We start from the raw sequence: 108,650 nt of genomic DNA on the forward strand, positions 1-108,650 counted from the left end.
AGTAATAGCCTGTTCTGCTCCCTGTCAAGGGAGCTCTCAGCAAACTCAGAGCTCCTATTTTCTTTCACAGCTGTACTCTCATATTGTGGAACCGCAGAGATGAACACCCCAATGCTGTTGTATCTGTGTGTCTCCTGTAACTTCAAGATGTGTTTTTAATGTTTGCGTGTGTATCTCTGTGCACATGCCGTCACTGTTACCTTTAATCATTTTTGCGGAATGCGATGTGCCTCCCCTGACAGAAGATAGACACAAGATGGAGAGGATGATGACAAGTTCAGATTTCATTTTTTACAGATTCGTGAAGCATGTGTTGATTCATGTGTCAAAATGAAATGTACCTTTCTTTTCTTTATTTATTCGCTAGAAGAAAATATTGCGCCAGTAGGCACATGAATAAAACAATAAATCTCTTGATTTAGAATATTTCTCCTTTGTCATTCCTTCTCTCCTTGTCTCCAGGGACCACTCCGTTTAACAACACTGCTAAGACATTTCAATCCCACTGACAAACAATTTTTGTTTTTGGGATTAAATGCAACATACACTCAAGTGTACTTTTTACCTCTTTATAGGATTACAGGTGCCTTTACTAACAGTCTACTGTTTTCAGTGGTGTATAGAGCACCCTCTGGTTGCTTTCTTAACTTCATCCATTCATACTGCCTCTATCTGGCTTGCAGGTGATATACTGGAAGGGCAGAGACAGAAGTAGCATGAACCCCAGGATGCCAGCTAGAGCAAGACTTTTTAATTTAGCACAACTGTGATTTCTGGCTATAGCTGCCGATTTGCTTTCTTGGGTGAGAAAATGGGAAAACAAACAGTTAAGCTGGTTCAACACTGTCTCCGTACGGTTTGACATTATCTGATTTTGATACAGACAGAGCTCCTGCAGAGAAGAGGCCTCTTAGCTGAGGGATGAGAGCAGAGCAAAATGTCAGCTGCTTCCAAATCATTCTCTCATTGGTATCTCAGAGCACTGGAACAAATATATCTCTGCAGCTATCAGGGAACTCTATCAGCAGAGGCCATGCCAACTGCGCATCAGCCAGTATATCAGCCAGTATATCAGCCAGTATATCAGCCAGTACCACTGAAGGCTTTCCTCACACCCACTGCCCATCAGTGTCCTTCCAAAATGTTTTCCTAAAAGGCAGAGGGGAAAAATGTCACGGTCAGTTTGACATTAACCACATTGCACCTTGTTGTTATACACTCTGTGAGGATGGAATGAGGCCAGTTATGAAATAGCTGACACAGTGTTTCTGTTGTTTCAAAGCAAATATGGAAAATCCTGCATACGCGTCTTTGCATCCTCCTCTACACTTTCTTTGCTGTAGTGCTTCCATCTCCATCATCTTCTATGCTGTTCATTTGTTTAAGATATGCTTATCTCTATTTTGATTAGACTTTTAGGTATCTAAAAATCATGGCCATGTGTGACTTTTTACTTTATTTCTTCATGTAGCTACACCTACATTACTGTAAAACCCTGCGATTCATATATGAGAAATGTATGTTCTTTTTCCATTACTGTAGGTTTCCTTCAAATTGTCATGGTAACAACATAAGAAAAGTGAAAAAGAATGAAGATTTTCAGCTTTCACCTTTGCTAATCATCTATTCTATTCCAGCAGCTGTGGATTACTGTATTTGTCTGCATACAAATATTGTACAGTAGGAAAGACTAAGATGAAGACAACTCAAATCAGACAGATGCATCAAACAAACAGTGTCCATCTGATAGTCTTTGATGTTTTCTTATATTTGAGTTCTGCACATTTGACTAGCTGTGCATTGCCACCAGGACACCACCATTCCAACTGGAGTGAGATGATGGCACCAAATGTTTTTGTTCTGTGTGACGATTCTTCTGCACCGTCTGATCAGCTTATTCACGCCACAGTGCCAGTTTTGACGTCTGCCTCATCTGTGACTAAGATGACTTGGCCAGTCAGCAGATGTCTTCATTAGCAGTGGTTTAGATGCTGTCACCCCACCTCCCCCTCCTCCTCCTCCTCCTCCTCCTCCTCCTCAGTAACCAGCAAAGATGCTCTGCTGCGCCCATCAGCTCCCATCAGTTTTTCTCTGCATGTAAGGAGCTCTCACAACTGCTGTCGCACTAACTCATGTTGCTAATTAGCTGACAAACACTGTTCAGTTCAACGAGGGCCTGGCACATCTGCAACACTTATGTTTGTATACATCTGCAACCACACACACTCACACACACACACACACACACACATCACACATCACACATATGAGCACACACAGACACACACACACACACACACTTCCTTATGATACACTTGCACATTAGCATTCATACCGCCATGCACACATTCACATCAACAAACATTCTCCCTCAGTGTATCATTTTATACTTACTGAGCACATAAAACTTAGTAAGTTAATTTACATTTAATCTAGACCCCCATGAGTACTGTAGAAATTCTATAATTAATTACAATCTTTTCTCATATTGCAAATATACATTATATATTGATGCTTAATGTGCACATAATACTTTCAATGAAAATAGAGGATATGATTATCAACCCCCCTTTCAAATCAGTCTGTTGCTACCATGGTAACCAACTCCTTAGGACTATTACAGTTTCTCACATTTGTTTTAACGCATTTGTCCATTCAGAAGTTACATTTTCACACAGTTGACAGTTCACACACACAGGCCTAAACTGAAAGTCACTGGCAAAAAAAAAGACACATTTGGTTTGCAAAATGCTCTAACCCTTAAAAACATGCAACAAAAGCAAATATTTCAACTGGTGGTCAAATTAATATAAACTATTCTTTCAATTAAGAGCTGCACAATGGACAAACAAAATTCATAATACAGCTATCAATATCAACCTTCAATTTTATTATATTACTGTGCCATATGTTGATACATTACATAGTTACACTGTGTGTTACAAGGCAAGCAAACGTATTACAGAATTAATTATTTTCTTTCCTCCTTTACTAGGGATAACATATCCTGCTGCATGCCGCATTACTTCATTGTTCTTTCTTCGCTGAAGAACAAATAAATAATTTATTTCAAACTCAGGAATACACAGAAACAACATTTTTTCTTATATGGCATTAGATTTCTTTTTTCCTTACTTTTCAAATACAGAAATGCTGACTACTGTAAATAAAAAATAAAGTAAACATATCAAAACAACCAGGAAACTTATAGATTGAAAGTCCAAAAAACTAAATAAAATAAATTGTTGAAATACTCAGAACAAAAACTGCATCTGACTTTTTTTCCTTTGCAATACACGAAGGAAAAAAAACTCCTTGTATGACGTAGACAACCCTGATAGTCCTCTGCACCTATTGCCAGGCAACCAGCATTCATTGGCTCCAGGAGGGACATCTGGTCATATGGCTGGTGATCATATACCGTCCATCTCTTAGTAGAGAAAAATTCCTTAGTTGGTTTCAGAAAAGGAGAGTATACATGTAGGACTTGCATCATCATATGTGGGTGCTCTGCAAACCATTCATCCATAAGGCGAGAGTGGTTGAAGGCAATATGTCCCAAATGATGACATACAGAGTCATGCCAGACCTCAATGACTCTCTTTCTTTGGGTGGAACCTGTCTTTCATTCAGTGCATCAAGGAAATGTGATGTGATTGTATGGGCTAATAGTTGGTATGTGGTAAAGGACACCATCATTAGACAAAGCAGCACACATGGTGATACCTGGCGCACCTCTGACCTGGCACTGTAACAGTGGCCCTCTGCCCAATGATGTTACTCCCACATTTCCTCACTTTAGAAAGGTTGAATCTGACTGCAGCCACGTAAATTAATATATTAGATGGCTCTTCAGCTTCAAGCTCCATTATTCAACAAGGAGAAAATCGAGTTTCAAATAACAATCAGGCAAGAATAACTGACCACTTGATCAATCCTGGCTTCTCATTTAGACAGGCTGGAAAAAGGGTCTAGCCCTGAGTTGGAGCAATGTGACATCTATTTCAGGATGAGAAAAGTAAGTCACAATGTTACTGTATACCACTGTGTGTTTCAGCTTGACTGCATTGCCCTGTTGGCAGAACAAACTATGTCTACACTAATGCAGTTGTTTCATCAATCCTGTTTATATGACTGTCACAATGTCAGTTTTGACATGCTTTTTATATTTACTTCATAGAATCCACATTTTAACACACACCGGTGGCAGAGGAAACATTTTTAGTGCTGAACAGGAGGGTGTACACATGTGTTGGAGCAAATGAGAAAAGCTTTAACACAGTTAATCAAGTAGAGTTTGCGATGAAATCTATGTTAACTATTCTGAAAAAGGGTTTGAAAAATGTGTGAAACCAATAAAAAAGTGTTAGAAGAGAAGACTTCTGCTGTGCTAAGAAGGTGATGACGAAGATTAAGGTGATTCCATTTTCATTTAGCATGTCTTAGAACCTGTTCACACCTCACATGAATATGTATGTTGGGTAATCCAATCACAAATGGACAGCTCTAATATACAGTTCACACCTGGCATTAGAATGCGTCTCAAGTGACCACTTGTAATTGGATCTCACTCCCCAATCTATATGCAGGTAAACATGTAAATCATCTTGTCCATCATCATTTCCATTTGCAAAGACCAAATGCATTGTTGTTTTTAACTGGTGGGAGGCAGTAAGGCACTTTCCTGGCCTAGTCTCTTGGTGTGCACGCAAAATCAAAACTATTCAACCAAGATCAGATAACATGTTTCATGTGTATTCCATCCATAACAATCCTTTTTGCCAGCTGTAGCTTCCTCTTGTTGTTCTGCACTCTAATATGACGCCTTTGGCATGTGAATGAGTAAATACATTGAGTAAGCAGTCCTTCAATGTGGCTCAGGACACACTGTTAAAAATGTGGCCCAATGGGGTCTTAGCAGACAAATCTCAATGCATCCTCAATGCTTCTTGAGTCCATTCACCCACACCACTTATAGCTGTCCATTTGTGATCAGATCACTCAAGACATATTTTAATGCTAGGTGTGAACAGGACCTTAGCAATGAAAAAAACAGTTAGTCATTACCTTTGTTTACATTTCTTAATCTATGCCACCAGGAGCACTATAGAAATGCTACAGTTTATTACAATATTTCCTCATACATAAGGTATAGATTATACAAGGTCGCCCATAAAGTTGGAATAAAATATTTTTTACCTCTTTCCATGAAATGTTTGAGAAAATGTGATTTATTCTTGCTGGAGTGCAGGACTTTTGTCTCCCCCTTCTGGCATTAAGAATAACTACAAAAACTTGACACATGCTTAGGTCATAGTCTCTGCTGTAGCCTACTCAGTCGCTACTGCTGTCACTGTAAAACAGTCGATAAATTGTTTTCAGTGTCACACAACCCCCACGAAATGACTAGTTTTACTACCAGACATTTATCAATTTGGTCCCATAACATTTGGAAAGTCTATAAGAGCAGCATGATCAAATTATTTTATCCCTATTTAAGTTAACAGAGAGCTAACTGGAAGTTAGGCGTTTGGCCAGCAGTAGTATCTAATGCTATGCATGCTTTGCCTGTTGAGCATGCATAGTATGCATTCATCAAACCAGCGTGGGAATGCCAAACCTGACACCAGATTAAAAACTCCAGTATCCTGTGAGATACATTAAAGAATGCATTATATTCAATGTAACGGATGTTCATGTATATGTAAAAGTTCCACACTGCAGGTATAATGTGGATATAATCATTTCAACTAAAACAGAGGGAATGATTACCATCCCCCCATTAATCCACTCTGTGGCTACCATGGTAACCAACTCCTTAGGTGTATTAATTCTAAAAGTGAAAAATAAATGTTTTCATAATAACCAGGTAAACTGACATTAAGCTCTATACACCAAATTCATAATCATTATGATTATATTTTCTCTGAGACTTGTAATTGTTCTATGGTGATATCAGGTAGTATACAAAGAAATATGAAACTAAAGGACTTTATCTGTCTCTGCCTCTCTTTTACTCTCTCAGTTGTGCAGCGTCTCTTATTCTGAGCAGCTGGTTAAAGTGACACTGAGGTGGGCAGGCCTGTCGCACATCATCATGGTCTGACATTGTGACACGTAGGCCTGGAGGGCAGATAGATGGTCTGGTCCACATCTATGTGTAAGTATATATATTTTTCTAATCCATAGAACAGGCATCTCAAAGTCAAAAGGAAGGTAATGAGAGGTCCCATGGTACTTTAATGTGATGTTTTCTTTTATTCAGCATATGTCAGTCTGTGTCTAATAACATACAGTAGTGGTGCAGCCATTCATGGTTTGCAACCATGAATTACTAAATGATCTGGCAGGCACTAGCACAATATGACTGTTCAGTGCTGTTTTGCAGGATTTTAATTGCATGTTACTAATGCAGTGCTGATAGGGAAAGTATATAAAACATAATTGAGAAAACTATCATTCCGTCTTCCTTTAGGTGGAAATTCTATTACGACTCATATAGGACAGACAAGAGCAGGTGCAATGAAAACTTGAATCGTTTTGCACCTCCAAGAAGAATGTAATCACAAATGTAAAAGCAGGCCACTTTCATTTTTCAAAACTGATGAAAAACATCAGCAACAGGGGTGTGAGTGGAAATGCAACACTTTTGACAGTTTCACTCACACAGAGAATGTAAATTCACTGTTCACTGTTTTTATTGGTGCACTGCGTATGGGCAGTCAGTGCTCTCAATTGCAGGTAGCCACATCTGGAATAGCTTACCCTCCATAATAGGAGGATTATTTATAGGGACTGTAACACGTATGCCACATTCAAATTGCATCCAAAGAAGTGGCTTAAAAATAACCAAATCTGTAATCACTGTTAATGTGCAATGTATGTTTTGTTTGTTTGCTTCTTTATTTGTTTTTTTCTTTTCTTTTCTTTTCTTTTCTTTTCTTTTCTTAGTTTTTGTTCTCCCATTTACTTATTTATGCCTTTCTGTTTCTATACCTTTTTCATCATGTACTTTACTATGTAACTGACAGCACTTGGAAATCAGCACTATACAGTAGCACTTTAACCCCTTTAATGTCCATATATCTACCATTGTCATTTATTATAATCAATCAAAACCACAATAAGACCTATGTACCTGCATGATTCTGCATTGCTGCCATCTCACATTCTATCTACACACCCCAAGCAGTCCCCTTTCCTCCGCCTGATCACTACTCAGCTGCACGTAGAAATAGGGTATAAAGCTTAAACAAGCACAACGTACTGGAAACAACATGAAGTGTGCAATACTATTTTAATGTGTCACTGGACAACTGCCAATGGAAATCAGTCCTTTGCTGCAATTGGGTGCATTTAGGTTTTTAGTTCTCTGAAAATGTTTAATGATGTACGTTGTCTCTGCGGAGAAATAAATAAATAACTGATTTATTATTTTGAGAACCAGAATCTCCAAAACTCTTTTGTCATAAACAATTTTTGGAAATCATCTTTCATCTTTCAATTCAACATTTTGACTTTTTTCTTTCTCCTGTACTTTTGATCAATATTACATAACTTTTTCACACATCACACTTCACATACAAGACCAGACTACTGAGCGTTGAATAGGGTGATCACACAGCATACAGGCCATCCATGTATTCACAGGTTATAAGTGATGCTGCTTGTTTTTTTTAACACTTTATTGACACAAATATTTTCTTAGCATTGAATTACCTGTTTACAGCAAAGATAACCAATCTGCTACCAGCTAACATGAAAGGCTGACCCCAGGAGAAAAGTTGCCCACTAGCGTTTTTGTCATGCGTTTCTGTGTTAAAGCGTGATAGCAAAAAATCTGGGTTACGGTCACTTACTGTAAAGGCAGATGCTGTTACTTCAATGAACTGGGATATTTCCACTGTATGCAAGCTGAACAAGAAAAGCACTGTGAAGCTTTATCATAACCTAGTGTCCACATTAGGCTCTTCAAAACTGTACTGGGAGTTTTCTTACAAGTTGCAGAGATACAAGTTTTACTGTAAAACAACTTACAAGTCTTTTATCCTGTGTTTCTCTGTGCCACAGCAGGACCATTAGGCCTCACGATGCAGTGTGCAGTAATTGGTTGGTGTTGGTAAGCAGCTTCTTTATCCCAAAGCTGAGCCTCACGCTGTGCAAGAGACTGTATGATATCAGACGACACATGACTGAACCTGTATAGTGAGCGACACAGCAGTTGGATGAACACCTCAGAGGATGAACAAACTCCAATACTTTACTGACAAATTCATTCACAGAGAGATTTGGTTTGGTTTTTGCTCCATATACTGCTGTGGTATGTAAATGCATCCCGTCTCTGTATAAGCATAAAAGCAAAAATCCCTCCCCCATTGGATAATGGCTGTTGCATATCTTGAGCATACTCAATAGGATGACCCTGACACAGCTAAAGGGAAATTCATAAATTAGCATCTTTCTAAAATGCTGTTAGTCATCAAAATTGGCAGTTCAGTTTACACAAATGGCAAGAGGGCGGTTGCCCCTTTGATGTGGTAATAGGCTGTTTTGATTTCTGTGTGTCAAGCATGTTTTAACGGTGAGAGGCATTCCCAACAGCTACCACTTCAAAATAAATTAAAACCCTTTCACTAACAGCACCGCCTGGTTCAGAAGGAGGAAAACTAATTCTCTCTCGCAGTCATTTGAAGAATGTGGACCAAGAAGAGCGGGGATAGGGTGCGCCGGGGGAATGAGAGTAAGTCCTGGATTCTGATAGCTCGGCTGCAGTGTTATCTTTACTTTGTGTGCTACTCACAGCGCACATAAAGTTAAGCATATAGTTAAGGGACATGGGACAACTGGGCCTTTAGTGACTTTTTTTGTTTTCCTTGATGAATGTTTTTTAACTTCATGATAGCATTTGCAGTGTTGGGAATAAATTGCAGAATACAGTTTGTTGTTGCCAAAAGAGTAAAAGCCAATTTACATATTTTCCTCTGATAAAACGTAATCAACCACTGATTGTTTTGAGTCGTGGCACAGCTAATGCTCATTAGCCATGCCATCCAAGCCGAATCTGTCAACGACAATCTGATTAATTCCTGAACTTCCTGTAGCATTTCCCAGTCCTTGAATTAATATCTCCTGAAACAATTAATCAGTTTGAACTAATATCACATGATTTGATAGTGTTGGCTCTAAGTATCCTACTGATTTAAATTGATCATATATTGTTTGCTGACTAAAGCTTTAAAACAACATTCCTAAGTGTAATTACTTTTGTGAACAGCTCTCAGTGCCAAAGGTTGAATCCAGAAATCAATACAGATAAATAAAGACAAAGATTTGCAGAGTATGGCATGTTATGATTCATAGGAGCGAGGGTCCTCTAATGCACAAGTGCTCCCAGCATTTTTTTGAAAACACAGAGTTTGTTTGGGCAAGATTAGTTTTTGTGCACGAGCATGCATGTCTGTCTGCAGGTACGTTCATGTTTGTTACTTTTACAGCCTTCTTCTTGACATGTTGATATTTTGCACAATCCCTACTGTACCTCTCAAGAACAACAGTTCTACAGGCAGACAATAACAAGGAGCAAAGATACAGCACTGCATACCTCCATTCATCAATAAGGAAGGACAGAAGTTTATACGAATGTGACTGGTAAAAGCTGGGTGAGATAAAAAAGAAGAGCAGGAGAGCAGACTCATGTTAGGGAGTGTTTTACATGGGAGTGATATCATGATGGTGTTTGCATCAGAGGCAGTGCCGTTTATAGCAGGTGTATGCATGTGCTAACCTGCGTGTGCGTCTTTGTGTGAATGTGTCCACACAGATGAATATGCAAGTGTATTTGTTTAAGAGAGTGAAGTGCATGACTCAGCCTGAGGTAGGCAGGCAGCTCATGTTTCTCCAGCTTGGCAGGCAGCAGAGAAAACATCGGACTGACCCGATCATTTAAGAAGCCCTGGGCTCCACCTCTGCCAAATATCACGCACGCAGCAGGCTCAGAAATCTTTATCTATAAACCCTCAGCTCCCATCTGACTGGGTTGATTAAATATCTGTGCACAGATTGCATTGATCTAAATCAAAACAATGCTATTTAATCCTCTATTGTCCTTTTTTATTTTACTTGCCTGACTTCAAGTAAAACATGGATCGATAGATAGTTAGATAGATAGATAGATAGATAGATAGATAGATAGATAGATAGATAGATAGATAGATAGATAGATAGATAGACAGATAGATAGATAGATAGATAGATAGATAGATAGACAGATAGATAGATAGATAACATTGTGGGTGCTTTATGGCGATGTGTATTAACAATGAACTTGGTTTTGTACTTCAATTCATATGATGTCTTGCTTACATGTATATTTTATTTCTAAATATGATTTGACTGAATTGAATGGTGCAACACAGTGGTTCAGTGAAGGAATCTGTCACTGTAAAGCAATAGTTCAAAATGTTGAGGGGAAAGTGTGCTTATTCTCTTTCGTGCAGAGAGAAGAGAAGATCAATATCCTCTTCATGTTAAAATGTTTCTGTTTCCCTCTCCCAGCCTTGTAAATATAGTTAGTATAAAAATGAGAGTAGAGTTTGTCTGTCTGTCTGTCTGTTAGCCTACTGATGAAAAAGCTGTGTGTTTCTATGCCTTGCACCTCAGTGCATGCTTGAGAGTGGCTGCATCTTCCATGACAATGTAAGTATTAGACAAGTGAAGAAAAAACAATTGACCTCCACACATGCTTCATAAGACAGAAGTACATTTCAATTTTACAGTCACCACTTATGTGCCAGCTGAAACCCATCCTTTCAAACATAAACCCCCATTTTAATCAGGTTTGACCTTTTTCTGCATTCAAGGTTCATTTTTAAATGCAGGATTGCACAATGAAATTCAGCTGTAGCCTCCTCCACACTACACACATAGACACACAAGTTTATAAATATTAGAATATTTTAAATTACAAATATCAAATTGGCAATACATATACACATACAAACAGTATATACACTGCATATACACACAACTATTTACATGTACTATGTACATATGTGCAAAATTAATGTAATATTCAAGTTATAGTCCAAAAAAGTCGTTTAATCCATTAGACAAGTTGTTTAGTTCACACTAAATCACAGGCTTATACTAGATATGAACAGAGCAGTAGACTTTAAGTACCAGTAAGTAAGTCATAGTTTCTTCAATATTTTCATTAGTTATTCAACATCAACAACACAATACATGTTGACATCAAGTTCAGCTATGTTTGTGGTTGTTTATTTGAGGAGGACGTGTGTCAGGTTTGGCTTTAGGACCCAAATGCAGACCACGAGAGGCAAAAGTTAGTTGCGAAATACACATCTAGTGTAGGGAAGGGGAGGGGGCAGAAAGGTGAGCAAATGACTGGCTTGGCAGCTTTGGTCTTGCAGAGGATGGGGTATGGCTGGCTGGAGGCTTAAATGTGCAGAGGGAACCCAGGAAGGTGGAGCTGGCTAGCAGGCGTGGACTGGCAGGTTACCAGGCAGCAGGCAAACCAGTATGGCACACGATCCAGTGGCAACTGACCGAATGGAGTATATATGTGCTGGAGGTAATTGCAGAACAAGCCACAGCTGTGCAGGATCTGATTGGGGATTGGAGAGGAGAGAGAGAACACAAACACACAAACATCATGGAGGCGGGACTGTGACAAAGTGAAAGACATGTCCTTGGGATTCAACTGTGTGGATACAGAAATCCTGACAACTGCTGACATAGTTACATGAACTTGTACTATACACACAACCACAGTAATGTTATAGTCCTTCTGTTTGTTAAATGGATGAAATTGTTAAGTGAAACATATACGGTATAAAGGATATAGGTGAATACAAGTAAACATCAACACTCTCAGGATAATTAAACTTCTTGTACAATTGTACCTGGTGCCCCTCTTTTGTTACCAGCTTGGATACAGCTGTGATTCAGTAATCTGTTGGTGTATTAACTGTGCCTCCAAAAGCCTGTTTTTCCCCCACATACTTCCTCTTCTAGCTATGACTCATGTCCATTTTTTCCCACCTTGTTGTGCAACACAAACCTTCAGTAAGTGTGACCATGAAAAGCAATGTTTTTTCGCCTGGAGATGATAGATAGCATCTGCTTTGTAGATGTTGTTACTCAACAGCAAAAAGGACAAGACTGTACCTGTGAGCGATGATGATGAAACGTGCCTGTTGTGTAATGCAGTCAGTGTTTTGGGTCGTAAAGTCTAACAATCTGAACAGTGTGTCTAACCTCACCTTGATGCCTTTGTTGTCAAGAGCTAGTCGCTGAGAATACAACATCTCTGTGTCGGTGTGTGTGTGTGTGTGTGTGTGTGTGTGTGTGTGTGTGTGTGTGTGTGTGTGTGTGTGTGTGTGTGTGTCAGTCTGACCAGTACATTACAAATGAATAATGTATGACATCCAGCTGTGTTTGCACGTTGGGCAACACCCACATAATCAAGATGAGACACAAAGACAGACATACAGAGAGAAGAGGAGCCTCTTAGGTATAAAGATTACTGGAAATATTTTTTAATGAAAATCCCAGAAAATTATTTCTGCTGCATTTCACGTAAACAAACAAGTGTGGACATGCTTCATGATACAGGAGCATTTTAGTGCTGCCAGAAAGTTTACTTAAAATAACTGAACATGGCCTTCTTTGTTATTCAGTCTGGCCTGGTGGCTCTACTGCTAACAATGTATATGAACACCTGGTCTAACACAGGGTAACAACACTAACAGTAAGACAACTCAGGGCGGGTGAAAGGATCTATTGTTATTCAGTTGTTCACAAATTTGTTCACTGCATTTAAAATCCTTTAATTGTCACTTTGGGCTAGAGTAATCACTCGGAATGAAATAAATGTAGGATATTTCTTGAAGCCACCTGTCAGCTAATGATTATGAAAATTACATGTGGTGTTCAGGCCTCTTGTAGCATCAGCTCTGCTGTAATTTGAAAACAAAGGGGATTTAAATAAACATATGTTAGTCATCTCAACCACCTGCAAATGTACAAGGAACAGAGCAGAGACACTTCCACTGTAGTGTTATTACTGCAGTACCTGTGTGTTACTGAAAGCTTATACATGCTTTCATGTATGTAAGCATGTAAGCAGTGTATGCTCATACAATGGGAAAAAAAATACTGTGCTATCACTTACATTCATGTTAAAAAATTAATACACACTCATACACAAACATACACTCACACACACACACATAAACATCGGAACATATAATTATCAAGTAATCATGGCAATCAAAGCTTTCAAGTGGAAAGAATAACAGATGAGGTCTGAGTAGCATGTGACACAAAATGACAAAGAAAGGGAGAGAAAAAGTCTATCAGAGATGAGGGATGGAAAATGAGAGAGACAGAAAGACAGCAAAAAAATGGTAGCTTGACAGTTCTTTCATATTAATACCCTGCATTAAAAGCCCCCATGATTAATAATTAATCTGCTGGAAAATGTAGTGATTTGCGCTCCTGGCAGGCTAATGCAAAGTAAAATAAGGCCTATGTTACAGTGACAGTAAGTTTGTTGTGCAGTACTGTAGGTACTACTGTGTTGGAGAACTGAGCTTGATTTTTAACTTGTGTACAACACTTGGTTTACACTATAAAGGCAAAAATGACATCTCTGGCTGCACCACTCTGAGCTGTAAATAATCACAGGTTACGTGACAGTGCAGGGTGTAATCTTCTGGGCCGATGTGAAGTGTGGCGTGAAAAATTGGACTGTATTACTTTGACTGTGTTAGTGACTCAGCGCACATTAAATCCTAGATAGAATAATGGCACTGTTGAATATGTTTGGTTCCAGCTGGAGTGTTGACTTCTGTCCGCTGTCTATATGCCAGGTTGGCACCTGCCACGATACTCTTTACGTGCACTTTTGACCCTTTGACAAATGCTGGAAGATGCCCAATTGATTTGACTAATTTGAAGACAGTGGATTTTGTCCCCCATTACTCACACTGAAAGCATGTTAGAAATTGATTTTTTTAATGGTCATGATGAACAGGAGGGATGATATATATAGCAATCAAATCTGTAGGTAGGTTGCTTTAAGATATACTTGGAAAACTGACTTCATCCTTGAAAATTAAGGCATAGTAGGTTGTGTTGTGTCCATATGCCCAATCCCTTTTTACCAACCTGACTTGTACTCATTTTTAATTCAGACATTGTAGCATTAGTTTTGTTTGACAATGAAAAGTTACCCGTCTGGATTATTTCCCTGCATCCCTCTCTGAGAAGTCTTTTAGTGTGAACATGGTCAGAAGTAGTTTCTAAAGTTTTTCCTCTTGTGTTTTGACTCCATCAGAATAAAGAGCTTTTGTTGACTTATTTATACATTTCTCATTTGTTTCAGAGATTCGTTTATTCGTTTATGTAACAGGAGTCATTGTATAATCTGTGCACACCATTTCACATTTTCAGTTTCACAGTGGCAGCATATGTTATTGAGTGTGTGTATTGAATGAAATCTATGTTTTCATGTGTCAGTGTGCTGTCTCAATTAGAAACTTTTTTTGGTCTGATCTGCCTGTTTTAATTAATGCATGCATCTTCATGTGGATGTGTTTTTGTGCGAATTGCCTCTTTGTTTAATAAGACTGGCAAATTCATTTGAGACTGAATGATGAAATAAGTGAACAAATCTTTCTCTCTCTCTCTCTCTCTCTCCCTCTCTCTCTCTCTCTCTCTCTCTCCCTCTCTCTCTCTCTCTCTCTCTCTCTCTCTCTCTCTTCACATAGAGTCAGCTCTCCTATGTAACCTTGCTGACACCAGCTCAGCAGATAGTGCCGTAAGGGTACTAAAATATTAAGAATTTCAAAAATTAAATCTCACACAGTGCTTCAGAGGAATGCTGTGGCTATCAAGATTTCATCTGGGTGATGGACTCTGTTATGAAGTACACACAAAGCAGACTCCTCTGTTTCCATGGAGACCTATTGTGATCCCCAGCTCCTACTATATTTGCAAACATTCCTCTAAATCCTTTCCCCCGACCCTCGAGGGAAACATACTTGTGGATAGTTACCAAAACTGGTTTGAGGAGCCAAAGGTTATCTGATTGTCAATGTTATAGTAGACTTGCCTGCTCATGAAAACTGTGCCATCACTGGGTTGTGCAAGGAGGAGTCTGTGGAGAAATGAGCTAAAATTAGGTGCAGCAGTATGTAGACCAGGTGTAACGCACATGGCCTACCTAGCCAGCTCTGTTTGGCTGTGTGTTAAATCAGCAGCGTTGGACCTGGATAGACCTTTGAAGAGACTGAACCAACAGCCAGTATGCTCAATAACAGTGTCTAGTCCCATTTTGGCTCACTTTTTGTTGGCAACAATGTGTGCTAAAGCCTTTGTGTTCTCTATACAAACACGCCAAAAGCTCTCTGTCTTTTCTCTTAATACCATGACACAGTTTTAGACAGAAGGAGGTACAGTGTTTTTCACTGAAGTGATAAACTATAATTCAGATGTCAAGTTGTGATTTATTAACGGACTTTCTTCTGTTCAGTTAGTTTTATCTGAGCTGAAATCCATGAGCGCAGCAAAGGAGAATAATTGTTTTTACTATTTCCAAAAAAAAGGTATTCATGTTGCATTCAGGCAGTGTTCGAAACTTGCAATTCCCAGCTGAAAAAGCGAAGACCAGATGGATCCATTGCAATTACTTTTTATATGCACATGCAAAGACCTGCTCATTTATTTATGGATTACACAGGAGGAAGCTTTGACTTCCACAAAGCTTTTTAGATTTTATACTTCCCCTTCTTTCCCAAAAGCAGTGCTCTTTTCACAGCTTCACACCAAGAACGTATTATCTCACTGTGCTATTTTCTGTTTCCCAGCAAACTCCCATTCACCCTGTCTATTTTGAGATCCTCCTAATAACGCAGCGGAGTCGTGAAAATCAGTAAAACTGAGCGTACTGTATGTCAAAGTAATGCTTACTTATGATCTGAATCAAAGAGGGATGGAATTTGCTACTTGCTTCCTCTGAACAGTTACTGTAATATGTTGAGGGGGAAAAAAGTGTTTCCTAAGCAGAGTGACAGCTCATTGTGTGTATTTCAAGTTGTGTCTATGGTGGTGTGTTTGTGTGTGGGGAGGGGGGGGGTATGATATGAAATTCCTGTCTATAACACACACAGACTGCTGGGTAAATTATTCATGAGAGGGTGACTTTTATGATCAGCACAAGACAAGTAAACACCACGAATGAAAAGCCTAGTGTTTAATACAATGATTAATGTCTCTTTTCTTTGAAAGAACCTATCATTAGCTCGGCTATACAGTATAATATGATTTTTTGGCATCATGATTCAGTCAACTTCAAAATGTAGTTAAACTCTGCGGCAAATAAAAAGCAGAGAAAATTGGCACCTTTATACGCTTAATTACCCTCCACTTCATTTAACCTATTCATAGCAGCAACGCCCTGGCCTAGAATTTTAAATTCAGAAATGCTAATATGGCTCATATCCACAGCGGCTGCTGGTGTCCCACACGGCCGGGGCGTGGTCTCTGTCTGGGGGGGTGGGGGCAAGCAAGCAGCACGCTGTGAAGTTTTCAAACTGCCGGTCAAACAAAGTGCTTTGCCAAGCAGGAAACAGGGAAATAATCTTGGAGAAGGAAACACACCGGACTCTTCTTTTATGGGATCAGGGGATCAGATAACAACCAAACCAGATTATAATTAACCAGGAGTGTTTGGACTCTTGATCACGCTTTTTGGCGATTAAGGCGTTTTGTGGAGTAGATTTTTTTTAAGTAGCTAGTGGTGTATGAATTAGGACACCGGCTCAGTAGTGGTGGCACAATTGAGGAGCCGACGCTGTGAAGTGAAAGTATTCATTGATTCATCAGATTTATTGTGTCAGAGCACAAAGCCTTGTCTGCTTCATCTAGAGCGCCCGCCCATTGGGGTTTCTGCGGAGCGATAGTGGGAGATTGATTATAGTCTCCGGGATTTGCCGTAGAGAAAGCCGGAGCCTGCCTGGACTGCGATTTGCTCTCTCATCAGAGGAAGAGCTGGATAGGAAAATTTGACTTGATTCCAGTCTAGCTGCGTACAGATCTGCCTGTAGGCTACACATTTAGTCCCCTGGCCGTGTCTTTAACCAGGTATCCGAATAACGCGCAAGTCACGCAGGACTTTTTGTCTTTCACCGAGGAGCCTGCGAGCGTGAATCGCCTCCGCAGTCTCGGATGCGTAGTAAACGGGGAGTGGGTTGGGTCGCCCAGGCGCCTGGCATACGCACACGTCGTCAACGATAATTAAAAAAAAAAGAGAGAGAGAGAGGGAGAGGGAGAGGGAGATAGGTGAGGGTGAAAGCGAGGGGAAGAGAGACCGGAGGCTTTGTGAAGCAGGAGGACACCGGGGAGGTGAGTCGGACACTGGCTGTGGATTTGACTCCCAAATACAAGCCCCGGCAACATTTGTCGCCCGGGATTCGTAGATCCTCCTCTTCTTCCTTATTCAGGACAAGTGGTCAAGCACACTGTCAAACCCGGCAAGGCATCCTCTCTTCATATTGGAAGTGAATCTGCGGGGCAACATACAATGGCAACCGGTGCGCTTCTTCTAGCCTGTGCTCTGTTTGGTAAGTCATCTGAAGGTCTCAGTCTGCATTTCTGCCGTGATTTTTGTTTCTTATTTCTCCCCAAATTCAGAGTAATGAGGTAAATCCGCATCTCCTGTCTGTGTCTCTGTCACGGCACACCTGTATGACACATGTACATTTCAGCGGTTTAGTTGTGAGAGCAACTACTCGTCATCGTGAGTCAGGTGGAAGCAGGGTGCATCGATAATCACTGCAATAATAACAGATGCCTGGGAACAGCTGTGTGTATGTGTGTGTGTGTGTGTGTGGTGAACTAGGTTAATGTGATATTTGGACTTTAGTCGGAGATTAACCCTATAGCTATAGTCTGACCTGTGATGCTGCTGGGCACCCTGCTATTGTCTGTAATTAATACACACTCGTAAATACATACATACAGATAGGCCCTATAGGCACCCACACACACACCTGGATCACACATCCACTCAGGATATGAAGTCATCCAGAGGTTGGGAAGACACCCAGTACAGTACGTCACCCATCAAGGTAAAGCCTCAGTGTATTCACTTCTCACATATTTGTCACTTACCTGTTCCACTTTATTGGATTTTCACAGACAAATGCCAGTTCGAGCATGTGAAACCTGATGATGCTGAGTGACACATACAAACATTCATACGGGCATGATTGCTGACACACACACACACACACACACACACACACACACACACACACAGCACATCCTGCCTGTGAACTGTCCCAAACAAACACCAGATGGCTTTTCTGTTCCTGGATGGGAGGCCTGTCAATGCTGCCGGGGAGGAGGAGGAGGAGGAGGAGGAGGAGGAGAGGGGGGGCAGGGGAAGGAGGGAGGGGGAGTGGAAGTCGGCCCGCTGGAGGCCCCCACTTGGCCAAGAGGATTACCAGTCTGTGCCTTGTTTTGCCTTCATGCTCCCTTTCAGTGCATCAGAAGTCACTTTCACTGGGCAGCAGACGGTCAGCGGTTTTTCCCCATGAAAACGTGAGGTGTATTGTTCTCCGTACTATAGAGAGCACTGCGCACAGACACAATACAGATGTAATCACAAGTAAAGGCTGGACAAGGGAGGGTTTTGATATTACATAATAATCATGAATCATTTGTTTAAAGGGGAAGCTGTGGGAGCTGGTGAGGAACATTTCAGGTGTCAGGAAGGCGTATGGCTTTGTTGAAAGTGCTGTGAATCATAGATAGAGATCACAGGGGGGACTCATGATACCCTCTAATGCTATTATGATACGTTGCCAGCATTATTGGTTATGTTAGACTGGCCGTTCTGCAATATGTGGCATGTTGCGAGTCATTTTCTAGGGCTGGAAAATGAGTCATGTATTGGGCAACAGTTTGACGATCAATTTTAGATTATTATTTTTGTTTATTTTTTTATGCAAGACTGAGTAGCTTCTTAAATATGGATATGTTCTTGTTTTCTGCATTTTTTATCATAGCAAACTTAAATTTCTTTTGAGTTGGAGTGCTGGTTGGACAAAACGAGACATTTGAAGGCTTCATATTGAGCTCTGGAGACTGTTTCACTATTTACTTCCCTGCAAATTAGTAGAACATCTGCAGATGAATCAATATTGAAAATAATAATTTGATGCGTTCCTTAAATCATTGACTGCTCATGAAAATATTGAACATATCTGCAAAACTGCAAATTAAAAAAAAACAAGTATCAATATATATACACAAGAGCCTGCAGTGTTGGAGTGTAATACACAGCGGAGGTCACACCGTGTGCAACAGTGCATGAATTTGAGTCTTTAGTTAACACATCACAGCAACATGTAAACCAGACATACATGGGCAAAAGGCTGATTCTGCAGAAAATGGCGCAATTATAGTACATATGTGAAATGTCTCAAGGAAGGAGGTCAGTGCTTGTGTATTAATAATGCATGACAAGAAAATATATGGATTTTTTTTTTGCTGTATTGATTGTTTATCCTATTCCTAGTGTGCATATGTAAGTGTCTGTTGTAGGTGAGATGTGCTTGTGTGTGACAGTGAGTGATCGGCTGTCTGATTTTGCCATGTGTGTGTCGGCCTGCGCACACGTTTGCTCTTGCATTTGTTCGTGAAAACACAAAAACACAAAAAACAGAGGCTGACAGCCATGTTAGATGGAGACCATATCAGTCACTGTTAAAACCCAGAGCTGCCACTTACACATTTTTTGGCAGGCAAATCTGATATTGGGGGTTATTGATGTTGCTGAGTTTGCAAACCAGGTGTGAATGTATGCGTGTGATTATTTTTGGCACCAAGGTATTTGATATAAAACATATAAAAAGAGTTGCCTGAAGGAACCAATGTTTATTAGCTTTACAAACAGGATGTCTTCCTTCTCCCCTACAGAGAGTGAGAAAGATGTCATCATGCTTTGCTGTGGTGTGACACTGTGTGCTTATTTGAGGGGATGAAGGGTGTGTGTGTGTGCTCCTGTTTGTGGAAGAGTGTGTTTGAAACGGGGAACCAACCCAAAGTACCCAAGATATCTCCGTTTATATAACTAAATAGAAAGTGTAACATGTGTGAGGCTGGCTGGTTTGAACTGAAATGCCTGAGTGGTTTCCATTTACCGGGCTAAAAGGAGAGCAGCCTGCAGTAGCAAGTTCAGATGAGCTGCCACTGGTCCTGTTTATCAGCTGGTCTCAGAGCAGCCGCACATTGTCCAGATAAAAGTCTTGAAGCTTATGTTTGGCAAGATGCACTTCCTGCCACCTGCTGTTATTCACACATTTGACATAATGGGATGTCATGTATGTGTGTGTATATATATTAATATTATATATCTTAATTAGCTCTGCCAAGTCAGTGACAGGAGCTGTTTTCACCCTTCTCTGCTTGTTCATGTAATGTCCTAAAATGTTAAGAATACATGTGCACAAACTGTAGTGTCAAGGTTGGTTGTGGAGGCAGGAGAGATGTACATTTTTTAATATAGCTTGGCAGAGAGAGGGGGTGGCAGTGGGTGTGGCCTCTCATTCAGAAGAACCAAACTTTTGAACAGCTGCACATTAACACCACAGTAATCTCCTTTAGTCATTCAAAAGTTACTTACATAACACAGTATAGCACTGAAAGCTGCATCTTTCTCTTTTATCTCAATATGCAACAAGCAGTTTTATATACTTTAGCTCATTTTCTATAACAAAAAAATGTGATAACTGATTTTTATTTGTTTTATCCATTGGTTTCCATTCATGAAAAGATATGAGCAGACCTACATTCATTTTTGTTATATTGTTGTATCATTCATATTTGAGTTAATTAAATTCAGTTAAACGGTTAAATTTCATTACCACACAACAATAATGGAACTCAACAGTGTGTGAATTATTTATTATTTTATGGCAATATGAAAGAAAACCAGTGGCTACTTGGAAAATTACAATAATACATTAAAACAGTGGAAACTCTATTGCATGCTTTGTAAAACTGGTCAATGGTCATTTTAAATATCTGTGTTTTGAGGTCAAGGAAGAAAAAGCTGATAAGTCAAGAGCATGTTTGTCATTCATTGTCCTGCATGTTCTGTTCTGTTCCTCTGTGTTCACAATGGATATATGTATTTATATTTCCTTTCAGTCATTATTTTAGCTTTGTGATGTATTTGATGCTATTTTTGATCAATTGCTTCAAGTCAGACAGGAAGCTAAAACAATAGCATGTTCTGCTCTGTCAACTTTACTTTACAGTGTAAGGAGGACAGCACTTTTTGATTTGATTGTCCATGTTCTGCTGTGACAATTATCACAAATTCTTAAAAGTTTTTTTTTTTCAATCAATCTATTTTTTTCAGTCGTTAAAATGTATCAATTTCATAATGTGAAACAAGTTTATAATTAAGAATGAAAGAAATTAGAAATCTGAGATGGATGGTATGCCAATAGTATAAAGTAAGTTTAAAGAGGATGCTGTCTGTTTGTTTAAAGACAGAAAAAGAATGCTGAAGTAATCTGTCTTAACTAAATGGAGGCTAAAGTGAGAACAGCTGGTGTTAAAAGAAGTCAGACACGCGTTCCATCATCATTTTCTGGGAATGTTGAGGTCAGCTCGGACTTATTTCAATGATTCAAACTTTGTCAGGATTCAAAGTTTGCAGTGCCACTCCTTGATGCCCACCCCAGCCTCTCCTCATAGTCCCAAATAACAATGACAGCTGGAAGCCTGTGCTCCAGAATGACAGGGATTTTAACTTGTGTGTGGTCAAGCCATGCGTCCTCTGGCTGTGCATCTTGAGTCAGCTGTTATCACCCCCGGAATGCTTTCCATGTGTTTGTAAGCCTCAGCTGACATGAGAGAGAGCGTTCTGTCTAGACAGTGGGGTACAATGTAATAACTCACTGTCATGTTGTTTGTATAGCTGATATATGTGTGTATATATATAAGTGTGTGTGTGTGTGTGTGAGCTACGGAAAAGTTTGGCATGTGTGCATGTGATGGTCTTGAGTTTGTTGCTCATTATTTTTGCCTTTTGTTGCCACTAGAAACAGCAGACCTTCTCTCTGTTAGGGGGAATGTGGGCCTGTGCAGCTGTCTGATTTCGGTGCTGTTTGCTCCCCTTGTTATTTACTGTGCCTGCTATATTCTGTAGTTGTATGCATGCTTGTTTGCATCATAAGCACTAGACCCACGTCTTTGTGTATACTCATGACAAGATGCCTTTTGTGCTATTTCATATCATAACATTGTTGACTCAATTGACAAAAAAACAAACAATAGAAAAGCTGAAACAACACTATTAACTTGGCTGTCATCCAGTTAATATTCATTAAAGATGTGATGCATATTGAAAACGCAGGACATTTGTAGTTCTGCTGTTTGCTGAACACTAAAATGGCATAAGTTGTGGATTAACAGGACTGGAAAAGGAGTGTGTAATTGTGCTAGCATCGACATGTTTTTGTGCTTTGTTGCGTCACGTGATGGCTCACCTTATGGCAAGTCAAAATACTGGTTACTACCGTGTCTACTACCCACAGGGCAAATCATGGCCTTGTAATGCAGATTTCACAGTCAGCTATGGAAACTCACACCCAGCTACCACTGCAGTCACTACAACCCCACTGACCTCTGTTATCATAGAGAAATCTTGTCTCTCTATTGGTGCCCTTTCAAAGGTTTAAAGTTATTAGGAGTAAAATAACTTTTCGTCCAATGCAGCATTCAGAAGGGATCAGGGAGACATCTGAAAACATTTGATTGAACTGAATGAACTTTACTGCTAGCAGAACAATGAATCAAAAACTGAAATGTTAGTTGTGGATAACCACAGCTAGTGTTCTCATGCAGTGTCTGTTGTTTTAATGATGATCCTCCCCTGTGGACCAGATCTAAGCTGTAGTCTCTGTTCGGTTCACATGGAGAGATGAGTGACTGTGTGTGAAGTGAAACAAAGTTCTTGAGGGACACTTCCTGCCTGCCACAGTCAATCAGGAGAGTGGCCCGAGCTAGAGCCAGAGCAGAGACAGCGTCTGCTTTGTGTCAGACTTTTTTATCCCGCAGTAGTACCTATGGTTAACTGTCAGCACTCCCCCCCCCCACATCACCACTTCCTGCCAGGATTGCATGGCCATGGCTGCACATCTCTTCATGGCCGTGGACATATTATAAGAGTTGGATACTGGACCGAAAATGGCATCCATTCAGTCCAGTAAGGATCACTTGGTTTCTAGCTTCCAGGTTTTGTCCTGTGTTGTGCGGCCCACTGAATCTGCACAGTAGTGTCACTCCTGCTGGCTCTGCCTGTGAGCTCCTGCTCGGCCCATAGACTTTACACATTGTGATGACATCACATATTTTAGAATAACTTTTCTTGGCTCCAGTTATGTTGCACAAATATAAAACAATTCAGAATAGACAGTTATAATTGACCTTATTTGCAGTTTGAGGTGTCCTGTCAGCAGTTTTACAGATGTGTCTTTTACAGTGGCGGTCTATGAGGCAAATGCTTGTTGGTCTGCTGGTGGAATTTTTCACTGCAATACCGTAAGTGATGAGTGGGAAATATTGGCTGCGAGGCTGAGTCTGCTCTTATACATCCATGTTCACGCCTGAGATCGTATCTCGTGTTTGGTGATAACAACCCCAACAACAACCCTTCAGCCATTCGGTTTGTAAATTGTTAAGTGTTCTTTCTGGCTGATTTGCATGTATCTCTGCCTCTCCTCACTCACACATAAATGGTACTCCAGCTCCCTCCTCCACCTCTTTCTGCAGTGAATAGGCCCTGACCTCCCTCCCCCACTTCTTTCTAAACAATGCCCAGCCCACCTCCTCTTCAAAGAGTACTAATTAGAAACTGCCCTGAAGTATCATCCAAAACAGATATTTTCATTTCCTTCACAGTGTCAGAGGGAGAATCTGCGTTTAACAGTCAATTATACCTTGGACTGTTTACGAGTACCTTTCTTGCTCACTTCTAGACCCACCCAGCCCCCTCTCTCTTGGGACTTTTTGTTCTCCTCCCCCCTCCGCTGCTCCGTGTTGAAAGTGATGATGATGACTGGCCAGCCAGAGGATTCCACTTTACTCCTCCACACACACACACACACACACACACACACACACACACACACACACACACACACACACACACACACACACACACACACACACACACACACAAGTACCCACAGTGCTATGAGCTGCTCTCCTTCGCTGTAGCTGTACTCCCCTGCTCCCTGCTCCATCCTCCACCCAAGCAGATCCCACACTGGTGGGATACACACCAGGCACTGTAACTATGGCGACCGCTCCCCACCTGCACACGACTGATCCACATTCAGCGGCACACACTTCTCTCAGTGTGCACGTTCACAGATGAGTGTGTGCACATGAATAGCATGTCTGCATCCCTGTTATTTTTCTTCTTTTTAAAAGATTTTCCCATTATGTTCCGTTAATGTGCTTCTTTTCCAGTTTACACCTAAAACCAAAAAGAAGTGTGTTTGTGTGTGTGTGTGTGTGTGTGTGTGTGTGTGTCTGTCTGATTGCTTATGCATGAATGCATGAATTTACAAACCCATGTATTTTATTGCCTGGAAGGCAAAGTGAATGACAATGGCAGAAAAGTCTGTTTGAAGTACACTAATTAATAGTTAATTAGTTTTTTCCCAATCTGCAGCTTAATGCACAAACATGGGAACTGATAGCAAGCTGCCAGTCACAAAAACTAACCACTGTACATACAGTAGATACAGCTGTCAGGCTTAATTGTGCACCAGCAGAAGATGGATATTTCTATAGCTCTGCATTCTTTTACAACAGTTCATTCAACAACAACAAAAAAGAAAGAAAAAGTTGCTCATCAACAGGATATTATGGGTTGAGGGATTTGTTTTGGTGATGGTTTTTGGCATTATCTCTGTGTAAAAGTTTTGGTATGGAAAGTAAAAATGTATAGATTTGAGACCACAGTGCTTTGTCAGTCAGACAGGGTGGGGGATGGTTGTGTTTGGCTTGGAGTGGGGGTGGTCCTCGGTCAGAGTTGGGGGAAAGGAAGATGAGGTTATTGGGGTAGCAGGTGTCCATATAGCGTTAATGGATTTAGCTGAGTGAGTAGATGGAGGCAGTTAATGCACTCGAGGTGTGTGTGTGTGGAGGGGGGTGTGGGTGTGTGCAAATGGGCTGAAATGAACAAACCAGTTTGACAACTTGCTTCTGTTCCCTATCTTCTTGACCTTTTTTTTCCTCCCACACCGTTAAAAACAAAAATAAACCCTTGAGGGGATAATGGCCATACTCGCTATCGAAGGATGATTGCCACTTTTAAAAACTTCCACTGACAGTCCCACTTTATGGTCTTTTCATCACATTCTCAATCTAACTGTAACCATCTATCACACTACAAATGCTATATTTGACAAGATGCAAACAATTACATCATACAATTTCTAATATAATTATTACTCTTCCATGTCACATACATATTAGTGTAGTGTAATATATAATGTTTTTTTTTATGTGAATAAGCAGTATGTCTGAGTGAACTGGCCTGGCATTGCTTGGCCTGTGACTGTAGGCATTACTCAGTCCAGTGATTTGATCACAAACACTAAATGTATTACTGTGGCCTTTATGGACACAGGCAGGAGAGTGGCAAGAGAGGCATTGCTACCCAGCTGTAGTTTCTCACTGTCTGCCTCTCTGTGTTTGAATTATTTATCCATAATGAGGTTAGTAAGGAACACAGTCTATAGTAAGGAACTGTCGTCAAACGCACACAATTTTTTAGGCCTTAATTACATTTAAATGTCAATATTTAGCTGTAGCTGTGCTGTATGTGACTATGGTATAGTAACTGAGTTTTAGCTCAGCACAGCCTCTGTCTGTTGATGCATTGCTGCAAAACTAATAAGCAGTCATGTAATCATTCTCTAGTAAAGTTCTTAAGTAATCATGTTTGCATTCTCTCACTTTCATGCAATAAAAACTGTATTATAAACAGTAGCTTTGTTGTTTGAGGAGCAAATAATTTTGATTGGCAGTCACTGATGAAATTCCCTTTTGAAAATGTGATTTTAAAAGTTTAGAAGAATCACTGAGTGCTGATAATTGGTTTTTGAAATGGTCATTCAATATTTAAACAGTAAAGCTGTTTTCCATCATGGTCCAACAGGAAGTCATTGCAGCTGAGGATGTAGGAGGAAGGATGAGGAAGAGAGGCAGCTGTTTAACAGTGAAGAACAGATCATGATCTGCTCTGTGCTGTTGACACCATCGACAAAGACTGCCAGCACTGCTAAAGAATAGAAGAAATATATGAATCAGCCCACATAGACCAATCACATGCTTTGCTCACTGTGCACAGCCCCTACGCTCAGTTACATTTAGAGCGCAGTGGCAGCAGACTCCTACAGTGTGCAGCAACACAACGACACAGGAGTTTGAATCAGGCATGAAACCCCCATTGCTCGATTCCTGGTGTCACCAGCTGTTATGAGCAACGACGCAGGTGGGGTTATGACTGTTGTAGCCCTGGGGGTCCATAAATTAGGACTACTTAGCATAGTGAGAGCAGAGGACAGCATGACCCAGGTGCGACCCAAACAGAAGTCCCAGTTCAGGGCTGTAGACTTGTGAACGGGATTTGAATTAAAACAAACAAAACAATTGACTTGGACTTGATTGCTCTGAGACTTGACTTCCAAATTATTTGACTTGACAAACTTGACTTGAAAGCAATAATAACATTTGTGGCTGATTTTTTAACACTCTAATTATTGCTTGTATGGTGAATGTAAGACTACAGCCAGCGTACAGTTAGCTTAGCTTATCATAAAGACAGAAAAAAATGAAGCAGTTAGCCTGGCTCTGTAAGTAGGCTAACAAAATAATTTCTTGGCAGTGAGCAATCATTTGAAGACTTGAGGAAATTACTGCTTGCGGCATAGAAATAGTCCAGGACATAACCCTTAGTAAAGCTGCAACTTCTTGTTGCAAACAAGCAAACAAGATAACATGTTAATTAGTGAGCTTTGTTGTTCATAAGCGCATTTTGTTACCTTTGGACAGAGCCTGGCTAGCTTTTTACCCTTATCTCCAGCTAAGCTAACCAGCTGCTGTAGCCTTATATCTACTGTACAGACGATAATGGTATGAGCCTTCTTATGGAAGTCATGGTGACAAAGCAATAAGCATATTTTTCCATAACATATTTCTTTAAAACTCTAGCTAAAGATAGAGGGATCCTCACATTGTGCTAAAATGTGCAGTACATGCATGGGCATCTGCTGGCTTCTCTCTTTACCCTCTGCTTATGCTAATGTAGAGTCCTCCTTCACTGCTGCTTACAAAGACTCCTTCAGTGAGTTATTTTTCTCTCCATGTAACTGTCTTTATCTTGAAATCCTTGCATGTGTAGCGCAGACATCACCTGGCTGCTTCTCTCTACTTGAGCCATACAAAGATGAAATAGTGAGGCACAGTATATCCACTTCATCTCCCCCCACTCTCAAAAGGCTCCTGTACTCTCTTGTTCTCCCTCTGATTAAAGCTGTGTGGGTGTAATGGGCAGTTGTTGTAACTGTTTGTCAGCTGTTAGAGCAGCCTGCTGGCCCTTCTAACTGGCCCTCTAATGGGAGTTGACCACTCAGACTCTCTGTCTCGATTTGTTTCTCCATGTCAGATACTCACACACACACACACACACCTGTCTCGCAGCTGACAGACCTCCATTCTGCCTCCAACGCTGTAAAATGATTTAGCTTTTTCTATTGTGTTGAGGAAATGCACAGTTTCCTTCATCTGCCTTTTTTTAAAAACATCCCAGTTAATAAATCAGGTGGTGGATATGGGATTTGTTGAAGGGTTTGAAGCTGAAAAAGGGGTCAGAGGTTGATAATGACAGCCCTCATACACTGATGTCTACATTCTGACGCAGATGATCATTATCACCACGGGAAGGACGAGGAGTCACAACTGGGGAAAAGAGTAAAAGCAAAAGGCTTCAATTGTCATATTTTATTCTGCCTTGAGCCCATCAGTCAAAGATCCAAGAATCTGAGGAAGCTATGAGGGGGAAAAAGGATTGCCATTGATCCATTACGTGGTTTACATTAGGATGACATGCTTACCCGGTGTCATGTACAAAGATTTACTCTCTTTCTCAAGGACAGAGTTTTTATAATTTCTCATACTGCTTCACCAGTGCATCAAACCAGCATCAGCACACGCACAAATTCATGTTGTTAAATTTAGATGAAGAGGATGAGAGGCAGTGACAGAAAAACTGATTTATTATCTTGCAACAAAGCAGATACAAGCTTACTTTGTTGCGTGATTTCAGGAAATAGGCATGGTTCGTACTGTACCATGACCATATCCTCTCTAAATGTTAATGTTTCCCTTACATAAAAAATATCTCCTCTTTCTTCTGCTTTCATCTTTTTCTCCCTCCAGTTTCCCTCCTCTTGGAATCTCCCTGTTTCTTACACTCTTGCTCTCTGGTAATGATGTTAACAGGGTCAAATGCTTTCGGGGGCCTAGAGGGAGAAAGACGCGGAATGAATTTGAAGAACAGTTAACCAGCACTGAGAAGTGTGGAGAGGGAAATAATCTTACGTTCTTCATCTTTCCTCAGCATTTATTTCTCTCTGTCACACATATATGTACCACACATAAAGAAAGCGCTATATTCATATATTCACTTAGTTCTGTGCATTTCTATGGTGTTCAGCATCCTGAGGGCAGCTGTCGTTTTTCTTTTCTTGCTTCCTCCCTCTCACCCCCCACACCCCCTCCCACCCCCACTCTCCCCCTCTTTTTTCTTCTCCTCTCACCATGCCTTCCCTTTTCTCTCCTCATTGCTACCAGGCTGTCTGGGAATCTTCACAAGACTTCAGATCTGCGGTTTGAGTCTGAACCTCCCTTGGGGAGATGGGACATTGACTGGGTCCATTTTCTAATGTCTAACTAGCATGTTCATAATTAATTCATATTTCATTGCTTGGAGTTATTTCAGTTTTCCCTCTGTTCAACTTTCCCTGGAAAAGTTTTTTGTAGAAAAGTTTATGGGTGGTATGTTCATTCTCACCACCAATGCCACAATATTTGGTTACAATCTGATCTCAAGTAAAACCACTGCCAGAACCAACATTACTGATGTGGTTAACAATATGTCTCATTGTTAAAGGCCCATGAAAACTTGTTCTCAGATTGCAGAAGAATTTCTCCTCCAGCACGTTAAATATTCATGACTAAATGAGCAACACTTAGGCAAGGCAAGTTTATTTATGTAGCACATTTCTGACACAAGGAAATTCAAAGTGCTTTACATAAGAAAAATAATTTAAGAACAGGAATTAGATCAATGGAAATAAAAACATGACTTAAAGAAGCAAATTGAATTAATAGAACATAAAAATACATTATTGTAGTATTTGTTAATGAAGAATTCAACACTCCTGTGTGTGTGTGTGTGTGTGTGTGTGTGTGTGTGTGTGTGTGTGTGTGTGTGTGTGTGTGTGTGTGTAAACGCCTTTCTACAGATTTTGACTATAATCCAGTGATTTATGTGAATGTAACATTTATTGGCTCCATTTATGGGTTATTGGTCAAACATTAAGCATTGCTATTTACTGTTGACTTAAAAAAGTTGCGTGTTGAATTTTGTGACATCTAAGAGAATGGCCTCAGCAGAAATGGTAGGTGAAACTGAGAATAATTGTGTTTTTAGCTTAGAGTGAGCCGTTTATATGTGCACATTGAGCAGATCCTCTTCCACAGAGTCCAGCAAGTTGCTCTAGTGTGTTTCTACAGTACTAACCAAACACTGGCTGTAGAGAGGGCTTTCGCATTTTTCACGGGTATCGTGGTCACTATAGGTTCTCCTACAGACTTACAAGTGAAGGGGGAGGGGAAGGGTTAGGGTATTCAGTTGGTTACAATCTGCAACCTTACTGCTGGATGGCACTAAATCCTACACACTGGTCCTTTAAGTACTACTTAAAGCTTACTTAATGACATAACTGACATTGTGAAAGAACTCCAGCAGATGTTCCTCTATCATTCATTGTGTGTGTGTGTATATGTATGTATGTATGTGTATGTGTGTTTGTCTTCTCTGAAGTAACAAGGTGATCGCTGTCTTCATGCACACAACAACAACAACAACAACAACAACAGCAGAGTCAGGAGATGACAATGAAACATTGTTTGCCAAGACAGTTTCTACTCTAAATAAAAGTGGGTACAAGATAGAGGAGACAGAGGCAGATTGCTTTTTTTCGTGCATCCATCCTGTTGTCGCTAGTGTTAATCATCAAAACAAGAGTTAGCTCTTGTATTGCAGGATGTTGTACTGCTGGTTTCCTTCTTAGTGTTGGTGTTTTAATTAGGAATGGAACAAAATGAGAAGAGGTGACGGACTACTAGAATCTCTGCATTAGCACATCTTCACACTGCTGTGACTGTCCTCTAAATTACTTTCACCCTGCCGTGTTTTGATTATACACCTTTCTAGGTGTATAATTATCATGTGTCATAGAAGAGTGAAGTTGTGAGTAGGCATGAATGCTAGTGGCCTCACTGCTGTTTCCACTGAGAATGAGACACTGGCCACAAATGATTGGATTAGTGTTTAACCCCCCTTTCACTTAGCATAATCCTCTTTGCAGCTTTCCGTGTGTGTGTGTGTATGTATGTATGTGTGTGTGTATGTGTGTTTATGTGTGTGTATGGTTATGTTTGTGTATTTACAATCATCTAGTTCCATTTCTCTGTATGCTCTAGCCGATGAACGGCAAGGTCGGTTACAGGCCCTGTCCATAGATATTGACCATTGCCTAACATGGGATGCATGATTCCTGAGCCTACTCAACAAGCTGTGTGGGAAGCAACTCTCAGCAAAGATGAGAGATAAGACACAGGAGAGGACAGCCAGAGAGCGTGAGGGCGGGAGGAGAGGTAGCAAGACATCCGCGGTATGCAGAGATGGAGATGAGCGTTAATAATAGAAAATCTGAGGCCTTGTTGAGCAAATATGGGCACTGCACGATGGAGGCAGCGCAGCCAGAGGTGACGAAGTGGGGGAGGTTGTGGGCACAGGATTATTGTGGAAGGGTGGTGGAATAGAGCGATCAGTTGAAGGTCTGCAGGGTTTGGTATGTCATTGTCAGTCTTTCTAAACAGCCTGCAGAGCGATGGGCACTTTGAAGTTTCACAGAGCGGCTTAAATCCTGCCTGAAAAGACGCAGAGAACCGCGAGGCAAAGAGAAGAGACAGGAGAGAGACATAGAGAGAGCGAGAGAGAGAGAGAGACTGTATGGGCAGGACGCAGGGAAGGATTGATGATGGGTGAAACATGGAGGAAGGGAGTGAGAGTAATCAGAAGTAAGGAGACAGCTTGTTTCAAAAGGATGACAGGAGATATGCGAGTGGAGGAAAGCTCTTAGTGCGCTAACACAGTATGAGTAGTATGAGAGGTTTTTTTTTTTTTTGGATGTATGAGTAATATGTTTCCAGCAGTTTTTAGATGAGTAGCTGCAACATGAGAAGTAGTGATGCAGCGGTACAGCTCTGAGCTGATCTGAGCTGAATGTGGGTAGACCCGGTGCCGCCAGATTAGCACACTGACATCACAGTGAAGAAAAGCAGAGAACGGAGGTCTGAGTCAGGATAGATGGCTGCGTCTCTTACCTAATGCTTCCCATAACAAGCTCAGCCAGATTCAGTCAGCACCCTTCACTATAGACTGTCGGTTTCAGTTCTTAACTCCAGAGTGTTTGCTGTTTGATCAACCTGGATGGTTTTGTGTGTTAATTAAATTTTTAAATGTCAGTTGCCAAATGTTTAATAGGTTTTGGCCTGTAGGTTCACAGTGGTGTGGCACGGTATGTGAAGGTGGACATAGCAGTGACATTTTATTCAAAGCTGATGTTAAGAGACTGAAAAAGAAAAGGTGGGACTAGAAAAAAAGAATCAGCTGAATGGGCTGTCTGTGTACCAGTCATATGACCTACTGATATCATAAACCTCATCACTGTTTAATATAACTCTATTTCAAACCTATAACATTTCTACTCATGTAATATGCTGCTTAAGTGGCTTATTATTATGGATTAATATGCATTTCAGAAAAATGATTTGTTATTATTGCATCATCTTATATATTTTATAATATTTGCAGGAGTGTGCAACACCTGAATAAATACAGAGCACTAGTTCACGACGTAGCTTATCTTTTCAAGCCTTGTATGACGTCCCTGCAGTATTATTTCATAAAGAGAGAAAAAAAAGAATACGCTTGCAGGATACAAAAGAATAATTTTATTTCATGTGAAAAAAGAAATGTGACAAAAAGCGAACATTTGAGTTAAGGGACCATTGTGATGAAATAAATTGATTCTTTGCACGCTGGGAGATTGTTCTTTTGTTGTCAGTGGGCAGTCAGTTTCTTTCTAAAATGGGACTGTTGTCTTTGGCCATGCACACCTGACACCAGCTTTTCAAAAGCCTGGATTTAATAGTGAAAACCTTCTTACTGTTCTTAACCATTACTACAGTATTTTCTCAAGCTACATAGTGAACATATCAGGCAGAGCTTAATATACCTTTCAATCATTTATGAATTCTACACCAGCAGTGCAATTTAAGATATTCCTTCAATTATTTAGAGGTAGCTGATATGAAGAAAATTGTGTCATTCAGCCAAATACAACAATTTTCTCTGTCCTTTTCTCCAGTTCTTCTTTCTCTTTTCCTCCAAACAGACTTAACAAGTTTAAATTTTAAAGTCAAAGCATTCAGAATACCATTTCAGAATTTATATCCTGATTAGTCCTGTGGAGTCCTTTGGGAGAAATCAAACCAGAAGGAATGAGTACTCTAATCAGTTTTCACTTTTGCTAACCCACTGTGACTGACTTTAAATCCCAAATCAGAGATTTGTAAAGATTTTATTACCCCATGGGTTGAATGTGCTTCCAAATGCAAGAAATAGAAAAAAGACCTGATGCTCCAAGCACAGGAAGGAAATAAGATGTATGATCCACACAGACAGATATGCAAAACTACACATGCACACACACACACACACACACACACACACACACACACACACACTGCACACATTTGCACACCCAGGAAAATGAATGTGGACCTTCCTCCAATTTTCCCTCGTCTTGCCGACTCAGTGAGCACAATCTGCAAAGGTGTCTTAATTTTTCAACGACATAACCTTTTGCAATACAGACACGCAGGCTTATGCATGCTTGTGCACAGACACACACATACACAGGCTTAAATGGACTTGCACTAATAATGGAAGATGGGGGGTGTTGTGGAACTGTGAGAGAGAAAGTTACTATGAGAGGATAGAGGATGTTGAAGTTAAAAAGCTGTTCTAGTGAATTATTAATGCCAAGCATTGTGCCCACAGACACAGCCTCTTACAACACTCTCACACACACACATGCACATGCATACACACACACACAGCTGCAATCCCCAGTTGCTTGTGCAGGCAGGAAACGGCGTACTTGTCGCTCTGTCTGGATTTTGGGTATGTGTAAGTGCTCTGTTGTCTCCGGCCCCAAATGAGAGGGGCGTTTGTAGTTGTTCCCTGAATGGTGAATGCTCTGTGTGTGTTTGGTGTATGTGGATGTGGGTGTGCATGTGCATACAAGGAGTTGAGGCATAATTCACATATGCTGTCTGCCTAAATATAGGCTACAAAGCAATGTACAGGAAAGTAGTAATCAGTCTTCACTTGGGATTTAAGCCACAGGCTGCTCTCTGTATTTTACAATACTCACTACATGTTCAATCCACAAATAATACCCATTGTTTAAATGAAAATATTGTATAATAATAGAATATTTCTTATCTATTCCTTCTTAACCATATCATTTGCAGAAACTGTAGTAGTGTTTTGAAGTTCAGTAGTTTACTGTTTGCAAAATGCAAAATATAGAATCTCTTAAATAAAAAATAAGCCAACTGTGGTACAAGCAGATCCTCATAAAACTTAAAAATGGGAACTGGGCACGTAGGTTGTTGAGTAGTTAAGAGCGCATGCCGTGTGCGCAGTGGACCCCAGTTTGAGTCCCGGCCGGCGGACCTTTCTGCATGCTTTTTTAGCGCCATAATGTGTATCACAAAATATAATTATTACAGTAGATTTTTATATCTGTAGTAGAGCCTAAAATAAACTAGACTTGTGAGGACAAGGGTCAAAAGCACCATCTCTGATTTGAGGCATAGAGTAATTTTTAAATTCATATAATGCTTAATTCATTACATTGTACACATTTCTTCCTGGAAAACCTTTCAGGCTCATAAATCTTTGCTTGCTTTAATCGCTGTGAGGAGGATACTGATAAATTATGACATAGTGGCAGATACTCATATTTTTACATACACTTAATTACAATCCTTTTAAATGTGTCTGTTAAATACATGAATTAGTATATAAGTATATAAGTTAATATCTCACTCAATCTGCCTCTGGATCAAGGACCTCCTGCCTGTCCACTCTCAGAGGGTGAGAGTAGATGAGAGTGGGGGGAGGGGGGGGGGGGTGAGTCTGCATATCAGGACCAGGTGGACATTACCAAGACAAAGGAGTTGCTCATAGACAACAGGAGAAATAAAACAGACACTCTGCCCCTGTTCATCGGAGGGGACTGTGTGGAGAGGGTCACTGACTTCTGGTTTCTGGGCATTCATATAGAGGATGACCTGACCTGGAGCATCAACACCACTGCTATCATTAAGAAGACACAGCAGAGATTGTACTTCCTGAGATTAATAACCAACTCTCACAAAAACTGCTTGTGTCCTTTTATTGTTGCTCCATAGAGAGCATTTTGACCTACTGCATGTGTGTGTGGTTCTCCAGCTGCACAGCTGCAGAGAGGATAGCGCTCCAGAGGGTCATCACCACAGCCCAGAAGATTATCGGCTGCACCCGATCTGTACAGTTCCTGCTGTTTCAGGAAAGCTTGCCATATCCTCAGGGACCCCGCTCACCCAGGACACTCACTCTTTGAGCTGATGCCCTCAGGCAAACGCTACAGGACATTGAGAGTACGCACAAATAGATTACACAACAGCTTTTACGCTAAAGCCATAAATGCACTTAACTGCATTAAATAATGCTAATTATTTATTTATTTTTGTTTCTGCACTTTAAAGACGGCATCTCAATTTTGTTTTGCTTTGTACAATGACAAAGACTTTCTATTCTATTCTATAGTTGAAAAATAAATATGTCTATGCTCTCTGGTAGGCAAACTGATGGTGAAACGGTTTCCAACTTGCCTCAAACATATATTTGGCATTACTGCACTGAGAGTTCTGGTTACTTATCAACACCATATGTGTTTATATATCGGTGATAAGCCAACATTGGGCGATATATCAACCTGGCTACATTTATTGGTCTAGCTCTAATCAGTAGTCTTCACACATCCATGCTCAGGAAACATGGCAAGGACTAAAGACTATGGAGGTGTCAGGCAAAGGAGTATTTATTATCCATTTCACAAACACCTGTACTCTGTACCGCTTGACACATTTTACATGCCCGGTTGACTTGTGTTTTACCAGCTCCTACTGACCTCTCTCCTGACTCCCAGATGGCTGACTTCCACCTACAGTATGTGTAGTACAGCTGCAGTGCTGTCCTGGTGTTGAAGGGTTAACGTGAGCGTGTGTAATAGCAATGAGCGTGATTGGATGACAGCTGTTAAAAAGAGTTACTGTGAATGTTTTGAGTGGTTAGTGGTGTTCAAAAACTGCCTGTGTATGTGTATGTGTATGTGTATGTGCACACCTCAACCTCAGTAAGGGCTCTCGGGAATGCTTAGCTGCACATGTCAGTCTGTTTGTGTATTTCCTAGGAGATGTGGGTAGCATAAACTCTGCTAATGCTAAATATTTAATCCACATTTTTGTAACCCATGTTCTCTGTTTCCTCTCTCCTGCCTTCACCCCATCCACTCTCCCTCTTTCTTTTTCCCCCTCTCCATCTCTCTCACCACATCCATCTGTAGCCGGTGTTGCCGTGGCCCAGAGAGTTGTAACTGTGCAGAGTGGACCGTTGGTACGGACCGAGGGCTCCCATGTGACCATCTTGTGCAACGTGACGGGCTACAAAGAGGGGGTGGAGCAGGACTTTGAGTGGTCCATGTACCTGCCATCAGTACTGGACAGGGAGATCCGCATCGTGAGCACTGCTCAGCCAAACTATGCCTACGCTGTTTATGCCCAGAGGGTGAATAGTAAAGAGATCTATGTGGAGAGGCTGAGCCGTGACTCAGCCGTGCTTCACATTACCAAAGTGCAGGCCAAGGACCAGGGTCTATTTGAGTGTTACACACCCAACACAGACGGGCGGTACCTGGGATCCTACAGTGCACGCACCAACCTCACAGGTGAGTCTCTCAGTGCACACAAACAAACACACTGTCAGTGTACAGATAAACCACATGTTGTTATGAATTTACAGCTGTAAATGTTATCTGTCTTATAAAAGATTAAGCTGTTAAACACAAACCCAACCCTACTCAAAAGTTGAACCAGTTATAATCAACCAATCTAACTTTATAAATAGATCATCCCCAGCAAATTACCTCTCCAACTGCCTAAATACAACATAGGGATATATGTGTGCTAATAGAGAGCCTGCCTGCAATTCTTTAAAACCCTGTTTTTTTTTCACTAATGGTGCTATAGAGTAATAGCAAATGCACAAGGACACACATGTCCCATAGGAGCATGAGGATGAGGCACACACATGCAAACATAATTGGAAATTTATGCTGTTTATCAAATTGGCGTTCAACCTCAGCAAGGCAAATATATTTGTGTAGTGCCTTTCAAAAACAATTCAAAGTCTAATTTAGGGCCAATTTAATATGACCCATTTTTGTAAGAGTGTTGTGATTATACCACTTGACAGATTTGAGTTATGTTGGAGTATTTACATTATTTTCAATGCCGGATTAACAAAGTAGAGCTGTGAGCCCCTGTTGACCCCCTTTCTCGCCCTAACATTGTATAAGTATCCTGTTATTTCTAAGTACTGTCAGTTACAGTGCACGTTGTAGTCTACACATGACAGTTTTATTACCCAGAGCCCCAAAAACCAACCAGTACTCCCTTCTCTTCTTCTCTCCTACTACCCTAACCCAGGCTTGCTGTGTGTGTTAGTGTTAGTTTGTGGTAATTTGATTAAACATACATTTATTTAGGATTAAAAGATTATTTGTAAGCACAACATCAATTAAATTAAAAAGGTGTTAAAATTAGATGTTGGCACAGGGCCGCTACATAAGACAAAGGCTCATGATTAGGTAAAAATGCTGAAACTGCTTTGAGTCATATCAGTACATATTGTGCCTTAATGTTGCATACTCCGAAACACATTTACTGCAACATTTACAGTATAGGGCCTTTGGTTCCCATGAGGTTTTTGGAGCGTCAGGCAGCTGGCTTGTCTGTGTATGTGCTGTGAACTCTTGTTGTTAGTGGTTTGTAAGTACAAGTAAAAGCAAGGCACATTCAGTGACAGTAAGACAAAAAAAAAAAGCTTTGGAAAGAATGTCAGTGAAAATGTTGCACTCCAGTGTCCCACAGAGTCTCACCTGTTCCTGTTCTGAGCATGGAGAATCATGCTCTCTTTCTTTCTCCCTCTCTCTCTCTTTCTCTCTCTTTTTCAATCTCACGCGCACACACATCACTTCTTCCAACACCTATTGTTTCCTTGCCCTTAGCTGTTTCAATAAAGCACCCAGTGTGTTGGCGTGATGTGAGTGTTTCAAACAGTGGGATGAGTTTCCCTCTTCCAATCTTTCCCAATCTGTCTTTCTCTTCTCTCTCTCTCTCTCTCTCTCTTTCTCTTTCTCTTTCTCTCTCTCTCTCTCTCTCTCTTTCTCTTTCTCTTCTCTCTCTCTCTCTCTCTCTCTCTCTCTCTCTCTCTCTCTCTCTCTCTCTCTCTCTCTCTCTCTCTCTCTCTCTCTCTCTCTCTCTCTCTCTCTCTCTCTTTACACATATATCCACCCCACATGCCCGCTGCATTGAGTCCACAGCTGTCATAGTTTGGAATTCCCTGCCCTTCATAACTTCATTCCTTTACCCCATACATGACTGACCTTCCTCTCGGGGTCAAAGTGCAAACCAGATGCTTATAGGCTGAAAATACCAGTTGCACTTATTTGTGTCCCAGTGTATCCAGGTCACTCTGTGCTAAGAAACACCAATACTGGCTTGCTTTCATTTGAGTCTGCATCATGTAATCAATGCTTGCAGGAACAAAACAAATGATGCTCTTAAACAGATCAAGTGTTTCGGTTTTTCATTGAATAAGTGTTATTATTAGTACAGTTGTATTTGTAGTAGGAGCTGTATGATTTGAATGTGGAGCAAGGCTCAGGGCACTGTAAAACAGCACTGCTGATAGCACACAGTATTTATAGATCTGTGTGTGAGAGAGCTTGACAGAGTATGCGAGCGGAGGTGTTGAGGGACTTTGTTATCTGAGCCTTTCTGTGTCTCTAACCTCTTAACCCAGTTTCAGAGGTCAGGGGTCTCCTGTCTTTTCTCTGCTGTGCTCTAGAGTCCATCTGCGATTTCCGTGGCAGCTGCACGTCTTCTTGGACAATTGTGGACAAGCAAAACCTTATCCTCACACCCCCACATTTCCTTTTCCTTGTACTTCCATCTTTCACACTCTAGTCACCTTTCTGTCTCCATTCATCAGCCCTCGCCTCTTTCACTAATTTGCTCAGGCTCAGTTGTATTAGAAAGCTCTTTGATAAGGCTGCCTTTAAGGATATGTGTTTCAAAGGTGATTTCAAAGCACAACCACAAGCAGAGAAGGGCAGACAGAAGGTATGTGTGTGTCTGTGTTTGTGTGTGTGCGTGCGTGCATGTGGGGTTAATTGTAAGGCTAGAAGGCCATACAGTAATCTGTGCCCTGAGTGCTTCATGAGGGCTTACTCACAGGGATGTGTTTCATCCACAGTCATCTTTTTGTACAAAGGGCATGGAGGGTTTTGACGTGGAACTTAAAGTGTGCTGTCTGAGGAGGGGACCAGTTTCATCAGTATACTTGGAGACCACTGTACCTTCTCCCGTGACGGTGTTTTCTCATGTTGTATTGTCTGTCACATACGATCAGATTTCTCAGCTGTGTGTGTGGTTGATTGCCTGGTCAAATAATCCTATATCTGTGACACATTTTTAAAGGGAGTCAGCCGTCAGAAAGTGTGTGTGTGTGTGTGTGTGTGTGTGTGTGTGTGTGTGTGTGTGTCTTTGTCTTTTATACCCTCTGTGAAACTTAGATTAATCAAATGAAAATGTAGCCGTGCTCAGCCCCCAAATACCAATACTGCCTTAGGCGGTGCAGTTATATTACACATGAGAATAGGTAATTGGCCATCACAGCACAAATACCAGATTATGTGGGACACAGAGATGCAGTACCATCACCTTTCTGTAATATAGAAAAAGGTTGTGTTTGACTTTTCATTTGTTTTCATTTTCATTTTCTTCTAAAAGTTTGAATGGGAAGGCAGAGTAGCCTACTGGCAAATAAGCTTGTCACAAGTTTGTCCCCACTGTGGCCAAACACCAAAACCATCAAGTAAATGTATCCTACTAGCAAATATTGTAGTTAGCATTGTAGTTAATATTTATTTGTTAAAGGGAACATGTGATGATCTTTGTGACTTCTACACTATTATGATGTTGGATGTCCAAGTTAACTTGATTCAAAATTCAAATCTTGAGGTGTAATGTATTAATATGCTACCTGCAAGACAAGAGCACAGGTTTCAGTCTGCCCTCTTCCATACTTCCATTGCAATGTTTTTTTTAACTTTCCCAAAAAAAACGAAATTAGCTTGTTACACATGTCCGTAAACGGCTTATTCAGTAGTCTTTGTTGCTAAGGTTGTTGCACGGGTTATCCATGTCGTCCACTCATATTTTTGGATTGCATTTGGACCTGAACCTGTACAGATATATTTGAGAAGTTGCCATTTTGAGAAAAGAACCAGAAAAAGAAGTCCTACTGCTATTGTTTATGTAGCCTCCAAAGCTGGAAGCTGTCCATTTAGAACTCAAACATTAGATTAGGCAAGACAACAAGATTGATGAGTTGGAAGGAATAAACAAAACTTGTTGTGATTGTCATACTGAAGGAACTTGAAGGCAATAGTCCTCTCTTTTTGGGCTTGATGCACTTTTTATGTGTATTTTTCTTTTGATCATGTAGTTCTAAAGCATAGAGGTATATGATATATTGTTGCTACACAGGCAATGCTCAGTTAGTTAGATTAATTATTAAATTTGTTTTTCAGATGATTCATTGATAAGAATAAGAAAAGGGAATGTATAGTTGCAGTATTTTACTTTCTCCAGTGATTGACCTCCTTAGTAAATGGCTCAACTGACACAGCTTAACTTCTTTGATGTATTTTTCTTACTTTGTGAGTGTGTGTGTCAGTCATTGGTTGTTTTCCACTGTTGTTGGTTAAGTCTTAGACAAGGCATCCATTAACCTGGGTTTTATGAAGCTCTTTGAGGTCAGATGTCACCTGTAGTTTCTGTGTGTACACCTCCATTCTCTGATCTCAGAGTTTATGGCTCCTAAAGAGGAGGTTGGGTCCCAAGAGATTGACTAAGCTCCGTCTGTTGCATGTGAGTGTGTGTTGTTGTTGTGTACTTGTTTGCGCTTTTATGTGTCTGTTTGACATCCTCCTACACATCAGATTGCAGAAGAAAAGGACAACAGCCTGACACGGCCATCATGGTTGTCCTTATCCTACGCACCAGCCTGTGTGTTAGCGAGTCCAACAACTAGCAGAACAACAAGCCCTTGCTGAGACAAGTATCACATTGCTCTTACTTATAAAGCCCCCATATCCCCTCACTGTCATAGAAAGCACCATAGGAGTCACCATGCTGGCAGATATACAGATTCTAGCCTCCGCATTTGGCAGCAGTCATCCATTCCCAGTATTGTAGTAATATAGTAATAAAGCTGGAGAACCAAAGCCTTGTTGAATTCTCAAACAGAATCATTTTTGCTCTTCTGTTATTCACCACCCGACGAGAGAAAGGAAGAAAATGTCTATCTTCAGATTTGTGACACTGGATAAAAAGAAGTTTTGCAGTGAACAATTTTTAAGAATAGAAAGTGAGATGGATCGTGCGAAAAAGCCGAGATGAGGAAATTGGAAAAGAGAGGAATGGGGACAGTGTGGGCAGTATTGGAAATGGGTAGTGGGGCGATGCTTAATAGTGTGTGTGACCAATAAATGATGAGCTCTTCCTCTCAGCTCCAGTGTGATTGGTTACACCTCCCCCAGGCATTACCCACAATACATCTGGTGCTATAGGGGTGCCTTTTAAATAGTCTCTGCTTAATGTGACTCCTAAGGTTAATGCAGATACTAACTGCCATACAAGTTCTAAATGCAATTAACCAGCACAAATTGAGGAGACTGAAAACGAAAAAAGGAAAAGGGGAGTGATGAGACCTAGAAATTTCAATTAAGGCAAACGAAAGCTGTTGGGCGAATCATTTTCCAAACAAGCCGCAGCAAAATGCTACATTTCTGAAGTCACACTTTTCTTTTTCATTATATTTATGGCCTACATTTTCTTTTTTCCATCCTCCAATGAAGTAAAGGAATCCTTTCACCTGATGAAACGGTGGCCCTTATGTAGGCTAGAAATCTGTTTATATAGTGAAGCAGTGCCGGCCTTGGCCTCTCTGGGGCCCTAAGCAAAACTCTGCTAAGGGGCCCTGACCCATGACCCAGCTGCCATGTAAACCATTTCATTTGCCACACAATCACACCTGATACACCAGTGTTCTCGCTACAATGCTCCCTCTTTTAAAACAGTTTGCACCATCTGTCATTCTAAGAATAAGTAGACCTATACACAACAGAATGAAGTATCAACAATATTTATTGAATATAAGAAATATAAAATGTAAACAAATATTCAAATAAGAAATCTGATAACATATAACATATTCAAATAATAAATACTACATTAACAAATGTAATAAATATAATTAAATAAACATTGAAATAAGAAATCAGATAATATAAAAGCATATATTAAAACAGTACAGAAGCAGCCATCATGCTGAACATGAACATAAATAACAAATCAGACAATATATGAACATATATTAAAACACACAGGCAGCCAACAGGCTGAACATTCACCTAAATAAGAAAATTTAAAGTGAGTGAGTGAGTTTGGTCAGTATGCAGTCCCTTCCTGGGCGTCTTCAGCATAAGAAGCTAACAGTCTCTGTGGGAGAGATTGAGAAGACAGTGTGTCACATTGTTAGTCATTTAATTACACACATTTTCATGTCACAGTGCACAGCTACGAGCTACCTTTTGCAGATACATTCTTACAGTAAATATGCTTATGCTATATAATAGTAATTGACTTGGACTGTATTGATCCCATGGGGGAAACTTATTTCACAAAGTCACACTTATTTACTGTGAGAGATGTGCATCCATATTGCCTAACTATTATCTTATTAACATTTTAAAATCAATATTTAACCAATAGTCATTGCTGCAGTCTATTTCTTATAACATCCTTCTTCAGTTCAAAGTTAACCTCGACTGAGAATAGATCAAATCAATTTAAAATTATGTGCAACTTAATTTTTCTGCACTTCATATCAAATAAGCCTATTCTCCGGAGCACAGATGTTACTTGATGCAGCCTGAGTTTTACTTTTATTCAAAGTACACAAATGCACCTTTCTTTCCAAGCTGCAATCCAAGAACAAACACAGTTGCTTGTTTGCATTCATCTAATAAATACAGTGTATCCCCAAGCAGTTTTGGCCATTTTTTGCTCTCCTCACATTTTTACCCACTGTGGGTTCATTTTTCACTGCACATGTGTGTCCTGCACCTCTAGCCAACAGTACAATCATGGCTACAACAAGTAGGAAGAAGCCAAGATGTCTTATTGTGCAGTATAACACTGAAGTTGAATTTCTTGTATAAATTATTTTTTTTAAAACCCAAAAACAACAGAAATCTCTACTTTGTTACAATGCAGTACAAACTATTTACATTTTCCCTCTCTTCACCAATAATTTTTATCTCTTTTTTAAAAATATATTATTACAGCAAATGTGGCAAAATTGTTCAGTTTCCAACATCAATGGGATATAAAGTGGGCATATGTGTATCTGTGGATGAATAAGTGGCAACTCAGCCTACTTGGACAGGGATTGAGACCACAAATACCTGCTTGTTGTTCCCACAATTCACTCTCGTGTTGTTTTCTTTTTCTTTTTTCGTGGCCTGAGGGATAGCTGCGCTTCATTTTGCCTACTGTTATCAGTAAATATGAGCACACTTTGTAACTCAGTTGCGGACTTAGCGGTGGGCGGGGCCTTTTCGGACATGCTGGGCCCTATGCAGCCTGCGTAGTCTGCGTATAGGCAGGACCGGCTCTGTAGTGAAGCAGTGCCTTTGCCTATCCAAGGTCAAAATGCAGTTATCTTCTGTGTTTGTATGTGCGGGTGTGTGTTTTTGTACACGTGCGGCCTTCATCGGTCTGTATGTTTGTGGAAAGAGGAAAGTACAGGGGAAAGAGTGTTGATTTTTCTTCGACTAGTTGAGCCTGTGCACTGCTAAACATACACAGAGTGTAGAAGCAGCTGGATCATGCTTTTGCTGAGCTCAGCAGTGTGTGTGTGGGTGTGTGTGTGTGTCTCATTTGTGTCTCTTCTGCTTGTCTTTTCACGAGGGAGTTTCCACTGCCAAGTTACACTCCTCTCCTTCACTTAATGAGATAGACGGAATGGGCAGATGTCATCTCGCATTCTCGCATTTTTTACACCGTGTGACACAGAGACCCCACCCACCAATTTCCCTGTTCTCCATTCTGGCTCCCCATCTGAATTCTGCTCTCTCCATCAATCCAAAGCTCCACAGTCGATTCAGTCAGGTCCCTGGCCCGGCCCTCAACTGAAGTTGCTCATGCAGGTATATGGTTTTGTCAATACAGCTGTTCATTGAACTTCATCACCGGAGAAAGGCACGAGGGTGATTGAAGCACATAGGATAAGGAGGTGGAGGGAACCAGTGATTGAATGGAGACAGAGGAGGAGGTATTGAGAGAGAAAAAAGATGAGGATAAGCATCTTTGTAGCAAAAACAAACAAATGGGTGAAGCCTTGTCTCTAAGAAGAGAGATATAGCAGGATGAACATAAGGAAAAGGTGGAGAAAGGAGAAGAAAGTGCAGATAAATAGACAAGGGAAGTTGTATTTCTGTGTCTGTGGGTATTGATTGGGAGCAGAGGCCCATGTGTGACTGGAGCATTTTATCTCACAGTGACACTTAAAGCTTTTCCTGTTCCCCCTCTCACTGGCCTTACCATCACCTCTCAGTTTCATTTACAATTACTTTCCCCTTCTCTGCCTTTTGTGCATGTGCGCGTGTGTGTTCACATAGTGTCTCTAAGCTGTGGACCAGGCGAGACTCCAAATGGAAAGAGATTTTATCACTATGTCTGGCTTGCCATTTCCTTGCACATCTCATCTACTTTGGCAGACAGGGCTTCCTGCTCTATAACATTACTGCTGTTCGGGCCCAACGTACACAGGCACATGCATATACACACACAGAAACACAGTTGCAGTCACACAGTGTAGCGCTGTCAGTCAGGACAGATGTCGCACCCATAATTGAGTCTGAGAGAGACAGTACTGTAGTGCTCCCATCGGAAAACATGCTTTCTGCTGAACATCACTGAAGAGGGCTTTAACAACCCAGCGGATCACTGTGTTAGACAATACAACTGCTGGATGTAACGTGGAGCACAGTGAATAAAACTAGCTGTTGAACAAGGCAAAGCAGACGTCTTGAAACTCTGTAGTCCTGCAGGGAAACCGTACTCTACTGTATACCCATACAGTGTAGAGTTTTGGGACCACTGCGCCCCAGACACAACCAACCAACCAATGAGCAAAGTGAACATTCTCACATGGTTTTTTAGTGATGCATTTTGTTTCACTTCAATTTTTCTGTGTGAAAAGAAACAACTAATGGGAAAACACAATGAGTTTAGCAATTCATCACCTGATTCAGACAAGAATAAACAAATGATAGGTTTGAAAATGCCCCGTGTGTGAATGAGTTTAGATTCTCTGCTGATTATTTGTGGTGTTTAGATTAGGGATGGCTCGATCCAATACCCAACAAGGGTCAAGTCTCCGATACTGAGGGAAAACGAAGAGGACCTGTGACTTCTAAATGAGGAGGTGTTTTTGTCCTGCGTTTTCTCCAAATATTAATGTAGAAAACTACAGTTGGTCAACTAAGAAGCTGTGGCTTTTAAAAATGATATAAATGCTCTTGTACCCTACAGACACACTTTCAAGCATACACTGCGTTGGAAATGTTGGATTTTACTCTTATGAAAACATAAATGATGTCAGAGATGCATTTAGCTCAACACCCACGCTGCTGAGCTAGGCTAATGAGAAGGGATTTAATAAGTTAACAAATACACATGTGTGTGGTTGTGTGTGTTGGGTGTATATGTTTAATAATGTTTATATAATGGGCTAAAGATGCGCCACTCTTTCTCTAGTCGATTTGATTAGCTTAGCTAAGCGCTAACCCTCAGGGGCCTACTGCCTCCTCTTTGTGAGATTAACAGAACACAGCCACAGTTTGAATATGAATTCAACATGAATATGGATGTGAATGGATGTGCTAACGAGTATCTGTGTTCATGCTGTTAAAATGTGTCTTTGTAAAGAGTGGAACTTGTGGTATAATAGCCTCAAGGAGTCATGTGTGGTGAGTGTGGTCTAGGACAGGCTGCTACTTCATTGTTTGATGTTGACAGCGGCTTTGAAGCCTTATCTGAACATGGGGCAGGAGATTTTTCTTGGTTCAAGTTATACATCTGATAACCCCTTTTGACACTAACACAAGCATGAAAATGTATTTTCACACATTCCCAAGCACGGGCATTTGCACTCATTTCACTCAGGGCAGGTGATTCAAGCACTTACAGACACAAAAAAGATGCTCAGAGATACACTTTCTCCAGTGATCTAACCTGTGTGTGGAGAGGTGGAGAACTGGCCTTTTAGTAACTGTACCTATAGCATCTTTCTTGTAATGTCAACTAGTGGTTGGCAAGGTAGCTTTGCACTAATAGTGCAACACAATTTTGCAGTAAGCTATAGCAGCATATTTTGGAGGGTGCTGTTGTATTATAAGTATTACATTTTCACAGCTTCTAAGAGTTGCCACAGGGTTATGGGGAACATATTTAGACCACATCTGATCACACCTAGCTGTGATAAAGGGTGTGTCAGAAGTTCAACCCTTAACTCTCAACCCACAGAGGTACAAAATCCAGAGTGGACATGTCACCTCCTGCGGTAGGCCATGCCACACTGATTTGCGTTTCCATTTCCAGATTAAACACACCAAATTGTGCCGAGTTGCTTTCTTAGCATGGGTATATAGTATATAGTATTGGTACTACATAAGTTTAAAGATTAGCATTGCACCCACGTCATTGCATGCCTTATTATTTCCAATGGGAAACAGATTTAGTCAAAACGTCTAATGTAATGGATTTGACTGTGGGCTGTAGAGCCAGCCGCAGGCCATTTTTGAGTGCTGGTGTGGAAGTGAAGAAACCAGGGAGGTTACTAATTTTGTGTGAAGCATCACCAAACAAGGCAAACAAGCTGATGACCCTCAAGCTCCGTCTCAGGGACACGCCACAATCTGCAGCACAGAATCTAATAACGCACACAGACTTAGACATATCTAAAAGCTTTTGCAAGGACTTTTGACCTTATGTAAAGACACACTGCACATACACGTGCACACACAGACAGACAGAGGAATGACTGGTCCCACCCTCTCAGTTGACCGAGCAAGGAATAGACAGCAGACATATGCTGTCACCTGTGCCCCCGTGCCAGTGCGGCCACCTCGGGATGTGTGTGGGTGTGTGGGTGTGTGTGTGTGTGGGCGGAGGGGGCGGGGGGGGCGGGGGTTGGCATATGCCTAATTCCCCTCAGTGCTGGCAGCTCAGACAGACAGTTGCTCCCTCATCTGCTGCCCTGCTGGATGGGTGCCTGGTGACTGAGCACTGGCTACCTCCCTTAGCTTCACTCTGTTGTTTTTTTTCCTCCCTCAATGACACAATAAATACAAACTATAATACTCCATGCCATTTCTGTTACACCTTTAGCCCCCTCCACACTCTGCACCACTCAACCTCTGATTAAGTGATACTCTAGATCTTATCATTGTGTATTCATGCATAATACAAAAAAGCTTCTTTAGATATGACTGTTTTCCTGGACTTATGTGCCAATGGACTCACAGGCTTATGGTACTGGCCAAAAGGCAAGGCATTGTACACTGATTGAAACACAGTGATATGTTTTGTAAGGTTTAACCACACACACACACACACACACACTTGCACACAGACATGGTCAGATGGCTGAGGCTATAACTGGTTCTATCCTCAGGGAAGTCTTTAATTGGTCACAGTGCTTTACCATCTGGGGCTGGAGCGACGGTTGGAGGGAAGGATGAAGGGAGATGGTTGGAGCTCCTGTAAGGGGTATATAGAGAAAAAAAGAGGTGGAGAGACAGTAAGTACAGCACAGGGATGAAGCTTATTAGTTTTAATACTTGCACCTCCAGTTATACTAGAATCATAATATACTTGATAAATGCTGTTTATAAGTGTGTGTGTGTGTGTGTGTGTGTGTGTGTGTGTGTGTGTGTGTGTGTGTGTGTGTGAAAGCATGAAAGCACCAGGTGTATTTGTGTGCCTGTATGCCTCTAGGTAGACAGGTTATTGCATGGCGGCATGTGTGTGTGTGTGTGTGTGTGTGTGTGTATTTATGTATGTGGGTGAAGAAGTGGTAATGACTCTGGGGTGTGTTTTTGCTGATGTGGGCAGACGGAGCAAAACCTTGCACATGGGTGAACAACCTCCAGGACCGCAGAGATGGAGAAGACAAACAGACACACGCAGGGCTGGCTGTGTGTATTTCTGTCCTCTTGAGCACCGAGTGTTTGCTGTGATTAATTTTATTTGAGTACGTGAGCAGATCGAGTCAGAAAATGGTGAACAAAGTGTATGACAGATGAAACGATGGAGAAAGTGGGTCTAAAGCTGGTGGAGATGAGGAGAAAAAAAACGCAGGGAACGAAAGAGAAGGAGGGTATACTGAATGTGGGGTGGTGGTTGTGGTAGGAATATTTCATGTGTTTAGGCATGTTGAGTAAATCTTTGATGCTCTAAAGGATTTCAGTCAACGATAGCTTTGCACACAGCTCTTCTCAAACGCTCTTAGGAAGATTTGTCTTTCATACTCCCACCTCTCTTCAGACTACCCCTCCTCTCACGCCTTGGCTTTTAATCTCCCGCTTACTCTCCATCTTCCCTACACACTCACTCAGGCTCATTTCCTGGCCGGGCCTCAGTGAGAGGTAGTGCCATACTGTGTGTATGTGTGTGTGCGTGTGTTTGCCCATGTGTGTTTGCGTGCGTCTTAGTTAGTGTGGAATCCTCCGTCTCTGCTTTTGTGTAAACAGCGTCTCATATTTGAAAGCTTCTCCTCACCACAGATCCCCTCTCTTATCGCAACATTCAGCCTTTTAAATCCACGTCACCATTCTCCTGCTACAATAACAAAGCCCACTCCTTCACTGACTGCCCATCTTTCTTTTCTTTCCTCTCCCACTTTCTCCTTTTGTTACACCTCTCCCTCTCTGCTTGTGCTGTCGAGTTAGAAAACCTGGACATATGCACATTAATTCAATCAAATAAACTTGCAAGGTCACTAAAGCACCTTTCGCTTTACATGTATGTCTATGTGTTCTTTTTTACTATTATATTTTCTATCACAATATATTGATCATGGAAAACAGGTAAGCAAAATGGATACTAAAGAAGAGTGATACTGAATGTATACTCTAAGTTGTAGGGTTTGTTTTGGCCACATGGGGGCAGTACAGGGGGCTATAAACAGGAACAGGTGGCAAATGTGAGTACAATATTCAGCCTCATTTTTGCTCAGTTTTGGTCTCCACCAACTGTTGAGGAAATGTTGTCAGTTTTTTCGTTTCTAAATACTCCACTAGCCTACTTTGTGTGTTGTTTGGTGCTGGGCAGTAGGTGTACACTGGGTTTTTAGAGAAAGCTGAAAACAACTGCCTGCTACATCTGGAAATGGGGTTGATAACATGCATGAGCTGAAAAGAGGAATCTTAGAGTTTCTCTCTGGGTTCATCACCATATAACACAGCTTTAAGAATGAGCCTAAAATGCCAAACTTTAGGATATTGGCTCATACACATGCTAAATGTTAGCCTGTTAACATTCTTAGTATCTTACTGTCCTCTTTGTAAATGATGATTCATGAATTCACAGTCTCTTCTGCATTTTTTTCTCTTCTTGTTCCCTGAAAGATCATATTGTTTACTTATTTCAAACATTACTTTGCCTTTCACTGTGATTGACCAATTGAAATATGGGAGCAAAGAAGGAAATCTGGCAACATGGAGACAAAGTCCACATGGTCGGGTGGATGTCAATTTTCATTGTCATTGCAAGTATTCATGTGCAATTAGGTCAATAAAAGCATGTTTGCAATGACGTATTTCATTTCTTTATTCAATGCAATATTGAACCATGTTTCTTCATATCAGGTAGTCCTACTCTGGAGTGCGTAAATCAACATATTTTGTTGTTTTATTTTTACTTGTTGAACCAGGTGGTCATTGCATGGACTTAAAAAAATAAAACCGACTCGGAGATCAGGTCATTCTTTTTTTGTCCGTCCTGATTTCCTCTGCCACCCTCAGTGGAAGTTCAGCTTTTATCATTTTGAAAATCCCCAGTAAATTAGTAGGAAAATAATTCACTTTTAAAATAAAGACTTTTCTTTTTAAATAAAATTTGAATAAAAGGTACTTATGCATTAAACACTTGCAAAAATTCTGTTAAGTGAAAATGCAGTGTTAGATTCTGTAGCCATCTAAGCCATTCATGCATTTTTCATCTCAGAACATGCTAGAAAAAGCATTCTGTGCCAGTAAGTTTTCATATAATTAACCTACTGTATGCTCTTTAAAAAAAAAAAAGTTAAAAACAAGCACAGCCCTTTAGTGCTATGTGTGATTCAGTGACCCAGTACAGCTGAGTCACAGCACTGGAGAAGATGTTTGGGCAAGCAGAGGGGAGTACCTCCGTCATTTATACTACTCTGTGTGTGTGTGTGTCAGAGAGCAGCTGTCCCCCCAGGCTTGACTATCAGTGTGTGTTTGGGTGTTTGGGTGAGAGACAGAGAGACAGAGAGAGAGAGACAGAGAGAGAGAGCGGTTGTCTAATTTTGATGTGTCTCTCCCTCTACCTTTTTGGTATAATAAGCTGTAATAGCCATAGGGGTCTTGCTGTGTTTCCCTCTTGCACAAACTAACACACACGTGCCACAGATGTTGCCCTTTTTACTTTAGTTTTATGACCTCCTAGGATAAAACAACAAAATTTGCAATATGAAGTACATGTAGAGTATTATAAACTGGTTAGAGACGGCTCAGATCTGAAAAAAAGCGTGTCAGGCTGTGTTCTAAGATTCTAAGGACAAGTTGGAGGAAGGAAAAAAGGGTGATAATTGGGTGGTGACAAGCAGCTTGTCTAACAAATCAGAAATGGGTTGCATTAGATGAAAAAAACTTTCAGTGAAGAAAGAAATGGGACAGAGCCTGAATAAGAATGACGGTTTAAGGAGACAGAAAGGAATGCTTCAGAGACCCTTTTATTAAATGAAGAAGCCTTTTTCCTTTCAGTCATTGTGACCTCTCTGTTATAGCACAGGACACACTTGCACTTACACACCCCCACTGAGAGTGATGTTCCATTAGCGGGGGACCTCACAGCCCCTCACTGAAAATCTCATAACAGCATTTGTAAGATATCCTATCCTCTCGTCCCTTTCATCTACCACCCCCCCCCCTCCCCCCCTCCTCCTCATTTCTATTTCATCTCTCTTCACATTTTTAGAAGATTGGATGTGGTGTGTTATGATAGGACTGTGTGGAAATCTCTTTGATCAGAAGGGATAGTATAAGACATTCAGCTCATAGAGCCTCATTTACTAAGCAAGTTACAGAGTCATTTGTTTTCATTTGTACCAGTTTGTTTTATAAAATCTCGAAATCAGGCCGTTTACATTATGAGGGCTAGACAATTGGGGTTTCCTGATAATAAAACATTGTTACAGCGTTTTTAATGTATATTTGGTTTGCACAACTCTAGCTTAGTTTTGGTCTAAATATATTTGCTCACCCATTAAAGCAAATGTACTGTTTGCATAGTGATGGTTTCTCCAATGGTCCCTTTAGGCACTGAGCTATTAGTTATTAGACATCTCTGGCATGACTTTAACATTTACAGATCTGCTTTGTTCTTTTGGTCTTTTTTCTTTATTTGACAGTTGACGATGAACACAGTCAGGAAATGTGACTGGGGGTTTAGATGTTGATAGGCGATAGCAGAAATCCAAACTTCAGCCTTCTAATAAACACAGGGTTGAGTCTGTGTGACGCCATTCTTCTGCACAGGGAAGATAATTGTTTCACAAAAAAATACTGAATTTTAAGACAACTTACTGATTAAACAAATTCTGTGACTGTTGATGAGCTAAAAATGTATGTAATCAAGGCCTAGTCTCACATTTTGCAGATGCTATAATTATGTGGTAGTTTAAAAAGGTCTTGGATCCACGGATGAATACGTTGTGTTAATGTAACATTTAGTCATTATGCCAAAATGTATTCAGCGATGTGAAAATCATTCCTGCCTCTGACCAAGGCCTGTGTCAGTGTCAAATAATTGACAGCGTTGCTAGTTGTTAGCCAGTCACAAATAATTGCAATCAGGTCCACACAGTCCACATGCAGACTAATGAATGTGCTGAATAAAGCTAAAGATAATGATGTTGGAAAAAAAAAACCCAGATTTCACCATCTGCAGCATGAGTCGGTTCGGTGTTAATGTCTTAGTCACTTTTGAGTTTTTACAATTTCAACAACGAGGCATTTTAAATTGCTTGAATTCACTCTTCTGACTGGCCTCTTCTTCATAGCAGTGGTGTCCATCTGCCATTGACTGAATCACTCACTCCGATTTTGCAACTTCCAACTATTCTTTAGCTGTTCTGCATTTTCCCCAATGTTTGAGCTGTGGTTATCAAAAAAAAAAAAATTTAAATCCCTACACGTTTGAACATGCTGGGAGGAAAGTTTCCTCACACTGCACCTTGGCTTGCTCACTACTGCTATATTCATTAATTTGCAATATTTATTTAACATTAATTTATTTATCTGTGTTGTAAATTAATAAATATACAGTGGCATATCAAATATATAGCTCCATTTTACCAGATATAGACCAAACTGTTGTAAATTATGAGTGTGGAAGTTTTTTCCTTTGATTGAAGATGAGCTGTGGCTATTGCAAGAGGACCTAGTTTACAGCGGCCAGCACTTCTTTCAGCTGGGAACGCTATGCTGTCGAGCGTAAAATCCCAGGGTACTGTTCATTGTGGATTTAAAAAAAAAATACATATAAATAAAATAAAAACCCATCAAGCCCGACTATAGCGACACAGCATCACAAATTCACAGGAGAACATCATCATGAACAAACACAACATTTTGACATCAGAACTTAAAAAATACATAACCATTTCCCTGGGTCCATCTGCACAATGTCTTTTATGCTTGTATTACATAACACATAAATATGTTAAAACACAGAAACAAGCAGATGAAGGACTGTTGTTCTGTATCTCAGACTCAATTAGGTTCAGGGCTCATCTGATCGTGTGCGTGTGTTGTATTATGGATGTACCCCCTGCTGTGGGCTCAGATCCCACATCGCCAGCCTTCAACTCCTGCTTTTTTTTCCCCCCACACACCCCTTTCTTCTCTGCTAAAGAGGGCTCCCGCATGTCTCCTTTCTGGCTCCAAGGCGTGATCCATACACCCTTTTTTCCCCTCACTTTACTCTGTCTCCTGTCCTTATTATCTATACTTACTCTTGCGGATGGTGTTGTAGACCTCAGTTTGTCTGAGTTTGCTTTACTGGTTATTCACAGTGTTTTTTTGTTTTACGACCTGCTTGATTCCCCGGTCTCCTAAGAAAATGCTCACTCACTATTTGTGTGTGTGTGTGTGTGTGTGTGTGTGTGTGTGTGTGGCAAAATTGCACGGCCTTTTTGTTCTTCATCTTTACTTTTCCATTTCCTACATCTTCATCTTGTTCTTCTTTTCTCTTCCTCCTACTTAACCCTCCTCTCTACTCTCTACCTAATTTCCCAGTTGAACCACTTCATCCCTCATTCTGACTCATCTACAGCCTCTCACAGAGAAGAACAAAGAAGTGGAGGATGTGAATGAGCAGGATAATGGATAATAAGGATGAGAAAGACAGGTGTAGACACCATTAGTGCGTTTATCTCTCTTGCTTTTTCTTCCTGACCCAATGTGACTGCATGTGTTGCCAGCATCCTAGGTCAGTAAGGGATGTCTACTTTTGATGAGGCTGGACTCACATGAAGTGGAGCTAAGGATCGCCCACTCACTCTGTTTCCTCTCAGCAGTATTCTCAGTTTCACAGAGTAATTAACAATAATTAGCCTACTGGCTTTGCCAAATGGCCAATTGCTTTGCAGCAACACACACATGCACAAACAGACACTTAAGGCCATTACACACTGAATAGCAGTACCCACTTCAGCTATGGCTGAACATCTGCAGTGCCAGTAGTTTGAATGTCATTCACTGTAGTGCCAAAAGTATGTGGATACCCAGTTCATACTCGCTCTCAGTAAGAACCAAAGGAAAAGATTTCCAGGTTCTGTGTGGAGGAACGAAACAGGACTGCAAAAAATCCTGTCTTCAACCACATCAAACATCTTTGGAATCAATTTGAACATACAGCACCCAACCTCACTGATATTCCTATAGCTGAACAGAGAGAAATGTCTGCAGACAGGTTCCAAAATCGTGTGGAAAGCCTCCTAAGAACACAAGCTGTTATGGCAGAAAAGTAATGCCCATGGTTTTGGAATAAGATTGTCAAGAATCACATCTAAAAATAATGTCTGGGTGACCATGTATTTTGCGTGTCTGCATGATTTTGACTATGTTAGTGGAGCTAGCTGTGTCAGTGTAGCAGCTCTCTTAAGAGTTACTATTGAATACTTCACTGTGCTGTTTGTTGCAGTATTTAACAGTAGGCATACATAAAATATATTAAGTGCCAAAGAGAAAAAAGTGTTTGACGACAGATAAACACAATCACAAACACACTTTACACTAGCTTCACACTTTAATATTTAGCTTGGGATACAACAAGAAAAGAAGCAGGTCCTTAATTGCTAGACACCTGGTATGAACTCCTTCATTTTGATTGGCCATCAGCCAGTGGCAGCGTTTGTACAATGCCAAACTGAGGCCAAACTACCAATTGACTTTCAGCAGAAACAAGGAAATGTACTGTACTGCTTTTTCCACTTACGCATTTTAGAGGGGCACATAAACACTTAAATACACAAACAAATGCAGAGATCCACACAATGACATTACATCAGTGTGGGTGTTGTTTTATGTTGGTGAAAGGAAAGATACTTAAGGTTTATACTTGTTGGGAGCCAGAACATTTGTAGCAGTGATAAAATCCAGAGGGCAGTGATCCCTGTCCCCCACCTGCTGCAGTTCCCCCTATAATCATCTTTTCCCATGTCAAGACCACAGGAGATAGCAGAAAGTGTCAGGTGCTTGGTTCTTCACTTTTCATTCCATCAAAAAAAAAAAAAAACATTCCCACATGTGAAAAACAGTGTTGGAACAAACTGTTATTTCTTTCCTGTTGTTTCTTGTTTTCTGTAAGGATCCTTTTCTGCCTATGCAACTTAAATAGACAGTGCGCACGCTGCAGGGAGGTGTTAAGACTTTGGGTGTATGCAAAATGTACAGATCAGACCGTATAAATTATCATTTATTTTTTCTTTTCTTGTGTCGTCGTCGCAAAAATCTGTCTTCCTCCGATTCTGTGTCCTCGTGTCCCCCACTCTTCTATCCCTGTGTGACTGGACTTAAAAGGCCAGCTAGAGGGATGACAAACGTCGCTCACTTCAGAGAGCTAAGAGAGTAGGGGGAGATCGGGAATGGGGAGGGGATGAAAGCAACACTTGCAGATGAGGTAGAGCAGGATGAGAGTAGTTTTAAAGATTTATAAGGGATTGACAGCTTCTATGTCAGTCAAAAAAGCTGAATTACGCAGATAATGTTTTTCTTCATTTTCACATGTGAACTTACAAGATCTTCTGGTGAATCTTGTGGTGAAGAAAAGAAGTCTTAATCATGAATACTTTGAAAATCATGTGTATAAGTCTATGTTACAAATGCAAAATACTACCTTAAATCCTTATTTCCCAAAGATATGAATAGGCTTGATGTAGATTTGCCATGAACACACACAGTTTTTTGCAGTGGTAAAATGACCAACTGTTTTAAATATGTTAAAATGTACTGATCGGACAACAAATTTTAATGTCTGCGTTTACACTTAGGTAATATTATGGTAACACCTACATGAGCTAGGAAGATGTACAGCTTCACACCTTTTTTGCTTGGCAAAGTAGCTACATTTTCTTTGGACAAGTCTTGCATTTGTATGTGTGTGTGTGTGTGTGTGTGTGTGTGTGTGTGTGTTTGCTCTTGTGTCTATCACAATGTGGGGACTTTCTATCTGGGGTCAGAAAAGTGGTCCCAACATATTTTGAAATGGTGATGATGTTTTTCTTTTTCTAGAATTAGGTTAAGGTTTTAAAAATAGCATATGGCAGGTATGATTAAGATAGGATAAGTCAATACAATGTCCTTCCAAGTGACAAAAATTGAGTGTGTGAGTGTTTGTGCCGAGAATGCCATCTCATTCTGTTCTTAATCCTTCCCAGATTGAGGTCAGTGAGGCTATTGGAGCATCTCGGTGTGTTTATAACCTCATTCCGACCCTTTGAAACGCTGAGATTGGCTGGTGTGATCTGATTGGTCCTGTCTCCCAGACATATCTGTGTGTAGGGATCTGATTGGCCCAGAGGATTTGAGATGAAATCAGAGTGTTAAATATGTCAATAAGAAGACAGCCGAGTAGCGTTTTGGTTGCCGGGTGGTTGCTGCGCGTGCTTTATGGTGGCAGTGTCCCTGGTTCGATTCCGGCTGGGGACCTGTGCTCCAGGTTGCAGGGTGCTGCATTCCCCCATGTCTCACTCCCTCTTTCCTGCTGGCCTCTCTGCCACCTACTGTGGAGGGGAAGGCAAAGGCCCAAAAATAAATCTTTAAAAAAATAAATAAATGGAAAAAAAGACAGCCAAGGGACCGGAAGTAGCGGTATGGATTATGACCATATTAGATTGTGAACAATGAAAATGTTTCCACGGTCTGCCTGTACAGTGAGATTGTTAGTATCGTACTACTTTGCACGTTGTATCAATAAAGCTCTGTGACGGAGCGCAATCTGCTAGCAGGAGGCTAACTGGTAGCAGCAGTTGTTATAGTAACTCCCGGCTGTTCTCAGAGGCCCTCAGCTTCATGTGGGAGGGTTGCTATGGCGATGGCAGGTTGTAGCGTAGGTGTGTTGTTGTGGTAACAGTATGTCTATGTGAGGCTGCCGCTTATTCAGTGTTGACTGGAGAGTCAGAGTGAGAGGACTTGGCAACACCAGGTCCTTGAAGAGTTGAATCAGACTTTTATGATGCCTGCATAATGAAAATGATTTTTTTATTATCTTTTTTTTTTTGGCCAGAATGCCTAATGGTACAAGAGAGAGATTATACTAAGGCCAACTGACATTTTTAACAAAGTACTTGGTTTTAATCTATCACAACACTCTGATATCTATCACAACATGGCAAATATATGCACAATCACATATAAAAAATAATGATCAGACTCATGTCGAAAAGCAATTACCTTGGTCTCCAAAAATCTCTGTAATATATCTGTAAAACTCCACTTACTTAGAATGTAGACAACACAAATCTGTCGAGCAGAGCAATAAGAAAAGATATTACTAAATAATTTGAACCGTTAGGAGAGGTAGGTTGCTTACCCTGAAACTATTATGAATAAAGCATCTCAATATTAACACTGGAACAGGTCTACTTAAGATTCCCGTGTTAACTATTTTATCATACAAGCAACAAACAAATCTATCAGCACAATACTTTTACTGCTGCCTGTGATTAACCATTTTACCCCTTTGCTGCAAAACAGTTTCTTTAGTACTCAAGGTTTTTGAGAAGTGGCTCAGAAGTCATATTCAGTCAGGTGTTGTCAGTATTTTCATGATTGCCTCTAACTATCACAGGAAACTGTTTATTCTTGCCTGGACTTAAAGTATACAGGAGCAGAATGCAGTATCTCATTAGAGTGTTACAAACTCTGACCCACCTGATTACTCATTTTCCTTTCCTGCCGCTTCTGTTTTATAGCCGTTTCTTTCTTTGAGTATCTTGTTAAACTTCAGTAACCAGATGTCAAGCCTCTTCTCTCTGCCTCCGCTATCTTTTTTCTCGAATCTCTCTGCCTTTGTTCCCCCCCTCTCTTTTCCCCTACCCCTCCCCGTTTGTTTCATTATTGGTATCTGTGTCTCTGTTCTCGCAGCCCACTCTGTTTTTCTCATGTTCTCACACACAGACACATTGAAGATTAATATGGATCCACACACACACACACACACACACACACAGATACATACTTACTGCGTTTGCATGTATGTCTAGTGTGTATTTGCATATATCAAATGATCACAGAACTAAAGGAGAAATTCTCCCTCTCTGTGATTAGTCTTAGCAGGTGACGTGAGGAGAGGCACAGACCTCAAACATGCTGATTTGTAGTCTTCACAATGACAATCCCTTAAGAGCCTGAATAGCCAAACGTGTTGTCAAAGCAGTCCACCACTGTAAACCCACACAAAGCACTTCCATTTTCTGCCTTCTAAGAAGAGCTCACAGTCACTAAATAGCAATGCAAGAAAGCTTCTCTCTGCATTATTTGTTCAATACACTTTATCTCTTGCTATCTTAAATGGTTGACTGATGTCCGTTATGAGCCCCGAACACCAACATCTTTTTGAGGCATTGTGTATTATTACATGTGTGTCTGTATACACCATCCCACATTGAATGCCTGTAGCCTCAACCAGTGAGATCACTTCAGGATAGCAACCTTTTGCAAACACACATCCACAAAGAGAGCTCACACATGGAGTTATACTAAAAATTCTTGTTGTTCTTATTATGATTTTATGACCTCTATGCCTTTGGTTGCATGCATGATGCTCCAGTATCTTAGGTCCAGTGCTCTATATCACTTTCAGTCTCTCGCTGTCTCTTTTGCACACATGCACAAACACACACTGTCACGCTGGTACTGATCCAAAAATACTCCTTTTAGCTCTTTTTTTTTTTTTTTTTTTAACGCTATGCGTGTTTATTTCCGTAGATGCGTGGAGCTCTTCCAGCCTGCTTTCTGAAATTTATCACATCTTGACGTCTCTGTTGCTTCTTTGCACTTGACTGTCCCCCTCTCTCATCTCCTCTGTTCTCATCCATCTGGCTTGAAGTCTGTCCTCTGTTCTCAGTTGTATGTTAGATAGAAGGGTTGAGTGACATTTTTACCGCAGTTTCATCTAGCTGTTTTGTATATTTAGTATGTGTGATCAAAAAATGTTTGAAAAGTTTAGTGAGAGGGAGTGCATCTGTAAGGTTGAGTGGAGCTGGTTTTGTTTGCTAGAACTGTATGTCATATGTCATATAAGTGTCGGAGGGCTCTCTGGAGGCATCTGGCTATGTGAGATAGAGAAAAAGCCATCAACGCGCTGTGGCATGTGAAAGTCATGTATAAAGCAGGAAACAAAAAATGGTTGCATTAACACCTTTTCCTCACACTGGAGTGTAAATCAGATCTTGAACCACTTATAGCAGAATGCCTGTTTATTTTCACTTACGTAATAGTAGGCATAAACCAAAATAGTCTGCTTTATTATAGTCCTCCATATTTAGCTGCAACAATATTACATGGTATTTGAGATATATATTTATAGAGTAAAGGATTCATATGATTTTATGAAGGGACCAGATTACACTCTTACAAGATGAGTCATTGTGACCAGCCCTCCAGCAGCCTCTACATTACATATTCTAACTTTATCCCTGTTTTCTTGTTTTTGCAGTTATTGCTGACTCATTGACAGTAGCAGCTCAAGTCCAGACTCTGTCCAAGGTGGAGGGCGACACACTACAACTTACCTGTGAAGTGTCTCGCACCACAATGCAACACACTCACTTGTCAGTGGGTTGGTACCTGCGGTCCCCGGAAGACGGAGCTGCTCCACCTCAGGAGCTGGTCACCCTGTCAAGGGATTTTGTTCTGCGCTCCGGGGGATTGTACAGGCAAAGGATGATCGCAGGGGACCTCAGACTTGACAAAACCAGTGCCACGTCCTACAGGCTGACCATTCATAAGCTGCAGCCTGTGGACCAGGGCCTGCTCTACTGCCAGGCTGCTGAGTGGATTCAGGACCCAGATGACAGCTGGTTTGCCATGACCCGCAAGCAAAGTGACAAGACTCAGCTCCGCGTTCAACCCACTGGTGAGTGAAGGGGAAGAGAGATTTTTAAGAAAGAAGGGGGTGGGAGGAGAGAGCGTAAAGAACACTGGTTTACTCTGCACTCTTAGGTCCCCCCTTGTCCTTTTGACAGGCAGGCACACACGCATGTGGGCAGGCCTCCCCTGATTGCTGATGAGTATCTCACACTAAGCTCATTAGCTCACTAAAAAGGGCTTAACTCAACCTCCACAGACTCCCCACTTTTGTATTTGTGTCTGTTTGATGGGCAATATTACAAGCACATCCAGGAATAATTTAACTAGCTCCAAACAGCGTGAGAGTATGCCACAGGAGACCTATGACTTCCACATGTACCATATCTCCAGGCAATGGGTGGCCCAGAGATCAAAAGCCAAAAACTGTGTTTTTCACCCACTGCTGATGTGGAATTCCTTGCCAGTAATTACACCATTCTAGTTTGCTTGAGTGCATTGGTTTACTGCAGTTTTCAACTATGAGGGAGGAGAATGTCTAATGGGGAGGGGGGTGGGGGGGCTGTAGTAGGGATGCAAAGGGTCAAGTAAGAAGGGGTGCAAGGAAGGAAGTAATAAAGATTGGTTTGGCTGGTTGTTGGTGGAATGTGCCTCATATGACAATGATCTAATGAATTGTCAACCTCTGATGGACCAGAAACAAAGACAGCTTTATGATTCAAGGCCAAATCGGCCTACTGCCAGGCTGCTGAGTGGATGCACTGTGCTGTATCCTACACACAAAAAGTATTCCTTTGTATGCTCCCAAGGAAGGGCCATGGAGATGGGCGATAAACTGCTTTGACATTACCAAAGCAGCACGCAGTGGTGAGTGTCTCATACCAGTAAATCACTTCAAAGTGGAATCGTTTTGCCTTTCTCCATTAAGCATCAGACCCACACAACTTGATGGTGCCCCAGATAGTGCTGGGTGGATGAGAAGAAGAGTGAAAACGCAGATGTAAAGCAGGTTTGTCAGATGAGTTCCTGCTTCTTCAGGGAGGATACAAAAGGCACAAAGCGCTCCCCTTTCAGCACCCTTCGTAACTCTCTGTCTCCTCTCTGATCTATAATGGATGGAAGTGTTGTTGCGTGACAAAGAGAATAAAGCCGAGTTGCGCTGGCGTGTGTGGCTGTGGGTTTGAGTACTCAAACTTGATGAATGTGCATGAATTAATTTCTTTTTGTGTACTTTTATCACATGGTGAGGGCACAGCTTGCCTACCTTTGGGCTGAACTTGAGTATTTTTTGTTGCACTTGTCCATGCGCATATTTTACAGAGGCAGGGAGAGAGAAATTTAGAAAGGAGAGGGACTAGCTCCTCCATTAGACTCCGATTATAAAAGATGGAGTAGATCTCAAGACAGGCCCCATCACAAGCTAATCACCCACAGCCGGCATCAGAGAGAGCAGCCATGGACTGAATCCTAATGTACCTTTTTCTTCCAGTTTTTACCATCGCTCTCAGTCTCTTTTCTCTCACCTCCTCTCTTGTTCCTTGCACTCCCATCACCTCTCATTTTCTGCAGTCATGTCTCATCACTGCATTTTTTTCTTGCATCCTTAAATATTCTCCCTCATGCGCCCCCCCCCCCCCCCCCACTCATCCACTCAATCTGGTATTTGTGCTCAGTGCTATAAGTTTTTTTCTTATTAGCTCTGAACACTAACAAATGCCAGGTTTTACAAGTATTAGTTTTCCAATGTCTTAAAGAGCTTAATGTCCTGCTCCCTTGTTATAGGTGCAGCCACCTGTCAGCAATTTGTTTTTTCATCTGTGTGCTGTTCTCTTCATCCCTGTGGCATTATTTGCATGTATGTGTGCACTACGGCTGCAAGTAATAATTATTTCCATTAATGATTCATTTGGCTGTGATCTAAACCAGTTATTCATTTACTTTATTAAATTAGAAAACAAATAGTGAAAAACACCTAAGTAGAGATGCAGCCATTCGATTTATTTATAAAAAAAATGAAAAAAAAGTCCTCATATTTAAAGAACTGGAAATGAACAATGTTTAACATTTTTTATTAAATTAGTAACCTGAGTGATAACTTACCAAAATGATCATCAATCAAGTTAATGTTTATTGTTTAGTGATTGATGAGTTCCTAGCCATGCTACTATGATTTATATGCTGTGCTAAAAGGTGGTAAGCATTACATTTCACATCTCTGAATAGACAGTACAGTATGTGTTTGTGTATCATTATTTCCTATGTGTGTGTGTGTGTGTATATGTGTAAACAATACCCCCTTCCTCCCATCATAATGTTCCCAAGCATAGCAGCTCTATACCAACGGCAGGCTTTGAACTTTTCCACATGAGTGTGTTTGTCAGGAAGTCTGTTTAAAGTCTTTGTAATTACAGCTTGAGGCTACCACCTCACTGAGAGGCAGCACAGCCGTCTCTGATACATACTGTGCTCGTCATCTGGAAATTAATACAGCAAATACAACCACAGCTATATACATACAGTACAAGCACAACCACACACGCGCTAACAATGTGCATAATTTGGCCAAGCGCAAGAGCTAGCATTAGCTATGTTTGCTTTGTCTGTCTCCGTCTTAGGAGCAGGAGGAGGAGGAGAGGAGCGCCTGACTCTGTTTCAGACTGCTGGAGAGAATTTTAATTAGATGTGGTTTTTTTTTATTGCAGAGGTGATACCAAGGGGGGAGAGAGAGCAGAGCACTCTGAAAGATCAGCGTTTTATCATAGCGATGTGCTGTGTGACCTCAACCTTCTCTCCTTTCTCTTCCCTCTGTGTCTCTAGACAGAATGGCAATAACTCACACTAACTTCAGCACTAACTGACACCCTTTTAATGCCCTCTTCCAATCCTGACCACCTACAACTACAACCCACCTCACACATACCCTTCAGCTCTCCCGCTCTCTCTGTTTTAGCATGCAGGTTCAGCATCCCACACTGTAGACATATAAAAAAAAAATGCAGCATGTTGTGCATTTCAATCGTAGCCTATTTTTAAACATCAGTTTTGTCCTAGAAATCAGTTCAAGTTGTTTAGGAATTTAATGAATATCATCTTCTTGAAGAGATCTCCTCCACACCTACACTCTTTCCCTTCAGTTGCTTTGTTTAACATAGAGTGCTTTATCCAAGGGTTTTGTGCATTTACTGGTATTCGCAAAAGACATCCAACATTAGAAAAGGAATCATGACTTTTATGTTTTCCATGTGATGCCTGACTTTGTATTTTTGCAGCCAGCTAACCACATTTCTGATTGTTCTTCTAAACATCCCTTTAACATTGTCATTCCCTCTGACATTCCCACTTTTACCCATTCCTTGACATTCACTTTTTCTCTCTTTCAGATCGGGACTTCAGCATCCAGGTGAGCACGGAGCGACGGTCCTTCACGGCCGGTGAGCCGCTGGAGCTTCGCTGCACCATTGAGGCCCAGAATGTCCCCGAGCGCTTCTTCTCGGTGTCGTGGGTCTTCAGCAGCTCACCGGTGGCCGTGGTGGGCCCCAGTGCCGTGCCTGTCCTGGGCCCCGATTACGTCGACCGCGAGGCTGCTGGTCACATGACTGTGCGTAAAGAGAGCACTAACGTGCACCTGCTCAAGCTGCAGCACCTACGCCCTGAAGATTCTGGAAAATACATTTGCCGTGTGACGGAGCGAGAGAAGACACCAACGGGAGACTTCATCGACCGCAGCAAGAGGTCCCGCAATGTTCAAATCACAGTCCAGCCACTCAGTAAGTAATAATCTGTTTGCGAGAGGCAACTGGCTTAATGGCCCTGTCCTTAGTTGTCAATTACACCAAGAATGATGAGCTTTTCATAATAGCAGTTTTATCTTCATATAGGCAGTATAGAATGTCATGCTGTACTTCTCTCTAGCCACTCTCTCTCTCACTCTCCAATGTGGCCCATAACCATAGCCCATAACAGATAGCCGCACAGCCTCTATTGTTAGCTGTGAGTAAGTAGGGAAAGGATAATGCTGCTCTTATTCCTGATGTATTTTCTGTTTGAGTGGATTGCTAAGGATTGGTAATGCAGCATTATGGTCCTTCCCATTTCCTTGACTTAGCTGGGGTTTGGTAGTGGGGTGGGGTGTGTGTGTGTGTGTGTGTGTGTATGTTGGGGGGGTGTAACACTATAGTAGCATAATGGAGAGCAGAAGAGTCCAGACTCAAGGAGGCTGAGCTAACAGCCATGAAATGAAAGCGTGGAGAAAGAAAAGAAGCAGAGAAAGACCCCAAGCTCTCTAGGGCCCTCTAAGTGGTTCCCCGGGCTAAATTAATGTGTTCTGCTGGGCTAGACCTTTCCAGCTGGGTTAAGCAGGGCAGGCTGGCAGGGTTTTGTTAGACTTGCAGCTGATCAATGTAAATCTGCAGACAAACCTTCAACACCTCACATACAGTCCCTGCTGTCACTGAGATTGTTATTCTTTCAATGACAGCAAGAAAAACGCCCCCTTCACCGGCTTAGGTCGTTTGCCTCATCCCCTCTCCTCTCTGTGCCTCTATGTGTCTCAGGGTTGAAATGGTGTGCGTATGTGTAGCCAGCTGCTACCAGCATAATAAAACATAATAACCACAGAGTAGTATCTCCTCTCAAGCAGCCAACGCTACCTTTATCCTGACTGTGCTGCACCCCCTGCTAAATGAGCCCAAAACAATGGCCCTGAGCCTGCAGCAGTGTCCAGGGAACTTCTCTGTTTGGGAGGTTTTGTTTTCCCAACAAAAGACATTAATGCCCCATAAAAGATGTTTATAGGGTTTACACAGGATAATAGCCATGGTTATTGAAGGAGAACTTCCGTGAAACGCAACAATACCACTGAGGCAACATGTATATCATACACAAACAGTCCTCTCATGCCTGTTTTTTTCTCACCTGCACACACACACATAGACAGTTTCAAGATGTGCTTCATTATTCTAATTGGGGGAATCAGGTGAGGGTTGGTAACAGGGTGTGACATGGGGTTAAAGTTGATGAGTCAGAGGCAGGCAGAGGTGACAGCAAAGGGAAAACAGAGGTAAACACTTCTGACAAATCACTGTTGATGGATGAGTTTACCTTTGATGAGAAAAGAAGATAGAGAGAGGGAGCTTACTTGCCACACTGAATCTAGAAAGAATACAGCTAGAAAGAACAAGATGAGGACTGAGAAGAAAGAGAAGGCATTTTGTAGAAAGAAACAAAGCTGGTAGAAAAATGTTGAAATGTAAAAAATCTCTCAACTAAAGGAAGGAATGTCTGTGTTTTTCCACTAAGGGGTGGTTTTAGTGCAAAACAAATGCTTGCAATCAATTCAGCATCCTGAAAAACCCTAGTTTGACCCCTCACAAGCTACTTAAGGCAGAGATAAACATTTTCCACTTTTTTTTCCAATTTTCTCAATTTTTCACCGATAAGGTTCCAGGTAACCCAACTTTCAGGAGCTGTCACGGATTTTGCCACAGGAGTTGAATTTAAATCTTTTAATATGTGTTACTAGACACCCTTACAAACACATTGGTGAAGGAATTTATTCCCAGATTTTCACAATATTCTCTGACTATATGTATGCATGCATTCATGTATCTATTGACCCGTTCATCCGATCAACACACGTGGCAGGTGTATGGCCGGCCTTAATCAAAAATGGACACTCTTACCCCGTGACAGAAAGCATAGCGTTATCATCAAGTTTAGCATATCAGTAGCAGTAGCAAGTGACAACACAGAAGGTGGCTATTGTTGAGCGTAGGTCACTCGCTTTATGAAAGCACTGAGAGCCCAATACACAATGACTGTAGTTACTTGCATAAAACAGAGTAAATACTTCCACGGGCAGTTCAAAACCAGTTTACCTCATATGCTCTGAGACTGTGGTGATTTGTGAAGCACCACTACAGACAAAGCACAAATCTTTTAAGCAAACATAGCGTGAGCAGCACATCTAACAGATCAGCAGCAAGTGAATTGTTAAGTCTACACAGGAGAGGCATTTAGGTACATGGTTGAGTGTAGGTCACCCGCATTTTGGAAGCACTTGGAACACGATATACAATGACTGTACTTTGCACAGACAGTTCAAAATTAGTTTGTCTCATATGCTCCAAAGACTGTGGAGATTTGAAGTGCCACGACAGACTAAGCACATATCTTTGGAGCAAAACACACCAACTCAAATCCAAATTGAAGACACAGAACGATGTAAGAGCTCAATGTGATCAATCCACTTTATTTTAGAATACACATTATTTTATTTTTAAATGCAGCCCTTATTTTACTTGAATTAAGAGGGAACACTTACTTATTACTAGAGTGCATATTTGTTTTATTTACTCACTTTAATTGTATTCATTTTTCAGTGCATTAAAACAGTGGCCAGAAACCAAGCAATGGCCTGTTCCAAACAGGCACATTTTGAAGTGGCTCTACACTTGTAAAGTTTTTTTTTTTTTTAAAGGAAAGGGAAAGTTAGAGCTGCCCACAAACCTTTTAAGGTGAAGCAAGTTGTGTCTACATGTCCTCCTATTACATCTCAGTGTGAAAAAGTGTTAGAATACAATATGTTCTTAGCTGTGAAACCGCTCAAATGAAAGACAGAAAAGAAGAAGGATGAAGGGCTTTCCCTTTGTTCATTTGAGTGTGATAGAAGTAAGAAGCAAGTTTATTCCATATTCACAGAGAGCTCATGCTTATTAGGAGGACTGGCAAGCTGAGGGAAGCAGCAGAGCTTGGCCTGAGGGGAGAAAAGAAAAGGAGAAACCTTTAGCCACATCACCTAGTGACAGCAGTGCTGCCCTCGCAAGGCTAAGAGAGCTTTAGGGTCAAGCAGAGCTCCATGATGTATGATGGACATTGAAGTGATGAGAGTCGCGATAAAGCAGAAAAACCTAGAGGAGCGAGTAAAGTCTTTTATCCTCCTCCTCTTCTAAGGTGCCACTGAGCCTTGTGATCTGAGCTTTCTTTCCAGTGCCCCCATAGACTTGGTCAACAAGCTACACAGGGTTCAGGCTGTCACTCTGAAATGCCTGAGGCCAGTAACAGCCCATCGCTATCGTCTCTAACGCGCCCTTACATACATGCATACTCACACATACACACGAGCATGCAAACGCACATGCACAGCACTTGCACAGGATTGTGTTATACTCCCGGGAAATGGCTGAGCGGTTTGTTTTATTGCCCGCAGCCTCCTGTACTCTCTGAATGTTTTAACATAGAAAGTGTTACTCTTGTTGTTTCTGAGATTCAGTGTGAGAAGAGATGTTGAGGAAGGTTTTGAGTACCTTTTTCTTACTCCTTCTTTACTTGTCCTCATGTCTCCTATCTGACATATATGCTTGTTGTGCTCACCTCCATGTCTATCTCTTGTTTTTCTTCCCTCTCAGAGAGCAACATCACAGTGTTGCTGTCCAGTAACTCCTCAGAGGTCCTAGAGGGCAATGTGATGCAGTTGACCTGCTCGGTGCACTCTACTTCAGGCCCCCTGTCTGTCATCTGGCAGTGGACGGACAAGCAGGCAACCGGACCAGCCCAAGAGGTGGCATCTGTGGATCGGGATGGCACTGTATGGCATAGCCCCAGTTACAGAGAGCGCTCCAGCTATGGAGAGATCCGTGTGGAGAAGGTGCGGGCTGACACATTCTCTCTGTCCCTGTATAATGCCTTGCCTGGAGACGAGGGCCAGTACCGCTGCACGGCCACTGAGTGGTTTCAGACCGGAACTGAACCAGATCTAACCTGGGAGAAGATAGGAGAGAAGTCGGCCACCAAGACATTCACTGTTAAGACTGTTGGTGAGTTACAGCCTGGTCTAACCCCAATATTGTCTCTTATCTTCAAGTCAGTAAGGCATGTAAACTCTTACAAGACAGTCTGTCTCCATGCATGCACACCAAATGAAAAAGAGGCATATGGTTTGTGATTTACTAAAGACTGATGAATGGCTCAGGCAGAACAGGCAGTCCACATAGTAGAATGCACCATGGTTTATTCATGCTCTACCCTGGGGTAAGAGCTATTATGACACAAACACACACACACACACATACATGGACACTAGCACACCACCTGCCACATGTCAAGTGCAGTGCTTCAATGACACTCATCATAAATACACACACACACACACACACACACACACACATATATATGGATTAGCCTGAATTATTAAAATGGAAATGCAGCTGCAATGTGTTTCACAGTCTGTGGGTCTCCTCTGTCAGTGCTGAGTTAAGCTGAACATCCTCGGTACAGACTGAGGAAGCCACTGGAGCGGAGCAGTGAGGAGCTCGTTGGCCAGGAGTGCAGGGCTCAGTACACACACACACACACACACACACACACACACACACACACACACACATATGCACAGCCATACAGAGCCAACGGATTAGTTCCTTGCAGCAGCACACAGCGGTTCTGCAGAGAAGAGATGTCAGTTTTTAAGTGGCCATTTGTTAAGTTCGAGCAACAACAGAAACATTAGTTTGAGGAACAAGGGACGCATTATGCAAATCAGGGAAAAGAAGTCCGAAGCTGCTCATCTCTCCTCAGTTCTACTCCTCGACATCTCCTTTCCCTTTCCCCCATGACTGTTGATCAAATGATTTTCTAAATGTGTGCTGTTGTGTGACAGTCATTGTGTGGGTTTTTACTTCATCTCAGATTTGTTTCGGTCTTTTGGCTTTCTTACTTTAGGTTCCAGCTGCAATTACTGGAGCTAAACCTGCCATACAGATAGAGCCATTGCCCGTTTTTTTTGTTTTTTTCCCCCCACAACTCTTGGCTTGCTTCTTTAGTTGCACCTATAAAACAGAAGAAGGGGAAAAACTCCCTCTACAAAGTTAAGATTGGTACCTGCACTGACCTGTCCTCTGAATGAACCAGTCTATGGGCTGGAGCTCAAGATATTATATATGATCATTGTGCCTTTAGTTCATTGCCTCCTCGTTAATGGACTCCCTCTGCTTGCTGACTAGACCTGGAGGGGTGGGAGAGGGGGTGTCCTCTGGGAGCCTTGTGTTTTTGTTACCACAGTGATATAAAGGTGCTCGCTAGTGAGGCTTCCTTTCCAGCTGATTGGCTTAAGGGGCCCTCAGGGCGTCTGGGGTGGCAAGTGTGTGCAAGTGAGAAGCCCATGTACAGACACACACACACACACACACACACACATACACATACACATACACGCACACATGCACACACACACAGATGTTATATATAGTAGACACCCATAGACACACTCTCCCACTTAAGCACACAGACTTTGTCCAGCACAGGCATTCATGTCTATTCACACAAACAAAAAGGCAGAAAAAACAGATCGGTGTGAAATCCTTGTTTCTGTCATAGAGGCAGACAGACAGTGAAGTGGATGGAAGGGATCAATGGATGGATGAATAGATGGAAAGAAGGAAGGAAGAGGAGCACAGGGAGATGAGAGAAGAGTGAGAGGGTAGAATTATTGTCTCTTAGAGAATTATGGCCCCAGGCAGCTGTCCCAGCAGTAGCCAAGTCTGGACAGAAAGCCATTGATTACACACCCTGAAGGACAACGGGGATGATGGCTGTCAGAGAAAAAGAGAATGACGGACAGAGAGAAAGCGACAGCGCTGTTGACAAGAAAATAATGGAGAAATCTGCAAAGTCTCAAGGAAATAAATGATCTGATCTAGCAAAAATCTGACTTCAACATCTCCCCATTCCTCCTCCATCTTTTTTTAATTTTTTTTTTCATCTCTGCATAATCCTCTTTCTCATATTCAAGCTCAATCATTCACATTCATTGAAATGCTTCAATTTTGGCGCAGCAGGGCCAGGTTATTAAAGGACCATGGAGAAAAGGGATTTCTCTTTATCTAGTCTCTCTAGTCTCTCTCTCTCCCTTGTCTCCCTTGGTTTCCAGTGGAGGTGTATCTTAGCAATAATATATGAAGCTGGGTGAACGTTTTTAGCTTAATGAGGATAGTTTAGACTTGGCAAGGAGTTGGGCGTAGATCGAACATCGGCGCTTAGAGGAAATCTCTCCCGTGGGATTTCTTTGTTGCATCACCATTAATTTTGAAGCACAGTTTCACAGTCAAGCACATAAACTCATATTTACACACAAGCTCAAGGTAGTACATACAGTACATAAACGTGCATACAGTACATATGCACAAGCTACAATAAATGGATTTCCCTAGGCGCCCTCACTTACAGCACATACTGCACTTGCCACACTGACGGAGGAAAATGCTAGTGAAGATTAAGAAGTGTCTTACAAGTATGTCAGAGTGGGTCCAGTGCACTTTCAGTAAATGCTCTCTGTATTTGTTCCAGCAGGGGGTTTTGTTCCTCATGGTAGCCATGCTTAAAAGAAAATTTCCATCCTGAAAATGATTACAAACACCATATCAGTTGCAGAGGTTTCAGCTTATAGAGAAAACACTCAATCATACACCCACACTCTTATAGTGCTATTATGATGCTATTATGTATTTATATTGTTAAAGTACTATATGTTCAAATAAAAAGACCATTTCACATACTGTCCTCTTAACATCAACTCTCCTCTTTCTCCACCATCTAGAGTCCTCCTTCATGGTGTCTGCCTCGTCACGGACACCATCCGTAACATTCGGAGACTCCTTTGACCTCCTGTGCCTGGTCAAACCCCGTCACAACCCTCGTGTCCCCACCTCCGTCACCTGGCGCTTCATGCCAGCCGGCTCAGAAGTGGATGACGAGAACCAGGGAGAGTTCAAAGATCTGGTGACTTTCACCCGAGAGGGCACACTGCAGTGGGGGGAACAGTTGCTAGGATTGGGTACCCGCACCACGGTGGACCGTTCCCACTCCAACACAAACTTCCGGCTATCAGTGACACGGGCAGGTCGCCGCGAGGCAGGCAAATACCAGTGCACTGCCGTCCTGTGGAGGAAGAATTACGACAACAGCTGGAGCAGAGTAGCCAACCGTACATCTAACCTGCTTGGCATCAGCGTCCTACAGCCAGGTAAGTCTGAATGGCCGCTTGCCAGGCAGACACACACCTAATTGGAACAGACACAGAGCAGTATACAAATGGAGATACACACACACACACACACACACACACACACACACACACACACACACACACACACACACACACTTATAGTAAATACAGTAGAGCTTAGAGAGTTTCTACTGGCTCTAATTGCTCTTAGTCTCTGATTTAGCTACTAATTGTGTATGTGGACATGTGCACATCTGTGTGTGCAGGGCAGGGTGAAGTCTCCTAATGGAGCGCAGTGAATGGATCACTAAAAAATATAAATAAATAATACAGGGAAGCAACGTCCGGACGGAGACAGAGAGAGTGAGAAAACGTGATGAAGAGAGTGAGCGATTTGTCCTTGGACTTTTTTTTCTCGGCGGAGGCATTAAACTGTCTACACCGCCCTCATTGGCCCCCCACACACACACTCATAGAAAAACACATTCAGACACAGCCCAATTAGTGGCTAAACTCAAACAACAAACAGCCACACACAGACATACGAGCACACACTGACCTAATTTAGCCCAGTTTGGTATACTATAACAGCATGATACTTCATTTACTCAGGTGAATGTGCTTAGAGGCGAATACTCAACTGCTTTGAAAGCTAGACAAAACCAGCATGATAACCAAAGCATTGAGCCACCTAGAGCAACACAACTGCATGGATCTGGTTAGAGCAATATGAGCAAGTAGTCAGCAATCATGCAGCATCATCTGAAAATGCCAAATGTTCTATTTGACACCATGAGCATGCATGAGTAGAAATGTGAAAGACTGTGTGCTTTTGCCTGTCGAAAAGGCCTCTTCCATGTTGAGGTGAGGATAAGTAAGATACTCTTGCAGACTTTGGTGATCAATAACATTTTTAGTGTAGACACATGTACAGTCTCTCATTCCCGCCGCTATTGATTCAGATACACACACGAATGCAAACAGATGTAAACAGGCACACACATACAGAAGTGCAGAGAGAGAGTTTTATTTGCTTGACTGAATGTGCTCTGACCTTAACCATTCATGCAGAACATAGCGTCCGTGGGCCCTTCAGGAGTTATTAAGAAATCGACTTATCATCCTGAATGCTCGTTTACCTCCCTTCTATGTGTTTGTTTATCCTTCGCCAGAAAAAATCTGAGGACACACACACACACACAGACACACACACACACACACACACACAAAGATTTTGCTGGGAAGTAAATACCAGGTCCTCCTCCCGCTCTCTTTTCTAGCAGCTTCTCCATGACAAAGTGATCAGTTACCTTGGTAATGCCATCAGTAACCGTGACGATGTGATCAGTTGCCGTCTGAAAGTCAATCAGTAACCGTAACAGTGCGATCATTCTGTGTGTAAGGGCACTGTCTCACCGGGGAGGGAGAGTGAGTAAATCCTTTATGTTATTAGTTGCCTAGGCCTGGCTCAGTCCTGGTCATGCTGTGCTCGTCTCCGCCAACTATTTTGGTTGTGCAGCAGTCAGACCTTCATTTAGACTGATGATTCATTTGTCAGAGTGCTGGATGTCTCTCTGCCTCACGTCTCTTCCCCCATTCTGCTGTTTGCCTTCTGTTTTCTTAAATGTTAAACACTCCTGGCTAAATGAGCGGCTGGCATTTTCAGTCCCTCTGTCAAAAGAAGTGGGATAAAGGGGAGTGTGTGTAATGAGGTGTGAGCAAACACAGCATCTGACCAGATACATAATTGAGAGACTCTAAATCACGCTTCCAGAGGTACCTGCTCAATATGTATGAGCTGCCTCTCCAGTATAGTGTTTGCACAGACATGTGTGCATGTCTAAGTTTAAGTTTCAGCATGAATACTGATGCTACCATGTACCTTGTGACAATTCTCTGAGAGCTTTCATATGCATACTATGCATATATATAGGACCATACCTCAGCCCTGATGCCCAACAACACAACTGCAGAAGTGTTTCTCTCAGCTTTCTGATGGTCCATTACACCACAATCTTGTATTCAGACGAAAGAAGGGAGTGTTTGCCTAACATAAAAAGGTTTGAAAATGCAGAATGATGCTCCTCATTAAATTATTGTGGAACTTCAAAAGCGGAGAGTGAAAACTAGCATCAGAAATAGCTCCCTTGATCCAGCATACATGCATCTTAGATCAGCAAAAGCAAAAGTTGGATGTAGATAAAAGCTGGACCAAACCCCTACAGAAGCCTGTGAGTGTCACGTTTGGTCAAACTAGCGAGGTGCCTATAGCCCAGGCTAGGCCTACTTCCTGTTCCAGATTACATTAGCAGCACACTGCCTGTATGCAAGTCCCCAGGGTCATATCAGAGAAGTTCACCACTGTATCTGCACCAACACATACGCAGACACAGATTACTTTTATGTTCAATGTGAGCAATGTGTGCCTTGTGTAGCAGTTCAGCTTGAATTATCCACCATAGACATATGTGCAGGGGAGAACCATTTAGCACAAGCAAGAGCACAAACACCATCTTGCTGAAGTCTACACACATGCAGTACACACATACGCAATGGGGGATTTACCTCCCAGAGCTAAAGTGTAATTATCTTTTGGTAGAACACGATTCAATATTAGCCCACACAGCAGAGGATCTCCACAAACACACTCTCAAAAAAACCATAAGCATATGGTATACAGTTCCACATACAGTGGCAGTAATATTAAATTTCACCTGATTGAGTTTTCTCTTTGTGTCTTTCTGAAATGCAATAATAGCAACACATGTTCAGCATGGCAGATCACCAGGGAAGCCTCTGTTTCTACGACACAATCTAATATCATCTACTCATAACTCATAACATGCACACACACACACGCACACACACACAAACACACATCTCTTTATAAACCACAGACACACACTAAAAATACACAAAACTAATTATGCAGAATCTTCCCTAATGGAACCGGAGTTTAGATTAATGATGGTTTTGGGAGTTCAATACATTTTTCTCATAATATGAGTGTGTGCACGTGCACAAAATGTGCACGTGTGTCTGGCACGAGGAGTGGAATATTAAGACTGTCTGGTTATTGGTTGAACTAGAATGATGATGGTGAAGATGGAAGGTAGGGTGGGGAGGGGGTCCGGGGGGGTGTCCCACTTAGAGTTTTTCCTCATCTTTCCTCAAACACCTACGCTTGCCTGGCTACCTTTCAATCATATGAGCAAAAAAATCACATTGCTAGAATGGATTCCTTCTTCCACTTCTTCTCCTCTCTTGTTTTGCTCTCTTGTGGTTATACAAGAGGAGTTAAAGGATATATGCCTTGCTACTTTTTCCTACTTTATCTTGTCTTGGCTCATATCTCTGTGTCGCACTCTCTCTCTAATAGTTCTTGAGGGTATCGTCTCATTTAATATGGGCTGGCACTAGCATATGCCGCATGTGCTCTCCCTTCATGCCAATGAAGTACTTGCCACCCAGCTGTTATTGATAGTGTTGGCGTCACTGAACTGATTGGAGATTCCTGCTTATCAAAGCATGGATAGTAGCTGTCTGTCTTCATTAAGGCCCAGCCTATCACCCTCATGTCCTCCTTTCGTGCTGCCGCTCTATCTCTGTCTGTCTACATTTTGTTCTCACTCTCCCCATAAGTCTCTTTTAATGTCTTCTTTCCCCTTCGCTCTCACTTTGCTGCATGTTTTCTTCCACGCACGCCCCCAGCTTCTTTCTCACTCTTGTGATTTTTAAATATTTTATAATTCTCTGCTTCCCTCCTCCTCCTCATAATTCTCTCTATTATGTTTACATTTTCCTTCAAATAGCTTCTTCACCATTGTCAGTATTTCATGAATAATAAGGATATGGCAGCTGTGCTTGTTTGCACATAATAGCGGATTTATCACAGTGTTATTGTTGGTGACAGGGTTGTAAATCTTTTCCGTGCCCTGTTTTTTTTTTTCTTTCTGATGTAGTTTGGGTTTGCCCACAAGCTCACCTGAGGCTGCACTCTGTGTACAGGCTGCCTCTCCCACATGCAGTTTATATATTGCATATACAAATTATCCAAATGCAGTCTTTCTGCCTGTTGTGCACACACATGCACATGAACACACAGGGTCATAATAGGTAATAAATGAAGAGCCTTTGAGGGGTGCACTGAAACTGAAAATAATTTCATAAAAGGTTTTTGATTAATCACGCCTCTTTCAGGCATTCAAGGTCAAGCTCCTTCCCTTTGTCGTCTTCCATCCTCACTAGAGCAAGCCCCTGTGCTCTCACGCACACAGGCACATTTTTCTGTCAAATCCAATCCAATCCGGGCCTCATTTCCTTGTTCGGCCAATCTGCAGACACAATGAGATTCTCTGTGTTGTGTCTCTCCATCTCTCTTAAGCACCTCTCTGTGTGTGTGTGTTTTGTGTGTGTGTGTGTGTGTGTGTGTGTGTGTGTGTGTGTGTGTGTGTGTGTGCACATTTATGTTTCCTGCTGCTGCTGTAATTGAAGTCATAACTCAGAGCTAGCTACAGTGCTGCTGCTCCCTATGTAAATCAATAGCTAATAGTAGGAGCAAAGCAGGAAAGGCTTAAAAGTGCTGCCTCCTGAATACACATACACATGCACACACACACACCAGCCTCTTGCACTGACTGAATGACCACTGTTCTCTGTGGTTTAATGGGTATAACATGTTTTATGCTTATTGGCACACCCCCTTTCAAACACACACACACACACACACACACACACACACACACACACACACACACACACACACACACACACACACACACACACACACACACACACACACAGGCGCATGGCTCAATCAGATATGTCTTTATGCTCTTCCGGCTTCTTTTGGGTCATTAATCTCTTAGAGTTCCCCTGACCTGACCTCCTGTATCACCCCTTTCTCGTGCATCCGTTTTCCCGTCAGGCTTGTCTGCGTCCAGCAATCAGTCTTTCAGACAGGCAGGCAGGAAGAGGGAAAGTGCAGTCAGTGCATCTGTGTGTTGCTACTAGTGGTGAAGAATAGAAATGATATTGTTGGAGATTGCGTTTGTGTGTATGTGCGTATGTGTGTCGCTGTCTGGGTGTGTTCAAGGCTGCACATATCTGTGCACATATCCCTATAATTAGCCCGGTCTTAATGATATTGTAGAGGGAGTTCGAAAGGGGAGGGGTGAGGAGAGGTAATATCCATCTGACACAATGGGATCATAGATACATCGCTGTCATTAGCATAGAAATTAGTCTCCCAATTCGACATGGGCGCTACTTTTTTGTCAGGGGGAACCCCATCCCTCATTACTTGTGACTAGCATCTCGCTCTCATCTGTGACAGAGTTCCAGATGGGCCAGAGGGGAGTGGGGGGATGAAGCATTTTGTGTGTGTGTGTATGTGTGTATGTAAAGTGGCAGGGGTTGGCGAGGAGCAGCAAGCCAAAGTGAGCTGTCTGCAAGGGATCAGGAAGGCGTCTAAGCCCTCCGTCCTGACATGCTTGGGGTCCTGGCCGTGGATTAGCCCTGGGCTTTGCTAATGCTAATGCTAAAGGAGGAGCAGGCAGCCATTAAGACTATAAGTCCTCTGGAGTGGAGCTGGAGAGACTGCCTGCTGCTTTCCAAAATCCCCCCAGGAGCATGTTCTCACTTTCTGTCTTTTACATCTCTCTCATCTTTCCCAGGCTCTCTCTCTCTCCCTCTGCACACTCACTCTCACTCCTCCGCTCTCTGTTGGTAGGTGCGTGTGAATATCTGTTCAGTTTGGTGATATATCCCTTAACTATCCTACTTTTCTCTCATCAAGTATTTTAAAGAATTGCATCCCTCTCTCTCTCCCTGCCTGCCTCCCTTTTTTTTAATTCATCCCTCTCATCTCTTCATCGCTCATATGTCTCATGCCCTCACTCAACTAAGTGGAAGCATTACATCTGTGGCCCAGTAGATAGGTTGTCAGCTCAGTGGTCATTAAGTACATATTAGACTATATTTAAAAAGAGCCAAAATGTTAGGCAGAGACCCACCAGCACCTCTGGTTAGGCACTTCATTTAGGTTTCATTAATATTGATGGTCCCCAGGTGAAGGTGCTAAATATTCATGTTAATGTCAGGTGATTAGACAGAATGTCATCAGGAGAGACAGGAATCTTCAGAGGAAAGGTGATGAATGGTCAAAACAAAGACTGCCAGAAAGGGGAGAGATGAGAGTTAAGTACAAGGGTGACGCAGACATTTCAACCCCAATGTTCGGAGCCTGTTTAGTATTAAAAGACGTCACCTGGAGCAAAGGCAAGAAAGAGAGATGGGAATTGAATTGAATTTTCTCTCCAAAAATAAAGGATAACACTCTTTGACTTACAATCTCAGGCTGTATCCTCCTCTTCTGAACACTTGGCCGGACAGATTCTGAACTCCTTTGAAGTTATACTCAACATTTTTTTTACAAGCGTGTGTGTGTGTGCAGCGGTTAGCGTGCCACTGTAGCATCCATAGCTGTGCATTTCTCCTCCCCCCCGACTCAAAGATATTTTCATCTGCTCTACTGCTCAACCTCATAAACAACAGTTGTGTGGTGCAGCTTTTGGGGTGCTATCTTACTTCCTTCAAAACTGGGGCTGTGCTGTCTTACGTCTACTGAAAAATAAAAGGAGTAAAGAACAGCTTGGTCTCAACTCTGCAGTTCTGCGTTGCTATTAACCAAGACTATTGTTTTGTTGTTTTGTGCACTGTAATGGCAGTACAATTTCAAAATGTACATTCAAGGTTAACATCATTATGAACTTCTTTCTTCTACCTGATATTGAAATAAAATAAAGACACAAATGCATACACACAGTCTTTGCTTCTTGAAAAATTAAGAAGCATTTTCACTCCCATACACTGAGGCCAAGTTTGACTGGCACTTGAACTAAAGCAGAGCTGGTATAAAAAATGTTTCCAGCTTTTATGAATGTGACCCTCAGGGCTCATTAAAAAAACACAGCAGCGAAGAACATGTGATCACATTTGAAATAGGTATTGCCATGCTGTCACACACAGAATAACTCATGCTGTTTGAAGAGTATACATACAGTAGCTCCATGATGACCAGCCTCATTAACAATTTGTGAATGAACTGGCTTCCTATGCAGGGTCTATTCCCCCCCAAAAACACTGCATGCTGCATGTAGATCATATAGAATTTGTGTCCCCTTTATACTGCTTGCATCAGCAGATGCATTGATGTAACTGGTGGTACAGGAGGATGGCTGCAGCTGAAAGAAGAAACCTTACTCTCTGTGGGAACAGGCACATGTCAAATGATGTGACAGCCAGGCTGGTCAGTGAAGTCGCTGTTCTCTACTGTGACATTTCTTAGCAAGAGTATTCTGGAGGGAGCGGAGAGTTAAAGGCTGTTTTGGGAAAGAAAAGACAGTGTTTCTGTTTTTCTTCCCTTTATTACTCTTCCGCTTTTCTGCCCATTTTTCCTCCATATTAATCGTCCTCCTGTTTCTGCTTGAGTGAGTGCTAATTTATAATGATGCTACTTAATAGGGCTTGGATAATTAGCCTATTTTATCTTTAAAAAGGCATTTCTGTAAACACTGATGAACGGCAACAGGCTTTCAGCCTCCAGTTTTTATATTCTCCCTGCTGCGGATTCAAACTTCAAATGGAAACGTCAGAGAATTGCTTTGTCCTGAGCCAATCCAATCCTGCATGGTTCCACTACAGGAGGTTCGGCAGTAATTCTCCTGCAAAAAAAGTGATTGCCAGGATTCTGCAGGGCTCGGCAGTAATTCTTGATGGGGAGATTGTCAGGCTTTCTACCATATCTTTAGTGGGTACCGAGGCAACGATGATGACTAATTCGAGATGCTAGCTTGAAATGTCGTTGCACAGCAGGGTGGTCCTAAAATGCCTCGTAGCCACGCGTCTTTTCAATGTGTGTATTCTGTATGTACAATGCAAATATGCAGGATTACAAAGAGCGATTGCTTAAGCATGCTCACCAATCTGTGGATAAGGGTGAAACATTTTGGGCAGATGGCTGTGACCCTAGGCAGTCAATCAGTCAGTCAGTCATAGCAAAGCTTAGCGTGAGCTAGCAGGGTACATGGAACATAAAATGAGGGAGATGTTTAAGAACACAGGAAAAGCACGGAGAGAAAATGGGAATGCAGAGTTTCTTATGGGATCAGATTAGTCAGTAAATCCATCAGAAAACAAGATTCTACTGTACAAATAATGTCTGTATGTCGAGTTAGTAGAAAAACCTGATTCAACTGTATATTCCTCAGGAGTGGGTATTATTTGAAATTCTAAATGCAGATTCAATACCTGAGTTTTGGTACCAATATGATTTTTATGTACTTGTATAAATACATGTTTTTCTATAAAACCCTTTTTTGCTTGGCACTAGAACCGCCACAGTTTTAAAATTGTACACTACTATGTTTTAATAAAATATTCACGTCCCCCAGTCTTTTAATCTTCCTAAAATAATGTTGTGTAGCATCTCCTATACTGTAGTTAAAAATAGTGAAGATGAATGCATATTAAAATATGGCCATTTATACCTACAACTGCCACCGGGTAAAATGTACTCATACATGAAATGCATTTATTTCCATGTCGTTTAAGTTTAAATATTCCAAGTTGCTCGGCAACGGCATGCACTGGAGTGTGTGATCTGATGACTACATCAAGTCATAATTAAATTATAAAAGGAGCAGAGGAGAATGACCTGCAAAAGAACTTTAGCCATGTGCTTGAAGTGCAGGAAAGTTGTGTGTGGAAGATGTAGTCAAAGTGCTGATTATCTGCTCAGAGTGTTTGAAGGACACATATAATCAAATCAATCAATTATTTAGCCTCCTCACGAACGTTCACTGTGTGCAAAACTTATTTTTAATTAAATGATTATTTATTCATTATTGTTTTGCCATGGTACCATTTATTGTTTATAGGCTATTTAGCCTAATTCACCCTTTGCCTTACTCTGTTGTCATGAATAGAACAAGAACAGAAGAACAGGAGGGAGAAATTTGCATTATGATGTTAGAAATTAAAAGAAGCTTTAATGGTCAGGTCTTCTTCAAGTTTCTTGGTGAAGTTGCTGAAATGCCTAAATGAATAATTGACTAGGTGAAATTGTGCGCTTGACTCTGTCATGTCGACTTTGTTGCGACATTAAATCAGCTATAAGTGCAGTGTTTTTTTATTATTGTTATTATGAGTCATGTTGTCCATTGTCCATAAGGACCAAAACACAGGTGACGATTAAACAAACTAATTGTGTCTCTTCAGGCATACCTTTGTGAAGATAGTGTCTTAATACAATGATGGAGTACATTTTAGTAGGCTTATTGGAAATGTAGTAACCAGGTGCACAGGTATGCAAACAACTTTTTCAAAAGTTGGAAGTTTGTTTTTCTTAATTTATACATTACAAATGATAGAAAACAATATTTTAGAGGTTTCCTGTGCATATTTACATTGAAAATATGTTTTCCATGTATCCTACTGCTTGTCAGTAAATACACCCAATCACCCAATAAATGTGTTTTTAGTCAATGCTGACAGATATCAGTAATCTTCTCATCCAGCAGCAACAAAATGTTGGCTTGCTGTCTGTGTGTTAATGACTGTTGTTTAGGATAGAGATGGTTAATGCTGGGGTTGAGCCATAGTCTGCATTTAGTCTACCAGTGAAAGATGCCAGAAAATGCACTTTAGAAATACAAGTGTGTTGAATAGCTTGATGTGTATTAAAGCTTGGTGGCAGGTAAATAGCATTTTGATTAGCATTTTAGGTGTCTAATAATAATCTCAATTATTTCAACATCTCCTGAAATAGCAGAGCTGTCCCAATTCATGTAATATAAAAACATATACAAATACAGCTCTGTCTGTCTCTGTTTTTATACATCTTGTTTCAGGGGTCTGTGTGTGTGGGTGGGCGGGCACATGTATTTCTATCTTTGAGAAAACCTATTTCAGTCAAAAAACAGTGTTGTGAGAATATTTTTGGCCTGCCCTCACAACTTCAAAGGGCAATTTGAGGGTTAAGACTTGGTTTTAAGCTTAATGTTAGAATTTGGTTTAGGTTGGATTATATTTAGGCATTTAGTTGTGATGGTTAAGGTTAGGGTAAGGGGCTAGGGAATGCGTTATGCCAATGAGTGTCCTCAAAAGTATATAAAGACAAACGTGTCTGTGTGTGTTGTCTACATCCTTTGTACTGAACTAATCCTCCCCCAAGCATGTGACAGCGGGGCTCTGGTCACGGTCACACCTGATGTACCTGCAGCTAATCCTATCCCACTACCGATGTCACTGTAACCAATCCTGTCACAGCACTCTGGGCCGCCTCAGCTCCTTCCTGACATCTCAGTCACAACTCTCTATCGTCTCCTCCCTCTCGTATCTGCTCTGTACCCAACCTTGCTTGACTTAATAATTGCATCCCTTTTTCTTTCTCTTTCTGGCAGGCTGACAGACCCCCTGCCCTGCTTTTGTCTTGTATCTTACCTGATAATATCCATACCCCCCGTTACACCCACCTCCTTCACTCTTGTCTCTTTTGCTGTTCTGCATCTCTTGATACCAACAGACTCCACATCCTCTCAGCTTTGATTTGTCTGAAATTTCCCCCTTCTTTCTCTTTCCTTTTGTATTTCTTTCTTTCTCTTTGTCATGTGCTGCACCACTATCTTTTCCTGCCCTGCTGTCACCAGAAATAAACCCAGCTACAGGTCGTCTGTCACAAAACAGAAACTGGATGGTGTACCTGTCACCAGCACTCACATTTTCCTGCACCCATATGAATGACTGTCTGTTCTTCCCACCCACCCCCCAAATCCCCTCTCTAATTCTTTGCAGAGAGTAAGCTGCGAGTGCAAAAGACCAACCAGTCTCAGGTGTACCTGGAGGACAGTCGTGTCAGGATCAATTGCTCCATCGCATCCCAGACCAGCCAGGACTCCCAGCATGCTGTGCTGTGGTACGTGAGGCGGGCAACGGGGTCAGAGGCTGATGAGCTCCTGCTGAGAATTGAGCGCTCTGGGGCCTTTGAGTATGGCGCCTACGCGGATGAGGAGAGATTGCGACGCCGCGTACAGGCAGAGAGGCTGTCACCTCGCCTCTACGTGCTGACACTGAACAGGGCAGAGAGCAGTGATTCTGGGACATATTACTGCCTGGTGGAGGAGTGGCTGAATGACCCAGATGGAGCATGGTATCGACTCTCCCGGGAGTCCTCAGGGTACACGCAGGTTCTGGTTCGACAACCAGGTGAGCAAGCAATCAGAAATGTTGTTCTCTTTAACAGTATGCTTATTTATTCCAACTGCAGGGAAGCAGCTGCTACTTTAGCCTCACATGTTGTCTGTTTTGGACCAGTTGAACATTGTAACCTCAGTGTTCAAATCCCTCCTCTAAACTACTTTCCCCTCACCTTGCCTCTCTCTCCCACATGCTCTGCTCAAGGCCTCAAGGCTGTCTCGCTCTGATGACCTTACACCTGCCCTGGGCAGTGCTCAGGTGGCAGAAAAATGGGATGAAGCCATGCCAGCTGTCATATGCCACACCAAAGGGCACAGTCTGGCTTAGATGAAGAACCTAATCCTCTTGTCCAGTACTCAAATCTTTCAAAGTGCCCAAAGCCTTGATGTTTCTACTGCCACCCAAACCTAGAAATTTTAAATCAAGATAGTTTATCTTAAATAAACTCAAGTGACTTTCTCAACTTAACTGAATCTCCATGCCTAGAAAGGGCAAATAAATAATTACAACTCATTTACCCTCTTGACATTTCTTTATTTGGCATGAATGTATTCAGATGATACCAGATGAAGGTCACTTTTTTCAGATGTCTCTTAGAACCGTGATCTTCTGCCAGGTATTCTGTTTATAATGCAGTGTGAAATCTTTGATATGGCATCTGTCCAACCAGAAACTGGGGATCAGAATGCCTGATCATAAGCCAGTATGGCAGGAAAGAGCACTTTTTTATGTAGACAGTGTAGTTGACACTGCTCCCACATTTAATTGAACTACAGCACACATACTGTATACATGCAGAGATACTGGAATATTTATACACCAATACTAGTTTTTTTGTGTTGATAAGGATTTTTTGTCTTTCATTTCATTAGTATCAAATTTGATCTAAAAAGTATTATATATTTATATAATAAGATTTTAAAAATACATGGTTGTTTGTTGAAGCTCACCACAAGACTTAGTTGTCATTATTTAACACTTAAATCACAATCAGGAAGGTGTAGTTTATTATTCATACATGTTCATGTTGATTTATATAAATAAATCACATACCATACATAGTATATGCTGTATAAACATCATGGATATTCATTAAGGTGCTTAAAAATATATTCACCTCGGAAGTCATCCAGAAATCTGCCTGTCAGGAGGAAAGATGAGTGGAGTTGTGTGCCAGCACTAGTATTTTTTTCCCTTGCCTCCCGCTGTCTTTCCTGCCTCTCATTTTGGTTTTACAACAGGATCATTTCAATGTATGTGTTGAGGAGCCTGAGCAAGCCAGGTTTTTGGTGCCTCTTTTTTTTTAATTATTATTGCAGAAGAACTGGTTCATTGTAACACCCCTGAAGGGCTGTAGCATACCCATACAGACAGAAACAATGGCTTTGGGGAAGGATGTAACCTTGCTGGGGAGCTCAAAGACCAGTGATGGCTATGGGCACAGTGGGACTTTTTTTTTTTTTATTTTGTTTGCAGATTTTGAAAGTTTGTTCCTGGTTGCAGAATCATTTGCTGCTTTTGTTGTTTATTTTTCAGTAGAATGTCAGAAAATGTCATCACAGTTTCGTAGTGGCCAAGTTGAAGTCTGACCAAGAGTCAAAAATACAAAGATATTCAGTTTACTGTCATATAAGACAAAGACAAATTCTCACATTTGAGAAGCTGTAACCAGCAAATATTTGGTGTTGTCACTTGAAAATTACTCACATGATTTGCTCTGTTGATCAAGCAATGGATTAATAGACTAGTTATTTTAGCTCTTGTTTAGATACCATCCCAAAAAACCCCTGTCAATGTTGCTTTGAGTGAATATTGTGACTTATTGTGCTGTATTGCTGGACTATAAAAAATACAATACACTTACAATACATATCCACTTTTTATAACCTTTGTCTGTTTCCCTTTATCTTGCCCCTCTTCAGAGGTTCGACTGCAGGTGGAGGAGTTGGAGTCAAACGTCACAGTGCCGGAGTCTGGCTCTATCCGATTGGGCTGTAGCATTCCTTCTCAGTCCTCCCGGGACTCCCGCTTCTCCGTTTCCTGGTACGTGGAGCGCTCCGAAGATAATGATATGGAGGAACAGCCGGGCGATGAAGACAGAGAGCGGGAGTGCGTGTTCTCCATAGGACACGATGCTGTTTTTGGAAATGGAAACTGCAGCCCCAGAGAGGAAGCAGGGCCAAATTCACGCCTGCAGTTCGAGCGGATGACCTCCGACCAGTACAGCCTAACCATTCAAGGAGCACGGCCAACAGACACAGGCCGCTACTACTGCCATGTAGAGGAGTGGCTACTTAATCCCCGCAATGCATGGTACCGCCTGGCTACCAATAATTCTGGGTTAACTATCGTCAATGTACTGCAACAAGGTAAGTTAAACTAAAACTGCTGCTCTTTTGAATGTTTTGTTTCATGGTGGTTATAATATATTGCCCAATTCTAATGTGTCATCTTGTGTTATAGTTCAAGTAAAAAATAATATTAATATGCCAGTCATGGAGCTCTTAGGTATTCTATATGTCACCTCAGCCTTGGATGTTCTGGCTTCCCCAGTCACGACATTTAGTTTGAAAATAGGAATAAACCCAGTTGAAAGTGGAGCCAGAAGCGGGCCACCTACTGTTTGTGATTAAAGCTGAGTGATTAATGGTGTCAAATGCAGCTCTGAGATCTAAAGAAGTCAAAAAGATGAATTCACAAATGTCAACAACTAAATGAATACAATTTACATATTTTTTACATATTTATTATTGTTACTTCCTTTTGTTTTATTTCTATCTTTCATATTTTCTATTGTTCTCAGCATATCTGTTCTTGCCATTTGATGCCTCTTATTTTTTGATGTGGCTATTTTTACTTGTTTTAACTTGTCTGTTTATATTAATTCTTGTTTCTTCACTTTGTTGTAAAGCATTTTAAACTTCATCTCCTGTAAGAGCAAACTACACTAGAAGTCCATTTCATTCCATAAAAGTATAACATATATCTTCTGTATTCTCTGTCAACAGTGTCCACTCTCCAGTCGGTTGTGTGCGCCAATGACTCCCTCTTCTACTTCGTCTTCTTTTACCCGTTCCCCATCTTCGGCATCCTCCTCATCGCCTTGCTGCTAGTGCGCTACAAGAGCCGCAACAATAGCAAGAGCCAAGAAGGCAAGAACGGCGCCCCGCTCCTGTGGATTAAAGAACCTCACCTTAGTTACTCTCCCACCTGTCTGGATCCACCTGCACTCAGCTTGCACCCCGGCTCCGTTGACTAAGCGAGGGTCCTGCATTCTGCCACGCGCACATCGCGGATCCAGCCAATAGAATGTCAGGGAGCGTATCTGGACTCCACCTTCAGACTTTACTGTCGTTCACTGCTGTGTTGAGTTAGTCAATCAGTTGATCAGTTTAAAAATTCCAACCCTGGTGGATGCCTGTTTTATGGTGTGCGTGTGTGTGAGTGTGGACTGGAATGGGTGTGCCATGTTACCACGAGTAATTGTGCGAGTGAGAATCGAAGGGCAAGAGAGTACCATGAGCCTCTCAATTATTTGTTTTCTGTGAAACTTAGTCTCATAGCTGCATTTTGATTTTTATTATTCTGAATATTTGTCTATTTTTCAAAAGAAAAGAAACTGTGCACATGGGATCATTGGCCAATCCGGGAAGAACATTTAAGAGAAGGAACTCTATAATCAACTCCGGCAATGAGTGGATGCCAAAAAAGTCTCCGCAATGATCCAAGAGCAGCCTGGCCCACTATGTTGGTTGCCATAGTAATGCTCTGCTCCCACTGACTCCGTAGCTGATGACTTGGTTGCCAGCCTGCATAGAGACAAAGCAAAGGACACACAAGTCTGTGTCCTAAGTGAGGATGTGTGTATGTGTGCCGGCCCACCTGCCTCTACAATGAATTTGCCTTGGCAGACAGAAACAGGTCCTGGTGCGCCACTTAAACACTGCCAGACACTCTGGCCTTAGTGAGAGACTGCTCCGCTCTTCTCTTCTATCCTCCTTCTCTCCAAAAAGAGACAGCGAGAAAAGAAAGAGGGAGGTCGGAAAAGATGGAGAATAAATGAACAGCTCTCTCCTGCTGAGATATACGTATTTTGACATAAGGGATTTTTTTTTTCAGTGCCAAGACCTCCTTATTTCCACGCTGTCCTCTGCAGCTAATGTTTGAAGTTTTAAAGAGAGGAGGAAAGCGGATTGGTTCTGAGGCAGATTGAATATGTCTGCTTACCTCCTGCTGTGGGTTTAGAGGCCTTGTAGGCAAAAGGGCAATTTTTACACTCATGTTAAATCAGTTGAATTGTCCTGCTTACATTACGCAGTGGGGGTTATTGACTGAAATTAAATTCTTGCACATTTCTTTAAGTTGCCCTGTACAACCACTATGTCTTGTCTTTAAAAGATCTCATAATTTGAAAGATGCATATTAGTTTAAAAAAAGACTTTTGATGTATTAAGAGCCACACTGAAGATTACTAATATGTAGATGTGTAGTAAATCACTCTAAAAATGTTATCTGCACATTACATGAAAACTCATTTATGGGCGGGGGCAAATGTTTGACTTTTGTGTTTATTTTAAAGATTTTTCTATTTATTGTTTTATACTACTTTGCATAGCTTTGTAAGATTTTCTTTTTTGCTTTGAAATTCCTTAAGAACTGTGCTGCTTGTGTTGCCAGGCAACTGCACCAAGTAGATTATGTCAATAGCCTGTGTGATGGCAATGTGGTAGATGTAGAAATGCTAGATTTGTCCTGCGCATTGCAGTCTGTAGCATTTCATACCGGGTTGTCAAGTTCGGTCAGTGTCAAAACACTGTATATCTATACCTATAATGAAATTTACTGTGACTTTACATGTACAATAGTTGAACAGACAAGTCACAAAAATGGATTCACTTGATGCTTTTTGCTTGAGTCGCTTTTATTTAGTGAAATGTGATGTAACACCTAGGTAGGATGTTTGATCAAAGACTGATGAAACTGAACTGTTAAAACATCTTCTAATCATGGATTCTAGCTGAGGGCGTCCTCCTCAGCTCCCCTGACGCAAGGCAGAAGGGTTGCAAATCTGTCACCTTTCCCTGGAATGCAACAGCCAGGAGAGGTGTGAAATCCTCTACCCAATCTGGGCCTAACCCTCTCACTGCCAGACTGGACATGAAAACTCTCGAAACTTGACATTGTTCTTTCAATCGTGTCAACATGTATATTGCATGACAATATTGCAGGAGGAATTTTGATGTTTTGTAAACTTTGAACTCTTTGAGCATTGTGTTTGTGTGACAGAGCAGTGCCCAAACCCCCCCCAACTTCCTGAGCCAAGCGCCAACGCAAAGCCTGGTCCCTCGTTATTTATAATATCTGACTGCCAATTCCAGATGTCCTTCAAACATGTGAAGTGGTTTATTTCAAGAATGGCTGTTGTGGAGATTGTGTTTGATATTATTGCTAATAGTTGTCTTTTTAAATGCTTTGCTTCTTGCAGCATTCATTAAACAGATTTGTGTCAAAACACCAAAAGCAAGTAACTGATACTCACACAAGTCATCGGGTTGTGATATTTCAGCTTCCTCCTCTGTTTTTCAACCTGACTAGTCCATTTCAAGTAGAGCACACTATTCCATGTGAAGAATGGCCAGCACTTTTAAGTCAAGGAAGTTAGACATGCAGTGCGTGTATGCAGGGAATTCAGCTACAACTAAATTGATCAGTGTCTTCAAAGGAAGGGCCCTTTTAATTAGATGTATGTCTGCTCATCATTACTTGGGTGTTTACAAGTGTTTTCACACCAGAGATATTGATGTAGATAAATTGCCTTCAGCAGAGAATTGGGATACTGTGCACATCGAACGTCAGTTGGATGCAGGATAAAAAGCAGCAAAAGTAGTCCACACAGAATTTTGCTAGAATCCAACTATTTAATGAGGCGACATCATGATATTTATCAGGCAAACTCCTGTGTGAGAAAAACTCCATACACAATTAGAAAAACGCGTGATACAAGAAAATACCATAAGCCAAGACAATGTCCACTACAGTACATGTGAAGTCAGATGGCAACCATCTCACAACTGGCTAATAGACTATGCAGGGTATATATTGTAAAATACACATTTTTGACAAATGTACAATTATAGAAATTAGTACATTGAGTAAATGTACATGAGCACAACATGAGTTCACATGTTGTGATTGTGCATAAGAAAGATAAATCTGTAAAAACGTTAATCTTTTGGTATCATGTGATATAATTGTAGGTGGAGCTGTCATTTTCTGTGTGCATATACAGTACATATAACCTGTTTTGTTTTTTTTTCTCACATGGGTGTTTGCAAAACAGAGCTTAATGGTTGAAATGCTCCCTCATTAAATTCCAATATTCAGTGTGCAGCCTACCTCTCTTTTTATATGATAAATAGTCTTCAACTTCCTGTTTTGTTGCCATAACACCAGGGATAATTGATGACTGAGCTGTTGGAAAGGGTCTGTGATTTGACACTAATGGTATCATATCTTATTTACATGTATATGCATTGGCAATAAATGCTGATAGGGACCTGAATTCAGTTTTTCATAAACAAAACTACAGGAACTTGTTTGTTGGTTTGAATGATTGCCTTTTATAAATCTTGAACATTCCCTGAGATGCAGGTTGGGTAATTGATTGCCACTGAACAGCAGCTCTAGCTTCAGTGTGTAAATCTCATAATCCTGGACTTCATTCATTCAAAACAGAACTCCGTCTTTCTAGACCTGAGACGGGAAGTGGAGGGTATGGTCGCTGTGTGCGTGTGTATGTGTGTGTGTGGTGGGGGGGGGCTCACAATGCCGCCATCATCATTGGAGCTGTACAGTCATGCTCTGAATGATGTTTTTGTAGTAATAATATTAATGATACCATCCATAGCTGCCTCCCAAGGTTCCTCCAGATGATCTGACAGTGTTGTAGCTGCGTTTTGAGGGCTGCATGTATTGGCTGTGTGCTGGCTCCAGGTTTAGGTGTAAAATAGTTTGTGGTGATGTTTTCAGTTCAGCCAGTGATGCTTTATTTTTCAGTGATGTATTTTTATATGACCATGATTTGTTTATTTTCTCTTCTGTTATTCTGTCAAATAGTTGCCATCGTGACCATTAAAAAGGCACTTTGCTATTGTCAGTTTATTGCAATAAAATACATTCAGAGCAAATCCCTGTTTTCCTTCCAACCTTATGCATTTTTCAGTATTTGGAGATGATTTGTCAAAACAGAATATCGATCCACAATTCTCACAACAACCATAATCTTCTAAAATAGTACTGGCAACCATCCTAATCATCTAGTTCTGCTTTAACCATGAACTCAAGGTGAATGCCCTGCAGGCAGCTGAGTGTTGTTGCGTAGGATTTTGACCTCTAAGCCCCTGAACAACATGAGGGTTTATTTACTGTGTATGTTCAGTTATATATCTGTGTTGGTGTGTGTAAAAGAGAGACAGGGAGAGAGAAGGAATGGGTCAGCATGTCAGAGGATAAATTATGCTTAGAGGGGCTCTTGCAAGTTAACCTGGCACTTTTTTGACGGCCTCAGCAAATCACATCTCTCCATTCATAACTCATCCAATGCAGATGGATTCACTCACTCTTCTTCACTCGCTCTTTTTCTCACACACACATAACTCCCATTCTGTAAAGTGCAGAGTTTCACCATCCCATGCTATTCATAAACTTCTCACTGACTCTGACTTCTCACATGAATTCACATTAACTCATATTGATGCACACATACCCAATGAAGTCAAGAACAAATGCTGCTACCCATTTCATAAATCACATTGACACAAGGGGAAAATAGTATTCACTGCAAGAGAAATCATAGTTTGGTGTTTGCTTGTGGAGTTAGTGGACCATTTTCTGGGCTCTGTGATGCATGCAGGTTCCCCTGCAAGAGTTTTTGGTCGGCTCTTGACAAAACAATCTGTCTTGACTGAAAGAGCCCCCACATTCAAAGATCTATTGAGGCTACTAGCGCCGATAGCAGGCACACTGATATTGCTGATGTTATTGTCAGCCAGCTCTGTCACAACTTCACAGGACGTGAAAACACTGAATCCTCCCCCTTCGAGCGCTATCTCCATGTCCCACTTTCTCACAGATTTTTGTTCTCCGTCTCCATTTTCTCATGCAGAGACCATATAAGGAAAGATCTATTTTGCATAAAAGTAAGCAATATCCACAAATCTATACTTCTCGCTAAGGATGCAGATACCAGAGGGCACACATGGGCAGACAGTACTTAACCATCCAGGGCGCCAGGGCAGCAGGCAGGCAAAAAGGATTATGATTTATTACCAGTCAGAGAGGAAGCACTGAAGATAATGCAGAGAAAGGACACCTTCACTGTGAGCTTGGATGCATCATAACAAGGACAGAGAGCAAAATCCACAAAGATGGGTCTAGATCTACAGCACACACGTGTGAATATGAACAGGGACTATTTGCTCATGTACAGAAAACAAGATGACTTACCAACACATAATGCTCATCATCCACTATGACCAGAACAGACCGGTTGTTCTTTTCTAAGAGTTGAAGACATAAGGGAGGCATAGCTACAAAACAGATTGCAGAGCGTGGCTGGTCTGCTGAGGCCTGTTCACAGCTTGTTGTGCTCACCTTTGTTAGATACCACATTTCTGTGTGTGGTAGCTATGACTCATTCAATGATGTAAGTGTGAGTCAATAAGAACAAAAGAAATCGTGTTAATCCACTTACAGTAACTGTAACATTCATGTCTCGGGTAGCGTGCTGGTTTCCCTGTACATGGTTTAAGTAGAGGGAAATGTGACCTGGGTAATGAAAGTAGAAGGAGAACAGATGGACCACCTGTACTGATGGAAACTGTGATGATGCTATTGATGTATCAGCAGCAGTCAGCAATCTCCAAGGCAGTGTGATACGTGTTAAACGGAAATCTGTTTTGTTTTTTTACTTGGACCCTAATTTCCTATCATTTTGGGTCTAGATGACTAATGGAGACAAAAAGTTTTGAAATGGGTCCAGTATTGAGCAAGAGCACTTCAGCTGGGAGCCACAAAGCATTACTGCGCATGTCAAAGTATATCCACTAAAAGGAAATAGGAAAATAGGGTCCAGGTTGAGAAACACATTATCAATAGCTGTATTTAAGGATCTGTTAGTAAAGGCTGGTTATTGGAAAAATGTTTGTTGCTGATCTGTCATAGAAACTCCAAGCAAATCACATGATTCATGCGCACAAGGCAAAACACACAAACAACAAAAACAGAGATGGCCCCACAACATTCATTATGGATTAAAAACATGCACAAATTTACAAACATACACTGGAATATTCTCATCTCATTCATAATTGATAAACACTAAAATTGTGTGTTTATTTACTTTTGGTGTCCCTAGATGCAGTAAACTGTTAAGGTTGCTACTAAGGCAATGTTCCCCTGTGAATCCTGGAGATTCAGATGGAGAGCCAATTAATTGTTCCAGGAAGTTTAAATTAACATTAAATATCTGATTTTTTTTAACCTTTTATGTCTCATTTAACACCAGTGATTAGGTGTGCACACAAAAACCACTTGATTAGGGAAAGATGATGGTTTGGCTTAAAACAGTAAAATGCGATTAAAATGGTCAACATGACTTCAAAATTTCTGATTAATAATCTCTGGTTAAAATACCCACGATATTCTAAAAATCTAAATGAAATCCCTGATGTGATGTTGAGGATGTCCGGTTGGTGCTGCTGCTGCTTTTGCAACTTTTTGTAGGAGGAAGGAATTATTACAGCAAGCAAAACCAGTGTCAGTTGTCACACAGGAACCTGCCTATTGTTTTAAAACAGACATGAAAAACTGTGAATGTATCCTTTCATTTGAGGGACTGATTGAAGTCATGCCAGGTCACAAGTAAAAGGTTCAAGAGTATAAAACACTAATTGTGCACTCAAATTTGCACATTTTTTATCAAGGCTATATCTGCCAAGTTTCACCCACACTTTTTTAATCATTCATCTCACATGACACACACAAGCTTATGTGAAGATAATTGGAGGCTCCAGCTATCTTGTGTTACTCAAATTAAGTGGATCTTCTAAAGTTACAGTTTTTTCATAAAGGATTTCTTGTTCAGCTGCAGTGGTAGTAACAAAAAGACTTGAGGTTTAAAAGATATTAACTTGATTTGACTAATTTGGACAGCTTAAACCTCATATTAATTTCAAATAAATTATGAAATATATCTATGCATGGAAAGAGGGCTGTGGGTTTTGAACCTCATCATTTAGGCTACATTGTAAGTGCGTGATGAAGGGATCTCTTAATGCCCAGTATGAACAGGAGGAATGGTTACAGCAAGAAACACAAGTACAGCTGAGGTGATGAGGATGTCATTACTTCTTCTAGTTATGATCATTCAAAATCAAAAAGTTTTTACAGTTTATCCTGTGAGCCTATACCAAATCTCAAGGTCCAACAGTCAAAACAGTAAACTCAAAACCACAAATGTCAACCTCCCACTGATATCACAACACCTAGAGCCAACCCTGGCATAGATTCAGTAAAACACTGGCATTAACATATCTAAGATGGAGCGCATACTTTCATTTCCCAAATCCATCCAATTCACTGTCAAGCAATTGTTGCTATAAGAGATCTATACAATCAAATTAATAATTGTAAACTGTAATAAAAGAAAAGATCATAATATAATCACCACAGTAGTATGGCCTTAGGCATTTGACACAAGGAGCTGAGAAGCAACGAGGGCAATAGCTGCCCTGTTACACTCTATCTCCTTCTGTGTATAACAAGCTCAGTTATCCATCATGTATACTGTACAATATAACCCACCTTGCTGCAGGGCAAAGCAAAGAAATATTTTGTAATGTATTCTAGGCAAGTTGTTTTTTAATTGTTAATACGATTATGCATACTCAATCAGATGAGGGCTTTATGCATAAGTAAAGGTGGTAACAACAGTGAGCTAATCAGCGATGTGCATCTTCTTCTCCTGTGGGATGCCAAGTAATTATGAATGAGAAGTAGCAAGCAGAAAGAGTTCACTAATGCGCCTTCAGTGCTGAAAACCAAGAGAAAAGCAGAAAGATATAATTCTACTATATAATTATCCCTAGAGGAAGGATGGTGGAAGCAAAGGAAATGCTGCAGTGAATAGATGGGGGGGGGGAAAGTAATGGCTGCAGAAAGAGCAAGAGGGGGGAAAAAAGGAAATGTTAAATCATGCTCCCATGGGTAGAACAGCTACTTCAAACAGTATCTTTGGAAAAGCCCACTGAATATTTGACAACTTATACAATGGTTCCTCATCCAGGGATTCATCTCTCATGATCAGAAATATGGCTAAAGATACTGGTATCAGAATGAGAAGAGAAATTTCCAGATGTGGATTTTACACCTACTCAAACCAGGCATAACTGCTCACTGTGTTGGTGGTGTGTGTTCCGGTGGTTGAGTAATCCGGCGTTCACAAACAGGCTTTAGAGGGACCTACTGTTTGGTGATCTGTCCATCACAGTGTGGTTGAACAGCCTGTGGCACTCTGTTGAAGTCTCCACACACCTCTACACAGGACAGACATTGCCTCACAGCAGTGCTCTGAAGATCAAAATCTCTACATGATCTCTGTCTGACTCATTTTTGGCATAAAATCTTTTATGGAATTGCAATATATGATGTCTCCCTTTTCCACCTTACCCTGTACATGTGCACGTGTATGCGCCAAGTTTTCTTAGACATGCTCAGTGACATGCTGTCAAAGACCTAAGCTATACACGTGTGACTGGAAGTAAAGGCCAAGCACTGATGGATATCTTGACTATTTTACTTTATATCCCTGACCTCCCCAATCGATTACTGCTTTTAACAGCAAATGACAGTACCTATGGATCTGGTTGTCATGGCACCAGAGCAGAACGTCGCTCATGAGAGACTTTGATGTATAAGTTAGGGCGCTGTGTGAGGTGCATGTGTGTCTTTCAATGTCACCATTTTCTCTGCTCACATTTCTCTCTCTGCACTTATGATACTATAATGAATGCACAAATGATGTGTAAACAGTGCAGGATAAGGAGGGAGAACTGTCAATTAACTGGTAATGAGAGCGCTACATGGTTTAAAGAGTGTGGAGCATGTGTAGGTGCTGATGACTCCCTCACACTGAACTGTGTCCCTATCTTTTGCAAAGCAGCAGTGATACTGGCATACAAAATGCCTGTCATCATCTATTAGAGCAGAAATCTGTCAGAGGAGATAATGTACACATGTATCATACACAAACTCTCTTGTCACATGTACACACACCCCGTATAAACCTCTATGATCCAGCGGGCAAAATCATTCTCCTGATGACATTATGTACTATTATATCTGACGTTTAAATAAAAATACAGATTTTTGATATCAATATTTTAACTGTCTGTGAATTGCCTCCCAGACATATGATGCATTATTGAGGGCGACCTGCTTGCAGTTTGAAACATGTCATGGGTGATTCTCATTGACAGGAGGGATCCTTACAGGAGACAAGGAAATGAGAGATACTGTAGACATGTCTTTAGTCTTCCTGGGTGTCCTCAGCAAAAAGGGCTCGACTGCAGTCAGAATGCGATATTACATATTGATTCCTGAAAATTCTAATAGATTTCACAGAATTTCTCCCTATTCCATTTAAATGGTCAGTGGCACCACTGATCCACGATTCACTTGACTAAAATGGGCTTTTTAACCTTGAAAAAAGCAGTCTCCACATGTGCAAAAACACAGCTTATTTTTAAGTAATGGTGCCAAAACCATCTTCTCAGTACAGAACCAGTGTAGCTCTCACTCTGTGGCCAATTTTCTGCTGCACTGTTAGTGGCTCTGTTAACACCATCAATGTTGGATGCATTATTGATTACAGCACTGCATTTCTAATCTAGAGCTGTGTGAGATATTTGTTCATGCATACAAATTAATAATACATGCTTACAATTTAATTATAAGATGTCTTACGCTAACTGGGAATTCCCACCAACTATTAAGGGTTTGTGTCCAAATACGCCATCTAGTGCACAAAGAAGGAAACAGCAGTAAAAGTAAGCATATACTGCATATTATTCATGTTTATCATTAGTAAATATCTTACATGGGTCTTTTTTCTTCTTACACACATCTTAGACATATTCAATCAAGATTGCTTAATCTCAAAATAGTCACTATTTCCACAACCAGTCAGAATTAGTCTTACATTGTATCATGACAGGCCATTTTCCATCCACAAAAGACAAAATCCATGAGTTTCATTCAGTGATTTGCTACACATCTGCCAACACTTTGTTACTGTTGGGTAATATGAACTGCAGTCCAGGGCAAAGAATCCAATAGAAAAGAAATTCTTGTTGAGGCTTTTTAATCCGCAAAACCAAATCTCAAGGATTTCAGTAGTGTACAGTGAAATAGCCAGAACCGTTTTACGATGTATGAAACATGATTTTAATGACTTGCAACACAGAAGATAACTAAACAGTGCTCCTGAGGCTATTTTATTTCCACACTTAATTCATACTTTAAAACTTACAGTGTTAGTCAAAACAATATTTGGGAATGTTTAAAGATGTGAAATCAGTGTAACCTCAGCTCCGGTCTTTGCACAGTTGTTCCAAAGCTGGGATTCACTTCGAGTTAACTGTTCATAGAGGAGATTGTTGCAGTACTGGATTAAGTTCAAACTGTTTTTAGAGGCACAGTGCAGTTTCACTCACATCAAAGTGACCTGGATTTGGCCATCAGCACACCCCTCCACAAAAGCCCCACTGCTCTGACCACACACCTAAACTTCTACCCCAAAAATGTCCACATTAAGTCCATTCCACTGGTTGCTGTGGTGTATCACTGAGACAGGCAGGTAGAGTGTTGCTGCGGGGACTTCCACAGAAAAAACTCCACATCTCAACGGTCTAGCGAGCGCTTCTGGATTGCTTCGGCCACCACGGTGCGCAGAAGAGCGATGACAGAACGAGGGTCGTCGTTACCTATCACAGCACTGCCTGACACAATCATGTTGGCTCCTGCCTGGAGAGAATATGAGCATAAACATATTGTAAGAGAAACTCCTTTTATAATTTTAGGTTTTTTGTTTTTGTAAAATTAGGCTGATACGTGTGTTTGTATCCCTTACCTCAGCACACTTGTGAATGGTGTCAGGGCCAACACCTCCATCTACTTCAATGTCTAATGAAGGGAACTGGCTCCTCAGCCAGCTCACCTGGTCACACAGGAACACAAAGAACAGGCTCAAAACCAGGTCAACACCATGTTACAATACATTTAGTAGATATTATCAGGACAGTATAAAGCAGCACAGTAGTGTTGTTTTAAATCTCCATTGTTGACCAGATCTAAAAGATAGTCTGGGGGGGGGGGGAGAAACATGCTTTGATGAGCAGGTGCTTCTTTTCAAGATGTTATCGGGTACAAATCAAACCAACGTTACCACTCGTGTTAAAAAATTGAAAGTGAGAGAAACAACACAGCACTGAAACTTCTTTATTGACACACTTATGTTATATAATCTTGTGTCGTCCTGTGGTTTACCAAAATATTATATGGCACGTCAACTGCAGACTGGAATCTTGCATCACTGTGAAAGTGAAACTTAACAACACCTGGCACTTTTATAATGTTACTCTGTAATTTTACAATTACACATAAATGTATGAGAAACTAGTTTGTCTTCCAACATTTGCACATCTCACATGTGGAAAAGTGAGACAATAATCATTTTGTTGAGATATGTAATTATAATTTTTTCAGCTCTCCAGCATTTATTTTGGGTAAAGGGAGCTGAGCTTAGTAGCATAAAAGCTTTACCACAATTTCTAAAACAATACGTTTTAAGTGCCCTGAGAAAGAATAAAGTGTCGGTCCTTTGTGAATGTATGTTTGACTTAGTTTTATTTATATCAGCATACATGGAGGAATATGTGCTTTAGAATAGTAATGTCCATGCAGTTTACAGTGAGAGGGTAATATCAGATTTGATCACTTAGTCTCATGCTGTTGACATGTTTGGTAATTGGAGGTTTAATGTTGTTTTTTGTCTGTGGAATGCTATGTGTCAGGTCAGATATGTCAACCATTTTCCATATTACCTCTTTCACTCTTCAATCAAAATGGGTGAGGCATTAGCAAGCTAACTTGATCTTTGTCAGTTGGTTCAATGTGCGATCTTGCACAACAGTTAGCCCCGGGCAGTTTGTAAATGTAAATATTTAGGATCAACACAATTGTACACAAGAACTAGGTTGTGTTGTGTAACTGGTTTTCATTTAGTGACATGTAAATTTCCACTTAGATGTTTAAACTGTTAAACTGAATATACTAACAGTTGGTGCATTTACCTCCAGGTGTTTGAATTCACTCTTCTTTTGCCAGAAAACATTAAGGAACGTTAGCTATAAATGGGACATTACAACTGGCCAGTAGTAGTGATATAAGTCACTGAGCTTAACATGCTTATTGTTTCCGCATAATTTTGACAACCTTGTCATGCTACTAGTTTCCATAAGTTGTGGGCAAAATTTGTGTTTCGGTTGTATATTTAGTGTCTAAGGAATAAGAAATAGGCTGCATCTACTCTACTGTATAAATCACATAGTGTCTCAAAATAACAGGTGACCACAACAGAGGTACAGTATAAACCAACAACACACAGCACCTTTAGATGGCTTGTATGTATACTGATAATGTATCAAACTGGTGCAGATTTATTGTGCACTGAGCTTTGAAGCTGTAGTTTGTGTTGTTTTATTGTTATTTTATCCTTACCTTTGGCATCTGGTCCTCCATAAACTTCTGTCCTCCAAAGCCAGGTTCAACAGTCATGACCAGAGCCATGTCGATCTGGTTTGCCCAGGGTGCTAGCTCTTCAACGGTAGTACCAGGCTTTATGGCTACACCCACCTACAAAATCCACAGTGGTAGTATGAAAGATAAACTAAATAATGAATATAATCTGGTACAAATACAAATATACATTTTCAGTCAGAGTTTCAAATTTTTTTTTAGAGAAGCTTACACCATATATGGTTTCTTAAATACATGTAAACATTCATTCAATCATTATTTTACTGATTAGTGATATTCTACGCTCTACAAGCCTACATGTTGTGCAGTCTACTTGTTTTGCAGCAGCATTTTCTCACCTTCATGCCACTCTCTTTTATCTCCTTAATGAGGTTTCCAGGGTTGGTGGTGGCCTCTAAGTGGAATGTGTACTGGTTGGCTCCTGCTGCAGCCATGGGCTTCACCCACTGCTCCGGCCGAGACACCATCATGTGCATGTCTGCAACACTGACACAGTCACAATACTGCACAGCAGAGGCTTTCATGATTCAGTTCTAATGCATAATTAAAAGTTATTTTTAGATAAGTGTATTCAACTTCGGTTTATTTCAAGTGCACTCAAAGAGTCTCTGTACACTTTACAAGTTAATAAAAACAACAAAAAACCCACGACTTGTAAAAGTATACCCACACACACACACACACACACACACACACACACACACACACACACACACACTGACACATACACAGGTAATAATTTAATTTAAAAATAGAGACTGTATAACCAGAACAGAGTTGGGGTAACAACTTGCCAAGGAGAAAAAAAGTCATTTGAGTTCCCAGCCAGTGAACTCAGGACAGGTCATAATATACTAAGAAAATATGAGTTTTCAGTCCAGACTTGAGATTCCCAACAGAGCTTGCCTCCCAAATGTGTGATGGTAGATTGAAGTGATACATTGTGCTGTGTTGGGCAATACTTCGATGTCATGATATGACATTAGATATTGTCTTAGATTTTATTGTAATGTAGTGATGCAGCCTAAGTGTTCCTGATTTTAAAGGCTGCCTTGCAGTGAAGTGATGCAAGTTTCTAAACTTACCAGACTTATTTTTATCTATCCACAATACTGATGATTATTTATCACAAATCTCATTGTTTAAATATTTTGTGAAAGCACCAACTGTCATCCCTACAGTACTGTCACATTATTGATATTGAGATATTTTGTCAAAAAATATCATGATAATTGATTCTATCCATATTGCCCAGCTCTATGTGGGAATGTTTTATTTTCTTCTTACCAAAAAAAGGATCTTGGCCTACTGACTTCCTTAGGCACTCTACCATGGGGTGACCAAATGTGATGTTAGGGACAAAATGTCTGCAAAAGGGAAGGAAAAAAAACACCAAACATTAACTTGCAGCTGTGATGAAAGTAACCCATCTTGCACAAACAGTTGCACACACAGTAACGTCTTGCATAAGTAACGAGGAAGATAAATGTCTAAACTAGCAGCCAAAAACAAGATGGTTCAGTGACAGCGTGATATTTGACAGACATAAACAGAAAACCTTCCCACTGATAAACCACATAAAATCCAGTTACATAAACATTGTCTCCCCCAGCTTAACTTCTGACAGGGTAGCTTAGCTTGTTGATGTTAGCCAACTTTAGCTCTCCAGCACTGAACTTTGAATCGGGTAATCGAGCTAACTACTGATGAACTGACCCATCCATGACGTCCAGGTGCAGGTAGTCTGCCCCGCACTCCATCATCCGCACACACTCGCTGCCCAGACAGGACAGGTCGCTGCTCAGGATGGACGGACCGATCTTTGCATTGTAAGACATGCTGTTACTGATGTTACTGTCTGCATGCAACCTTCTACTTCTTCTTCCTCTATCCCTGCTTATGCTTCTTCTTCTTCTTCTTTGGGATTTAATCGTAGCTTCCATCCCTGGTGTTGCGTTACTGCCGCCTTCTGGTATTTGTTATCTCCTACAATGTCCTGTCAGATTTTTCCTACTGTTCTCTTCAGAAAGCTGACAAGACACATGGTGGAAAGTATTTAAGTACATTTACCCAAGTACTGTACTAAGTACAATTTTGTACTTAACTTGAGTATTTCCATTTGCTGCTATACTTCCACTCCACTATGTTTCAGAGGGAAATACTGTACTTTCTATCCACTATAGATTTGACAGCTGTAGTTAGTTGTTTATCAGATGGAGATTTGACGCAATATAACAAGCTTTTAAAATGCAACAAATTGTTAAAGATGAAACCAGTGATTTCCAACCTTTTTGGCTTTTGACGTTTTACAAAAAGCAGTGTAGTCAGACTCACATTTCAGATGTCTATTTGTTAACAGCTCCACCAAATAGTGATTTTCCCTCTAAACGTTTCAAATGGTTTCATTTCAATAAAAGTTCAAATGATCCAATATTTCACCAAGGATCAAAGATTAGAGGAAAAATTCTAAAAAACTGAAAACAGATTTCTGTAACTGGGTCAAGAGGTCCAACCCTTAGGTTGGGAACCACAGGGCATAACTAGCTAACTGTATAAAGTAGTTCAAACTAGCAACCCCCTACAGCAGCAATGACATGCTGCTTTCATACCAATATTAATAATCTAACAATGTCATATAATTATATATCAGTTAGAGGACCAAACCACTACTTTTACTGCAATACTTTAACTTCTTTCACTGCTAATATTTGTGATAGGCCTATAGGCTATGTAGTCTTTTACTTGTAAAGGTGTATTTTTACATGTGTGTGTTTTGCTGTGTTGGTAGTTTTGCTTAAGCATACAATCTGAATACTTCTTCCACCACTGTAAGACACTTCCTGCCTTATCCACTTTCACCACACTCCAGTATGCCTTTTTTAAGATGTTCCTGTTAGTCCTAATCTTGCCAATCCCTCCATCATGTCCTTTATTTCTGATGTACATTTTCTGCAAGTACATTTATTTATTATAATGTGGAGAGTCCTGTTTAGGTTTCTGTGGCCTATTTTCACTCCTCCTTTTTTCTATTTACTTGCCTATTTCTCTCAATACCCACTCTGTTTTATAGTATATGTAGGTGACTTCCTCTTATAACCTGATCCCAGTGCTGCTGGCACAACTTGTTTGACTAGTTGGTCCACTCTTTTATTTCCCATAATCAGGAAACGTCCAATGTCCAAATTTGTAGCTATTCAGAGAAAAAAAACAGGCCTGCTATAGATTTTGTCATATAGTACAAAGGGGGCAGTGCATAGGTCACAAGATCAATCTGGCACAAGACAGAAAAAATTGCAGTGCTATACAAATGTGTTTGTGTGCAGGCCTATCTGTGTATTGGACAAGACCTCTACATTTTGCCTTGGTCCTGTGGGTTGTTGGATGTTCTTTTTGCCCTTTTTATCCTGTAATTAACAGAAACAGTCTTAGAAGGTTGAGGGGAACATTGCAAGTTAAGGGTTACAAATAGACACTCCTTCCTTCATTGTAATAGGTCACACATTAGAAAGTTTGGGAATCCTGGTGTAGCCTATATGGCAAGCTTTTATAATGAGGGAAACATACAGAAAATTAGATTTCATTATTTGAGAAATTCCAAGAATCCTCAAATAGAGATAAATCATAAAAACTTGATATAAGTGAGAAAGTATTCAGAGAGAACATACATTTTTGCATTGCTATTACATTTTGTCTACCTTTGTTCGGTCTAATACAGAGCCTAATTTCATTGAATATTTGTAATTTTTTCAGTTATTGTGTTATGTCTCACTGTGTATGGTAAGACACCAAAATTCGCTTATCTTCAGCTCTCACTTACAGTCATACTCAAAGTTGCAGTAGGAGGCTTGACATTACTCTCCAGCGTCACACCTTTATAATAAGACAATAGCTGTTCCTTGACACTAGATGGCGTATAGCTCAAATGGGTAATGAACTCTTGTCTCATTCCTACCAGTGTATTCATTTGAGCTGCAGGGTGTTGAGTAAGGTTGTAGGCAAACTACAGTAAGCTACAGTACATTACTGTAGTTCAGCTTGCCTCCATGGTGCAAAAATAATCAGAATGCAAAAATGTGTTTGGCAATGGTAATAAGTTGCAACATCTGAAAAAATTTTATTATGTTCCTCTACTCTGGTGGTGACATTTTTGCCGAGTCATAACAGCCAAACTAAACCCCCAGATTTGCTAAGGGTTGTTTTTAGCAATAGGACCTCATTAGGAAATACAGGTCAGTTTTGTAATGGGTGCATTGTGTTTAGGACACTTTGTTAAGAAATGTAGGGCGCAGTTTGGTAACTGATGTAAAAGGCATAAACCTTTTGGATTTTTTATCAGTTTCCATTAGCATACTTGCTGCTTTTATTTGCTTTCTGTATTTAGCCATTGATGTTATGTTTTAATGCATCTGTTAGACTGCAACCATCATTCTTTGTGACTCAGTATGATAGATCGGGATAGACTGTTCCCCCATGGAAGAAAATCTGTTTCTCAGCTAGTGAGAAGAAGATTGTTAAAGATATGTGACACAAGTATTCAATGATATGAAGTTGTCTGGGCTTAAGAAAGTTATTCGTCAAAAGAAAGAAAACCTCTCACAGAAATGAAAAAAAAGACTATAAGGACTCACACAAAAATTAAATAAGTGCCCCATGTTACCTGACACCAACTTAAAAACAACCAATTAAACAAAGTAACATACACACACAGTAACAGACAAGTTCCAAAATCTTCTTTAATATCTGTTTGTATGAAATTCTTTATTTTAATTTTTTCAATGCAGTTCCATAAGTTTTGATAAATAAAACCTGCCACATCCAATCCAGTCATATCATGGCTGTGATCCTCAATGGATTTGATCATGTGATATTAGTTGACATGTTTGTGTCAGCAGCTTTCAGATAAGAAAATATTTTCAAAGTCCCAGATGTCTCATAATGTCTGAATAAGTCATACTTGAAATTTGGTCTCATATGAAGTGTGGTGTTGTTTGAGTTATTCTTCTTTGCCTGATGCATTTGTCACCTTCTTTCTGTTGGACTCGCTGTCTTCTGAAGTAGTTTGAATGTTTTCTGGCAAGTGTGTAAGCTGTTGTGATTTATGAGAAGCAGAAGGCCAACGTTTTTAAAAACTCTCCCCTGAGCACTCTACTGAGACTCAGTCCACAAAGAGCCTCACTCACATACCCAGATTGGTTAAACAAAATCTGACATTTATGAGTTTTGCCCAAGCGTTGCATTACTGCAACAATGATGGAAACACATGGTGGCATGTCGTAGGAAGATGATATATGCAGTTTTGCAGTAGGGTTGAGGTAGAATAAGTTAGCGACACAGAGAAGTGGGGCCTCGAGAGTGTCTAAGAAAGGTAATAAAAAAGCCTCGGGCTGTATCTGCAAGGGGCTGAGTCTTATAAGTCTGGCCATACAATGGTCCTCCATGCCTATCTGTAGAAAGTGTTTCTCTGATTCCTGAGAACATAGTCGATGGGAGAAGATTTTGGTGCAGCTAATCAAGTGACAGTTAGGGAGTATTATGAATAAAAGAAAGTTTGGGAGTGTCACTCAAGGTCGACACGTTTGTATTTCGTCTTTAAGAGGGGTTTTTCTTTTTTCTGCAGCTGACACTTAACCACATTCTTCACCTTTACTGTAAACAGCTATAACACCAAGCACCATTTAAGACACCTTTTTTTTCGGTCTAGTGGAGGAGGAACTGTGGAGGAATGTGACTTATATTCATTTTCAGGCTGCTGTCAAGCTGTGCTCCATTGCTCATTGTTGACATCAGCACTTTCCTGAGGAGATTGATCTATACAGTGCAGATGTGGCACATCATAGAGTAGGCTATATAAAAATGCAATTTAAGTCATGTAAAAGTGATTTAGTCTTTAATTGTAGAGTGAGCTTTAAGTTTCGCCTCTCTGTAACATAGTCATATCTTACTTTGAGATAGAGTTGGGCGACTCCAGATATTTAACAGCAAGACTCACTGATTTTATTTGGATGATCAAGATCCAAAAATGTGTGTAGGCCTATGTACTTTACATATTCTACTCTTTCGTGGCTTGTGAAATATATGCTGTGTGATCCTAATGAGCATGTAGATGAAAGATTTCTCGTTACATGCGTTCCTGCATCTCAGTCATCTGTAGAGACAATTAAATATGTCTCTTCAGCAAGGAGCTTATGCTGATAAAAGTTGAAAGACTAATCAATTCCATTCCCAGTCTACTAAATTAGTTCATTTTCATATGTAGAAGGTGTTGCCATTTCTAGGAGTTTCAATTTGTTGAGCTGCTAATTAAAGGTCCTGTGTGTAGAATTGAATGAAACAGACTTGGCAGAAATGGAATATAATATTCATAAAATTGTTTTAACTCGTATACAATCCCATGAAAATAAGAACCATTGTGTTTTCCTTACTTTAGAATAAACCCTTCAAAGCTAAATAGGGTGCATCCCTCATGTTGCAATACCATGTTTCTACATTAGCCCAGAACAGACAAACTAAAGACAGGGCCATGTGTGATTTTAGCGAGTTTCACTGCTATCTTAGGTTCTTGTACACACTTGGGAGCGGGATGGTGAGGGTAGGGGTATTCGATTGGTTGCAATCTGCAATCTGCAACCTTATTGCTAGATGACACTACACACTGGACCTTTGAAGTGTTTCTCTATTCTCCCAGACATGAAAATCACTCACCTTTCGGCGAAATTCGCCGTTTTGAAACCAAAATAGATGTCCTACGTGAATCATGCAGATCCGATGAGAATTTTTTTTTTTTTTTTTTTGGGGGGGGGGGGGGGGGGGGGGGGGGGTCAAGTGTCCTCCGTCACTTGGTGTTTTTTTTTTTTTATGTGAGTAGACCTCATTAATACCATAGATAGACGATTAACACACGCACCTATTGACACCCACTTTGTCGTCGGTCACATGTGCTCATTGGCTTTGGAGACATGTGCTGCCTCATCCTAAGCACTGATTGGCTGGTGTGTGTGGTGTCGTATGAAAAAGTCACGTGTCCCACAGATGCACGCAGGAGGTGTGCAGCGGGACTGCGGAAGAGGAGGTGCAGGCGTACGTGCAACAGATCTCAGCGACGGAAAAACAAACGGCGGTGATTTTTGAAATTGCGAAGTGGTTGGTTGGCATAAACTGGTTTGTGACTGGATCAGGATGGCGGCACAGGGGATAGGGGGGGATGATGATGAGGATGAAATGGAGTTTGGGGAATGGTCTCGTGTTGCTAGTGGGGGAAGGAGAGGAGGAGACAGGCAGGAAGGAAGGAGTCAGAGCAGCAAAAGAAGTTGGGATGGAAACAGTTCAGAGGAAGATAGAAGAGCTAATCGGAAAAAGACGCTGAGGGAGGAGTGGAAAATAATCCTCAGATTCAGAGAGGAGGATAGGCATATTAGTGTGAGCCCGGTGGTACTGTCTAGGGAACTGAGAAAGAAGCTAGGAGAGGTGGAGACGGCTAAGACTCTGAGAGATGGAAACTTGTTAATAGTATGTGTAACAGAGGTTCAGAAGAAAAAAGCGTTGATGATGGAAAGTATTTGCAAGAAGACGATAAGTGAAAGAAGGGTTCTGGGAGAGAATAAAATTGCAAGAGGAGTAATAACAGGGATTCCGGTAGATGAAGACTTGGAAAGGATTACACGGAGTATTGTGGGAGGTGAAGTGAGTAAAGCAAAGAGACTGCAAAAAACTATAGATGGGGAGAGAGTGGATAGTATGTCTGTCCTTCTGGAGTTTCGAGGTTCAGTGCTTCCAGGCAGAGTGAAAATAGGGTGTATGAGCTTTCCTGTTAGAGCTTATGTACCTCCACCGCTTCGGTGTTACAAATGCCAAAGGTATGGACATATTGCAGCAGTATGTAAGGGGAAACAGAGGTGCCTCAAGTGTGGAGGTGAACATAAAATTGAGGAGTGCAAAGAAGATGCACAAAATAAATGTTGTAATTGTGGTGGGCAACACAAGGTCACGTTTGGTGGATGTGAAGTGAGGAAGGAAGCTGTTGAAATTCAGCAAGTGAAAGCAGTGAACAACATAAGCTATGCAGAAGCAGTGAAGAGGGTGCAAGGACAAAAGAGAAAGGCTGACATGGTGAAAATGGTCCCCAGAGCAGAGGAAGGCCGAATAGAGGAAAATAATGCAGAACTGTCAATTGATAAATTGATATTGTTCATGGCTTATGTAATTAATTGCACAGACCAAGTTAAACATAAAACTGAGAAGATTAAAATAATTGTGAGGGGAGCTGAGAAGTTTTTGGGCATGACAGGTGTGTCTTGGGAGCAAATTAACAAAAGACTTGAAATAGATGGGAAACCAGGTGCTTCAAGTGATAAAACAATCTGATTGTCCTACAATGGAATGCAAGAAGTCTCATAGCAAATGGCCAAGAATTCAAAGGATTCATTAAAGACTTAGAAAATAAACCAGAAGTAATATGCGTTCAAGAAACCTGGCTCAAGCCAACATTGGATTTTGTAATTACGGGATATGATAGTATCCGTAGAGATAGAGGAGAGGGGAGTGGAGGGGGATGTGTAACATTTGTGAAACAAGGGTTACAATACAGAATTTTGGGAAAAGGGACAGGGTTGGAGTGTGTAATAGTTGAAATGTGGACAAAAGTTGGGAATATAAAAATTGTAAATTTTTATAACCCAGGCAATAGGATGACAATGGAAATGTTTGATGAAATAAGTGTACATTTAGGGGGGAAAGTGGTATGGTGTGGGGATTTTAATGCACATAGTACATTATGGGGTGGTAGGAATGATGAGAATGGTATAGTGGTTGAGGAAATAATGGAGAGTAGAAATTTAGTATGCTTAAATGATGGGAGTGGGACAAGAATTAATATTAGAACGGGGTCAGAGTCAGCTATAGATCTTACACTTGTAACAGATTCATTGGCAGGTATTTGTTCATGGACTGTGATCAGAGACACTACCATTGGCAGTGATCACTATCCGATTAACACAGTGTTAGGTGTGGGGTTAGAAGGGGGTGATAATGAAGGAGTGGAGACGTGGGCGTTTGGGAGGGCTGATTGGGGAAAATTTGGGTGTATATGTGATAAAGGAATGGAAGCAATTGATACTAATACGGATGTTGATACATTAAATCTTTCTGTTTGTGAAGGTATTTTAGATGCAGCAAGGAAGACCATTCAGAAGAAGGGAGGTAAGCGTGTGAAGAAGATTGTTCCATGGTGGACAGAGCAGTGTGATCAGGCAGTTAAATCTCGAAATAAAGCTTTTAAAATGTTGAAAAGAAATCACAGTTTTCAGAATCTGATTGAATATAAGAGAATGCAGGCACATGTAAGGCGGGTCATAAAAAGTACAAAAAGGGAATATTGGAGGGCATTTTGTGATTCCGTGGGGAGGGAAACAGAAATTGGGAAAATTTGGGGTATGATAAAGAGAATGAATGGTATTAAAAGAGAATATGGGTATCCAGTATTAAAGGATGGAGAAGTGATAGCGGTAAAAGATGAAGAGAAAGCAGAGATGTTGGTGAAGGCCTTTGTTAAAGTGCACAGTTCAGGGAATATTACTGAGGAAGGGGCAAGAGGAAGGGAAGCTACAATAGCGGAGAATGTGGGAGTGGTGCAGTCGGAGGAAGATACTAATGACTTATTAAACAAGGCATTTACAAAGACCGAACTAAACCGCGCTCTCAACAAAACTAAGATGTCAGCTCCAGGCAAGGATCAGATTTGGTATATAATGTTGAAGCATCTTAGTGAATCGGCTAAGGACATTTTATTGGAGTTATTTAATAAAGTGTGGGAGGGTGGGAAGTTGCCACAAAGTTGGAAGGAGGCGGTGGTAATTCCAATACGCAAACCAGGAAAAGATTGCACAAATCCAGGAAATTATCGACCAATTGCTTTAACATCCAACGTTTGTAAAATAATGGAGAAAATGGTAAATGACAGGTTAACCTACTATGTGGAAAGTAAAGGATATGTGTCTAAATATCAAAGTGGATTTAGAAAAGGGAGGAATACTATGGATCCAGCTCTATGTCTAGAACATGAGGTGAGAAAGGCACAGATAAATCGAGAAAGTATAGTGGCAGTATTTTTAGATGTAGAGAAGGCGTATGATATGATGTGGGGAGAGGGATTATTGATAAAACTTTGGAAATTAGGTATTAAAGGGCGTATGTTCAGATGGATTAAGGATTTTTTATTTGGAAGACGTATACAAGTCAGGATAGGGACTAAATATTCAGAGAAAATGGGTATTGAAAATGGAACACCTCAAGGGAGTATCGTGAGTCCATTATTGTTTTCTATAATGATAAATGATGTGTTTATGCGATTAGGACATGAAATGGGGGTGTCTCTCTTTGCAGATGATGGGGCAATTTGGAAGAGGGGAAGGAATCTGGAGTTTATCAGAAAGAATGTACAGAGTGCAATCACAAAAATAGAGGAATGGTCCTATAAATGGGGATTCAAATTTTCAAATGATAAAACAAAGGTAATGGTTTTTACAAGGAAAAGAATTGGTGACACAGTTAAATTAAGATTGTACAATCAAGAACTGGAGAGAGTGAAACAGTTTAAGTTTTTAGGAATATGGTTTGATGAGAGACTCACATGGGCGGTGCATATTCAAAAGGTGGTGGATAAGTGTAAAAAAGTTTTAAATGTG

General features: G+C 41.0%; 2 protein-coding genes across 2 annotated transcripts; one reads left to right on the forward strand and one right to left on the reverse strand.

The window, feature by feature from the left end:
• The first annotated feature begins 17,357 nt into the window (after window positions 1-17,357).
• Window positions 17,358-87,642, forward strand: igsf3 (immunoglobulin superfamily, member 3). Its single transcript, XM_053329028.1, has 9 exons — window positions 17,358-17,645; window positions 36,153-36,533; window positions 59,470-59,889; window positions 63,221-63,607; window positions 67,247-67,654; window positions 70,432-70,857; window positions 81,694-82,104; window positions 84,018-84,464; window positions 85,104-87,642. Exons 1-9 carry the CDS (start codon window positions 17,606-17,608, stop codon window positions 85,352-85,354), a joined length of 3,171 nt encoding a protein of 1,056 aa, XP_053185003.1. The 5' UTR covers window positions 17,358-17,605; the 3' UTR covers window positions 85,355-87,642.
• A 7,856-nt stretch (window positions 87,643-95,498) lies between these two features.
• Window positions 95,499-99,858, reverse strand: rpe (ribulose-5-phosphate-3-epimerase). The gene is made up of 6 exons (XM_053329064.1): window positions 99,688-99,858; window positions 99,259-99,338; window positions 98,310-98,449; window positions 97,933-98,067; window positions 96,284-96,370; window positions 95,499-96,177 (listed from the first exon to the last, which is right to left on the reverse strand). Exons 1-6 carry the CDS (start codon window positions 99,807-99,809, stop codon window positions 96,055-96,057), a joined length of 687 nt encoding a protein of 228 aa, XP_053185039.1. The 5' UTR covers window positions 99,810-99,858; the 3' UTR covers window positions 95,499-96,054.
• Window positions 99,859-108,650: the final 8,792 nt, after the last annotated feature.

The sequence above is a fragment of the Scomber japonicus genome, chromosome 11, assembly GCF_027409825.1.
Source record: "Scomber japonicus isolate fScoJap1 chromosome 11, fScoJap1.pri, whole genome shotgun sequence".
NCBI classification, from domain to species: domain Eukaryota; kingdom Metazoa; phylum Chordata; class Actinopteri; order Scombriformes; family Scombridae; genus Scomber; species Scomber japonicus.

Coding starts and splice junctions, on each gene's coding strand:
- rpe (XM_053329064.1), bottom strand. CDS start 99,809: ATGTCTTACAATGCAAAGATCGGTCCGTCCATCCTGAGCAGCGACCTG. Junction 98,450..99,258: donor AGGCCAAGATCCTTTTTTTG/GTAAGAAGAAAA, acceptor TCAGTGTTGCAG/ACATGCACATGATGGTGTCT. Junction 96,371..97,932: donor TGGAGGACCAGATGCCAAAG/GTAAGGATAAAA, acceptor CTGTGTGACCAG/GTGAGCTGGCTGAGGAGCCA.
- igsf3 (XM_053329028.1), top strand. CDS start 17,606: ATGGCAACCGGTGCGCTTCTTCTAGCCTGTGCTCTGTTTG. Junction 36,534..59,469: donor TGCACGCACCAACCTCACAG/GTGAGTCTCTCA, acceptor TTGTTTTTGCAG/TTATTGCTGACTCATTGACA. Junction 70,858..81,693: donor CATCAGCGTCCTACAGCCAG/GTAAGTCTGAAT, acceptor AATTCTTTGCAG/AGAGTAAGCTGCGAGTGCAA.